General features: G+C 37.8%; 2 protein-coding genes and 3 non-coding genes across 6 annotated transcripts; 3 read left to right on the top strand and 2 right to left on the bottom strand.

Annotated features, from left to right (window-relative positions):
• Positions 1-4413: 4413 nt before the first annotated feature.
• On the top strand, positions 4414-76469 carry LOC150088953 (glycine receptor subunit alpha-2-like). Of its 2 annotated transcripts, XM_090370965.1 has the most exons (9): positions 4414-4706; positions 66544-66643; positions 67375-67454; positions 67887-67954; positions 68121-68347; positions 68447-68529; positions 71796-71930; positions 73691-74073; positions 76027-76469. In XM_090370965.1, the coding sequence occupies exons 2-9, from the start codon at positions 66573-66575 to the stop codon at positions 76192-76194; spliced, it is 1215 nt and encodes a 404-aa protein (XP_090227091.1). In that variant the 5' UTR covers positions 4414-4706; positions 66544-66572; the 3' UTR covers positions 76195-76469. The 2 variants fall into 2 exon arrangements, with proteins under 2 accessions (XP_090227091.1, XP_090227092.1); XM_090370966.1 differs by lacking the exons at positions 4414-4706; positions 66544-66643 and adding an exon at positions 61900-61922 and having other exon boundaries at positions 67384-67454.
• Positions 76470-82005: 5536 nt separating this feature from the next.
• Positions 82006-82077, bottom strand: TRNAA-CGC (transfer RNA alanine (anticodon CGC)). The gene has a single exon. It is a non-coding gene; the product is annotated as a tRNA-Ala (tRNA).
• Positions 82078-86605: 4528 nt separating this feature from the next.
• On the top strand, positions 86606-87784 carry LOC150088955 (beta-1,3-galactosyltransferase 5-like). The gene has a single exon (XM_090370368.1). It carries the CDS (start codon positions 86606-86608, stop codon positions 87782-87784), a length of 1179 nt encoding a protein of 392 aa, XP_090226494.1.
• A 53582-nt stretch (positions 87785-141366) lies between these two features.
• TRNAA-CGC (transfer RNA alanine (anticodon CGC)) lies at positions 141367-141438 on the top strand. Its single transcript has one exon. It is a non-coding gene; the product is annotated as a tRNA-Ala (tRNA).
• A 406-nt stretch (positions 141439-141844) lies between these two features.
• TRNAA-UGC (transfer RNA alanine (anticodon UGC)) lies at positions 141845-141916 on the bottom strand. The gene has a single exon. It is a non-coding gene; the product is annotated as a tRNA-Ala (tRNA).
• Positions 141917-144179: the final 2263 nt, after the last annotated feature.

The following is a 144179-nucleotide window of genomic DNA, read 5'->3' on the forward strand; positions in this document are numbered from 1 at the left end:
TGTGAAGAAATACAGAACTACTGTAAATGCCAGAAAAGTGTTCTGTGTTGAATACGTAGTTTTGCGTTGGGTTCTGTTGGGTGTCCTGGCATTTGGCCGCAGGGCCCCTGATGGAACCCCACGTTGCCCGCACACACCGCTAGGAGGTAGCCAGGCTGCCCATTATTCTCTGGCTAGTCTCTGCAGGGTCGCCTAAGCTTCCTGACAGAGACCAATGTAAAAAAAAAAAAAAAAAGTTAGAGCAGGTGGGCTTTAGAGTCAAGAAAGGGGGGACAGGTAGAAATATGGGGGATGAAGAAGGCATCCTCCAGGTACAATGGAATACATCCATCAGGCGAAAGTAAGGGACAAAAGTTGCCGTGCAAGAGAGCACAAGCGTGATCGCCATTTGGCAAAATCTTCTTGCTCTTCTCATTCAGGTCCGGTCGTGATGTCAATTTCAGTGGTGATGTCATCCAGTGATCTGTGTCTAAATCAGTAGGAATATAGATAGGAATGTAGCTGTGGTTGTCCTATACTGGATCTTCTTAGATTTGGTGGTGGTGGTGTAGTCTCATTTGCTGGTAGGTCTCTGCATCGATTCCCAAAATATAGGTGGTTGGCTTCTCTTGGTTTTGACGATGATCGGAATATTGACTATATCCATGGTAGGGTCTTCCGCCGTGCGAATAAATCTTGTGCGTAGCGCGTAAAGGCGACATAATCTTCTTCTCTTTCGAGGATGTCCTGTTCTTGGTTTTTAGGAAGATAATGTATCCTAGTCAGGAGGAGGCATCTCAAATCTTCATATATTTCGCACTCGTACATCAGGTGGTCCCAACTTTCGAGGGAACCACAGAGGCATTGTGGATTTTCAGTGATCCCGAGTGCAGTGAGCTTTCCTCTGATAGATCCATGGCCAGTTAACAAAAAAGTGACGTATAGGCCAGGGGAGAACCATGTGGGAGATTTTGGGTATACTGTTGCTATTGTAGGAATGAATTTTCTGGTGACTTCTCCTTTTGTAGACTGTGTCCACCTAGACTGCCAGACCTGCTGCAAGTATGCAGTGAGGCGCTTCTTCTCGGCCTTGATGTTATTTGAGGGGTCGGTGGTAAAATCCAGACAGGAGATGGCTTTACCTTTGGAAAGCATATAAAGCAAACCACATTTGATGATTTCTAGATCTAGAGGTAGCACGCCGGCCAACACTTGTAAGGCATGTGTGCTGACTGTGCAGCAGGCCCGGGTGATGGTGAGCAGGATGACACGCTGAATCGAGTCAAGCTTCCTCTTGTTAACTGCTGTGGTGGCCTTTGGAAACCAGATACCAGATGCATAAGTGATTATGGGGGTGAACATAGCCTTATAGAAGAGGGTGAGCACGCGTCGCTTCAATCCCCAGTCCCGACGTGCGATTCTTGCCACTAGCGCAGTATATTTTCGAATCTTGGTATGTAGATATTTCAGGTGTGGTGTGAAAGATAGGTTCCTATCCAAGATCACTCCAAGGTATCTCATCTCAGTTGTTAACCGGATAGTTCTCCCTTGGATTTTGATTTGCGGTGGCCTCGCTATGTTCAGAGAGCCTTTAAGCAGGATGGAGTTTGTCTTTACTGGTGAGATTTCCAGGTGGTTGTGCCAAGCCCAGTCCTGTAAAGTTCCGAGTGCTCTATTTGCTGCGGCTTCCAGTTAGGATCTAGTATCAGCGGCAAGGGTAAGGACTAAATCGTCCGCATATGCTTGAGATTGTACATTCTGTAGGTCTATGTTCAGGAACTCATCTGACTGCACAATTACTCCCAGGTCTTTTTAATTTTCTACCACCTTAAGTGTAGTACCACACAGTTGGTACGTTTCTCTGGGGTTACTTCTACCCGCAGTACTTTGCATTTGTCAAGGTTAAACTTCAGTTGCCACTTCTTAGCCCATCTGCCCAAATTATCTAGATCCTGTTGCAGTAGCACACTGCCATTACTGTCATTAACAACCCTGCCAACCTTTGTATCATCTGCAAACTTCGACACTAAGCCTGATATACCTTCATCAATATCATTGATAAATATACAAAACAACAGTGGACTCAACAGCGAACCCCGTGCGACACCACTAATAACATTAGTCCACGAAGAGCAGCACCCATTGACTACCAACCTCTGTCTTCTCCCACTTAACCATCCTTTTATCAGTTGTAGCAACTTACTCTTAATAGCATTCTGCTCCAATTTGTACACTAGTCTTCCATGCGCAACAGTGTCAAAAGTCTTCCTGAAATCCAAATATATGATATCAAAATTATTTTTGCATCCAGTTCCTTTGTAACCACATCATAATATCCTATCAAATTTGTCAGACAAGACTTTCCCTTAACAAACCCATGCTGTGTCTGAATTATTGCTACAGTCTTGTCTAGATGATCCTGCAATGCATCTTTAAACAGTGACTCCATTATTTTACCCTGAACAGAAGTTAAACTAACTGGTCTGTAATTACTCGTGTCACCCTTCGATCCCCCTTTGTGAATTGGGGATACATTTGCACATCTCCAGTCCGTGGGAAACTCCCCTGAGTACAAGGATGCTCTCATAATTATGGCTAAGGGTTTGTTTAGTTGCTTTGCCGCCTCCTTTAATATAACTGAATAGATCCTATCCACCGCAGGTGCTTTTCTTATGTTTAACTTCAACAATTTCTCCTTCACTTTGCTCTCAGTTATTACAAAATCATTAAGTACCCTGCCACAATTTGATAACCTTCTGCCATTTTCAAACCTTAATAATTCCTCCTGTGTGAATGTAGATGCAAAATACTCATTCAGTTTGTTTTCTATCTGAGCAGGATCATCAACAGTCGAACCATCGATGTCAAGTGGACCAATCAGATTCATCCCTTTCTTTTTAGAGTTTATATAACTAAAGAAATCCTTGCTGTTTTTCTTAGCATCTTTTGCCAAAGATTTCTCGTAATCTGCCTTCTCCTGCCTAACCTCCTTTGTGACCTGATTACAGACTAGCTTATATCTGCCATAGGCTTCTGAGTCGCTTGATAAGTTATATGCATCCCATGCATTTTTCTTCTCTGTTACGAGTCTCATTAGTTCATTTGATAATCATTTAGGCCGTTTGTTATCTTTGATTGGGGTTGAATTCTTTATCTCGATGTCGAGCAATTAGACCTCACGTCCGTGAGGGGCGCCTCATTATTAATTTTTTGTTTATGACTTTTATTTTAAATTTTCAAATTTGTTTGGTTTTGCAGACTGTTAAACACCTTGCATTTTATAACATTTATATGTGTTGAAATGGCATTGAAGGCTTTCTCGCTCTCCATCGACATTCCAGTCATTTACCCTTTTCTACACTGTGGCAGCAATATGGAAGGATCATTTTCGGTTTCAGCAATTCAATGCACTATCCTGTATTGCGCAACTTGTGGTGACTTCGTACGAAGACATGGGCTCTTGTAAAAGCTTCATTCGCTTGCGAGAGCCTTGATTTTAACTCCATCGAATACTTTGACTGCTGGATAGGCCTGGGCACTTTATAAGAACCATGGAGGTGTGGGCCATATGGAGCGATAGATGGAAAAAAATGTGTAGGCACATGACCTTGACCCAATCGGAAATGGTGAAATGGATAGTATATTACAGACTTCCAAAGAAGTGTGGTTGAAGTGCATTTAGCAAGTGCAGAGAGAATGGCCACACTTGTCAAATGTTCAAACACTAGTATCAATCGAGTCATACACTCCAGTGAGTTCCAATTTATATGCAACTTCTTTTCAACTTCTTGTTGACTCCATGTTGTGTACGTTTGCTTACAATTTCGATTTTGTTTTTGTTGTTTAACGAATATTAAACAATATATTTTCTTATTTCAAAGGAATTTCTTATATCAATGTAAGATGTTATCTAAATTTCGACGGTGGAAATATTTAGTGAGGAATGTTTACAAGTGAGTGCTGACAAGAGGAAGATGCATAGGAGGGGCTGAGTTTGGGCGATAAGCTCTCACAATTTTTGTTTCCTTCAGAATCAGATTTATGTGTACGCCCTTGGTAATGAAGCATCTGTTCTTGTAATGATGACCGGGGGCGTGTGCAGAGAGAAAAGTAGGAGGATTAAGAGGATAAATTGCCTTTCACTAATTTTTTAAAAAAATATATTTTTTTATAATTTTCTCTTCTTGTTTTTGTTGGACTCTTCTGCGCTCCGAATATTTTAACAACGACCATCATTTTTTTCTAGATTTGCATTTCCCGAAATTAGCGTTCGGTGTATGTCCAGCAGACGAACTTTAAACGCTATCTTTGACCGTGTTTCCAATACACAGCAAGGAGAAGAAATTTGCTTCACTAACAGCGCCCTCTACAGCAAACTCGTTATAAAATGAAGAGAAACGCAATTTTCCCAGGTATCGGGCTAGCGTTGGACGATGTGTGTCGTGTGCAAAACTCTGACTATGTGCACGTGGAGAAGAGGAAATAAAGAAGCAACTAGTGCTGTCTGAAAGAAGGTTTGAATTTTTTGAAGATAAATATTTATCGCTCTTTCATCCCATCTCGAAATGGCTGATTAAAGAGAGCTGGACAGTCTGGTTTTTGATGGAAGAAAGAATGTTATTTCGAAGGTAGCCTGATACAAGTATGGTAATGGCTCATCGGTGATAGAGTTACAAAATAAAGTGGTTTTTCTTTTTAAGTTTGAAGAAAATTTGTGGCCTAGAAAGGTAGGTAGATAACTTTTATTTTTATCAGCTTAAAGCGCCCACATTAATCTAGTTAGTGCCCCAGTTTATTCGAAAATGATACTCAGTTTCCCATCTGGAGTAATTTGATAGTTATTACGTTCCTGCATTTTAATTGTGTATAATATTACTTTATCTGATGCATTTTATTTGAAGTCAGTTATTTAAAAGTAATATTCCTTGATAGAATAATACATTAATATTTAATGGAGGTATTTTCCCACTTCATTATACGAAATAAAATTTTTTCTGGAAGGTCGAATACTTGATAAAAAATAAAAGGAAAGAATCACATAATAAACGTTTTTTAATTATTAAATAAAATAATATTTAATAAAAACCAAAGCAACTTAATAATAAACTTTAATAGTGAACTTACCATTCATTAATATGCATGACCATTAATATTTAATTATTATTTAAATTTAATCATTTAATTTTTTTAGAAGTCCTTCATTTTAAGCATTAATAAATAACGATTAGATTTCTTTATATTTTAATCCATATTAATCAATTTATACATTTATTAATTTGATAATTTATCTAAAACTTTTTTCTTGAATTCAATCTCCCAAATACGAATATAATGTCAAACGACATAGTTGGATATTGGTTGTCAGGACCACCATCGCACATGCGCAGTAGCCTTAAAAGGTGATAAGTCGTTATAATCGTGATATAATATTTTAAAGCCAATTCAGTATTAAAATATGTTGTTATTTAATTAAATTCTTTCCCTATTTCTTCCTTCTTTTCCCCCTAAGCTATAAAACATTATTATCGATATAATAATATATATAATACTAAGTGTTTATTAAACTTAGACAATGGTGATTTTGATTGAGTAATTAGGCCTGGCAGTGAAATAATATAAAATTCACCAAAAAATATTTACCTTTTGAAGTGGAAATAAATATGTGCAGTTTATGGTAATATATTTATCTGTCTTGGTAAAATTAAGCCTTTTGACTACATTATCTAAAACTACTTATTTTATTGATTTATGTGTAAGCTTTATTTTCATTTAATAAGATGCTGAATTTAGATGAATGCGTTAGCACAGTTAAGTGGATTATTCCATTAGATAGTTATTTAATCACTTACTTACTTTTTCCATTAAAAATGGACATTCTTTTCAAAAAAACAGGGAAATTACCTCTCAAGTAGAGTGATAATTGCATTTATATATATTAATATGCGGCGTCATATCATTGACGACTCCATTTCAAGCTGGCTTTAATGGACTGCCAACAATTTCTCCATAAATTTATGACTTCCACCATCTTGTTTTTTTCTCTTGTTTTTCAATATAAATGTGTAAAGTCTTGTAAACGTCCATGAGTTAGAATACTTTAATTTTTAGATTACTTTCACCAAAAAAATATATATTAAATGTCATTTATTAGGAAAAAAATACTAAAAACGACTTTTGTGATAAATATGCGTAGAGGGTTTTAATTTCAATTTTTGGGAGTTGAGATATTGTCGATCTGTGGAGAGCTCAATGAAAAAAATCATCCTAATTACGTGCATGATTTGGTTTTTATGTACCTACTTAGATAATGTGTTTTTATATTAACAAATTTTTGGTAATTCTACAACTAGAGCATTTTGTTTTAAAATAGAGATACACGTGTAGAAAATGTGATAGTTCGATCACGTGACCTTGATTATTTTGAAAGTAGCTTACGTAGTGGGAGAAAGGTTGCCGACCCCTGTTTAAAATATTGTGGTGCATAATACAAGTATTAAATTCTTTAGTTACTCATACACATTCTAAAAAAACAAAAAACATATCACACCATAATATCACATTCCTCACTTTCAAAATGGAATGAATTTTTTCCCCCTCTACCATTCAGTGACTTGAATTAATTACAACAAAACTGGGAGCCCAAATATTAACATTAGCATTGTGGTGCAAGGAAGCAAGCTTATATAGCATCAGCCAAAAAAAAAAAAAAAAAATTCCATTTCACCAACGCCCTAAAAGTTTGTACAGTTCTTCCTTAAATTTATTTAAGCTATCAACTTCCACAACGATAGATGGAAGTTTGCTCCAGCAATCAACCAACCGCTGGCTAAAGGCAAATTTCCACACATCTGTTCTATAACTTTCTTTCCTCAATTTGAATTTATGACCCATCAGATTCGTAATCTGAGCAAGAGGAAGAATTCTATTAGCACTGAGCCTGCTCAACCCATTCAATGCCTTATACACCTCAAGAGGTGCCTAGTCTCTAGACGCTGCAATTTGCAGAATTTAAACCTTTCTTGGTAAGAACACCCCTTCGTTCCCCTCACCCTGCCATGCCATGCCCTGCCATGCAATATGCCATGCCTAGCCCAGCACAGTTAGTAGAATCAGGTGGAAAAGACCCGTATTCGAGTCCCGTCGATGATTGAAGGAATTTTTATGGCTCTTTTTCACAACGTGGGTGAGTTAGTCGTGCTCAGACGAGCATGGTTTTTTCTCCCGGAAACTCGTGTTTTTCGTTCAGAAAAACAGAAAATGAGAATAGAACACTCGCAATTTACAGACACGCAGCAACATGGCCTTAGTCGCTGATGCTCCTAAAACCCTACTGCTACGTAATGAAATGCTACTTTACTTATTTAATTTTAATAGTAAATATATAAATAATGAATTAGCACTATTACTTTATTCTTTCAATCACAGATCTGTTAAATATGTGTTGTATTTCCATTTTAATTAAAATCCAAAAGGAAATAAAGTACATTACAAAAATGGAAAGATTCAATTAATTAAAAAAAAATGCTTACGGATGGTATTTATGTACTTATAATAACAAGGCCCACTGCAGATGGCACCGTATTATGAGGAAACAGACCGCGTTCGAATTTTGTCTTGATAGGAGGAATTTTTATAAGTTTTATTTTCCATTTACCTGGATTTTTCACCCAGATAAATGAAAAAACCAAGGACGCACGAAATTTATATTGACATGACGTATAACACCTTATGGTCTTAGATGCCTTGGTGCAAAATCAAAAATAATGACGTTGCTATCTAGTAACAGAGTAAATGTCGATTATTAATGACGGGTAAATGGATATTTATATTTAATTTCGGCGAATAAGTGATTTATTAAAGGGTTAAGGAACAGTCTCTTATCAAAAATGGCCATATTGCCAAAATTAATTGGATACTCGCTTGTTTCAAAGAACCTTTTATTGAAACAATATTTAATAACGTGTCTGGCCACAATTGGTAGCCCTCAGCCAGCAGATCACTATCGTCTCCACACCTGGTTAGAAAAGACCCGAGTTCGAATCCCATCAATGACGCTAGGAATTTTTTATGGATCTTTTTTCACAACTTGGCTGAGTTAGTCGGTCTCAGGCGCGGGTACCATGTTTTTTTCTTTTTCTCCCGGAAACTGTCTTTTCGTCCAGCAGCAGCAAATCGACCAAATAACACGCGCAATTCGCAGACATACAGCGCAATATGGGCTAAGTTCCCGATACGCCTGAAACAGTACAACAACCAACCAGCGACGAGGAATTTTTATGAAATATTTTATGTTACTTCGCGACATAATAATGAGATGAGATAATTTTATTATGCAATTTCTAGTGTCCAATTTTCTGTAGCCTGCATAGATAGTTATCACACGTTTCTTCAGAAACACTTTTAAGTTGAAAAATTGATTTTGTACCGGAGCGAAAGGTGTAAGTGTTTATTCTTTGGTTCAAAAATACACATTTGTATTTTACCCTTCACGACAGTAAATATCAGGGGATTGACATAATAAAATATAAAAGAACAGCTAAAATATGCAATGAAAAGATTTGCATTATGTTTTCGTCAAGCGTCCTGGCAGTTGTAGTCCAAATTGTTCAGTTTTAACAACAGAACCCGTAAAAGACTATATGAGGTGTACATTTGAAAACATACGCACAACGCTTTTGAGTACACACAATTGTTCACATAAACGCACACAAGTTCTAGGCAACAATAGCTTGGGTGAACCACATCGTGTTTTGTTTCGTATAGTTCGCATCCTCTATAAGCCTTTCAAGGTCATTTCCAATATGTGATAAGCTCTGAATTGACTCCAACGCCCTAGTTGGTGTAAACCTATTGGCCATCCTCAGTCTGTTGGTTTTCATCCTTAGGAATTTTGTGCTTCTTAAGGCAGATGGCGGGATGTGCCACTCACATTACTGCCAGAAACATGGTGATGATATCACTCCAGTCATCATCTTTATTATCGTTATAAATCGATTCCAGGCAATGATGTCTGGCATACTCTGTAGTTTAAGCTTTTCTGCAAGCTTTGTGGACCTTAACTGAGGAGAGAGATGGTGTTTATTGTTTGCCCACTTCCGAAGCCAGAATTCATTGGAATATATTCTCCTAAAGTGGGTAGGAGTGGTTGACGCCCACAGTTCAGCGCCATACGAAATGGCTGAATACGTTCTGGTTCTTACATATATTGCGGTTGTTGTAGTTTGTTTCATGTGCAAGAGGTGCTGTTTGGTTGTCCAGCGTAAGTGGTTTATTCTGTTTAAAAGCATCTCAATATGCGATGTGAATGGAAGTTTAGTGTGAAATGTTATTCCCAGATATTTTATGAGTTTTGATAATTAGTACAAGTATGTTATTTACTTTTGTTTGCATATGCGTAAGTGATCTTTTCAGAGAGTACACCATCATTACAGTCTTCTGCGGATTTAGGGGAAAGCCAGATCTATCTAAGTACATGATAACTCCAGAAGTTTCTGATTTATCTGGTCATACAGTGCACTATTGGTCATAGGTGGTTGGATGGTCGTTAGAATCTTAATAACATCATCCTTACCCTTGCAGACGGTAAAGAGGAGCTCAGATAAGACGCCACCTTTTGTAACTTCTGCATGAAATTCACAAGGTGGCCATGGTAGGTAGCACAGTTGGTAGAATCACCGTCCTCCCCACACTGGGTGTAAAAGACCTGTGTTCGAGTCATGTCGATGACGTGAGGAATTTTTATGGGCTTTTTTCACAACGTGGCTGTGTTAGTAAGTCTCAGGCAAGGGTAGCATGGAAAAACCCGAAAACTTGGGTTTTTCAACCAGCAAAACAAAAAATAGACCACAGAACACGCAATTTACAGACAATATACACGGATAAATATGGCCTTAGTCGCTGATGCTCCTAAAATCCTAATAATAAAAACAACAACATCCACAAGGGGTTCCACTCCTGCGTGCTCAGAGTCCACGATCAATTCACCACTAGTCCAAAGCTAGGCGTTTTGATGCTTCGCATTTAGTGCTAAAAATAGTGTTCAAAAGTGGGGCGCTAAGTTAAATCCAATGCCAGAAGGCTCCTTGATGTATTAGCGACTTTGTTTTATAACCAAAGTTCATATTTTAAAAGTTAAATGGTGAATAATGAAATGTGAGTTTTATTTCTTAATTTTTTTAAAGACTACGATTTATTAAAAGATTTTTTTCGTTTCTTTTTGTCTAGAGGGCGCTCGATATTTATAATAAGAATGCGAAAAAATGTTTATATTTCTTACGTTGCTAATAGTGTTAATTTTGTGCTTTCATGGAGTGGAAATTAAGTTTGTTTAATATGAAAAATACAAACATTTATTGTAGCAAACAAAAACATATTTTATAACAAAAATGTAGCTGTTAATGAATTTTGTTGAAAAGTCTTGTAAATCTTGTTTATTGGAGAATGAATAAGATAAACATTTCTCATCTTAGAAAACAGCGATTTTGTGTAATAATCTGCTCAGGCCTACTGTATTTTAATTAAATCTATTGCGAGAGCAAGGTATGTTGACCAATGTACCATTATTTAAATTTGAGTAATTTTATCTTTCAAAAATATTTACCCGCTTCTTGATTTTTTTTTATGATTTATAAAGAGTTACTTTTATTAAATTTAATCACGAATAATGAAATGCATGATCACATTTCTAATTCTAATACTGTATTTATTAAATATAAAGTTTTTTGAACACCATTTTTTTATTTTTTAAGGTGGCATCTATTAACTAATTGTAAGTTTACATAACTTGAGGTGTTGAACAAATATAAAGTAATTTAAATGTATCATAACTAATACGGTTATTTTTATTTATTATTATTTTTTGATTAGTAGTTTGAGACCTATCAAAAACGAAGATTAAAGCTGTATGGGTACAAAAAGTTTTTTGAGGTCAGTTTTGGAAGTGAAAATAGATTTTTTTGTAAGAACAAAGTTTATACACTGCTCGACAAAATTAACAGAACACGTAAAAAACTTGATGTAGTTCGTGCAGCTTGCGATGAAGCTGGACAAAATTTGGTGTGGTGGCGTACCATAGAATAAAGATGAAATGAGGAGACAGCGAGAAACTTCGGACAGGTATAAGGGACATTTATAGGGATTTTATAAAAATTACCAAAAAGGTCACATTAGAGAAGTCTTTACGTCTTTACAAGATGCTCGAAAATGTGGTGATATGACATCAGCACGGCGTATGATCTTCTCCAACGGCTAAACAGGCCTAACACCGGTGAACCACGCTCGATATAAGGGTGTCTATAAGACTCTGTGGTAACAAATCCCATTCTTCTACCAGCGCAGACCTTAGCTCATCAAATGATCGAGAAGTTGGCTATCAGTATGCATTGCGATGCCAAAGGGGGTCCCACACATGTTCGATGGGATTCAAGTGTGCTCATTGTGCTAGCCATGTGTCGTTGGATATCTTCTGTTTCAAGATATTTCTCCACCACTTGAGCGCTATGTGCAGTGGCATTGTCGTGCATGAAAAGAAAATCTGGGCGAGAGTAGGCACCTCGCAGGTGCCTACTCTCCAGACACTGTAATTTGCAAAACCTAAGCTTTTCTTCGTAAGAGCAACCCTTTGTTCCATTCACTAATCTTGTTGCCTTTCTCTGTACTCGTCTCAACAGCACTACATCCTTCTTAAAATGAGGCCTCCAAACTTGTATACAGTACTCAAGGTGTGGCCTGACCATTGCCTTATACAAGGGGGGGATGAAGTGGGATGCGACCGTTGATCAGTATTTTTCCGCCCCACACGAGAACACCGCCTTCACCGTAACTGCCCGTTTCTCTGATGTTGGATGGTACCGCATTTCTCGTCTCCACATGAAATAACGTTTAGAAGCTGTTTGAAGACTAAAATGGAAAGCATCAGATAACAGAATTGTACCCCACTTGTCAAGGCTCCAACTCACATGCTCATGGCAATTGTTTCGACGAGCTCTGCTTTGATTTGGAGTTAATGGGATTCAAATTATTATATTAAGGTCACCCATAATTTCTTACATAAACCTGTATTTTCTGTCTGTAAATTGTATGTGTTCTCTGGTCGATTTCTCTGTTTTGCTGAACCAAAAAAACCCAGTTTCTGGGAGGGACCTTGCTATCTACGCCCGAGACCGGCTAACTCAGAAACAGAGTGAAAAAAGGTCATTAAATTTCCTCATGTCATCGACGGGATTCGAACACGGGCATTTTTCACCGATATGCGGAGGACAGTGATGGTACCACTGTGCTACTCGTGCAGGCGGTTAGAGTGCAGTTAGAGTCCTTGCGTAGAGTGCACTTGAATTTAGCCTTCTTAACACAGTCCGGTTGGAAATATTTTCATCTGTGCCCACAGCAAATCTCAAGAGGCAGATAATGATAGGATATCGTTGGGTTCTGTCTGGCTGTTAGAGCCAGGTAGCTGTCTCTTCTGATTGACGTATCCCTCGGACTACCTTGGCCAGCTCTTTTTGTAATGGTTCCAGAAACTACTTCCATAGTGCCGAACAACATTATGTGACATATTAAGCCATCGTGCCTCCTCTGCCCGCAACTGTCCGGCTAGAAGTCGTCCAACGGCCTGACATCTCAAAGAATCATCTAAACGACGATGACTTACTATCCTGTGTATTGGAGATGTGGCTATCCCACTGAGCAAGCCATAAAAACGGGAATTAAGTGATGTGGTCGCAACCCTTGTTTTTATATGCATGTATAATTTGCATAATGTTCTGCTCTGTGAAGTGGTCGATCGTATCGATTTTCAGAGTTGTTGGAGCACATTAAGCAGGAGTCACAATTGAGAAATCAAAGGAAATCTCTGCTGTGTCGAAAGCAACTCTCAAAAGTATATAATGAATAGAAACGTAAAGGAGAATGCAACTCTAAATGGAAAAAATGCGACAGAAAGTCAGTACTCCAAGACCACAGACATTTTATGCGAATTATGCGTCAGAAGAGAAAGTCTGAATGACTAAGAAATTCAGTTTAGGCAAAGAAAGACTCATTTCCAATCGAACTCTGTGGCGGGACTTGAAGAATCTGGGATTTGGGTATCGTGTCCCTGTATCAAAGCCATTTGTTTCTCTAAAACATCGAAAGATTTGACTGGTATGGTGCCTACCGCTACTGCCAAGACTGGACTGCGAACAGTGGATAAAGATCATCTGACGGATCTCGATTTGCACTTTTTTTGCACCATTGGTAGGGTAAGAGTGTGGCGTGAATCTCAAGAAGCTGTAGATGCAGCCTGTCTACCCCACAGTAGGCTGGGGGTGGTTTTATGGTATGGGATATGTTCTGTTGGTACGGACCAGATCCACTCATACCGTTAGAAGCTCGTGTTACCTCCATGAATTCTTTCAACATTCTTTCAACACGAAAACACAAGTATCCTAGCCGATTCAGGTCATTTATGATTGGACGACTGGTTTGTAAGCAATTTTATGAATATATACTACTATTTACCACATTTGTACTGGAAATTCTATTGTTTTTTCGATTTAATTTCTATCAACGAACTTCGATACTATCCTTAGATAATTTCATTTTGAAAATAATAAAAATAATTGTAACGATGTGCACTGTTTTTGGAGTAAAATTTCCTAAGTTTGGAAACTTTAATCTTCGGTATCTGTTTCGTAAACTTGAAACGTATTGTCTGTCTTGCAATTATTTTATCATTCGTCTTTGATTCAATTTGCCAATTTCTTGGATAACTTGGTCCTTTGGCCTCAAAAAATCTCGATAAATGGTGTGGGTTAGTAGGACGTGCTTTTAAACAATCACTTTGTTAGGATTTTCGCTTTGAACGCTACTAGAGCAACTTCTTTTAGTAAAATCCAATCTGTAAAAGGAATGAGTACATGACGTTTGCTTTTTTTACCTCTCCTCTGTTTTCCTGCTTTCTTTCACTTATCACCTAAGCTTCCGTAGATCTGAGGGATGTCAGTCTCTCTTTTTCTCTCCTTTCAGTCTCCTCTTGTGTACTGAGAACCAAAATTGCATTTCTTGTGGACATTCGTCTCGAAGGATCTGTGAGAAAGTTCGTGTGGTCTCAGTTAGGAAGAGTTAAATGATTTGATTTATCCTCACACTGTAGTGCACGCTGTTGAAGGGTTATTAAGTTGACGACGTGTTGTGGGAAGTTAACAGAATCTGAGATGCACTAATATGTGTTGGTCTTGTTAAAAGGAGGAAAAGATTGCAACTAACGATAGCTAATGACTTCTTCAAACGTCTTCTTTTATTATTTTTTATTCGTTATCAACTGTTAATTGTCAAGGTCATTTGCTTCATGAGAGGTTCTTAATGTAAAATAGCTGATTCTGCTCTAAATCTAGTGCAGTGGCTAGAGATAACTTGATTTATTTTAAGATTCACCTTCTCCTATTCATATTTTTCATGTCTTGAAAGGTAATTTTTGTGTATTAAGTGTTTCATATGCATGGTTAGAAGAATCGAAGTTTTAGAAGTCTAACTACATATACTATATATGGCCAAAAGTATCCGGATACTCCTAAGATTTGAGAAAAAATACAAGCAGCTACTCGCTCAAGAAGTAAGCAGATCCATGAAAACAGTAGATGGATCGAGGTGTGGCCTAATTCCAACGGGGAATCATTGTAGAACGCTATCATTGCATACAGTGTACGGCGTCGCCCTGCATGAGTGCACTCCATCGTAATTGATCCCTGGAGGGTTCGAAAGTTTGGTTATAGAATGGGGTACTTGTTTTTGGTACCCCATTGGAAAACCACGGTACCTGTTTTTCCAATGTTTGGGGATAGCGGATTCCTGGAGAAAGTTATTTACCAGAGTGAGTTGTCCCAGCTGTCAAGTTTGGCGGAGGTTTTGTCACTGTCAGGAGTTGTTTCTTGTGGTTTAGGCTTGGACCACTCATAGTCGTTCGTAACAGTGAATAGCATGTGGTACATAGACAATTTGCACAGTGGTATCGTCACCGTCCTCCCCAAAACTGGTGGAAAAGGCTCTGGTTCGAATCCCGTCGATGACGCGAGGAACTTTAATGGGTTTTTTCACTTAGTGGCTGAGTTAGTCGGTCTCAGGCGTAGATAGCAAGGTTTTTCCCCCCTAGAAACTGAGGTTTTTTTCGTCCAGAAAAACAGACAAATCGACCAGAGAACACGCGCAATTTACAGACAAAATACATATATGGGTATATGTTATCTATTACGGCTGACCCTAATATAATAATTTGTTACATAGACATCCTAGACAATACCACTCTTTTTACACTGCGGAAGCAAAGTATGGGGAGGGCCTTTTGCTGTTTCAGCATAAAATGCGCCTTGTCTTACTATATTTACTTGGTTTTAAGACATGGGCATACAAAACCTTCATTTTCCTGCCCATAGTGCCGACCTTAACCTCATTGAAGACCTTTGGGACGATCTGGAATCTACGGTTTGCACCACACCGTCTTGACTGCAGTCAGTAAATGAATTATTCGCCATGTTGAAGGAGGAATGGACCAAAATCCCTTCCTCTTATCAAAAATTGGTTCTTTTATTGACTATACCTGTACCCACGACGATACAGGTATAGTCAATAAAAGGAACTTTTAAACATTCCAGTGTTTTGTTACTTTGGGCAATATAGTGTATAGGCTGTCTGACTTGAATATTCGAAATCCCACCCATGTGGGTTTCGAATATTTAATTGTACTGAAGCCATAGCAAAGTATAGTCAAGTACTTCAACTCGACGTCGAGATAACATTGAAAAACATTAAAATATAGATTTTTGAAAATCATAAAAATAAATAATTTAATTATTTCTTTTTATGATTTTCACATAACGCGTGAAGTTGTCATAGGTAGGAAGAAGTTCACTTTAATTTCCTCATATAATTATTTTTTTAAAAACAAATTTGAAAATTTCATGTTAATTATTAATAAAAAATTAAATTTACTTCCTTATTTATATAGTTATTAATATAGTTAATATTAATTATTAACCTTTTTATTTTCTATCGGTATTGCATAATATTATTGTACTTGTATTCTTGTGCGATTGTAATATATAATTAAGTAAATTATTACTGTAATTTCTCTAATATTTTTTTGCAGTTTTATTCTGATTCGAAGAGATGAAATAATAAATATTTATAGCACAGATGAAATGGAACATGAAATAAAATTTGGTTCATTTATTGATGGATTTATTTATTCTGTTATATTTGTACATCGATAATGAGGCCCTCTGACGGATGGTGCTCTTTTAGAACTTTTATTAGCTCATCGAAATTATTGCTGAAAAAAAAACATCCAAGGTGAAAATACGCTGGTGTGCAAAATTAAGGACCGGTCAGGTTTTCACCTGTAGCTTCTCATAGGAGTGGCCTGGAAATGGGAAAAGCATACCAAAGGAACCTCGTGAGGTACAGAAATGATGAAGGAAACAGCAACGGAAACAAAACGGTACAGAGGGACTTTATTCAAAAATGGCAACATAGCACTGGCTGCTATGATACAGATGCATCACTGCTAAATATGGAACAAAGGGAAGTGGTGGTCCTCAGTAGGAGATATGGCCATACCTAATGTCGATGCAGGCTTTGCACCGTCTGTCCATACTTAGAACAATGTTGTTGATAAGTTTTTGCTGTAACATCGTCCATTCCTCTGTCAGCGCCATCTTCAGCTGGTGAACATTTTCTGGTGGGTGTGGACGTGCCGCTATGCGTCTGCCCAAGCGTCCCATATGTGTTCGATGAGATTTAGATCGTTGAACAGGCAGGCCAATCCATATGAACAATGTCCTCACTTTCCAAAAGCATATCAACAGCTGCAGTGCGATGGGGTGTGGCGTTATCATCCATAAACACGAAATCGAGGCCAATGGCACCTAGGAACAGACGCACATGGGGAAGGATTACCTCAGTACACTAGCGTGCACCGGTTACAGTACCGCCTTCCAGTATCTGGAGTTGTGTACATCCATCCAAGATAACGCCTCCCCAGACGAGAACAGCTCGACCGCCATATCGATCCCTTTCAGTGATGTTTGCGGCGTGATAAAAACTGCAGCCCTTATCAACCCACTGCAGGATGGAAGCCTCCTCAACAACTCATGCTGAAGGAAATGGACCATAATCTGCCACGCTGGTCCAGTGCGTGTTGGCAGATCGACCGTATTTAGCAGTCAGGGGCTTGAACTCCGATCTACTCAAAGAGCGTGTGCTACTGCACTCCCGCTATGACCACTCGGCTACGGAGGCTGGTTCGTGTGTCAACCTCTCGCCAGATTAGCTGACGTCCAGAATCGCTGCTGAGACTGAATCTACCCTCATCAGTAAAGCGTACCTTACCCCATTGCGCTGCTGTCCAGTCCTTGTGTTCGATGCACCGCTGCAAACGGTGTCTCCAATGGGCAAGTGTTAAAGGGACACAACGTACTGGCCATCGGGCAAACAGTCCACCTTTGTGTAGTCGCCTGGCCACAGTAAACCGCGATATCCTGCGTCCTGTTCTCCTGTGCAGCTGGTCTGCAATGGATCCCGCTGTCTGGTGTCGGTCCCTCTTGGCCTGTAGGAGTATATAGCGGTCATCATTGAGCGTTGATTTTCGTGGACGACCACCACTGGTCCTTCGAACAGCTGTACCTGTCGTTCTGAAATCCGACAACACACGTGAGACGATGCTATGGGCGATACCGAACTCTGCAGCCACACTCCTCGCACTTCGACCTTCCTCGAGCTTTCCAATTATTCGACCCCGGGTAAAGTCATCCAGATGTTATCTACTGGCCATTTCGTTGTCTGTGCACTGTATGAAACCAATCGAACGTCTGTATCAATCGCGCTCACCGTTGGGTAATTTGCACATAACTGCTGCTTTTATCTGTTTATGTGAGCTTTCTCATCACGATTCAAATTTTTGCATGTGCACCAGCTTTCTACTGAACGGCCATAGTTATGCAAATTGCCACAAGCTGTTTCGTTTGATTTTGTGGTTGTACTTTTAGAAATAGTGTTGGCCCTTTGCATACCAGTGTAATTCAGTGATTACTGAGTATATATATAGAGGATGTGCCCTGGTAGACTGAGACTAACCCTCGTGGTCAGTAAAGTTTAAATAATCACCGTCTTCCTCTCACCAGGTAGAAAAGGCCTGAGTTGGAATGACACGAGGAATTTTTATGGGTCTTTTTCACAACGTGGCTGATTTGGTCGGTCTCAGGCGACCATAGAATGGTTTTCCCTCCCGAAAACTCGAGTGTTCCGTCAATTCGAACAGAGAACACAAGCAAATTACAGACATATTATATACGGCTGAATATAACCTAAGTTGCTGATGCGTCTAAAACCCTGCTACTACTACAAGATATACACGAAATCATGATGAGACCTATTGTTGAGCCAGTTCTGCATTACGTCTGTAACCATAGATTCCATGATCTTATCTAGACAGCTGTCATACTCACTATTTTCTTCATCTAATTAATTTGGTAGAGCAGTCTCTTGCTAATAGTACAATTGTTATAATCACCGTTATTTCACACTGGGTCTAAAGTGGTCTGAGTTCGAATCCCCTCAATGAAATGATGAGAGAAACTTTTATAGGCTGTTTCGTAACGTGAATGATTTAGTCGGTCTCAGGCGATGGTTCCTTTCTGTTTTTCATCCAGAAAACCGACCACAAAATACACGCAGTTAAAGATAAAATATATACTGGCGCCTCATAACCTTAGTTGTTATGGCACTTAACACACACCTCATCCGGTAAAGCGCAAAGCCAAAGAGATCCAGCAATTGTCAATTTGTGCTGAAGCATTTTGCTTTTGACTGGGAAGTCAACGGATCATGTTGCGTTACTCAAGTGGACCTTATACCTTATCAATAGTTATTTTGGTGAGCAGTGAACGAAATTAACGTTCCATGAGGGCATAAAAATTGAAATAAACTTTTATTGCAAACAGAATTTAAAAAAATATATTTCAAAAACCCTTCTACACTATAAGGAAACCATTATTCTCTATGCTGCTTAGTGTATTAGCATCAAAACCACCATCATCGATATATGAGCAATTTTCAATTCATTAAATGCATGTATTGTCCACAATTCCAAGAATTGTACCCATTCTCAGAACTGTTTCACGAATCATATATATAATTGATGCAATCGTTGTCATGGTTACCTTAGAGTGGATGGTGTATTGCAGTTCAACCGTAAAATGGAACATAGTGCATTCTCATCATACAATATTTTCCAACTATCGTCGTAAATGGAAAGCACAAATAAACGTGTATTAACTTAAATTTTCTTTTGGATTAAACTAAAATTTTTCATAGAAAAGAACAAAAACAATATTATTGAATATTGAACATCCAACTTCTTATGATAGCACCATTTTTGTTTGATTATGTTGGATCCGATTTATTTATCTGAAATCATTTTTGAGAAAGAGAGACGAAAAGAAGTTTGTCTTGGGAAATAAGTGGCTTTGTATTGATCTGGAAAACATTTCTTGGAAATAAAAATGACTTCCAGTATTGAGATTATCATTCCAAGTTACGAAAGAGAAACTCGTTCATGCATAACATTACATCATATTTAGATAAAAATAAGTATAAAATAGTCTTATTTGAACAGCCAGTTAGTATATTCATACCTTCCTCTACCCTTTACTAAACTGGCTTTTTTCACTTGAAGTTTTATTCAAGTAAAAATAAAATCCACGATTTTAGCCGAATGTAAAGAAAAATAAAAGAGGAAATAACGCATATTGCGTAGAAAAACCTTCACTTAAAGAAGTCATTAACAAGGGGGGAAAAAAGCAAGCCGTGCAGCCATTTGCAATAATTGAATCTTCTCTGTAATTTTTCCATTACTATATATATATCAAAGTATGGAGAAGCTTCATTGGTTATGTCTCGAAGTAGGCCGAGTAGTTTTGGTGTGTTAGCTACTAGAGAGTTAATAGACTTACTCTTCAGATATGAGTTTCAGATACAATATTCTAGGGACCTATAAATTCAGTTAACATAATAAGAGACAATTTCAGCTGGTAATGGATATTAGGGAACATTTGGCGTATATCCAAATGTTGCACTAGATTATGTCTTCCACCAAGGATTTTACATGCATTCTTAACCCAGCCAAGAGCTTTGGCTTTAATTGTACTCACTGATGTTCTTTATTTGGAGATTATCCTCCATATTATTCAAATCATAAGCCTAATAAACTGATCTAGCGATTAATGTTAGAAAAGCCAGATTAATGTAATTAAAGCCAGCCTACATTCAGCGTAGGATTTTTACCAATTACTCCAACTTTTTTCACTTTTTATAGCAGCCTTCCAGGACTGTATCAAAGGCTTTATTAAAATCTAGATATTTTCTAGACCTGACCTCGTGTAGTTAGTACAGTTCATACGATCGATACGTGATAAGGTCCTGGATTTGATTCGTGTCTGGAGACGAGGAAATCTGGCGAAAGATTTCTGTCTCTAAAATCCTTGAAGAAAGACTGGATGAGATTGGAATCCTGCGAACTTTTCAGCTACACATATGCTAATGAATCTTCTTCAAGAGGAGCGTTTCCATTTACAATGGGTTTTCTCAGCCTACAAGTTATTTTTTAGTAGAAACTTTATGATGGACGAGATTGATAAAATCAGGGGTCTTATCAAGGACTAAGGTATCCAAATGAATGCTGGAGCCTTTTCTGCTGAAATTGATTGCAGGACGAAACAGCAGAATCAGAAGGGGACACTGGTTCGACAAGAAGCTACTCGTATGCTAGTGATATCATAATTTAAGGAAACATAGGAACTATTGTTGTATATATATATAGGTACTAATGATTAGGTAAATCCGAGGCTTCAGTTAGATGTTACAAGGTGATGTTGAGGAAATGCTACGAGTTAGAACTTAATTTAAGAGTGTCTCACATTAAGTCAGGTGTGTATCAAGCACGAAAGCAACTACTGTGTTTGTAATTGTAGGTGTTCCATCGGTTTGGCTGTTTGTTGGGCGAGAATTGATTTTTTGGGAGAAAAATCAATCAATGCAATCCCCTTGTCCGAAGCCGACTAACTGAACCATATTGTTAAAGAAAGCCCATAAAAGTTCCGCATATCACTGAGATTCGAACTTAGCCTTTCACACACAGTGTGAAAAAAATGTCATATTAGGGTTATTCGAGAACGAATATTTTTTTCCAGCAAAACTCAATTCTGCTAAAAATATATAATGTACAATTATTTATTAAAATTTGTGGATAAAGTACGCTAAACAGCTTTTGGAGATAAAACACCAGAAATAGATGAAGATGGTGAACTTTAAAATTTTATTCCGATCGAAAACCATTCATTTCATGTCCTTCAAAGTGTTACAAGCATAATGACAAAAGATATATGTTTTATAAGTTTATGGCGCCGAGATGGTTTATGGAGAAGTTATCATATCCATATTTAATCCAAACGCTGAGTCTGTAATAAAGTTACGCAGGGCGCGAGACATGCTAGATTTCAATAATTTATATTTTTATTCCTTGCTACCATTCTGTGCAAAAGAGCAGAGAATCCATTGATTATATCATCAGTAAAATGAAACGAATCTACCATATGACTTATTTAATACCCTTGGTAACAGTATCAATGATCCTCGAATTGGTTGCTGCTAGCACTTATAAATATTGTGCATCTACATTCGCACGTGAAGAAGGTAGTCGAGCCAATGCTATTTGGGAGTTGAATGACTGTATGATAACTGAAAAGGCACTAAAAGCAGAGTTACTACAATTAAAAGTGAACGAGGAACCAGAACTTATGGAATCTATAAGCAAGAACTTTTTTTCCCCTTTGTCTTCTTAAATTATTAGTGAATGCTTACGTAAGATTTACACTATATTTTTAGAAATAAACTGCTTTAAAAAAATAATAAAATCTATGTTGTTTGCTATAGCATGCATAACAATCTGCATGAAATCCTTGGTGTGAGATGCTAGATGAATTGCCAATCAGTCATTCTCACTTCTGGGAGGACACGTTTCATCAAGCGTCACTTAAGAAGAAGTGTTCTTTCAGTCATCCTCACTTCTGGGAGGACACATTTCATCGAGCGTCAGTTAAGAAGATGTGTCAGTTCTTCCCCTTCTTTCTTTGATTGACTTGACATAGTTAATCTTGACTACAGTATTTGTTTCAGCACTGATTTTTTTTTTTTTTAATCCTTTAATCCTCTACAGGCTTATGGATTTAAAGGGTCTAACTAGAGAGGTACAATTTGAAGATCACAAAACATATTAAAACACAAATAGCTTCCTATGTATAATTCTGTATAAGCAACCCCGATTTTTTTTTAAAATTAATGATTTAAGGACATAAGCATATCATATAATATTACTTTTATATTCAGTAAGGGCCTAATAGAGGCAGAAGAGTTTAGAACTACGTCAATTTAAGAATGAGAAAATAACGGAATTCTATATCATCCCAGTCAGTCGGGGTGCCTTTTACTTAAAACAGGCCACTCAGTTACAGTGGCTCTAAAGTTCCTATGAAAAGGTTATTAGAATGGAACTACTTACTCCAATGGCAGAAAGTGGAGATCGGTATTGGTAGTGATATTCGAGAAGTTTAGTCTCTTTGTACAATGAAGGGTTTCTTACAACTGGAATTCGGAATCGTATGCTATCATCAACAAAACTTTGGATACGATTTCCAGTCAGTGGTAAAAGATCATTAATATACACGAGTTAAAGAACTGAACTTTGAGAACAACAGCTTTAGTGGAGAAACTAGAAGACCAAGATCAATCTGCTATCACCCGTAATGAGCGGTGAGAGAGAAAAATGGATACCCAGTTGCCAAAATCAGTTCCCAATAAGATGGAAACTTGTTTAGAATACTTTTGTGGCAAACATGATCAAAAGTCTTGGAAATATCAAGAGAAACTGAGTTTCACAGAACTTTTCCAAAGAATTTGTCTAAAGATGAGTAACACATACTATTACTAGTATCACTGGTGGAGCGACTGCGGCAAAATCCATATTGGAGCTCATTGATCAGATGGAAGGAAGGAAATTATTTTTAATCGATTAAAAATAAATTAATCGATGGCCAATTGAGGAAGGGTATACTCAAAGAAGGGATCAGAGGGATTAGTCGTCACTACTTTTCTGAAATAATTAATTTTTGTGGTAGTGACGTGGAAAAGTTTGGTAGCTTGATTGTTAATATTGATATATTCCTATTTTCCGTATAATTAATCAGTGTATATCTGTTCTGATTTTCAGTTCCCCCCCCCCATCAGTCAGACTTTGTTATATGCTTTTTGAAAACGAGTATCGAACAATCGAATTATTACATATCTCAAATCTCTTAAAAAATAGAAATTTCATCTTTTTAAATATATAAAACAAAGCCTTCTTATCGCTTTTGGTGATATTCCATTTATTTTCAGTTTTAATTAAGATAATGTTTTCATAAGTGCACGGTATATTTCTGAAGTATACTTTACAAATTGTTTCTGGCAAATAATATATTATAATTAAATTTTGTCCATTCAGAAACATAACGGCAGTAGCTACACTGCCAATTAATAACTGGCAGCCAAGAAGACTGCAGGGAATAATTATTTTAAATAGCCTCTTTTATTTTGCATTCTTCGTAATTTATGAAATTGATACAGTTTAGTGAATACAGAATTCAAAAGAAACTCGGAGTATCCAAAAATTGTTTGTATCTTTGGTAAAAATAAGAAAGAAAGAGTACTTTCCTTTCATTTTCCAAAAAAAGGAGACTAAGAAACGCATTTCGATTACTTCAAGATTTTCAGCTCAAAAGTAATAAGCATTTATATCTTATCGTGGGTTATAACTTAAATATTTATAATCCAGACGTTTTCTTATTAAATATGAATTCTGAATTGGCAATTTAATAATAAAGTTGAAACTTTTGTTTATTATTTGCGGTTGCTGATGGTTGAACAACTTCAATATTTTAGCCAGGAATTTTTCAGTATTTTATTCATGAATAATAAACAATCTAAAAGTTTCCTTTCCTCCTCTTTTTACTCACCAGGTGTCACTTGTTAATATACTTATTTAGAGTAGCCGATGGTCGTTTGCTCATCTTTTCAAATTCTGGTTTATTTCTTGCTGTTTTGCTTTTAACACTAGATGTCGCTTTCACCATCCTAAACGAAAATTTTTATTTAATAGAAAAGCATGAAAATTGTGAAATATGTCTCTTTAATATTTTATACACGAATGTCTGCTTTTCCATTTTCAACTAACACATATGAATGGATAAAAGGGAAAGACATTTCTTTCTCCTTTTTATTTTTGTTAGTTTTTAAAATGTTTCGAAATGTGTTAGTGCAAAAGAACATGGCATTCTAACGATGAGATGGATTTTGTAGTTCACTTGGCAATGAGTGGATCTTTCTTTTACTTTAAATATGAGAAAGGTAACTCAAATACTTAACAGGATAAGAAAGCTGGAGGAAGTGGAACTAAAACAGGCTATTAAAAGAACTTCCTGAATATAGAAAAGAAAATGAAACGTTATTTTAAATTTAAATGTGATAGAATCTACTAGAATATGAATGAGAGAATACTGCACAATATATATATATATATATATATATTTTTTTTTTTTTTTTTGACTACCATCAAATGTATACAAAGCAAGGTTACAAATAATCCTACGAAGTAATAAGAATTTTATGTAATTTTTCTTTGTTTTTAAGCCGATTTTATAGTTATCAACAGATCAGTTTATTATTTAACTTGTTCTATTGCTTTTATGTTATATTTCCTTTTAGGGATTGTTCTAGGACAGGGGTGGCGAACCTATGGCATGCGTGCCCGAAGGGGTATGTTTACAAATTTTTTGGGCATGCGGAAATCAGAGCGTCCCAAAGAAAATTTCAAACCTCGAACAACATCACTCCAGGAATCCATCTTGAGTCGTGACTAGGCTTACAATACCGGGATCCCGAATACTGGGATACCGGTAATTTTTTCTGGTATTCAAATTCCGGTATTGATACAAAAATACCGGTTTTTCGGTACTAATTTAAATAAAAAAAAGTTTATAATCTAATCACAAAGGTTATAAAATCACCTTTATGTGATTATGACGTCCTTATCTCTACTAGCAAATGTTCGATAAATCATCGATAGGACACCATGCAACATTGCAACCTGTCCACAATTCTCGGACAACTTGATGTCTGACCGTATCGTAACTCCCAAATCCCGTTCCTCCACTACTGACTTTAGTTCAATCCCACCAAGGGTATAAGTTATTTTGAGGTTGCTGTTCCCCAGGTGTAAGACCTCGCATTTTGCTGAATTAAAGCATATAGTTGCCACTTCTCTGACCATCCCGGAAGTCTATCCAGGTCACTCTGAAGAAGCGCTGCTTGGCGGCAATCATTAACTACTCTACTGACCTTTACATCATCTGCAAGTTTAGACATCACACCCTATATCCCTTCATAGATGTCATTTAAGATAATCAAAAACAACTTTATTGGTGCAATTGTTAGGGTGTCCCGTGTTGAATGGGGGCTCTCCAGAAAAACTTTAAGGATCTATTACAATGCAGTTTTCCTCCCTCTGATCAAGTATGCTGCCGGTGCATGGTTTCACAGGGCATGGCTCAAACACTTCTAAACAAAACTCGCCTCATTGCAGAGTACCATCTTGCGGTGTTTAGTTAAGGCATGCAGGACAGTCTCGACGCAAGCTCTGCAAGTACTAGCCGGAACATTACCTTTAGACTTGCAAGTTACTTATGGAGGATTTCTATACAAACTGAAAAACCAGATTGAGACCGAATTTCTTAGAATAACCATCAACCTTCAAGATGATACTAAAAGAGAAAGAAGGAGACTGTGGAACGAGTTTGTTAACATCTGGCAGTCTCGATGGGATACAGCTCCCGTTGGTGCAACAACGAGAAAATTTATACCACAAGTTTCATTTCTCCTTGATAAACGTGTTCGATTGTGGTTCTGAATGGACATATTCACGACCTACCTGTTGACAGGACATGGATCTATGAACCAGAGTCTTTTTAGGTTCAATTTAACACAAACAGACTTCGTGTGGATCACCAGAGAGTTGGGATCACGTCTTGTTTCATTGCTCCCTGTATGACGATCTCAGACATCCTCTTCAAGCACTTACTAATTTTTAACCAGGACAGGAGTCTTCTCTGCTTCAAAGCTCGGAGTCATATCAGATTCTTCAGGCTTTCGCTCAAGGCATATTTCTTCGAAGGCGTTCAGTGTCGACAGATCTCAACGAATGCAGCACAATGGTCCTGCTGATGCATAGCTAGTTAGATCTCCTTTAATAATATATAAACTCAAATCCTCAAGAAGCGAAAATTTTCCTCGGCCTGGAGAAGAAATTGTGCTTTCTTTCTCGTTTTTTTTTTTTTTTTTTAGTAGCATCACTACCTTCTTTCATTTTACTTATTTTTATTTATTTATTATTATTATTATTATTTTATTTATACATATTTTATTTTCTTCTGCTTCATTTTTGTTCATTTCGGTTCCATATCCAGCACCATGGGTGATGTTTTTTCTTTTTTTTTTCCCTCTGGAATGGGCCCCCAGAGGATCGTAGCCTGCCTTGTGGCAACGTCAGATAGGTCAGAGTCTCTCTCTTGAGACATGGACTGGCCCACCTTCCCGTGGTGTGGACGAGTACCCAGAATCATCTGTCCAGGTGACTGATGCTTCTGGGTAGCCAAGCGGCCAGAACAGAACAACAGAACACACAAACCGACGTCACACACACATATCTGGCCCATTTGTAGTGATACTGTTCTTCACAGAGATACGAGGCGGAGTTGAAGAAACGTTCTAGGAGCCGCCCTTTACATATACACATGTCCACAATCAAAGACAACAGTGGTCCCAGTAAAGTAAAGTGTAACGTGTGTTTAGGGTCAAGCGGCACCAGGGGTTTCTCCCATCTCCGCGTAGTTTACATTGTGGGTGAACCAGTTGACTGGAAAAGCCAGAGATTCAAAAGTGTATGGACATTGTATATGTGTGATGCCTTGTACCGTTGTTCATCTGGTCATTTAGCCGCCAGACCCCTACTGAGGCCCGACGTTGTCCCACTTTCGCCCCGTGGAGGCAGACCAGGTACTCACTAGTATATAGTTCACTCTGGCAGGTCCTGCCACCTAATTTCCTGAGATTTCAGTGGCTAGGACCTAAAAAAAAAAAAAAAAAAACACATTTCACACATCCATTCTCTCTAAACGTTTGTCCAGTGAATTTATTTAAGCTATCAACTTCCAAAACGACAGATGGAAGTTTCTTCCAGCAATCAACTACCTGTTGGCTAAAGGAAATTTCCGCACATGTAGTCTATAACTGTCTTTCCTCAATTTGAATTTATGTCACCTCAGGTTCGTAATTTGAGCAAGAGGCAAGAATCCCATCAGAATTGAGCTTGCTGAACCCATTCAAGTCCTTATACACTTCAATCAGATCACCTCGCAGGTGCCTAGTCTCCAGACGCCGCAATTTTCAGAACTTGAGCCTTTCTTCGTAAGCCCACCCTTCTCTGTATTCGCTCAAGCCAGAGCCGTGACGAGGGTGAGACGAACGAGGCTCTTGCCTTAGCTTAAAAGCTGAAAGGGGCGACAAAAGAATGATTAAATAATTGCCAACGTTGGCATCATTAACAGTAGGGTGCAATTTTTCATTCTTGCCTCAGGTACCAAAATGGCTCTGCACGGCGCTGGTTCAAGCAACTCTACATCCTTCCTAATATGAAACCTCCAGACCTGTACGCAGCACTCAAGGCGTGGCCTGACCATTGCCTTATACAAAGGGATAATCACTTCCTTTTTCCTACTAGCAAAATTCCTGTATATCATTGACAATATCCTATGACCTGCTCTGGCAGCCTGTCTGCACTGGTCAGAAAATTTCTATCTGACTGCACAATTACTCTCAGGTCTTTTTCATTTTCTACCACCCTAAGTGTAGTACCACACAGTCGGTAACTTGGTACTTTTATCTGGGTTTACTTCTACCCATATGCAGTGCTTTGCATTTGTCAATGTTAAACTTCAGTTGCCACTTCTCGGCCTATCTGCCCATATTTTCTAGATCCTGTTGCAGTAGCGCACTGCCATTACTGTCATTAACAACCCTGCCAATCTTTGTATCATCTGCAAACTTCAACATCAAGCCTGATATACCTTCATCAGTATCATTGATAAATATACAAAACAACACTGGGCCCAACGCCGAACCCTGGGGGACTTCTCTAATAACATTATACCACGAAGAGCAGCGTCCATTGATTACTACTCTCTATCTTCTCCCACTCAACCATCCTTTTATCTATTGTAGCAACTTACCCTTAATACCATACTGCTCAAGTTTGTGCAGTAGTTTTACATGCGCAACAGTGTCAAAAGCTTTCCTGAAATCTAAGTATATGATATCGAAATTATTTTTTGCATCCAGTTTCATTGTAACCACATCATAATATCCAATCAAATTTGTCAGATAAGACTTTCCCTTAAGAAACCCATGCTGTGTCTGAATTATTACTGCAGTCTTGTTTAGATGATCCTGCAATGCTTCTTTAACCAGTGACTGCATTATTTTCCATGGAACAGAAGTCAAACTGACAGGTCTGTAACTACTCGTGTCACGCTTTGATCCCCCTTTGTGAATTGGGGATACATTTATGGTTATTTCTCCTGAGTTCAAGGATGCTCTCATAATTATGGCTAAGGGTTTGCTTACTTCCTTTGCCGCCCCCTTTAATATAACTGAATAGATCCCATCCACCCCAGGTGCCTTTCTTATGTTTAACTTCAACAATTCCTCCTCCACTTTGCACTCAGTTATTACAAAATCATTAAGCACCCTGTTATAGTTTGATAAACTTCTGGCATTTCCCTCCCTTAATAACGCCTCATGTGTGAATGTGCATGGGAAGTAGACATTTAGCAGAAAACAGTTCTTAATGAGGATTTGAAAGGGAAAATTTAAGTTTGGTGTTGAGCTCTGCGAATATTTGCAGAATAGGGTCTGAGAAAGTACCTTTGAAAAGTGGTAACTTAGATCGTCTACTAATACTTGATGAGCTTGGCTAGGTAAGGTTAGCTATTAGATTTCGCCATCTACTTCGAAATGTATAATTGCGAGGGAAAACGTTCTGAGCAAACATTTAGCGGAAGGGTAAACAATCGAACAAGGAACGCGAAGCACTACAAACAACATGTGATCTCATCACTAAGAGCCATTAAAACGTTCCATTGCAGTTCTTGGTTAACAGTTGAATTAATCTTCGTTACAAATGGCAGAAACTCGTCTAGATTTCTGGATACTTTTAGCTATTCAGGAAGGAAATTCTGTACGTGACACGTACAGTAATTCCTCGTTTAACTCAGTTTCATCCAAGCGGTTTTCATGACATGTTAAATTTTATTTAACATTTCATTTAATTTCTGTAGGATACTTTCTTATTAAAACTTTCATTTTTAAAAAAATTAAAACTGCTTTTATCTGAATTTATCATTTTAAATTAATATTGAAGTTTCTTATAGAATGTAATATGAACAAGAATTTGTTTTGTAAACAATTCTTTACTATCTATAGTTGAGGGTAGTTGAACAACTGCAGCATTCGACAAGAAATTTTTGAATATTCCATTCATGATTAATAAAAATTTCTTTACTTGCATTTTACCCACTAGATGTCACTTGCTCTTATAGCTCAATAGTCGTCTGCTCATACCCTCTTATTAATTAAAGAAAGTTTTATATTTTACCACTAGATGCCGCTTTTGCGATACATTAATTTTTTTCCTGCGAAATATCAAACGTCATGGTCCCTCCTGTAGTATAATTAAAATTTTAAATTTATGTTATATTGTTTAAAATTTTTATTTTAAATATCCTGATGGACGAATGGGCAAATCTGGAGCTGTGGTTTCAATACACCTGTTGAATCCATGCCACAATGTATACGGACTATAATTTGGGCAAAAAGTTATTAATTAAATAAAAGTTTTAATTTTTTGGACAGTGTGTGTAGTTTGTTGTAGTTATTTTTTATTATATTTTTTAATCAGTAAATATGATTTAACTCAATTTAACAACAATTGACACAAGGAAAAAGTCACATTTTTTTGTATTAGCAAGTGCAATAACCGATTTTAGTTAAAAAAAGGTGTATAATGTATTTGCATTTATTTAAATACAAAATGAAGAAATGTAAAGTATATTATAGATTAAATATTGATTTTAAGAATGCAAATGTATTTTATAGAAATTAAGAACAAAGTTATAAACCAAAGTTACAAACTTTAACTTTTTGTTTATTTAATAATAGTAAATAAACCATTTCTGAGCATGCTCGTCTCTCTAGCGAACTGCATGATGGGAGGGTCTTTACGTAGTTGTACTTTGATCATCGTCTTGTCTCTGGAAGAAATTTAATAGATGAATAAATAATTATTATTATTCGCATTTACATTTATTTAAATAATTAACTATTTACAATAATTAATAATAATTACTTATAAATATTAATAATTATTATTTATAAAAATTAAGAAAATAAAAATATATTTCAGATTAATTATTGATTTTAAGAACACAAATATATTTCTTGGAAATTACGAACAAAATTACAAACTATTTGTTAATTTTTTGCTTCTTTAATAATAGTAATAAACCGTTTGTGCGCATGTTCCCCTCTCTCGCGAACTGCATGATGGGAGGATTTTTACGTAATTGTACTTTGATCATTAATCTTGTCTCTGGAAGAAGTTTAATAGATAAATAAATAAGTATAATTATTCGCCTTTATATTTATTATTTACATTTATATTTATTATTTGCATTTATTATTTACATTTATATTTATTATTTGCATTTGCATTTATTATTTACAATTATATTTATTATTTGCATTTTCATTTATTATTTATATTTATTATTTGCATTTATTATTTACATCAATTAATAATAATTAATTATAAAAATTGATTAATAATTAATTTAAAATAAAAATATATATCAGATTAATTATTGATTTTAAGAACACAAATATATTTTATAGAAATTACGAAAACAAAGTTACAAACCATTTGTTAACTCTTTGCTTCTTTAATACTAAAAGAACCATTACTGCGCATGTGCGCCTCTGCACGATGGGAGTGTTTCTACGCAATTGTACTTTGATGATTAATGGAAGAAATTAAATAGATAAATAAATAATTATAATTATTTGCTTTCATATTTAAGTAATTACTTAAATGAGTAGTCTTAAAAATGATAATTTAGTTTCACATTTCTATTGAGAGAATAGGAATTTTTTTTTTTAATTTAATAAATCATCGCATAAAGAAAATGGTGGTCAATAACACATTTCGCTTTTGCATAGTCATTTTTAAGATGGAATCATAAAAAAAAATCACTGCGTCCGCTCTATGGCGTTATTCATGATTATTTAAATAAAACAGGGAAGATTTAATCGACTCGATATATTCTATTTACAGTCCATTGTTTCTTTTAGCTGTTTTTTGAGAAAAATGCCTGATCACCATTCTTAATGCTGTTCATGCTTAGTTGGTTAGGAAAAACGCTCGTCTAGGACACAACTCCGGGTACAAGAAAAAAGAAAGAAAAAGAAAAAAAAAATCTGGAAAAGCGCCAGATGAGGTTAGGAGCGAAGATGAGATTGTAGTGACAGGAGGGATTTCTGCTGATGGGGAATGGATACGAGTCGCGGGTGTTTGTTAAAGTTATGGAGATCTTGTAAGAGTATCACTGAGGACAGGACATGTCAGGTAATTTTGATTTCAGTGTATCTGTGGAATATTCTCGAAATAGTGTGAATGTATAAAAATATAAATACATTGGTGGCAGCAGATACAGATAGAGAGAGCGGTGAAATAGAGAGACGGAGAGAGGGAAAAAGTATGATAGAGAGATAGAGGGGAAAAGGATGTCAGAGAGACAGAGGGAGAGGGTAAAAGGATGATAGAGAGACAAAACGAAAAGGTGAAAGAAGCGGCCCGTTACCAGAAACGTAAGAAATAACTTATAGTGGCTTTCTGTTATTATGTAATAATAATATTATTATTATTATTTAATATTAATCGGGAAAGACTCCGATAAAAAGTTTTTTTACAAAAAACTGCATATGGAGAGAAAGAGACAGAAATGAAAGAGAAAGAGTGAAATATAGGGAAGAGAGAGAGAGAGAGAGAGAGAGAGAGGAAAAAAGGAAGGAAAGAAAGAGACATCAAGAGAGACAGAAAAGTGAAAGATAACGACAAAAAGAAAGAAATAAAGAAGGAAAGAGACATCAAAAGAAAGAAAAGTGAAAGATAGTGAGGGAGAAATAGAAAGAAAGAAATAGAAAGGAAGAAACGAAATTGGGAGAGAGAGAGGGGGGGACAAACGTGAAAGAATGGTGACATCAAGAGAGACAGGATAGCCAAAGAAAGAAAGAGACATCAAAAGAAAGAAAAGTGAAAGATAGCGAGGGGGAAAATAGATAGAAAGAAATATATAGAGAAGGTGAAAAGATAGCGATAGAAAGAACGGAAGAAATAGTGAGAGAGAGAGAGAGACAAAGAAAGAAAAATAAAAAAGGGAAAAGAAAAAGAAAGTTAAATATAGTAAAGGAAAAAGAGAAAGAAAGAAATAGAAAGCGGGAAAGCAAGAAGCAGATACATAGAGAAAAAGGAAAGGAGAAACACACCGATAGAGGGGGGGGGGACTAAGGTGAAAGAAGGGTGACATCAAAAGAAAGAAAAGTGAAAGATAGCGAGGGGGAAAATAGATAGAAAGAAATATATAGAGAAGGCGAAAAGATAGCGATAGAAAGAACGGAAGAAATAGTGAGAGAGAGAGAGAGAGACAAAGAAAGAAAAATGAAAAAGGGAAAAGAAAAATAAAGTTAAATATAGTGAAGGCAAAACAGAAAGAAAGAAATAGAAAGCGAGAAAGCAAGAAGCAGAGACATAGAGAAAAAGGAAAGGAGAAACACACCGATAGAGGGGGGGGACTAAGGTGAAAGAAGGGTGACATCAAGACAGACAGAAAAGCCAAAGAAAGAAAGAGACATCAAAAGAAAGAAAAGTGAAAGATAGCGAAGGGAAAAATAGATAGAAAGAAATAGAGACAGGTGAAAGATAGCGATAGAAAGAACGAAAGAAATTTGGGGGAGAGGGAGGGAGAGAGAGAGAGAGAGAGAGAGAGAGAGAGAGAGAGAGAGAGAGAGAGAGAGAGAGGTGGACAAAGGTAAAAGAAGGGTGAAATATAGGGATAGGGAGAGAAAGAAAGAAAGAACGAAAGAGACATCGAGAGAGAAAAAAGAAGGGAGGAGACTTTAAGAGAGCTAGAAAGGTGAAAGGGAGCGATAGAGAGAAAGAAGGAATGAAAGAAAACTTTGGAGAAAGAGAGAGAGAGAGAGAGAGAGAGAGAGAGAGAGAGAGAGAGAGTAAGAAAGAAATAAAGAATAAGGGAGAAAGAAAGAGAAAGTGAAATACTGAAATATAGCTAGAAGAAAAATAGAAAGAAAGAAACAGAGAGGGGAAAGAGAAGGTAAAAGATATCTATAGGGAGAGGAAGAAACACAGAAAAAATGGGAGGGGGGTAAGAGTTCACTCTCTGACCCCCCATTTTTTCTGTGTTTCTTCCTCTCTCTATAGCTATCTTAAGATAAAATAAAGAGAAAGAGACAAAGAAAAATGAAGTGAAAAATACTCAGGGAAAAATAGAAAGCAAGAAATAAGAGACAAAGAGAAGGTTAAAGGTAGCGACAGAGGGAAAGGAAAAATAAAGAAATTGTGAGAAACAGAGGGAGAAGGTAAAAGATAGCGATAGAGGGAAAGAAAAAAAGAACAAAATTGTGAGAGAGAGAGAGAGAGAGAGAGAGAGAGAGAGAGAGAGAGAGAGAGAGAGAGAGAGTGAAAGAGAAAGGAAGAGAAATAATAACGTATACGAGAGAAAGAAAAAGATAGTGAGGAAAAAACAAATGAGGAAAGGTAAAAGTTAGCTATAGAGAGAAATTAGGAGAAAGAGGGAGAGTGTGACAAAGAAAGAAAGAAAGATAGGTAAAGAAAAGTGTGAAGGTATTCACAATATGAGATGTATTTAAAACGATGCCAATTTTACCTACTTACGGGTTTGCTACGTATGCAAATGATGCAATTGCACTAACCCATACATCAGAAAGAAAGATAATAAAATGAGAGAGAGAGAGAGAGGGAGAAGGAAAGTGAAAATAATGAGGAAAATAAAGATTAGAAAAGCAAAGAGAAAGGATAGACAGACAAAACAGGAAAACTCTTAATAAAGGATAACAGTTTAAAGTTGATAAAGGGACCCATCGCTCCGAAAGCTTCTTTGTGTATATTTTGTTTTTCACTCTTTTAGTATTTATCCATTTTCTCTCTCTCTCTCTATGTTTTAGCTTTATAAAGTGTCCATTGTATTGTCCTTTATTTAACTTTTCACTCTATTTTAATAAAGTTTTATTTCCTACGTTTCGTGGGTATTTACAAGATTTCTTTCAGTACGAGACAACAGATGAAATGCTAACCACAATAGGGAAATCCAGTCTTTCACTCTGTCACTCCCCGTCTTTCAGATAACCCGATGAAAGTAGAATTTTTACTTTCTATCCATTTTCTCCAGCTTCTTGGGGAAATCCTATCGCACACGCACGTTGTCTTAATCGGGGGTGCAAACTCCCCAGATTACAAACGTCAATAAATCTCTTAGCCAGGACAGTTGGGCACCACAGAGGGCCCCGGATAAAGTGAAGAAGGGACATTAAGCGAGACCAATTTCGATGCTTTTCAAATCTCCAGAGTAAGCGGGACAATTTCGTTATACACACACACGCGCACGGACATGCGCATTGCGAGTAATCTGCTCAACAGAACAGTTAAAGCATTTCGATCAACAGAAACCTTTAAAGAAGACTGTTGGATGTTAACCCAGTGTCTTTTCCAAAATTTAAATATTTTATAATAAATAAATATTAAATATTTCAATTTTTAATGAAATTTATTAAAAAGGCCATAAAAATTCCTCACGTCAGCGACATGACTCGAACTCAAGTCTTTTCCACAACGTGTGAGGAGGACGGCAATCGTACCAATTGTGCTACCCACGAGGGCGTGCCATTGGAACTGGGTAACACAGTTGGTAGGATCGCCTTCTTCCCCACACAGAGTGGGAAAGACCAGAGTTCAAATCCCGTCGATAACGGCAGGAATTCTTATGGCTCTTTTTCACAACGTGGTTGAGTTAGTCGGTCTCAGGCGAGCCTAGCATGGTTTTATCTCCTGGAAACTCGGGTTTTTCGTCCAGAAAAATTTACAGACAGTATACACGGAGAATATAGCCTTAGTTGCTAATCCTCCTAAAACCCAACAACAACAACATCCACTGGTTAACCCACGGTTTGATACCACATCCAGATATTTGAATTGTCTTAACAAAGCAAGCAGGGTCCAGCACTTCGTGAGTTTCTCGCAACACTCTCTGCCTACCATCAATGAAAACAGTATCGTGATTCGTGTGACCACATGACTTTCTTCCATTGTTCCACTGTCCAATCACAACGTTCTTGGTACCACTGGAAGCGGATTATTCTGTTTTTTCTCAAGTGGCTTCCGAATAGGTAGGCAACTGCCAATACCCAATTCTTCAGTTCCTTGAGCACGGTACTCATTGAAATAGGGCAGTTGAGCACCCTGGATGTCCTGCACAGTCCTCCTTAGAGTACCATGCCTTGGCTCTTGTTTTTCTGCCACATTTACCTCTTTGAGATGTGGAAGAACCGCTTGTTTTCCAGTCAGTAAAAACCCTTTGAGATGAATGCTTTTGAGATATGTGACGTCATCACCTGCGTCACACTTTCCTTTGAATCAATTGGCATTTATTCTCTCTGCGACTGTCTTAATAAGAAAGTTCTTATTTTTTTTACCACTCACTGTATGTTCAGGTTTTATAATACATTTTTAGTGTGCCGAGAGGCCAATTGCTTGATGGAAAAATAATAATTTAAAAAAAAAAAAACATGGCGCTTAATGGTACGAAAAGAAATCATCTCGAAACTTGGAAAATCAAATGGAAGCTACAAACAGCTGAAACCACTCTCGAGATGAATGATTGGTGTTTCCTAAAGTACCTTCTTCAAGAAAATATGTTCCCACGTAAAAGGAGAAAGAAAGAAAGAAAGAAAGAAAGAAAGATCTTTAGAAACAACATTGGGCGTAAGTAATTGTAGCATGTTTTAGTTTTACTAGCAAATGGATAGTTGGTGTATTTTTAGTCCAAGCAAAAATCGATGCTCATTAACCACAAGAAGAAACGGAACTTCTTGAGTCTAACATAGCTTTCAACACTGCTCTCTCTCTCTCTGATAAAATGATTAATTGAAGATGTTATAGGCAGCACTATCTAGCGCAGTTTTTGCGAAACTCTCTATTGGAACTTTGTTTTGAAACTTTCGGTTTTAAGGTCTCGTAGTTGGGCAAGATTAATCCAAGAAAATCCGTTGAAGGAACCAACATAAAAGTAACTAACTGCACTTCTAGGAGATCTTTGGTTCTTTGGAGATGAATACTGGGGTTTATTGGAAACTAAGGTCGTAATGACTATTTTCGAAAAATTCATATTTTAAATGTTATATTTTTGTTTGAACTAATGTAAGTTGTTGTTGTAAGATGGTTTTAGGAGCATCAGCGACTAAGGCCATATTGCTCCGTGTATACTGTCTGTAAATTGCGTGTGTTTCTGTTTGCTGAACGAAAAACCCGAGTTTCCGGAAGGAAAAACCATGCTACCCTCGTCTGAGAACGACTAACTCAGCCACGTTGTGAAACAAGCCCATTAAAATTCCTCAAGTCATCGACGCGACTCGAACTCAGGTCTTTTCCACCAGGTGTGGGGAGGACGGCGATTATACCAACTGTGCTACCCACGAGGGCCATGACGCGTAAGATTCGATCTGCCAGTTTTAATTGGGACATTGCTTGATGTTACATTGTTGGCTGTCGGTTCATACAGTTGTGGACAGCCTACACCATCCAAAGTTGACCATCATCGATGTTATCAGAAAAGGAAAAATGAACTTCACTATGGCAAGTTCACCTGACCACACTGACAGTACTGTTTGAGAAGGGTTTTTGGATGTGAATGTACAAAGATTGAAATGGCAGATGAAGAGTGCCGATCAGAACCAAGTAGAACACCTACGGGATGAACTGGGACATAGTATGAGGACTAGACCAATATGTACACATCGGTTGCTCAATTGGTCACTCAATTGGAGGAACGAAGCAAGAAAAGGAGAGACTAACCACAGCAGGGTGTACACTGAGTTGACAGATATCAGTTGACACAAGGGCAGTCATGCGGCGAGGCATTGAGTCCACTAATTCATAAAAGCGTCCACGGGTATTTCCATCCATGTTTGCTGCACCGCTGTCCATAATTCCGTTGTATTGCTGGGTGGACGACCGAAAGCGCGAACAGACTTTTCCGCAGTATCCCAAAGATACTACACAGGGTTGATGTTCGGTGAACGGGGATACCATTCCACCGTGGTAAAATCTGCAGAATGCTCTTCGAACCATGTTTTAGTCCCCATGGCTCGAGAGATGCATTGTCTTGCTGGAAGAGTCCATTGCCCAGTGGGTGCACGATGACCATGAAGGGATGTAGATGGTCTGCAAGGATGGACACGAAACGATCTGAACCTGGACCGTTCAGAGATACAAGAGGCTCCAACGTGTGCCAACTGAACACGCTCCAAATCATTACCGACCTCCACCTGCCTGAACAGTTCCTTGTTGACACGACAGGTGCATAGCTTTGTGCCGTTTCCTCCAGATGTGCACCCTCCCGTCCATTTGAAATAACTGGAAATGGGACTCATCGGACCAGGACACCTCTTTCTAATCATGCAAGGTCCAGGGCCGATGTTCTTTCTCCCGGTTGAGGCGTAAAGTCCTGTGTCGTGGTGTTAGTAAGGGACTCTGGTGGGTCTGCGGATCCCATAACCTATTTCGGCTAATGATCGCCTGATGGTGTTGGTGAAGACGTTTCTGGCACTTCCCTCTTTGAAGTCGGAGGTGGTTTGTGCCACTGTTGCTCTCCAGTTGGCTGAAACAATGCGAGACGGATGTCGACGGCCACGTTCATCCACCACCTTTCTCCGCCCACAGCACTATCCACGATGAAATGTTATTCCGGAAATGGCGTATTCCCAATACACTCTTGATACTGTCGAACGGGATAGTGCAATTTCTGTACCACATCTGCGATAAAGGACCCATGCATCGGGTACCCACTATCATCCCTCTTTCAAAGTCGGTTAATTCTCCACGTTTATCCAATTACCGCCCACATGAATGTAATGTACTTACATATCTACCAAGTGATGGGTTTGTCCACTAGCTAGAGGGGTGACAGCGTCGCGTTGCCCAGGAACTCATGAATTCTGTCCTTTCAGTGTATACCTACCGGTGCTTAAAAATTTAACGCTATTGAACAAACTCTTTCGTATTGAATCAAGTTGAGGCAGATTTTTGCATTTCCAAAATTTGTGTACCTTAATTAAAATTGTCCGCTTCGGCTACGAATAAAAAACTTTCCATCATCTTCCCCAAATGGGCAATTATCTGGGATTACTCTCTTATTAAGTCTGGAAATATTCGCACGAGACCTTGGCCATTTAAAAAGAGCAAATGATGCGAGGGTAATAGGATCTTTGAAGTGTAGTAGTTGCACATGTGGATATGTACAGAAATTTCTTGGGATTTTGAGTTTCCTCAGTGGAATTAAGAAACTTTTTAAAGCTTAGAATTTTGCTAATGTTTTCCTCGGTTTTGATATTTTTTCCTCTTCACAATCTTTGGCTTGAATTGGCATGTTTTAAGAAGACCGCTACTATCACTTCTAGAAACTTTGAGAAAGCGATTCTTTCGCTAAATTACATCTAATTAGCAACTTGTCGTAATTAATCGGTTAGCGTTTCTTTTCTTTATCTTTAGATGATGAACAGGAAGATATACCGGTCCAACGTAAAAGTCCCATATCAGTTCCTTAGAATATTTATCATTTTTGTATTTTTAAATTCCATTAATAAGTGAGTTATTCCAATAACAAAAAGCAAGGTTTAAAATTAAATTAATGTTGTTGTTGTTTTTATAGGGTTTTAGAAGCATCAGTAACTATGGCCATATTTTTCTGCGTGTATTGTTTGTAAATTGCTCCTAAGATCGATTTTCTATTTACTGAACAGTTTCCGAGAATAAAAACCAACGCCTGAGACCGAGTAACTCGGCCACGTTGTGAAAAATCCCATAAAAAATTCCTCACATCATCGACAACATTCGAACTCGGGTTTTATTCCACCCGGTGTGGGAGGATGGTGATTCTACCAACTGTGTTGCCCGTTGCCCACGAGGGCTAGAGCATAATTACAAAATTTTTTTTTTGCAATTATTTAAAATGCAAGACTAGTAATTCCTGTTGTCTTGCTTCTTATATTGGATTGATGCTTTTTGTAGTGGGGCTTTAGGAGCATCATCGACTAAGACCATATTTCTCCGAGTATTATCTGTAAGTTGCGTGTGTTGTGTGATCGATTTTTGGTTTGCTATAACCAAAAACCCTAGTTTCTGTAAGGAAAAACCATAGTTTCCGGGAGGAAAACCATGCTGATTTCGCCTGAGATCGACTAACTAAGCCACGTTGTAAAAAAGGCCCATAAAAATTCCTCACATCATTGAGGGGATTCGAACCCAGGTCTTTTCCACCCGGTCTGAGGAGGACGGCGGTCCTACCAACTGTGCAACCGACGAGGGCGTGTTTATAGGGATCTTAGTGTTGTTTTCTAAAAGAATTCAATGTTATATGCGTGAAAATTTGGGGAATGTTAGTCTTCTACACTGCCCTACCATTAATATCCAGACATCTTTTCGTCGATATTTGGCCACGTGCAACCCATGCACCACGTGGGACAAAACTACAAATAGACTACCCTACCATTAATATTCGGACACCCCTCAATGGATGGGGAAACAGGTCCTATGCATGCAAAACGTCACAGAACCTGCTATAAATATACACACTGGGCTTCGAACAAACAACTGCAAAACCTTCAGCAGAATTACCTCAACAGTTCAACAGAATTGATCACTTCAACAAATGCTAGACGCCGATTAACATGGTGTAAGGAGCGCGCGAATCTTGGACTGTAGATAGTTGTAAAACAGTCCTATGGACAGACGAGTCGAGGTTCGCACCCTACCAGTCTGATGGCCGTTCCTGGATGTAGGGAATTCCTTGGAGACAGTTCCTTCCTGATTGTATCTTCACAACATTGAAGTTTGGTGAAGGTAGTGTCATGGTATGGGGTTCCTTTCATGGTTTGGCTTGGGCCTATTAGTGGTTATCGACAAAACCATGAATGCTGTGCAATACCAGGACAGCCTGGACAATTATGTACTTTCCACATTATGGCAATACTTCGGGGAAGGTCCTATATCAGCAAGGCAACGCGCCACGCCATACTGCTTGGGTCGTAACAGAGTGGTTTGAGGACATGGATATGGAAAAGTTGGATTGGCCAGCCCAGAGTGGTGCTCTGAATCCTATCGAGCATCTTTGGGATGTATTGGATCATCGGGTACGTGCACATCAAGATCGCCCAAAGAACAATGCTGAACTGGTGGCTGCGTTAATGGCCGAGTGGAGGAACATATCACCTGACATTTAAAATAGCTGGTTGAGTATGCCGCGAAGATTGAAGGCTGTCATAAAAGCGAAAGGTTTCAGCACAAAATATTAAAAAACACAATAAAAGCTCTTTTTTTTTGCAGGTGTCCGGATATTAATGGTAGGGCAGTGTATAGTCATAGGCATTCGAGGTCACAGTAGTACGTTTGTAAATTCAAGATGAACTGGGGATGTTTTTTAATGGGTTGTCCTCGGGCCATTGGTTGTTTTGAACAAAACCATGAATGCTGAGGTCTGTTTTGACTGTTTTGACGTCGTAGACATTATGCCAGCATGTCGGGGAAGACCTATAACTGTATCAATATATATACGAGGTTTGATCATTTAATTCGCTGTCTGGTAGAAGATCGAATCGGGGAAGATTCCCTTGCACTGAAGAGGCGCTAATGTCTTTCTAATCCATAAAGTGGTGTTAAAGACTATAGGCCAGCGAGTTTGATTTCTATGGTAGGATAGATCATTGAGTCTGTTATTAAGGATGCGATTCAGGACCATTTCGACAAGAATGGTACCCGGAAATAGATTTCGGAATGGGTTTGCTGACTGTTATGGTTGAAGTCAAACATTTGGATACAAGAAACAGTTTTAACATTATACGAGGTGGTGATCATTTAGTTCGCGAACTGGTGCAAGATTTTATCTTAATTGTCATCATTTGAATGTTCTATGGATTTCTCCTTCTCGAAATACTCTCCCTTGAACTTGTAACAGATCGGGGCTTCAGGGTTACCATTGAATCACATTACCACCACATCATTCGATTTTATCATCCTTACTCTCTGATTACACATACAAAATGTCGGAAGGCTTAAGATTTTCCACCTTTGGTACTAAATAAACTATTTATAATTTTAAAACAAACGTGTGGTCAAGTGTCTACCTTCTTTAATTTTGAATTGATCAACCCTCCAATAAACCAATAAAATTCATTTTATGCACTCTGTTTTATATTAGAGGTTGGATTTTCTTATTCTGAAAATCCTTGGTATTTGGCGATTGACTCAGATGGATTGATGTTACCGCAGGAGCTATAAGAATAGAAAGACTGTAACACAGTCTTCTAAGAGATTTAAAATTGGCTTTTCCATGTGTCTTCCAGCTGCTGAAAGAAAAAGGAGGGTTTCATGGTCTGTTTTTTATGATAAAAATACTTTCTCGTAACTTTAAAAAGTCCAACTTCAATGTTTGGTATACCTCCGAGTGCGAAATGATTTCCTTTTTTCGTTTATATTGGTTTTTCGATTATGGGCCATTGTGCACCTGCGCCAAGCAGACAGGTGTTGGTATATGATGGAAGAAAGAGGTTGAAGCCAATTTTATTTTACTTCGGTGCTTTATTATTCTTAATTAATATTTTTTCCTGGTTATTGCAAAATAGCTGGGTGAAAATGTAAATAAAAACTTATTAACGACACCAATATTTTTTTACACGCAGTATATATATTGAAACAGTTATGTGGGGTAAGTATTCTAATTCTGAATGTCTCTCGTTTGGAAATGGTATCGATTATTTAAGGCGCAGTTCATGTTTTGTAACAGCTTTGCAGACCAAAATTCCTGTGCCTTGAGGCTGTTTTTTTTCGCGTTCTTTAGTATTACAAAAACCAACTTGGTAAGGCTTGAAGAGAGATTTTAATATTTATGCCAGGGGTAGACGCTCTCCTGTGCTTGGGAAACTGGTGAATAAAATTTTAATTAAATGAATTCATTCGTAGAAAGAAATAGTTTTGGAGAGAGAGAGAGAGAGAGAGAGAGAGCATGTGTACACTAATGTATGTAAAAGATGTCCCTTCAGGGGGTGTGGTTTAGTAAACGTATTTACATAATTGTATTCACCCTCGTGGGTAGCACAGTTGGTACGATCATTGTCCTCCCTCACATCGGGTGGAAAAGGCGTGAGTTCCGTCGCTATGAAGAATTTTTATGGGCCTTTTTCATGACTTGTCTGAGTTAGTCGGTCTCATGCGAAGGTAGCATGGTTTTTTCTCCTGGAAACTCGGGTTTTTCATTCAATAAAATCGACCTCAGAACACACGCATTTATAGACAACATAGCCTTACTCGCTGATGCTCCTAAAACAACAAAAACCGTCCCCACTGGGTGGCTAATTTATCAGGTATACCTGCCTAATAAAAACTGTATTTTTAGGGTCCCGAATACTAGCTTTTGTGCGCATGTGTATAATGTCCGTAAATTCGTGTGTTCTTTGGCCGATTTGTTTGTTCTGCTGGATGAAAAACTGAGTTTTCGGGATCACAAACCTTGGCTCGACTATCTAAGCCACGGAGTGAAACAATCCCATAAAAGTTCCTCGCTTCATTGATGAAATTCGAACCTGGGCCACCTTTAACCAGAATAACTGCTTACACCCAGCGTGGCATCGACTCCACGAGACTGCAAGTGTCCTCAGGTATCCTGGACTACCTGGACAGAAGGACGTCCTGGAGTTTGCCAATGGAACTAGGTACTGGCATGGACTAGCCAATGTTGCTTTCTACCACATCCCATAAATGTTTGATGGGATTGAGGAGCTAGGGGAGCACACGAAATGCCTGGAGATGATCCACGAACCATACCAGTGCCATCTGGATGGTGTGCTCAGAAACGTTCTCCTCTGTGCGCCCTAATTGTAGTCTGCCGTTAATTGAGGGATCGCGAGACGCCTGTTGTGCCGGACCTGCGAACTGCTGTTCATTTCGGCTGTCAGCCAGTGGTGCTGTCCCTCTTCGGCCTCAAATCATTCGAACTCTGTCCGGTCCTTTCCTCTCCCCATTGCACAGGCTTCGTTCTGATCATGTGACAGTCACTACCCTTTGATGTCACCTTATATGCTACGCCGGTTGGTGATGTGATATTACTCCTAGGTGCTGTGGAATGCGTCCACTCGTCAGGGATAGTCATAATATTTTGGACCATGAGTATACATACGAGACAAACGAAGAAAATACATCGGTAAATGTGGCAGTTGAGAAATATTTAGAAGAGCACAGCGTATCGGAAATACGATACCCTGACACCCTAACTGCAGGAAGAATGGCTACCATCAGATATCGAAGGAGAGACCAAAATTGCTTTAAGTCTTCGTTTCCTTGTTCAAGCATCAGTCATGTTATGTCTCTTGAAGGCCCTCCACGATTTCCCCACGGAGTTTCTACTAATGGATTCCTTGCTGCTAATCAATACCAAGACAGATGGTCTGCGAAAGTTTTATTATCATCTTGTAAAAGGAGTTCTCGATTTACAGCAACCGTGCTCCTTTGCTGCTCTGAAGGAGACAGTCGTCTAATGATGCTACATTTTGATAAACTTAGGAAGATTTATTGTGGTAAAACACAGGGATGGAAACACTGATTCCTGTGTGGAAGTCCGGTGTCACTTGGCCTGCGGACAGTTATCATTCGTTCTTAGAACGAATATCAATCGTTAAAAATATATTTTTTAAATTATAAGCTGATAAAATAAGAAAGAGAGAAGAGCTAAGAGTTGGTGATGAATCCTAACTGGAAAATTGCATAAGAAAGATGGAATACACTATTGAGCAGCGTGTGTTTTGTGTGAAAAGATTTTATAAAGCTGTCAGGGTCGTTACAGGCAACCTGAGGATTCTGGTTCGAGAAAAGATCCAGAAAGATCAACAATGTCAAGGTTAGAAAAGAAGTTGAATCAATGTCCTGGATAATATGAGATTGGATAGTCTTGGACATCCAGTCCCAGATCTGTATCCCTCCGAACGATAATGCCTACAAGAATAAATCGCATACCTTTCAAGGATTAAATGGCGAAATCATACTTGCTGCGCAATGTTTCTTCAGAAGCCATCTTGGAAGAAACACTGGCTGCATTTATGGTAAACTTCTATGGATGTTTGCAGATTATATTGGATGCTGTTGGATTTTATATTGATTGTTTTGATTACTAATAAACTTCCGTGTCTTAAGTTTGATGACACTCGCCAATGCCTGTGCAGTACTTCAAATCTGTTGCATGTCTTCTTGATGATTTATAAATATTAAATCAATACAACCCATGGAATTAGCTCCTGCCTAAAAGTTTGGAATCACGTTTCATTTTGTCAAAGTTTTTATTAAATTAGGGTCAACTCTTTTAAGAAATTTCTACTAAAATATTCCAGAAAGGTGTAGAAGACTCCTAAATGTGGTAGAACCTTGAAGATTCTTGAACATTATATATGATTCTAGAATATTTTAGAAAGTGGGAATATTTTTGCAATAATGTAGAAGATTGTAGATGATTATAGTGCCCTGCAATAATAGAAATTGAGGAGTAAGAGCACCTCAAAGTGGACCTCAAATCCGAGCTGAGTTCACTAGGAACAGGAGGAATTCCTGTGTCTGCATCCACTGTAAAACTTCATCTTAAACCAGCTGGATTTCAAGGTCGTGTAGTGGTCCGAAAACCCTTATTAACCCCGAAAATCGAAGGAAATTATTGGCTTGGGCCATCAACGTTTTACAATTGAAGAGCCGAAAAACGTACTGAGACGGATGAACCCAAATTTGAAGTTTTTGGATCCAAGCCTAGAGTTTGTGTGAGACGATCAACTAAAGAAAACATGGTGCAATTAAGCATGGTGGTGGTTCCATTCTGTTTTTCTGGGGTGGATAACATTATCGGAATTGAAGGAACTTTAAGAAAAGAAGGCTATAAAACATTCTTGAATATAATGCAATATCCTCTGGACTTCGACTTTGTGAAGAAATTTTATATTACAACAAGATGTAAGCTGCGCAGACTTTCTTGCAACTAAACAACAGGAGCGATGGAGGTATTGAAAATTGGTGTCACCACCCCAATCGCCTGAACCAAAATCCTCCTGGTGGAGGATATTTTGATGAGATTTTATCTACTAAGGCCATATTGCTGCGTATGTTCTGATGACGATTTTCTATTAGCTGAACGAGAAACCCAAGTTTCCAAGAGAAAAAAAACTATGCCACACTCGCCTGAGACCGACTAACTCGGCCAAGTCGGGAAAAAGGCCCATACAAATTCCTCCCATCATCGATGGGATCCGAACTCGGGTCTTTTTCCGTCTGGTGTGAAGAAGAAGGATCGTACCAACTGTTCTATCCACGAAGGCTGATGTCATGCGCTATGATTCCAAACGTTTAGCTGGGAGTGTATGAAAATAATTCAACCTCGAGTGTTTCCAATTTCTTTAGAGACCAATAGAATCATGATTGCTTTTACCTTATAAAACTCACTGGGCTACTTAGTACCACAGTTCCTCTGGCGTGCTATTTCAATTTAATTCATCGGAAGCATTGAAATAACTCTTTGACGTTTTTCTGGAGTAGGAGAAACTAATTAAGGAGCAAACATCGATGGAAATTACGTTCCGGATTCTCAAGGGGAGATATATTTCTGAACACCTTCTTATGTTTTTTTTTCTGCTTCAATTCCCTACTTGCCACAAAATTAATGGACAGATGCCTTTCTTTAAAAAAAAGCAATTCGAGAAAGATCAAAAGAAAACGTAATCCTTCGATGCAGTTTTCGTAAATGTGATTTGCAATGTGATCTCGACGAGTTGATTGATTTCTTTGACTTTATACGCAACACCAAAACACCTCAAAGACATCTCTTCCTTTTCTGCGCTTCGAGAAAAAGTATGTTGTTGATGAGATCTTTTCTCGGTTTCAATTTCTTATCAATTCGTTGAATTCTATGGTTTGCACCGGAGGGTAGGCTAGTTTAGGGAAAATGAAAGACAAGAAAACTTTTGGCGCTTCAACTTCAATTCGGAATGTACTGAACATTTGGTATGGTGAACACCCGGAAGGGATTTATGGGATTTGCCGCATACAGACATTAAATTACCATGTAGAAAACGAATAGCATCAATCTATTTATGTTGGAATTTATGAGGATAGAATTGAATTTCTGTTACACTGAATTGCCTTATGGATACTCACTGGTTTATTCTATTTATTGGATTCTTCCTTTCATCTATTTAGTTCTTTTTTTTAATACAGGAGGAGTTTTTACAATGTTTAATAAGAAAAGTCGGAAATAATGAATTACGTTGAGTACAGTGAAGTTTTTTGTGGTAATGTCTTAACAGTTGGATGAAAAACCAGAGTTCCGGGAGAAAAGACCACCTTAGCCTGAGACCGACTAAGTTTGCCACGTTGTGAAAAAGGCCCATAAAAGGAGGACGATCCTACCAACTGTGCTACCCACGAATTCGTTATAAACTGAGTCCTATCAATTTTAGGGCCCTCTGAAGCATTCTCCAACTGCCACTTTAATCCAGAGCTGTTCTTTCATGCCACTTAATATAGCGTTTATAAATATCTCTTAATGATTGATATTCTCATTGATTTTATCCAAAGTTTGTAATCCTTTCACGCTACTGAAGTTCCTTCTTTTTTCTGAGATCAGTGAGGTATGAAGTTAAGCTCTGTTGAAAATCTAAGTTACTCTTTGATGTAATTTCAAAGAAAAAAAAACAATCAATAAGCTGCCATCAGACATTCGAAGAGACTCTGTGGTACTGCATGCACAGGTTTCATTTACTTATAAACCAATTAACATACGAGGTGTGGTAATAAAGTTCCCCGGACTGCGAAAAAAAAGAACACAAAGGGAAGGAGCTCAGAAATTGTTTTATTTTTATTCAAAGTAATCACAACTTGATTGAATTCACTTATTAGACCGTTCTAAAAGTTTCTGAAAAGAGTCAGTGAAGGCGTCCAAAGAGATGATGTTCAGTTCGGTGGTTACGTTTTTCTTTATGCCATCAACATCCTTTGAGGAAAGTTTTCAACTTGAGAAAGAAGGAGAAATCCGCTGGTGCTAGATCAGAAGAATAGGGTGGATGGTTGATCTGTACAATGTCGTATTTCGTCAGAAATGGCTTCACAACAAGTTTAGAATGGACGAAGGCAAGGTCGTGTAACAAGAAACAGCTGCCTTTGTGGTCTCATCCGAGAAATGCGCTTCAATAGTCTTTGAAGCACTTGCATGTAGAACGCAGCATTGACTCTCTCTCTCTCTCTCTCTCTCTCTCTCTCTCTCTCTCTCTCTCTCTCTCTCTCTCTCTCTCTCTCTCTCTCTCTCTCTTTCCACTCCAGGTACAAATTCCTAATGAATCACGCCTTGTTTGTCGATAAACATGATGCAGCATCGTCTTAATCATGGACTTCTGTAAACGAAGCTTTATGGGTCTTGGTGATGATTTTGAAATCCACTACATGTTCTGATTCTTCATCTATGAGTCTCACTGAAACACCCAACACTCATCTCAATTCAATACTGTCGAAAAATTGGGATTGTCTTGACAAGTCTGGTGAAGCCTTCGCATGATGACATTCTTCTTTGCTTCTGCTCACCCATGAGGAAGAGCAGAAGCAATGAAAATGTTCCTTTCCCCAAATCTTCTTGCAGACTTTGATGAATTGTCTCTTTATTCCTTTTTAGAACTCTTTTTCTCTTTTAATTCTTCCAAAAGTCTAAAGAGCTACAGAGGGTCGTTGCTTATGCCATCTAAATTAATGGAATGCATAAAATAGTATTTTATGTTTGGTTTAATGCTAAAGAGATTCAAGAAGAATGTATCCATCCGCAGTTGTTAACTACCTTCTGCAATTATGTTAATTAAACTTAGAAGATTAATTCATTAAGGTAGTTATAGTTTAAATTTTATTATTTTGCCAAAATATTATTAAAAGAGAGAGAAAGTGCGTAACCCATGAGGAATTCTTTAACAAAAAGGCATTCCTCATCTCTATCTTGTGGCGGATGGAGAAGGGACGAGAATTTTAATTAACGTTTGCTTTCTGGTAAACAAAAATTCCTGGCTTTATTTATTTGTTAGAAAACTGGACACTTTAGGGCCCAAATACGAGGGCTCTTATTTGCAGGTGTTTATTTTATACACTCCTTGATTTAATGTGTTTATGCATTCTCCTAAAGATGTCTTTTGAAAAAGCGTTTGTTAAGTCTTGATCACTTGAAAATTTTGCGTCCTAAAAGTGCTCCTTCAGTTTAGGGAACATATAGAAGTCACCATGAAATAAGGATGCCCACCAGCTTGATTCGTTACTAATTTTCATTGAAATTTGCTCCTACAAAGACGTTCGAGTTCATTTGGCACTCCTTGCTCATCTGACTTCAATTCAATTTCTCATTATGGGTTTCTTTGATCAATAAGACATGTAGCTGTGATTTGAATAAACTTGTTTTTAAAAATGACAGCGCCATTTGTTTCACTTGAACTCATTTTTACTGCCTTTATTTTCCATATTCTTGGATATTTTTACTCCCAATTTCAACCCTGGTTTCTTCAGCCCTGAGGAACTTTAAGATGAAGCCTGTAATGTCCATCAATAGAAATTTGAACTGATGGTCGTTTTCCGAGATTTAATTTCTTCTCTGTGGTTAGAACTAACAAAACAGGCAATGTCTTCAATAAAAACCAATGTCACCTTAGAGGACCTTGCGGATATTGAAATTTTGCACATCCTCCATCGATTAAGCCTTGCCTTATCATTTACAGAACGACTAATTTAAGACAGCTCAAGTAATTGTCAATAATGTCTGCTTCAAGTGTTCCACTTAAATCTCTCCTACTTTAACATCACCTCGGATTCATTGATTTTTTCAGAGCAGCTACAAGGATACTTGTAAAGAAAATGCAATATTGATGGACACTCCTTTTGGAAATAAGTGGTCTTTATCTGTCACTCGAGGCTTGAACACACTCTTGGGTTTTCTCTTAGCAACCCATTATGCATGCTCCAAGTGATCTTAACACAATCAGTCCATGTCGCCAATCCTAGGTGAAATATTGGGCTAGTTCCAAAACTGCACACCAGGTGAAACGAACAGAAGAACATGTTTGGAGATGATTCACTACTCTACAAACTGTCTGCTAGGTGGCGTTGCAAAAGAATAATGTTTGTAGGAGGTGGCACCCTGTTTGGAACAAAAAATTAGTTTTTAAATTAGCCACCAAGTGACTTTATGCCACAAGTTATAACTGATGAATGGCATTGCCTTGGTCTCAAAAATTTCAGCAATGTCTCATTGGTCTTTGTGGTTGAAGATTAAGCTGATTTAGAAATTTCACTTGTTGTCTGAATCCCTCCATCCAACTTGAAAATCCTTTTGTATCTCTACGTCCATCTGTTAAATCCTTGCATGGTCTTTTAATGCTGAAGGAAATGTATACTCTTTTAAGGTGTTGTGTAGATGTAATATCCATGCAAGTTCTTATGAGTCTCTCTTAGAGTTTTAATCTTCCAGAAGCCAACAAAAGGTGTTTCTTCGATTTTTAACAAGACTGCTTGTTGACTACAAAACGCTCTTCAGGAAACTTTTCAATAGACCACAGGTTGTCTAATTAAAACGATTTAATCTAGGTTCCTTTGAGTGAAGGCTGGCAATGCCTCCTTTGGAATTCAAATAGTTTTATAATTTATGCGATTGAGTTCATTTTTATTATGTGATAGAAGTACATAGCTGTAAATGTATTCTGTAATTACACACACTGGCCAAAAAAATACGAACCTTTATTCAGAATCGAATCGCGCCACCTTTGTTTCAATAACAGCAATTGTGCTGCGCAGCATGGATTCTTTAAGGTTTTTTAGTGCATTTTGGTCTAATTGTACCCATTCTTCCAGCAAAATATTGCATAGCTGCAACAAAGTTGAAGGAAGTGGACTTCGTTGCAGGATAGCTCTCTCCAGCATATCCCACACGTTCTCAATGGGATTGAGATCAGATGAATGTGTGGGCCAGGGAAGATGCTGGAAATCCGTGTCATGTTCTCGGAACCATACTTGCACGATGTGTTGTTGCATTGTCATCCACAAAGTGGCCTTCACATTCGTGATAAAAGCTTAACATTGCAGGGTGCAGTAAATGTGATACAAAATTCAGGTGCTTCCTGGATGGCATTCGACTTTCCACCCGATATTAACGGATCGAGTCCGTGCCAACATATTCCCCATACCAGAATACCACCTCTAGATGCTTGGGTTTTCTTAACAAGGCAAGCAGAATCCATTGCATCGTGAGGTTCTCGTCACACTCTCTGCTTGCCATCAGTGCAAAACAAAGTGAATCGTGATTCGTCTGACCACATGACTTTTCTCCATTGTTCCACTATCCAATCTCGAAGTTCTCGGCACCACTGCAAGTAGATTTTTCTGTTTTTCTCAAACGAGTGGCTTCCCAATGGACAAGCGTCTGGCAATACCCAATTTCTTCAATTCCCTGCTCATGGTACGGGTTTAAATAGAACAGTTCTGGGCTTGGTTGAACTCAGATATTTTGCTGCACACTAGATGTACCTTTTTCCCTTACAGTCCTCCTTAGAGTCCGATGACTTCACCCTTGAAGTATTGTTTTTCTGTCACATTTACGCCTTTGAGATGTGGAAGAACCACTTGCTTTCCAGCCATTAAAAACCTTTGAGATGGATGCTGAGCGTGCACCTACGATAAGACCCTTTTCAAAGTCTAGTAGATGACTCATTTTTCCCATTCTGCCTTCAGATTACTGAAGTCATTACGCAGATCGTGGAATTGTTTCCAAGAAGCCAAAACTGGTTGTCTAGGAACCGATCTCGAACTGGATTTAAACATCAAAAAATGCTCCTTTCTCCTAAGTTTGTGTTTATTAAAAGATTATTCAACATCAGAGTAGAGAACAGCTGATTTTGTTTTGGGAAATTCTCTTTTGTGGACTCTTTTATAAAATAATGGACATCGAGATGAAAAAGGAGATTTGGTAAATGGAAGAAGAAGCATTTTCAGTGTTTAATGAATGTGTGAAGGAGAAGGAGTTGTTGAAACAGCGGGGTAGCTGAGATCGGTAAACAGAAGCCGGTTTGTATTGGAGTTGTGTTAGAGAGCGGTGGAAGAAAGAAAGAAAGAAAAATGCACGCAGCAAAGAGGAGAGTGTAAGGAAAGAGCGCGTGAGATGATCCGTGTAGACAGAGCATTTCACTTTATCAGGAAGCTTTTCAGCTGAGCATTCAGTTGAAGTTGTTTAGCAATTTAGCCACGTTTGGCAACGAGTTTTGCATTTTTTTCTGGCAACGTTCCAGGAGTCGTTCCCAGCATGCCTTGCAGCAATCTCTGCATCTCCACGTGAGAATAGCGTTTGGAGAATTTTTGTTTTCATTGAAAGAAAAGAAACATTCGCAAACATTCATCGTAGACTAACCCATTAAGGGGAGTATTTTATTCGTTCTCTCTGACTTGCTCACTCTCGATATCTCTCTCTCTCTCTCTCTCTCACTCATTCTGCTTCTTTCTGTATCTCACTTTTCTTCCCTTTTCTGTTTTTCCTCTATATATGCATTTCACTCTCTCTTTCTTTCTCTTTCGATCTCTGTCTTTATCTCTATGTCTGCACTTCATCTCTCTCTCTCGCTCTCTCTTTCTTTTCTTTCTCTCTTTTCTTTTTTTCGCTTTATCCTTCTCTGTGTCGCTGCCCTTTTCTTTCTGTCTCTTACTTCCTCCCCTTTTCTCTCTTTGTTTGTCTGCCTCACTCTCTCTTTCTTTCTCTCTGTCTCTTTCTTCTTTCTCTCCTTTTCCTTCTCTTCTTCGTTTCTTCTCTCTTCATTTTCTTTCTCTTTCTCACTTGTTCTCTTTTAATTATTCTTTCTTTCTCTAAGTTATTCATTCTCTTCTTTTTCTCCCTTCCTCTTCCCTTTCGTATCTTTCTCCATTATTCTTTATTTCTTTCCCTTTTCTGTCGCTTTTTCTTTCTGTTGTCCCATATTTTTTCTATTTTCCTTTTCTATTTTTCTTCCTCTCCTCTCCCCCTTTTCTCTCTCTCTCTTTCGCTCCCTTTTCTTTCCCTCTTTTCTCTCATTTTCATTCTATCTCTCCTCTCCCATTTCTCGCTCTCTCTCTCTCTTCTCATTTTTTCTTTCTCTTTCTATCTTTATTTCTTGCTCTTCCCCCCATTTCTCCCTCTCTCTCTCTCTCTCTTCTGTCATTTTCTGATTTTTCTATCTAGGTATCCAGATCTTTTTCTTTCTTTCCTCTTCAATTTCTCTCTCGCTCTCTTTCTATCTCTTCTCTCATTTGCTGTTTATCTTTATTTTTATTTATTTTTCTCTCTTTTCGCTCTCCTTCTATCCCTGTTTTCTCTTTTTTCTATCTCTCCTCTTCCATTCTCTCTCTCATTTTTCCTCATTCTGTCTTTCTGTTTCTAGTTCTTTTTATTTTTCTTTCTGTCCTCTTCCATATTTTCTCTTTCTATGTCTGATTTTTCTATCTATGTACCCAGATCTTTTTCTTTCTTTCCTCTTCAATTTCTCTCTCTCTCTTTCTATCTCTTCTCTCATTTGCTGTTTATCTTTATTTTTATTTATTTTTCTCTCTTTTCGCTCTCCTTCTATTCCTGTTTTCTCTTCTTTTTATCTCTCCTCTTCCATTCTCTCTCTCTCTCTCTCTCCCTCTCAATTTTTCCCCATTCTGTCTTTCTGCTTCTAGTTCTTTTTTACTTTTCTTTCTGTCCTCTTCCATTTTTTCTCTTTCTATGTCTCTCTCTAATCGATTCGATTGTTCAATTTTTAAACGCAGAAGTCATTTATCTGTGCTTTTTTTCGGCCCCTATATTAGTACCCCCCTCCCCTAATCTCTATCAAAGATTACATTGAGATAATCCTGATATATGTGATTTATTATTAGATTTGTCTCTTCTCTTCCTGCCAATTACCGGACTTTCTTTTTTACTTTGGGAACTAATGCCCTTAACCCCAATAATCGACAATGACGTCATCCGGTTGCTAACGTAATCTATAGCCATGGTTACGCGCCCTTTCCTCCACAAGTGTAAAAATTCTTTGCGCTACCTGATATATAGAGATCAATAGATCTTCTCCTCCTCCTGAGAGACAAACTTCCCATCAAAGGTAAAGTGACAAAGCGCTGTTTAATTGCAACCAGACTGCAGCTGGAACGATCAGAACAAGTTGACCTTTATAGGCATTAAGACTTTCTTTTAGTCCCGAATGTTGCCCTCCCCCATTAAAGGTACAATCACCAGAAAGTTCATAAACAAAAAGAAAAAAAAAAGGTTTTATATTGCAGAAGAGAAATGGCAGTTGCAATCCTCCCTGGTTATGATTTAATGCATGTTTGCTGAAATTAAGCTGCCTGATGAGTTGGGTCACTGCTGAACTCAATATTTCTAAAGAAAGAAATATTTGTCCACCCAGCGGTTCCTTGAAATTGTGGAATTGATTGTAATATGAAGGACTCGTCAGATCTACACTCCAGCCTAAAAGTTTGGAACCATGTTTAATATTTCTCAATTTTCAAAGTTTTTATTACAAATTTTTCTATTAAGTATAAAAATCAAAAAACCAAAATAGTATTTAAGGAATTTCTAGAATATTCGACAATATTCTCGAAAGATGTAAAAGATGAGCGTGGTAGAACATTATCTAAAATTCTTGATTGTGGGAGGACGTTGTAGTTGATTCTAGAATATTCTAGAATCATCTACAACGTCCTACCACAAACAATGACCACCATTGGACAACCGAAGAGTGGAAAAACGTACTGTGGACAGATGAATCCAAATTTGAAATCTTTGGAGTCAGGTGTAGAGTTCATATGAGATGATCAACTGAAGAAAAAATGGTATCACATTGTGGTGGTTCCATCATGAGATGCGGTTGCTACTGTTTTTTGGAGTTGATGACGTCATCAGAACTCTGGACTTCAACTTTGTGGAAGATTTATATTACAACAAGACAAATACCCGAATCACAAGTCTAAGCTGTTAAAGGACTTTATCAACTAAACAATAGGATGGAGGTACTGCAGATTATGGTGTAGCTACCCTAATCCCCTGACTTAAACCCAATAAAACTTTATGGGATCATCTAGACCGTCAAGTCTGTGAAGTGTGCCAATCTTCACAAAATTTGGAGTGTTTTTTTTATATTAACCTTACATTGCCATATCTAATTTCAAAAACTTTTAAGGCAGGAGTGTATATATGCCCGTTTTTCTGTTGGGACACATGGGGTGGCCAGCTTTCTTTTTTGGAAAACGTCATTGATGAGTAGATGAATTCGATATTCCAGATTCGTTGGCTATTTTTGCACAGTTCGCACGTCATCTTCCTCCAAAATGTTGGTAATCCTGACTGCCAATGTGTTGTCCATAAATATGCTCGGTCTATTTGAGCGTTGCTTATCTTCAACACTGGTCTGACCCTGAAGAAACCTTTGAGACCAACTTAAAATCGTGCAGTGATTTCAATTTTTATAGGTCTTTGATCTAAAAGTGTAATCCGACTCAAAGCAATACCACCGTCCAATTTTAAAAGCTTCTACACAAACGTTCAATGCAGGAACTCTTTTCCATCAACTGGTCCCTACCTGAACTGAGAATTTGGTCGAATCACAACTGGTGGACTGGACATCATTACGTGTCTTATTTCTCCTGAAAGTTCGACGAATATTGGCATTAACGGTCTTCAAGCATGTGTTCATAATCTGAGTGTATTTATGTTTGCAGAAATATGTTCAACGGGATGATTTTCATGGTATGTGGGATGAAAAACCGAGAATAAGTCACGGGGAAAAACATACATCCTCTTCCTGAGATTATCTAACTACAGCTTCTCTTGAAGAGGCCTTTAGAAATTCCTACAGTTGTCAACAGGAACAGACTCCAGACCTTCCTCCATCCAGTAACTGAACAGGCCACTGAGTTATTTGAATAAATCAATGATTTGTTCAAAGTACAATTGTGTCATTTGTAAAAAGATAATGTTTAGTAGGGCTCAGTAGCCGAGTGGTCAGGAGCAGGAATGCAGTACCACACACTCTTTGAGTAGGCCGGGGTTCAAGCTCCTGACTGCTATATACGGTCGATCTGCAACCCAGCGTGGCAGATTATGGTCCATTTCCCTCAAAGTTGAAGAGGTTTCCATCCTCCAGTGGATTGATCTGCTTCTGTTGAATTCAATTACAAGAAGTTTATAAATTTTTGGCTAGTGAGTGTAGATAATGCTTGGGTACATAAAGTGTAGTCTCTACTATATTTGTAGAGGGTTCTTCTATGTCCTTTAATATCCTCTTTTTGTTGAATGGAAAGGTCACTTTACAATGCGATGTAGTACAGCTCCACTTTATGCGCGAATGCCATGCAGTGAAGATTTATCTACAGGGGCGACCGTTTTCAATTCCATCGACAAGACCTTTTGAAAACAGAAAATAATCGTTGTTTACGAAGAGATATACGCCAAGCAAATCCACTAATTTCGCGCACACCACTCTTGTAATCATTCAACTTGTTTGAATTAACCAGATAAAGGGCACCTTATTATACATAATACGTGACGTTATCTTGTTTAATTCGTGTAATGCAACGCTAAATAAACTGCGTTCATGGGGGTCACTTATCATAACAACGAAGTTCGTTTGGTAGGTTTAAATCTGTACCATCGGCAGACGACCATGCATTTGACGGGATAAATGAAGAGAATTAATGATTTTTGCTGTCGCCATTCTAAAATTAGCACCATTTACACAAACTCCAATAGCTTCGTCCCCATTCTTCTACAAGAGCAGAAATCAGTAGAAATTACCTCAGAAATCCACGTGTGGATAGTGGATTTGTTCCTAATACGTGGATTGAAGTATTAGGATTCCGGTTCTAATACGTGGATTAAATTATTAGGATTCTGCTTCTAATACGTAGATGAAGTATTAGGATGCTTCTAATACGTGGATTCAAGTGCTTCTATTACGTGGATTGAAGTATTAAGGTGCTTATAATATGTGGATTGAAGTAATAGCAGTCGTTTCCATTCGTCTACAAGAGCAGAAACTGTAGAAATCAGAGCAGAAATCCATGTGTGGATAGCAGATTTGTTCCTAATACATGGAGTGAAGTATTAAGATTTCGTTACGTGGATTAAAGTATTAGGATTTTGTTTCTAATGCGAGGATTAAAGAATTAGGCGTTCGCTTCTAATACGTGGATTGAAGTGTTAGGAGTCGCCCCATTCGTCGTCTTCAAGAGCAGAAATCCATATGTGTGGATAGCAGATTTGTTCCTAATATATGGAGTGAAGTATTAGGATTCTGCAATGGGGATTAAAGTATTAGGAATTCGCTTCTAATACGTGGATTGAAGTATTAGGATTCGCTCCATTCGACTACAAGAGCAGAACCCAGTAGAAACTAGAGTAGAAGTCCATATGTGTGGACAGCAGGTTTGTTTCTAATATATGGATTAAAGTATTAGGATTCCTCTACGTGGATTAAAGTATTAGGATTCCTCTACGTGGATTAAAGTATTAGGATTTCATTTCTAAATGTGGATTGAAGTATTAGGATGCTTCTAATACGTGGATTGAAGTATTAAGATGCTTATAATATGTGGATTGAAATAATAGCAGTCGTTCCCATTCGTCTACAAGAGCCGATAACTGTAGAAATCAGAGCAGAAATCCATGTGTGGACAGCAGATTTGTTCATAATACATGGAGTGAAGTATTAAGATACCGTTACGTGGATTAAAGTATTAGGATTTTGCTTCTAATGCGAGGATTGAAGTGTTAGGATTCGCTCCATTCGTCTACAAGAGCAGAAATTCATGTGTGGATAGCAGATTTGTTTCTAATATATGGAGTGAAGTGTTAGGATCCCGCTACGTGGATTAAAGTATTAGGATTTCGCTTCTAATAAGTGAATTGAAGTATTAGGATTGGCCCCATTCGACTACAAGAGCAGAAACCAATAGAAACTAGAGCAGAAAATCCATATGTGTGGATAGCAGATTTGTTTCTAATATATGGAGTGAAGTATTAGGATTCCTCTACGTGGATTAAAGTATTAATATTTCGCTTCTAATAAGTGGATTAAAGTATTAGGATTCCGCTACATGGATTAAAGTATTAGGACTCTGTTATATGGATTAAAGTATTAGGATTTCGCTTCTAATACGTGGATTGAAGTATTAGGATTCCGCTACGAGAATTAAAGTATTAGGACTCCATTACTTGGATTAAAGTATTAAGATTCTGCTTCTAATACGTGGATTGAAGTATTAGGATCTTGCCTCTAATACATGGATTTGGATTTTGCTTCTAATACGTGGATTGTAGTATTAGTATTCCACTTGTAATAAGTGGATTGAGTTATTAGGACCCGCTTCCTTTCGTCTACAAGAGCAGAAACCAGTAGAAATTAGAGCAGAAATCTGTGTGGATAGCAGATTTGTTCCTAATACATGGATTGATGTATTAGGATCCTGCTTCTAATACGAGGATTGAGGTATTAGGACTCGCTCGCTTTCGTCTACGAGAGCAGAAACCAATAGAAATTGAAAAAAAAATTAGAGCAGAAATTCACAGATTTGTTCCTATTACATCGATTGAAGCATCAGGATTCCTCTTCTAATACGTAGATTGAGGTGTTAGGATTCCACTCTAATACGTGGATTGCAGTACAGCATCTCATAAATTCGCACCTTAGGGACATAAGAGTATTCCTGATTTTTGAAAATTAATGATTTTTGCAAACCAAACAGACGTTAGGAGACATCTTGTCCTCAGGTTGATTTTCTAAAATCACCAATTAAAGAAATCTCAACTTTTTACTCTCAGCGAATATTAATTAAGATTTATAGCTTTGGTAGTTAATCATTCTCTACTGTCTTTAGAAATCATCTCTCTCCACCTATTAATCTTTCAAGTTTATACTTCTTTTCGTGCATAAACACACACTATAAAATTAATTAGAATAAACCAAGATGTCCTTTTTTTTGATCAACTGTTATAGTCTAGTAAAACTCGCTATCACTATAAATCCCCCCCTCTAATGACACTGCAATAAACCCAAACTCTTCGGGCTTCAATTTCTTGCCAAATCCCACCCTGCCACTCACAGTGATGGAATGAGTAGTCATCAAGACATGTAATACCACTAGAATAAACTGATGGTACAGGAGATGGAGATGCATGCTGGCATATCACGTAATAGGGCAACCTCGCCCTGCGCCCGTGCCACGTGAAGAATATTGAATAACCAGAAAACTGCTGTTCCGAATGACAAAATACAGCCTTACCAAGGACATCTGGGAGGAAATAGATCCACAGCTGGAGCACTTTAGCCATCTTAGAGAATACTTTAAGTTGCTTTGTTAAGACATTTGGATGGCGTGTGTCACTGTAAGCTGCTCGAAGTCTCCTCGGGAGAGTTAGATTATTTATTCTCTTCGTAAAATATTGGTCTTCTCTTCCAGGTGATTTCGGGTCTCATGAAAATTTATTTTATTGCTTGTGGTTCATTTTGTTTCAACAGTCCAGTGTGATAAATGATTTGTTTATCCTACTGACCCGTTTTCAAACCACCCAGATATTCTTCTTCTATTGTTTTCATTTATTCATAAATTTTAATTACAAAGATTTTTCATCCAGGTAGTTTGTTTCCAGGACTGTTTAACATCTCAATACTTTTGTAACATTCACACACTGGTCGAAAAATGCGAACGTTTGTATTAAGACAAACAGACTTGTTGCCTCGTTGAGTATAAAGACTCAACAAGTCATTCGTCTCAATTCGCCTGCAGTAATTTGAAGTTAGAAAGGGAAAAATGAGTGATCTATCAGACTTTGAAAAAGGTCTTATTGTGGGTATACGTTTAATAGGAGTCAGGATTCAAGAAACGAAAGACATAATTGATTACTCAAAAGCATCCATCTCAAACGTTTTTAATGACTGGAAAGCAAGTGGTTCTTTCACATCTCAAAGGCGTAAGTGTGGCAAAAAAACAGCATTTCAAGAGCTAAGCCGTCCTGCTCTAAGGAGGACTGTAAGGCAAATAAGGACAACCAGTGTGCAGCAAATAACATCTCAATTCAACCAACTCCCAAATTGATCTATTGCAGGAAATAGAAGAAATTGGGTATTGGCAGGAAACTGCCAATACCCAAAGTCATCTAATGAGACGAATTACGACATACTGATTTGCACTGATGGTAGGCAGAGAGTGTGGCTAGAACCTCATGAAACGATGGATTCTGCTTGCCTTTTTATAGCAATCCAACCGTCTGGAGGTGGTATCATGCTATGGGGAATGCTTATTGGTGCGGACTGGGTCGTTGATACTGGTGGAAGGTCGAATGTCATTCAGAGAGTACCTGACCTGAATTTTCTATCAGAGCTAGTGCACCTCGCAGTGTTACACTTTTATCCCAAAGATGATGGCCGCTTTATGGATGACAATGCAACAGCGCATTGTGTCACAATGGTGCAAGAATGGTTCGGAGAACTTGATACGAATTTCCACCTTCTTCCTTGTCTTCCACATATATGTGATGTCCATCTTATTGAGAATGTGTGGAGCGTGCTTGGAGAGAGCTATTCGACAATGAAGTCTTCTTCCTTTAATTTTGTTGAAACTGCGAGATATTTTACTGGAAGAAGGGTTATAGTTAGACCAAAACGTGTAAATATTGCGTGTGCCCTTTGGTCGATTCGATGTTTACTGGACGAAAAACCCGAGTTTCCGGAGAAAGAAATCGTGCTACGTTCGACTGAGACCGACTAACTCAGCCACGCTGTGAAAAAGACCCATAAAAATTCTTCCCGTCATTGGGATTCAATACGTGGTCTTTTCTACTCAGTGTGGGAGGAGGATGATGATTATAACAACTGTGCTAACCAATTGTATTAAAAGAAAAAAGAAATCAAATCCTTATCAAATAATCTTTGAAAACGAAGCGAAGCATCATCCAATTTTCTTTAATTAATAATCTGTTGGAAAGAGAACAATTTTTAAAAAGTTTTTCGAATTTTTCCGAAAATACAGAAGAGTCTGAGTTAAAACTCCAACCACCTCCGGGAGAGTAACCTTCTAATCAAAAGCAAGAAGATATCGACTTCAATAAGAGTAATCAATATTTGAACTATGGGATTTAAAAGAAAATTCTGTCTTTAGTTCTCTTGGGATCGAATTTAGATGCGTTGCCATGGCGATTTATTTGCTTAGTCAGTTATTAGTGACATCAACCGAGAAAGCACCATAATAATTGTCCATCTGGGAAATAATTTCGCTGTCCTACAATCTAAATAACGTAGAGAAACTCTCTATTGGAGATTACTGACTGCTTGATGGATCAGAGATGGATTCTAGTCCAAATACTAGCTGATATATCCCTGGGTGCAGATATTTCTCATTATCCAAAAAATATCAAAATAAAATCATTCCATAGATGACGTCACACATCACGTGAATCTCATATGATTGGCAGTCATAGAATGGCTGTTGCTTTCCAGTCTTGGAAATACAGCAAGGTGCTAAATTTAACGCTGGAAATGTCACGTGTTTAAGACTCCACCTTAGAAACTTGATGTATTCAACTGGGGATTCTTTGCAAACATCTGACGTCTTCCCTAGAGATGTCTGCATGTATAATTCCTCCAAATATCTTGGAGGCTTGTATCGCTTTACCAATGGAAAACAAACTCATTGATGGATTAAAATTTAATTCATTTGAAAGGTAATAAATCTAGGACTCATTGGTATAAACATGTCATTTCTAACCACATCGGTGGTAAATTTTAAGAGAATTTAAAAATTGTCGAATATTAATAATTACTTTGGTATTTAAATAAATTGTTGGAAGGAGTTCGCCTTGAGAAGTTTATCTTAAATCTATCTTATCTAAAAATTACTTTAAAATGGTGTATTGTCTCCTTTAAGAAAAACAATTAGAATTTCTAAGAATGGGAAGACAAAGACAATGGAAAAACTCACCCGAGAGCATCGCTTTGACAGAAGTTTAATTAACCTTAATGAAAGTTGGATTCTCTTTCTTTGTGGACCATGGAAGTCGACAGAAGTTGCTTATTTATATTAGGAATAATTTTTATAGAATGGCCTTTCGCATTCGTATGTCCTTTGTGGATGGAGAAAGATAATTTTCTAAGTAATTATTTTCATGTCATCTATCAACTGCCCCAAATTAGTCTTCTGGAATGATTTCAATTTTTCAAACTTTTAGTTTTTTATTTTATAATGGTATCTTTAATTTAACTTGCTGGAAACACCAAGTGAAAGTATTGTCTCTTGAAATGTGGCGCAAAGAATTGTCACACGCGCGTTTTACGTAGGATTTAACAGCTCACTGGATCCGTTGTACAAAAGATAGGATTGCAAGGTATACCAGTTGGAAAACTTGACGAGAAATTGAGTTTATGGTATTAATCAGAATTAGACCATGCTACCTTGGCTAGAGACCGACTAACTCAGACACTCTATGAAAAGAGGCCCATAAATATTCCTCACGTCATCGACGGGACTCAAACTCAGGTCTTTTCCACCAGGTGTGGGGTGGACGGTGATTCTACCAACTGCGCTACCCACGAGGGCAATATGTGTGGTATTGCCTGTCACTAGGACTATGATTTTAAGTTATTGGCAAAAATTGAGCTGGTCTGCACTATTTAGAAAACCTCACATCAGATTGTGTAGTTACTCCTAAGCCATCTTTATCTACAATCTTGAGTTCAACGGTACCCAAGTGGTACTTTTCACTAGGATTATTGCTGCTCCAAGACCTTGCCATTTCCAGTATTAAACCTCAGCCGTTATTTCCCAGGCTATTTATCTGTCTTGTTGAAGAAGCATACCATTATTATGGTCATTAACCACACTGTCCACCTTTGCATCATCCACAAACATGGTTATTAAGCTTGAACCGACATCAATATCATTAATGAATATCGGAGATAGAAGACCAATACCCTAATCCTGTGAAGCACCATTCATAACAGTAATCCATGAAAATAGTCGCCATTTCTCGCGTACTGGCCATATTTGGCCAAGAATTAGTGATCAAAAGCATATCACAAATATGGCTCCACCTACATCTACAAAACAGGGTTTTCTCTTTAGCTCTCGGTGAGACATTTCTTCTAAACAGCTATTGGCTATACAAATCACAAATACGCCCTACCATGAAGTATTCTTCTCAGATCTGAGGTGGTTTTTTCCCCAAACATTTCTTAAACTCCCAAAATATCCAAAAGAGTGTAGCCAGGTTAATTAATGATTCTTTACTTACAAACGCATTCCACTTCCAATGACACAGACATTCGCTTTTCTTCTTTATGCCTTTTCTGCATATAAATCCATTGACAGTGTTCTGTATTTCCACTGCTTTCTTCCAAACCAGTCCAGAAACATTTCTCAACTGATCAACATCCAAATACAAATCCCAAACTCACTGAACAAACTTATCCTCTTCATCATTTATTCCTTTTAGCTGTCTTCTGACTGCCCACATAATAACGTGTTGGGCAGCCGTTTTCCATGGTAACCGCTTGCACCCGACCTGTTATCCACTCGACGAGACCGCGAAAAGTGTCTGCGATCCTGAACCAGTTGAACAGAAGAACACCCTGGAATTCGGCTAGGCGCTGTCGTGGACTGGCGAATGCTGCGTTCCATCGCATCCCACAAACGTTCAAAGGGATTGATATTAGGGAAATTTGGCGGCCAGAGAAGTATAAGAAATGCCTGGACATGATTCTCGAACTATTCCTGCACAATGCGGGCCTTGTGACACGGAACGTTGTCTTCTTAAAAAAGTCCAGTGCCATCTGGATACATGGGCACCATGTAGGGCAAAACTAGGTCCGTAACAATGCCAGTGCAGGATCTGGCGGTGAGGATGTGTTCAGTGGGGATAAGGAGGACCCAGTGATGACCATGAAAACATCCCCCAAATGGTGACGGTGGAAACGTTTTTGTGTCCATCCTTTCTGTCTCGCCGTCGAATACGCGCCCTTCCATCGGCATGATGGAGCTGGAACCTTGATTCATCAGACCAGAGGACTCTTTTCCAGTCGCCCAATGTCCAGTAACGGTGCTCCTGTGCCCCCACTGCACACGGGCGTGCAGATGACGGGCAGTCAACATGGGCACACAAACAGGTCTTTCTATTAGAGGATGGTGTGCTCGGAAACGTTTCTCTGTACATCCTCGTTGTAGTTTGCAGTTAATTGAGGGATTGTGAGTCGTCTGTTGTTCTGGACAGAACACGCTAACTGCAGTTCAACTCGATTGTCAACTTCTGCTGTCCTCCCAGTGCCGACACGTTGGTTATATGTCTGTCTTCCGACCATTCCCACTACACCTTCACTACGGTGGCCCTCGAGCAGCCAGCAATGGCTACGGTTGCTGAGATGCTGTCTCCTTCCTTTCTAGGGCCACAAGTCATTCCCTGTTAAAATTCCGTCAGGTCTTTTCCTTCCCCATTGTTTCATACTGACGAACTGACTGTCACTATAGGCGCCATCACTATATATGCAGCACTGGTCGATGATGTTACTCCTAGGTATTGTTGGATGTGTCCACTCGTGCAGACAGCGATGGTCATAATGTTTTTGGTGTATATCCTGAAAATTGGTAATTGTATTTCCTGAAAATTCCTGATAAAGGTCCATAAGTTCATCGTCAACAAGTATCTTCTGTCTGTTCAATCTTCAGCCGACAGAAGATACTAGAGCATTTATAGTTCGAATGTCTGTCGTGTTTGGCGAAAAAATGCTAAGATTGCTGATCTTGCTTCATGTCTAAGAATGCTGATCTTGCTTCATGTCTAAGAATGCTAATGTTGCTTCATAAATATAGCCAAGAAGAAAAGCGCACCTGCAGCACGCACTTATACTCCTCTGTCCAGGAAAAAAAACCCCTTCCCGATTCCAAGATGCTGTTGTTCTTGTAGGATTTTAGGAGCATCAGCGACTAAGGCCATATTGCTCCATGTATATTTTTCCGGGAGAAAAAATCATGCCACCCTCGCCTGAGACCCACTAACTCTGCCACAATGTGTAAAAGGCCCATAAAAATTCCTCACGTCATCAACGGGACTCGAACTCAAGTCTTTTCCACCCAGTGGTGGGAGGACAGCGATTCTACCAATTGTGCTACCCACGAGGGCTAAATAAATATGAAGAATAAAAATAAATAAAATAATTATAACACTGAAGAAGGAAAACAGAACAAAAACTAAAATTTCACAACGTATTAATCAGCGTACGCATCTGTTAGAAATTTCCCACTTCTTTAGAATGGATAATTCAGTTTAGGGTGTTCTAACTGCTGAAATTTTCTGAAAATTTCCCTTAATTCTGATAAGTGCTTCTTCTAGAAGACTGGTCATATGATTTGGGCAAATATTTAAAAAATAAATAATAATAACTAGTTTAATGTCTTCCTCTAAGGGCTAACCTCTTTTCTTGAGTGCCAAATAATCGTTTTTCGTAATAATGACTTTGTGTATTATGGAAGAGCCATAAAAGGTGATTTATTGAACCATTTATCCTGTTTTTAATAGCAAACTAAAGATGGAAAAATGCCACGGAACTTGAAGAGTGTTCATCTAATGATATCTTGAGTGCTTATCCAATCTGTAATAGCTGTTTATGATATATATATCAGATCAGAAAGTTATTAATAGCAGCTTATCACAACGATGCTTTCAGAACCTTTTCACGTTTTCAAAAGCTAAGAAAAGAATTACTAATGACGTTGAGAAATATGCTCAAGTTCTAATTTCCAATAACAAAAAACTCGTTAAAATTTAGAGCTATTTAGAAATAATTTATACAATTAAGATGACAAATGAAATAATTAGAATTTTCTTTAAATTCTGGTAACATTTTGATTTTGAAATAATATTTTTTACGCCTCATTCTTAAAAATAAGTAGCACATTTTAAGAGGACTTCTCAAGCCAATCCTAATTTCCTGGACTGTATTGTCGATGGACATGAGTTTTGGGTGTTTCAGACGTAGAGAGAAAGCGTCAGAATGTGCAGTGGACTTCAAAATCATCAACAAGGCCCGAAATGTTTCGTTTACAGAAGTCTCGGGTTAAACGATGCTGATCATGTTCAACAAACAGGGTATGACTCATATGGAATTTGTAGCTAAAGTGAAGAGACTCAATACTGCTTTCTACGTACAGGGGCTTCAAAGACTATTGAAGAAATTTTCTGGGTCCGGCCAGGTGCATGAAAATGCCTCGCCCAATTCGAACTTGTGAGGACATTTCTGACCAAAAATGGCATTGTACAGACCAACCATGAACCCCATTCTTCCAATAGCACCAATGGACTTCTTCCTCGTTCCCAAGGCTGTCCTCAAGGGGAAGAGATTTCAGGATGTTGACATAAAGAAAAACGTAACCACCGACATCATCTCTTTGGACGCCTTTGCTGACTCTTTGAAAAATCTTTTAGAACTGTTCAATAAGTGCATTCGTTCGGGTGGTGATTACTTTGATTTTTGATCTCCTTCGCTTTCTATTCTTTTTTTTGCACCAGTTCCGGAACTTTATTGTTACACCTCGTATATGATGGTTTTAAACCATCTCTATTATACTGTTTATCTTATATAATAGCGAGAACTGTGTGCTTGGTTTGCCTAATACGTTTTTCTGCCTTACATGATGGTGGAATCTGTTTACAAGAGTTACAATTTTTCTGCATTTCAGAGCTTTTGAGGTATTTATGAAGTGATTTTTGTAATAAGTAAAACAAAATATTGTAATATGTTGCAGAAGTAGATAATTGGAACATAATTTAATTTTAAATAAATTAATTATACCCCAACATTGTCCAACATACTTGCTAGGTTTTTAATAAGGATGTTTGACTTCGGCGTATAATCGACCAAAAATAATAAAATTTTCTTTCTTTTCAGGTCAGTCAATGTACAGATGAAACCGAATCATGGTTCCAATAAATGTGCCCTTAAGAGTGTGGTCCATGTGTCTTTTTTTGACATGCGTTCAGTTTTCGAGGTGAATATACGTTTTTTTTGAATATTTACTCTAATTACAAACTTCCAATTAGAAAAGAAGACAAATAATTATTCTTGATTGATTTCTCTTCCAACATCTCTCGTCAGGTGGCGTGACTGATTTAATTTATACTTCTTTGATTACTTTTCATTGTTACATCGTAGAACCAAGAATTAGACCACCGAGTTGCCATGGCAACTCATACGTTGAGTGTCCCTTGCTAAAGATTCTTTGTTTTCCTAGCTGTATCAACCCATTTGTTTTTGCCTGTTTTTCTTTTCTTTTGACACGAATAGCAATGAGAAGTCAAGTTGAATAATAGAAAAACTAATTAGTTTTCAAGTTAAAAGAAGATTTTTGCGTCGCTTGATGGGCAAATATTGGAATTCTTTTTCTGCTTCCAAAGTGCTAACTTGCAACAGCATAACTAGAAATCTTTTAGGATCGAACTTGCGTTAAAAGCTGTGTGGTAGGACCCTTCATCTTGAGTAGAAAAATGCCTTTAACAGATTTTCCATAGACTCAGTATGGCCACTTTTCCGGCCCTAAGTATCCATTTTGTTTTTACATGCTTTTAACATTTTATCTTTCATAAGTGGAAACAGAATACACATAATTTTATTACACTTTTTAAAAATGAATTTTTTTTCCTAAAGTATGTTTGATCCAACTGGATTATAAAAAAAAAATAAACATTTAAAATCAAATAAAATAATTTTTATTTATTTTAGTCAGGACAGCCTGGATTTCGATACCATCCTCCCTGATAACCCATCAGAATACGATAATTTGCATCCTCCTAAAGAAGATGGTAAGTTCACATCTTTAATTTCATTATAATAATAAAATTCGCCTTTAGATTTGGCAGATTGCCAATAAAAATTGAGCAGACGTTTTCTGTTCTGTCCCACTGAAAAATACAAATGTTGAAGGGATTTCAGAGTTGGCAAGATGCCAATAAAATTGAGCAAAAGTTTTATTCAGTTCTGTCCCACTGAAAAATACAAATATCGAATGACTTTAGATTTGGCAAGGTGCCAATGAAATTGAGCAAAAGTTTTATCCATCATGTCCCAGTGGTTGCTATGACAACCACAAAATCAATGTAACTACAAAACCAGCTCGTTTTTCCCATCTATTCAGAATAATCAAATATATTTTTAAAATTATTTTTTGAGCTTTTTTTTAGTAATAATGAATGCGCTTTGTCAGTTTTGATAATTTAGAATTTTTATTTCTACAGGGAATCCGACTATTGTGAGGTTCCACGTGACTGTTTTAAGCATCGATTCAATTGACGAAGGATCCATGGTAAGTTCTTTTTTCGTCGTTCAAATTTAACTTGATTGATATTAATAGTTTTTTTTAATATAGAACATTTTTTATTCTAAATGCTTGCATAAATTAATTATGGAGTATGTTTAAACACAGAAATTAGATATTAAGTTTTATTTCTATATCTTGGTTTCTTTGATAGACATATGTAGCAGACATCTTTATGTCTCAGAGTTGGAAAGACCATAGACTGCGACTTCCGGAAAATATGACCTCAAAATACCGTCTACTTCCAATAAATTGGTTGAAGAGAATGTGGAGACCTGATTCTTTTTTTAAAAATGCAAAGAGAGTGACATTTCAAGAGATGACCATCCCCAATCACTATATTTGGCTGTATAGTGATAAAACAATTCTTTATATGGTCAAGTAAGTGTTGAGATTCCCTACGTTTTGTATTTTTTTTGGATTGTTTTCAGGAAAAAAATATATAAAAATAAAACTGTAAATTTAATTATTTTATGACAGATTAACATTGCTGCTGTCTTGTGCTATGAAGTTTGAATCATACCCTCATGACACCCAGACTTGCTCCTTCAAAATAGAGAGTTGTAAGTTCTGTATTTTTTAAATTAAAATTTAATTTAAAATTTTTAAAAAAATAAAATAAAACAATTTTGAAATATCATTTTACATAAAATTTCTTCATAATATTTTTACATAAAATATACATTAATTTTTTCATAAAATATTTTGTCTTTTTTACCTATAAATGCCTTGTTTGAATGGTGAATTTTATTTTATTCCTTATACCATGGTATGAAATTTTAGGCGTCATACAAATATAGATATATGTGGCATATCCCATATTTTTTATATATCCCATAATTTCAATCCCGGTAAAAATTAAATAGAAATATTTTTTCCATTAATTTCCCATTAAAATTAAGTTCACAAACTTAATTTTATGTAATTTAATGTTTCTGTAGGATGTGATTAAGAGGAATTCCTCAAGAAGTTAAGGAGCTCTAGCTCTTTAACTCTTTAATATTTACTCCAACGATTTTTTAAAAAAAAATGAATTGATAATGATTTATTGATTGAAGCATTAATTTATTATATGCTCAAAATTGCTTTCCAAATATTTATTTTTGCGAAAAATATACATTGCAATTAGTTCTTAATCTGTAAAGTATTTATTGATAGGGACAAAAAAAGAGCCATCATATTAGGGCCACCCGAGAATTACCTCATATAAATGTATGGATTATGTTTATAAATTGAGTGTGTTCTGTAGTCGAATTTTCTGTTTCTGGACGATAAACTTGAGTATCGAGGAGGGGGTGGAATCCTTGCATCAGACTGACTAACTCAGCCACAGAGAGAAAAAAGCCCGGGTTCGAATCGCGTCGTTGACGAGATTCGCCCGGCTCTATCCCACCTGGTGTGTGAAATTCGTGGTTATAAGCACTTTGCTATACGTATGGACCATTGCTAAGGATAGAATGAAAGACAGTAAATTCTCTTGCTATGTTTTTCATATCTGGAGCCACTTATTGAAATATCGAACTCAAAAATAACAGCCAAACTACTCATAATTGTTTTAAACTTCATTTACAATCTTTAAATCATAAAAATGAATAAATATATCGTCCATTTCTCAAAATAAAAGAAATCATCATTAATATTAATTACTAGTACTACATATATTTTGATTTATCTCTCGTTGGAGGAATACAATGGACGGTTTATGAAAAGAAATTCGATTAATGAAGAAAATAATATTCAGTGGTGATTGATTTTATGATCTGAGGAGTATAATGGCAAAAAATTCCAACAAAACGTTTAATGGAATTAAAATTAACCAGTTCTTTCCAACACAAAGTAAAAAAAAAAAAAAAATCTAACAGCCCCAGTAATTTCCCGCCTTGCTAAAATATTATTCACTTGGGTGTCAAATTCATTCCGGATATTCAACAACAGGAACTGAGTTTAGAAACGCTTACTATATCTTTCGCATTTCAAAGCACATTAATTAACTTAATGCATTACAATAACGTTATAATTAAATTCACCAAAGATATTAAAACAAGACGAATAGCGCAATTGCAAGAAAAATTCGCAGAGCTACCATTAAAATTATTGATTTCCTAACAACCTTTGGCTTCCCATCCTAATCAAGCCATTACTCGACTGGAGCATATTTAACCAACATAGATTTCTCTTCATAAAGTTATTTCCCATTAATTGTTTCGATCAATTATGATTCTGGAAGTCAAAACTACCCTCATTAAGGTTATTAGGATGGATCAAAATTATTGGAATTTGAAAGTTGTAATAATTAATTTTGTATGAATCGGTAATGACAAAAGGTGCTTTGGTAATTCGAATAGTTATAAACAATGATAAAGGTTGCTATGCAACCTGATATCTACAAACGGTTACAGACGTTTTTATGGTAATCTGAAATCTGCAAAAAAAAAAAAAAAAAAGAAAAAAAAAGAAAATGACAAAAGTTGTTATGGTAACGTTAAAGCTGCGAACAATATGAGTTGTTATGGTGACACAAATTTCCAACAATGGCAAGAGTTGCTATGGTTATGCAAGTTGGCAACAATGACAAGCATTGTTATGGTAATTTGAAAGTTGCTAACAATGAACAATGATAAAGGTTACTATGGTAACGTGAAATCTACAAACGATTACAGATGTTGCTATGGTAATCTGAAATCTACAAAAAAAAAAAAAAAACGAAAATGCCAAAGTTGTTATGGTAATGTGAAAGCTGGGAACAATATAAGAGTTAATATAATGACTCAAATTTACAACAATGTAAGTGTTGCTATGGTAATTTGAGAGTTTCCAACAATGAAAAATCATAAAGGTTACTATGGCAACCTGAAATTTACAAAAGATTACAGACGTTGCTATGATAATCTGAAATCTGCAAAAAAAAAAAAAGGAGAAAAGTTATGGTAACGTGAAACCTACGAAAAATATGAGTTTGCTGTGGTGACATAAATTTCCACAATGGCAAGAGTTGCTATGGTTATACAAGTTGGCAACAATGGCAAGCGTTATGTTAATTTAAAAATTGGCAACAATGAACGCGGTTGCTAGGGTGACCTGGAGACTAAATATTTAAGTAGACTTGTTTTCTGACGTTTGGAACGATGTTAAAGTCGTCGTTGGTATTTTGCTTCAGAAGCGGGAAGGGTGTCGAAGGTGATAAATATTCATGCGCGCGCTAAAGTGGCTACAAGTTTCCACATTGTACTCTCCTAACGCTGACTATGAATTATGATAGTGATAATTAATGCCGAAAGTGCCAAGTTCGGAAGCGGTTGTAGCACGCGTTTTCCCTTCAAGAACCTTCGCGCCAATAACGTCAAGCAGCCGAGATGAAGCTAGGGGTCATTTCCGTAAAACGGTGATTAATTTGTGATTACAGGTGGACGTTATTTCCTGCTGTTCAGATTATAGGATAACACCTTGGATCATTTCACCCAGGCATTAAAGTTGGATGTGTTCTGATAGAGAGGTGGGGAATTGAGGGGGGGGGGACAGTATTCTCTCGAAACAGTATTAGTCAGGGTTCGTTCTAAAATTCGGGGGACTCAGGTGCAAGAATTAATGATGGGAAAAAAGACACCAAGGAAAAGAGACCCTCGATGCGGGTAAGAATCGAAGGCTCTTAGTTGGGATTTGGAGTCCTTTTTAATCCTTGACCTGGTTGCAGTGCACCTACTGCAGCTTCTACCCTAGGACGGGCCCTGGTATGGTATTAGTCACAAAGTTCGTTTCTATATTTCTTAATAAGTAATCACAGCCATATTCTTCGGAGTCTTATTGCAATGATTTTTTTTTTTTTTTGCAGTGTCCTACACCACTGACGATCTTATCTTCGACTGGGAAGAAGAAGTTCCTCTTGTGGTAGATGACTTCATCGAACTGCCTCAACACAATCTGATATCCACCAAGCTAGGAGACTGTACTCAAGTTTATTCTACAGGTGACTTCCCAACCTTTCGTTACGTGTTTGTTGAGCTTTAAGAATTTTAATTTCATAAAAGATCTTAAATATGTAATATCATATGGTTTTAAATGTCTTTCATTCTGCTCCCTCTCTAAAGGGAGCAGAATGAAAGAAAAATAACATGGGGAGAAAGAGAAAGGGAGTATGAGAGAGAGAGAGAGAGACACTGGGAAAAAAGAAAGAGAGTATGAGAGAGTGGGAACACGAAGAAAAAAAGAAAGAGAGAAGACAGGTAAAGAGAGAGGGAGAGAAAGAAACTCAGATAGAAAATTAAAAATAGAATGAACGAAATAGAAAAAGAACACAGTGAAGAAATAAAGAAAGAGTAGAGAGACAGAAGGAAGACAAAGAGAGTAAAAAGAGAGAAAGAAAGATAGAAAAAGTAAAAATAGAAATAACGAAATATAAATAAAGAGTGAAGAGACAGGTAGACAGAGAAAGGAGGAAGTGCAAAAGAAATAAAAAAGAGAGGAACAAAAGAGAAGAAAGAAAGAGTGAAGAGATAGATACAGATAGTGAAAGAAAGAGAGGAACAAGAGAGAGAAGAAAGAGCGAAGAGATAGGAGAAGAAAGAAAAGGTGGAAGAGCGAGAAAGGAAGAAAAAAAAGTAAGAATGGAATTGAGAGAGAAAGAGAATAAAGAAAGAGCTAGGAGATATATAGGGAAAGAAATATAGGTGGATAGGGAAAGAAATAAAGAGAGAAAAAAACTAAAAAGAAATAAAGAAAGATTGCTAGAGAGAGAGAGAAAGAGAGTGAAAGAAACAAAGAATGAGGAAGAAGAGAGAGAAAGAAAGAGAGGAGAAGATAAAGAAAGAAAGAAAAAGAAATATGGAGAGAAAGAGAGAGAAAGTGAGATGCTTACGAAACACATTATAGTATGATTATTTTTCTCTATTTTCCTATGTGCTTTTTTTAGTTCATCTTTGCCACGCTATCTCTCTCTCTCTGTGTGTTTCTGTTTGTCTATTCTGTATTTCTCTTTCTCTCTATGCATTTATCTCTGATTTCTTTTATTATTATTATTATTAAATAATTAATAATTAATTAAATTAATAATAATTAATTAATTAATAAATAAGTAATATATAACGTGTAATGCATGCACTGCCCCACCAATCAAAAACGAATTCGACAATTCGATATCCTATCGCCTTCCATCGTACACATGAGAAAACAAACCTGAAAGAAGAGCTATAGTTTAAGCAGAACCATATCAACGAGAGGAATGATCATAGGTGCCCCTGAAGCAGAAATATCATTACAGGAACTAAGGGAGTTTAGACGTGTATCGACGCAGCCAGTGTTTAAGGTTTCATTCAGGTGAATAAAATATATACGCTTAGCTTTATTTAGTACTGCAACTTTTTACATTTTTTTTTGCAAAAATTTTCATAAACAAACGAATTTGACGGCTCTTAAAGTTATTTTCGAACTGGAATGGAATATTATCAATCGGATTCTCTCTCACATACCTATTCCAATTCATATCCACTCAATTTCCACTAAAGATTGCCCTACGTGTTTTTAGGTACATTCTTGATATTTTGGTTGGGCAGTGTATACATTACATAAAATTCTGCCTTTTTGACAATGCAACCATCCGGCACGTTGTAAACAGACAAATGAGAAATTAATATAATAGTTTCCAAAATAATAAACGTGCAATCAGATGAGAAATTAATAAAGAGTATCTTTTTGGTTAAATTCTGATGTAATGATTTTACCTTTTTCCAGGTAACTTCACCTGCATCCAAGTGCTCTTCACCTTGAAGCGTCGCCTTGGCTACTACATGTTTCATACATACATTCCCACCTGCCTCATTGTGATCATGTCCTGGATTTCATTCTGGATTAAGCCAGAAGCTGTGCCGGCAAGGGTAACGCTTTGTGTCACCAGCCTGTTGACCTTGTCTACACAGCACGCCCAATCTCAGAAGTCCTTGCCTCCAGTGTCCTACATCAAAGCCATCGACATTTTCATGTCTTCTTGTACAGTGTTCGTGTTCGCATCACTCATGGAGTACGCTCTGGTCAACATCCTCATGGGGGAATCTGAAGGGGAAGGTGAAACTATTCGGAGAGGAATCAGGAGCATCTTGCTTTCCATGAAACTCGTTGTAAGTGAATTTTTTATTTCAGGCCAATGGATGTTTAATAAAAAAAAACATATTTCTTTAGAAATTAATAAAGTTCAATACTAAATTGAATAAATAATAAAATAAATAGATTATATAAAATTTAAAATTAAATTAAATTAATTTAATTTAATTTTTAAAATTTAATTTAATTTAATTAATTTAATAAATTTAGTTAAATTACAATATTTTAATTAATGTATAATATCAATTAATGTATTATTAAAGAAATAATAAACTGAATTACATAAATATATTAAATCGTAATATATAATCAGTTATATTCAATAAATTAATAATCTAATAAATGGTAATAAGTAATAAGTACTAAATTAATTTAGTACTTATTTAAAAATTAAATTAAAATTTACTAAATTACTAAAATTAAATAATCAGTTAAATTCAATAAATTAATAATCTAATAAATGACAAGAAGTAAATAAGTACTAAATTAATTTACTTCAATAATTATTATATAAAATGGAGTTTAATAACATGCATTTATATACTTTATATAAACTAAAGAAATTTATATACTTTAAATACTAAATTAAAATGAAATAGATATTTATTTAATTAATTGAATTTACATTAGATATTTAAATAACACGGTGTTTAATAACTTAAATATTTTTTTATAAAATGGTTATGCATTTTCAGTGGTACCATACATTTTTTAAGTTGGTTTAATCTTTAATAAATAATAATGTTTTAATATTATTAATTTTTTGATATTTAAAGTTTAATAAATATGCACATGAATATGTAAATTTATAAAATTTATATATTTTTATATTATATTCTTTATTAAGCAGTATAATTTAATATAAATACATAAAGTCTAATAAATATAAATATATATTAACAAATGAATATAATAAATATTTTTATGTAAATATATAAAAAGAGATACATATATATTTCCTAAAAACAAATAACTTTGTTTAATAAATATATTTGTTTTTATTATCATAAATTTAATTACATAAAAATTAAATTGAACATTAGTAAAATTATAAATAAATATGGATTATAAAATAGAAGTAAACCATTAAACTAACATTAAATAATAATAAATGAAAATTATAAAAAAAATTAATTAAAAATAAAAAGTAATATTTAACAAAATAGGTCAATCTCTTTAAATTAGAAAAATTAAAATTTAATCAAATGTATTTATTTAATTAATTAAAATTAAATTAGCTATTTTAGTAATATAATGTTTAATCACTGAATCATATTTAAAAAATAAGTATAATGCAGTTTAATAAAATAATTATCTATTGTTACGTAAAATTAATTCTAATAGTACCTAATGAATAATAAACTAATAACGAATTATATAAAATACAAATAAAGAATTAAATAACTAGCATAAAAATATATTAAAAATTATATCAAAGTTTAAATAAAAATATTTCAATAGCTTTAAAATAAGAAAATTAAAATTGCATATTTTTAATTAATAAACTTAAATTAGTATTTGAAAAACATGGTAATAACGACAGAAATATATTTTTATTTATTTTGATAAATTATAAATAAATTAATTAATTAAAGTGTTTAATTATTTAAATATTTTATTAATTATTAAAAATTATTAAGTAATGGTAAATTAAGAAGAATAAATATTCAACGAAGTATATAAAATAGAAACAAATAATTAAATTTATAATATAAAATAAAATAAAAATTTATGTAGAAGTTTAAATTATATATTTAAAATAAATATATATTTATATAATAAATTAAAAATTAATTAAATATAACATGGTAATTAATAAGTTAAATAATTTATAAAATAAGAGAGAATTAAAATATTTTTTCATACTAGGTACATGTTTGCATTTTCTTATTAATTTTTTTTATAAGAAACATTAAAAACAGGCCAAAATCAAGCAGATGTTCATATAATAATTCTCATTTTATTTTTAGGAACCAGGCAGTGTGCCAAACGGAACCAAAGTGAAAACAGCGCCACCTCCAGCCATCCGACGGAAAGACAGGGCGATCATGGTTGACAAATTCTCACGTGTGTTTTTTCCACTTTCGTTCGTTATATTGAATGGGGTGTACTGGTCGGTATATTTGGATCTGTCTTAGTTAGTTGAGATTTCCAGAGTCCCTTTTCTCTCTCTTAATATGATTGAACATTCGCGATGGACCAGTACTTAAAGACCCAAGTTGGAGGCCATCAGTCATGGAGTGATGTTTAGTTAATTATTCAAAATCGGACGTGTGCGCGAGTCAGTTGTACGTTCCGATCAGATAAAGGAATTGCTCCAGACAAGACTTTAAAGTCATCAGTGTACAGATGCTGGTTGGACTTCGTTAAAGATGCAACTGTGCCAAACATGGAGAAACTGCTTGTTACCACTTAAATCTTTGTCCTTTACATTTCTTCCTGAAAATAACCACATTGGACGAGGATTCAATCAAGTCTAAGGTCAACAAGAGTCAACGTTTAACGTCCAACAAGAATTCAAATGATTTAAATTCCATTCTTCCAGTCTCAACTATGAAAGAAATATTCGAATTATCGATAGTTACATTCACTACCAGTAGAGTGCATGATTTCCAAGACTTATCAACGAGCTCATTCCACAGGGTACCATTTCTTGAAGTTTATTTATTAATTACCTGAAGTTTACCAAATATTACTCGTTAAATACTGATGGAAATGTGGTCGAAGTTCAAGATAGCATTTCTCTGTATTATATAATGAACACTTTGCTCTATTCTATTACTTCGAACATCGATTAAGAAAAAAAAAAAAAGAACTCTTGTTTTTAAGAAAGCTATGCTAGAGTTAGTTTAAAAATCATATCTCTGCGAAATCTTCTCAATATATTTTACAGCAATAAAGGATATTTATTCTCATGTCTTATTTATTTGAACTTTTCAATTACAACATTTGTTTCCCATCCACAGACCCCAACGCAATAGCAGCACTTAACCTAAAGATATTCAATAAAGCTACAAAGGTCCGATCCTTTGATATGATTGGTTGGCAACATTGAATACTTTCCAACATTGTCCTGGAGTTCCTGGATGAAATTTCTGACAAACAGGTTAGTTTCTACCCACAACCCTGAGATGTAGGCAAAGAACTAGAACGTAAGAACTGTTTGGCTGTCGCCATTAAACTTGTTTTTGATCGCAATCATCCAGATATGACGTTCCACTATCTCTAAACCAAATGTGCACCATAATCTCTAATTGCCTTCAGAAATCACCAGAAAGACCACCTTATATCATTGATCCTGACCTGTAAACGATCTAAAAAATGGCAATATGGATGTGGAAAAAGCCTCACTATAGACTGGTTGGGATGGTTGCTATTTCTAAAAAAAGAAACTATTTCCAAACAGTCCTGATTCCGAATAACAGATGCAGCCCTTGAAAGTTAGAAACATCCATCGTAGAATAGGCTGTAAGAGTTCTCCAGATATATAGGGAACAAACTCAGTGCGAGCCATGAAGAGTTTCGCACCATTCTGCTTGGGTGGGGGGATCGCATGGTTTCCCATCGAGCGATAGGCACACCAACTTTATAATACCATTCAATGGAAGATTTCCCAAGGCTCCACTTAATTTTAAAAGAGACATAATTTAATAAAAGTATAAAGATTTTTGTCTGATCTTCTGCATGAAAAACAGAGTTTTCTGAATAAAACTCAATAGCAACTGCTATTTCATCCTTTGGGAGATGGGTATTACACGCTGTGAAATCAGATTCAGCCTAGAAATTTTCCTTCAAAATGGGTCTTATTTGCCTTATCCTGATCTGATGTTTCTGTTCCAAAATTCCGATATTTCATTCGAATTTCATTGTGGAGTTTTGACCTTGAGATGTGTATATTTTGTAGCGGTTTTTTGCTCCATAAGACTCCTTTCCTATCCAAAGTCCACGAACGATGGAAGCACAATCACTGCCACTGCCACTGAAAACGGCAATCCTACTGAGATTTTTACATATGACTTTGTCTCAGGTATATTGAGAATGGTCAAATAAACAGATAACATCCGGCCAATGGCAAACCTGTGATCGGAAACAGGTCGTTGATGAGAGGCCAAGGTAGGTTGAAAAAACTTGTGCGGATAACGGAAAGGGTTAATGAAGCAACAATCCAAAAGAACAGTGGCAACCAAAAGGTATATGAAACGCACAACTCGTACCTTGTCACGAGTAGAGTGTTGAAACCGAACCCGGTTCCAGTCCTGTCGGCAAAAAACAAGAAGGTAGGGCTCAGGAACACGAACACTGAACAGCGGAGAAGTGGAAAACGTTGCCTGGTCTGACAAATCCCAGTTTCTGCAGTTTCACGCTGATAGGACCAAAATAAGGCGAAAGCAGTATAAGATCATGGACTCATCTTGTGTACACTATAGGCCATTGATGGCAGCGAAATGGCGTTTGAAATGTTTTTGAAGTGTGCCCATCTGCGAATGGGTTCCTCCAATGGGATAATGCATCACAACATCAGAACTGTATAGATCTAGTTTCAAGAACATGAGAGTGAATTAAGCTTGTAGCCTCTCCAGTCTCCACACCTCAATCCAGTTAAGCGCCAGAACATGAGAGTGAATTAAGCTTGTAGCCTCTCCAGTCTCCACACCTCAATCCAGTTAAGCGTCTGTGGGATGAGGTAGAAGGAGGAATTCGCAATTATCCAATTTGCAACATCGGCGAAAAGAAATTGAGTGAACATGGATCTGCATCGTTGTGGCTGGCTTTCAAAACCTCAGTAGGTCTATACCAAGACCAATACAGTAAGTTCTGAAGGCTAAAGGGATCAAGCCTACTTGTTATTAGTTACTTGTACAGGAAAACCAATGACATCAAAAAAATTTGTTGTATTAGCTTATTTTGAAAAAAAAAAAGTCGATACGAGTTTTGCTCAAAAGGGAATTCGCAGATTCTTTAAGGTAATTTTTAAAAGCTATTATATGGTTAACGAACTCAAAGATTATTTAGAAATCTTTTCGTTCCCATTTATCGGGATTTTTTTATTTTTATTTTGTTGTTTTAGAAATTGCAGGCACTCTCAATCTGTAAACCATTGTCTATTGAAAGGGAGAACGTCATAGATTTTTTTTATTTTCTTAGCGATATCAGGTTAAACTGCCTGTCCCTTTGTTCTCCAGTGTAAAATTACTGACCAACCTTGACGCCTTTATCAGCAGAATGACATGCTGACGGCCTTTGGGTCTTTTTTAGGGTTCTTTCCTGATCCAACTGAAAAATCTCCAATACACTTCTAGAATAAAACAAGATGAATTACCTCCATTATTCTGGTAATAGTTTTTTTTTCGCATTTATAGATTAAATTTTTTTTTTCAGAAGGATTTTTCTATTTTCCACCTAAAGAGGGCATAAACCGGAAGTCCTTTGACATTGTGCTGCCATCTTGTGACAACAATGCTAACAAGTTGACATTTAAAATTTTTTTCAAATGAAAGCTAGACTGCTTTAGTTAAATAAATAAATTTCTTTACATAATAAAATTAATTTTAATAAAAAAAATTCTCATTCATGTTTGAAACACTGTGCCCATCATTTTTTTGAAAAAAAATGTTTGCTGCTCACTAGAGGTCGCCACATCAAGATAACGCCTGTATTTTAGCCATTATTGTCAATATGGATAGTGGCGCCATCTACCGATAAAATCAGTAAATAGATGTTCAAATGTTATTTTTGGATTAACCGTCCAGCTATAGCTAAACATCAATCAATATTTAATTAGTGTACTGAGATCGTAATTAATTATTTTCTTTTAACTTTAATTTTAAATTTTAAAGCCGATTGGACTTTGCTATGAGTGATTTAAGAGTGAAATATAAAAAGTTACGTATATGTACACAAGATGGCAGCACTTTAATAATGATAAAGTGCCATCTATTGGGTAATTTATTTTTAGATAAATTACCCTATATTTACCAAATGTGATACAGTTGAACAGAAAATACATAAAATAGAAAGAATGAAATAAATTTAGATGTATAGTTACAAATTCATATTCCTCTAAGATCAGAATTTATTGAGAGGTTGAGGAATTAAATCAAACAAATTTAAAAAAATATTTCCTTAAATCCATTGATATTTTTAAATACATTTTCAATAACTTGTTTACTTTTCTTTGTAATCGCAACAACTGAGCCTTCACAAACAAGTAAGATTTCTGCGCATAAATTCGTTTAAAAAGAAGCTTTTCAATTATTCATCGAAGCAGTAAATTTTCCTTTCAAGGACACATCTGAGAATTGCGTCAAATGAAGAAACAGATTAAGAGGAGTTTCTTTTTTTTGCACACCATCAATGAAAGGTAAATATAAATTAGCTCAGAGCAGCAAAGTTGGGTAAACAAGCTGAAGTTAAAAATTAAATTTACAAACAGTATTAAAACATAAAAAGAATAATCTATACATGAAGGAAATTCATTGATGGAACTGGATCACCTCCTGGATTACATGCAGTTATACTTCAAGAATGGAAAATACACTGATGCGCAAAAATGTTAGGGCATAGCGGATAAGCATCTGTGCCCATGCGCACATTGTACAAATATGGAAACGTTTTGAATTCATTTATGTGTCCCGTTAAGAGGAGACACGAACTCGAATGGCCCTAGCTGGTATCTCGTCTAGATGGGACACGAACTTGGCCCATCATCCTTCCACCCACAACGGTGGGTAGAAGAATTAGTAGAATTTAAAGGAAGATACGTTAAATTTTGAATTTAAAAGATCATCTAGATATTTCGTTCTATATGTTGCCAAATAACTGGAAGGCTAAGAAATCTTTCACCACCAGTCTTGTTTATTTTTGTTAACTTGTAAATCTTCATATCTTGGACCATGAAAGATTTTACTCTGCAGAGGATGAGTTGAGGGGGGAGGGGAACGTGTGCGAATGTGTGTGTGAAGACAGTGTGCAAAACTTAAGGACCAACACTATTTTTAAAGGTTACAACCACAATATCTTTACTTAAAACACTCTTTACTGATGAGAGTAGATTCAGCCTCAGCAGCGATTCTGGACGTCAGCTAATCTAGCCAGAGGTTGGCACACGGTATCACTCATCAAACACTGAAAGGGATCGATATGGCGGTCGAGGTATTCTCGAGGCAATCTTGGATGGACGTACACGATTCCAGATACTGGAAGGCGGTACTGTAACTGGTGCAAGCTACTGTATTCAGGTAATCCTTCCCCATGTGCGTCTGTTCCGAGGTGCCATTGGCCTCGAGTTAATGCGAGGAAGTTTTATAGATCTTTTTCTCAATGTGGCCAGGTTAATGGGTCTCAGGCGATGGTAGCATTGTTTTTTTTCCTGAAAACTCGGGTTTTTCGTCTAGCAAACAGCAAATGGACCACAGAGTTTACACAACTTACAGTAATATTACATATGGCAAAATATGGCCTAAATTGCTGATGTGGTTGCTTTTCTGGACGAAATACTCGAGTTTCCGGGAGCAAAAACCTGCTGCCCCCGTCTGAGAAGAACTCATTCAGCTACGTTATGAAAAAGACCCACAAAATTTCCCTCCCCTGAGTTCGAGTCCCAGCCGATAGGACTCGAACTGAGGTCTTTTCTACGCGGTGTGGGGAGGACGACGATTCTACCAACTGTTCTACCCTCGAGGGCTCCATAAATGGTCTTCACATTCAACGCTCAACATAAAAATCAACCAAGTCATTTGTCCGTGTTTCAAACATTATTTACGCAAATTCGTCTGCTTATTTCCGTGTACTGGATAATACGTGCACACGGTAGCGCCATCTATGGTGCTTTTCTTCTATCGAGCTGCGATAAAAATAAAATCGGTGGTAAATTCGTTCACAAAGTTTTTTGCGGTGAGGCTATTAATTCATCGATTTAAAATATGGTTGTAAAGTAAATTTAAAAGAACTGGAGGAGTCGAGGATCGAACTCGAGACCTTTCACATGCGAAGCGAACGCTCTACCACTGAGCTACACCCCCAATTACAACGACAACAGAATCTTTACAGGTACTTGCTTCAAAATGTACAGGTTTAGTACAAAAATAAATACGGTTGCCTTGACAACAGACTTGTATTCGTAGCATTTAAACCAACTGGTGGATGCAACAGGATTTAAAGAATAATTCTGTTGATTTTCGAAAGATTTTCTGTTGATTTTGTACATTATCAATAAGAGTTGACACAATGACTCTCTGACATGTATTGATGATTCTTTTTTAATTCTCACAGTGCAATACCAGGAGCATAAAATAGATTAACAATTTCTCTACCTCCACCACATTGAACCAGTCTATCACACGAAATATTAAAGCTATCATTCGTCTTTGTGGGTTGGCACAGGTGGTATAATCACCATCCTCCCAAAACCGGGTGGAAAAGACCCAAGTTCGAATCCCATCAATGATGCGAAGAATTTATACGGATCTGCTTTCACAACGTGGGTGTCAGTGGGTTTCAGGAGAAGGGAACATGGTTTTTCCTTCCAGAAAATCTAGTTTTCCGTCCAGAAACAACACATCGACCACAGAACTTGTAGAACTAATTTGTAAAAATGGAGTCTTTTGTTCCAAGGGTCTTTTTACCCCCTTTCAGTTCTTGACTAATCTAGTTGTACTTCCCGGCACCAGTTCCAAGAGATCGACATCCTTTCTAACTCGAGCCTCCACATTTCTATTATGCAGTACTCGAGATGTGGCTTAACCATTTGCCTCATACAATAGGATAATCACCTCCTAATCCCTGCTGGCAAAATTCCCGTATATCATTGACAGAACCTCATGAGCTGTCCTAGCTGCCTGTCTGCACTGCTCAGAAACCTTCGTGCTGTGAAGTAATTTTCCTTAGTGATTTTATTGTTCACAGCTCCATCTGGTTTCCATTTTCTAATCACACAGACCCAGCTAGCCGAGATGCTGAGTCGTTTGCAATTACTAATCACCTCGAACAGATTGTTCTTTTACCTACAAGATTATGAGACAGTCCTAACCAGAAAGCCAACAAGCTTGATCTTTTTCACATAAACAGCCCTTCTAAGTACACGGTCGAAGTGAGAGGTCCTTTAGGCACTTCAGATCACAACATGGTGATTGTCTCTTTTCCAATTGAGCCTTTCTCTCGTGGAGATTCTCAACCTGATGTTGTTTGGCATTACAAGAATGCAAAATTGGATGATTTGGGAGATTTCTTTCTTCTTTTCCTTAATCGGATTACTGTTTCAAATCTCTATATCTCAACGTTTTCTCAGATTGTGTTAGTGAAATTATCCTTGTAGGTCTCTTGCCAAAGCTGTTGGTCGCAACTTTTGCCCATCTGTGTTCCCACCTATGTCAGAACCAAATGGTTCTACTGTCACTTCAACCAAAGATAAAGCTGACCTTCAAGCATCCTATTTTCTTCCAACACATGTATTAATGATCTTGATAAAGTCCTTGGTTAGCTATTAGTAGCAGATGAAATAATTTTTGCCTTTACTAGACATCGTTCATCCGATAACTTGTCATAGACTTGCAGCTCGAAGTCTGTCGTGATTTTAGGATGATTTGGACTCACACCATTCCTTAAGAAACATTTTTTCTGCCTCCCTCCCTTCTTTCGTGCTGGAATTCCTTTCTTCTTCAGTCACGGCTGGTATACTTGCAAATAGAGAAATCAGGTTAACCTTGTATTCTAATTTCAGTGCAGATGGCAACCACAAATAGAAGATACGTGTGTTTAATCTCTTATATGCCCTAAATACCACAAGGGACTATTTTGTTGGGTCCGTTGTCGATATATTAATATTCACTGTCCAACTTCTATCGAAGCATGAAGCACAGCCTTGTTCATAGCTATTAATATCCAAGGTATTTTATCCCTGATTGTGTTGTCCTAAAAAGTACCAATAAACAATCTCGCACTAGCTTGCTTTATGATGACAAAATTATCTGAAAACATGAATTGAATATTAAATTGCTCATTAATCCTCTTCAACGCATCTGAAATTAGGACATCTGATGACCTATATACACTGACTTACTATTAATATCCAAGCACTTGCCTTTAGACAAAAAAAAAAGAGCTTTTATTGTGTCATTTAATATTTTGTGCTGAAACCTTTTGCTTCAATCCTCATGGCATACTCTCAACCAGCTTTTTATAAATGTCACGTGATACGTTCCTCCACTCGGCCTTCCACTCGTGATACGTTTGGCCTTCTTCTTTGGGCGATCTCGATGTGCACGTACCCGACGATCCAACACATCCCAAAGATGCTTGATAGGGTTCAGAGCACCACTCTGGGCTGGCCAGTCCAACTTTTCCACACCCATGTCCTCAAACCACTCTGTTACTAAACGACCAGTTGGCGTGGCGCGTTGTCTTGCTGATATAGGACCTTCTCCGAAGTATTGCCATAATGTTGGAAGTGCATAATTGTCCAGGCTGTCCTGGCATTGCACAGTATTTATGGTTTTGTCGGGGCTCCTTTTAAACCATGAAAGGAGTCCTATACCATGACACTGCCCTCACCAAACTTTTGTTGGGAGGATACAATGAGGAAGGAACTGTTTCCTGGCATTCGCCACACCCAGGAACGGCCATCAGACTGGTAGAGTGCGAACCTCGACTCGTCTGTCCATAGGACTGTTTTCCACTGCTCTACAGTCCAGGATTTGCGCCCCTCACCATTTTAATCGGCGTCTAGCATTTGTTGAGGTGATCAATTCTGTTGAACCGTTGAGGTAATTCTGTTGAAGGTATCAATCTTGCATGCCCACTTTTGCAATTATCTGTTCGAAGTCCAGTGTGCATATTTATAGCAGGTTCTGTGACGTGTTGCATGCACAGGATCTGTTTTGCCATCCATGTCCGGATATTAATTGATAGGGTAGTATACATTTCAAACCATCCAATGTCATGAATACTGGCCCTTCCGTTGGATCAACGAGAAATGTTAGCTAATGAGGTGTTCTTGCTGCTGAGTATTTTTAGGCGCATCGGCAATTTAGTCCATGCTCCTTATCTCTGTAAATTAAATGTGTTCTATGGTGGATGGCCTTGTTTTCTGGATGAAAAACCGGTTTCCAGTAGAAAAAACCATGCAACCCTCGCCTGAGATCTGCAAACTCAGAGCCAAGGAGCGAACAGAGCTCATAAACATTCCTGACATTATTGAAGGGATTCGATGCTGTATTACCGGTGAGAACTTGCTAATGTGGACTTATTACTTTGATACAATGAACCCTAACTAATATCACACTGAAAATATTAATATACTGACGTCCTCAGAGCCTTAATTGCCACGAAACCGATAAATCAATTCACACTACTAAGGTAACAACACCTTTCAAAACCAAAGTCAACAAATCCAAGTTTAGTAGCAGACCCAACAGGTGAAGATACTTGACGTCCAATACCGGTCTTCAAGTGGTAACTTGGTAACCAAATCGATATCATAACCTGGCACACGCCTTCGATACTCTCTCGGCCAACACAGATGGTCACCTAAACCAGCTTACTGCTATCCAATTAGTAGAGATCAGTACTACAGAGGAAATGATTGGTAATTCATGTCACGTTTAAAACAGTGTAAGGGATTATATTGGAAACCATAGATACGCGTACAGAGGATGTGAATTCTCATTTCATCAGTTATTGTGATAACTCTTAGGTGTGGATTGTTGGTTCTCGGTAGTTACAACCCCAGAGTTTGATGAATATTCCATCGTCTAGGTAATTATTCCTTGATCAATAAGTAATGCATTCTGTCATTAGTAGTCAAGTTCTACAACTCGTGTGATTTATTGACATTCACGAAAATTAATATGAATTCTGGCTATATCTTTTAAAAGTTTAAAAATGATAAATCTATTTGCTGTTTACTAGACAAAAATTCCTAGTTTTGGGGAGAAAAACCATCTACTCTCGCCTGAGACCGACTAACTCGGCCATCTTGTGAAAGAGATCCATAAAAATTCCTCATTGGTGGAATTTTTATGGATTTTATGGAACGTGGAATATTGGGAAGAACACCCAATATTCTACGTTCGTTTTTTACGTTCAACCTCTTCCTGTATATTTGAAAATGATTTGAAATTTGTGTTGATTTGATGTGAAATTTGAACAAATTGATGTGAAAGTTTCAATTGAATTTGAATCGATGTTGAATTATCATTGAAATTTCAACTGAATCATGTGAAATTTGAATTGAAATTCTTAAAATGATGGAAATGTGTATTAAAATTAATGTGAAATTTTGATTGAAATTTGAATTTGAAAAAATGAGAAATTGATTTGGAATTAATGAGAAATTTTGATTGAAATTTCAAATGAAGTTAAATTGCAAATTTTATTGAAATTTTAATTGAACTTGATATATTTTGAGTGAAACTTTATTTCAAATTTAACATTTATCAAAAATTAATCAAAGATTTATCAAAAATGAATGGTTCCACGTCATTAATGGAACCATTGATTTTTGAACATCATTGGTGTTCTCCTTTTTGCTTTCTTTCCAGATAATTTCTAATGATGACTCGAAAGGCATGGAACACAACACCTTATATTCCACTGCTGTTCCTCTTTATCTTCAGTGTTGGCTCTATGGTACTATACATGAATTATTCTGCACTCTTTCATCGAATGTGGAAAGTGTCTGGCCGTGCTCTAATTTGGACAGCCGAACTTAAAGATCAAACTCCACCAGACTCAAAACGAGAAGATAAACAGTCATTGAATATAAGTCAAGATACGTTTGCTGAACACTTCATAAGCTTGAAGAAAAATATCAGCTCCAATGTATCGATACAATACAAATCAAACACTAATGAGCAAAAGATCAAACACTACTCTGTGAATATAAGCAAAGACAATGAGCCACAAACAGCTACAGGAAAAATCAATGACCATCCTTACAACTTTACCCTTAATCCCTCCAATCTATGTCCCAATCAAGGGAATGGTCTTTTGCTGATCATCTTTATTTTCAGTGCAACTGCAAACTTTGAAGCCCGAAAAGCGATTCGTGAGACTTGGGGTGGCTATCTCAGGACCAAAGGAATTAAAATGGCATTTTTACTTGGAGCAACTTCAGACAGGTCATTACAAAAGAAGATCGTTGAAGAAGACGACCATTACCAGGATATTATTCAATCCACTTTCTTGGACACTTACAAAAATTTGTCACTGAAAGCAGTGTCCATGATGAAGTGGGCGAACACTTTTTGTTCGGAGGTGAAGTTCATAGCAAAGACAGACGATGACGGATTACTTAACATTAACAAGATAATAGAAACCTGTCAGAAAGCAAACATTACCAGGACTATCTTGGGTAACAAAAGAACAAGTGATCAACCCGTACGAAATCGAGGTTCAAAATGGTTCGTTTCTTATGGGCAATACAATAAAACTAGATATCCGGATCATGTGAAAGGAATGCTGTACATTATCACGGGTGATTCCATTTTGTCCCTGTTCGAAGCCAGTTTCGACACTCCTTTTAATCCTAACGAGGATGTTTTCTTGACAGGTCTTGTTGCTGAGAAGGCAAAGATTAATGTAGTTCCCCTCTCAGGGACTGTATACCGAAGTCATTTTCAACCGTGCAAGTTTAATGAGGTGTACGGTATCACTGCATGCAATCCATCAACAATAAGAAAGAACTGGAAGTTACTGCAAAACAGCGTTTGCAATGGAACTCAATCACATTAAAGTAGCTTATACCCGAAATTTGCTTTAATTTATTTGAATACACAAACAGAACAGACCAATATGTTTGGATTTATATGATAAATGAGTGGGTCCTTTTGCTGAACAACAGAAAATAAACCACCATAAATATCCGCGCTTTATCTGCTTTTAAAAAATACATCATGGAAGACTATTGATGTCTAGGGTAATTCAAGATTTCCCAGAACTCTTACCCTGCCAAATTTCCCAGAAATTTAGTGAATTGAATTTTCCAAGTGATGTAATTTTTTGTGCACCATTGTAAATTAGAATCATCAAATTGGCAATTACCAATCATTTATTGTCCACGTCTCATCGAAGAGTACGAAATAAAAAGCCCTCCAACCATCCCCAACAACCTCCATTCTAAAAAGCCCGCCAACCAACCCCTCACAGCCTCCATTTTGGGTCCAACCGCAGGAACTTTCGTCTTCCTCTATCTTCTGCGAGGGCTACACTGGACAATAAAAAATGTTAACTCAATCAGCCTATTTAAAAGACAGTTAACATTTTTTTCTGCAGCTTTGAATCAACAAAGCCTACAGATGAAAAACCCACCGTAACCGCCCCTGACTACCACCTCAAGCCCCAACCGCAGGATTCGAACTAGCTCTTATCTTCTGCGAGGGTATCTCAATTTGCCATCTGCAAGCAGTGTTTTTATAGAAGGCAACAACAATACAAGCAAAACAATTTAGCATTTCATAACACTGCCGGCCCTCATTTTGTCAAACGGTACCATTTTAACAATGTTATAATTGTTTATAAATCAAAGTATTTCTTTTCCAATGAAGCATTCTGACGTCACAAATATACAAATTATGACCCATCTTTGGAACATGGAGAGATTCCTTTGGAATCTCTCCTTATTCCAAATCCAGCGACCCCAAAATCATATCTACCTTTGATTGGGTTGAATTAAAAACAGTAGAAGAAGAAAGGCATCTGGGAGTAATACATGCACATTTGAAATTTTCTCAACATTGGAAACAGGCAGACTGGAAAGGGAAGAATACTATCCAGACTGTATGGTGTCCACAGTGAAATTCCCTACCAGCCAAACGATATGGGGGTGCATTTCGTATCACCTGCAGTTTATAAAAAGTTCCGTAAATGCCAATGGATACCTGGCTATATTGGAAGGCAAATTGCCCAACCATTAAAGACCATTTCAACCTACCAAGTAACTGCATCTTTCAGGACGACTCTGCTCCTTGTCATCGGACGAAAAGTGTAAGTAGGCACTTCTGTAGTTACTTTAGCTTCATTTCTGCATTCGTAGTTCCACAGAAATGTGTTTACATTTGTTAAAGGTGAAAAAATAGTTGGCAGAACGGTCCATTAGAACTCTTAGCTGGCCAGGAAACAGCCTGGACCTGAATCCTATAAAGAACCGTTGCCATCGTGTGGAATCCGCAGTTGCCAGAAAGAAATCAAAGACCCTTCGTGGAAGCCATAATTGGTGTTTGGAACCACGAACTATCAGTTTATTATCTTCAAAAATTGATCGTGTCAATGCCTCGACGGTGTGCTGCTGTCCTCATGGCCAGAAGTGGTTCAACTGAATATTAATTTGCACCTAGTGAACTTTTCATTTTGTTTCCAATTAAAACGATAAACTGAAGCAAATTGTGATAACATACCATCGCGAAAAACGGTTAGAACTTTGAATACCAGTATATATGAAGCTATTTTTAGCAAGGCAATGTATAGCGTTCAGGGGATCATTAAAAGATTTATATCAAGATGACAATGGTAACTCTTTAAAACTTTCTGAAACAGTTGCTAAATTTGATTCAGTTAGGGCGGAACATATTCGTGGCAAAAGGGCACATCGGATCGTCAGATTGGCAAAAGGGCAACCGTAATAGTAAAGATTCCGTTTATGTTCCCTAAAGAGCTTGGCAACCAGGAATCTTCGATAGGAACTGATCGAAGATCGATTCTGAGAGGAGTTAGAAAGAATCCAGATGCAGAGGTCATAAGTTGAAATTCCACGGAAAGAGATTTACATTTTTGGTGCGCAAGTTATTGATTACTGGAATGGGTTGCCTCAGCGGATAATCGAAAAGCCCGTTTCAAGAAATTCAACATCAGATGGATAGTTACCTACGTGACAAAGGAACTGCATAATTTTCACTTTCTTATCTATGTTTTTTCTTTCTTTTTGGGTGAATTCAATCTCTCTCTCTCTCTCTCATAATTAATAATTATTTAATAGTATATAGTAGTCTTTGCAGTTAAAACTGCTCCAGAAACCTTTGACTCGCTGTACATTTTGTACTCCATTTCTTTACTGAATTTTAAGGAGTTATTTTTCTGGTAGATGGGTTGTAGTGAAATTTAAACACATGCAGATCCTTGGGGAATTTCTAGAGGATGTCCTTGGTTGTGGACCTCATATATGGAATATGGTACTGCAGAATTGAATCTCTTTTGTATTTACTAAAATAATTGCTCAAACGGATGATCTTTCTTTGTTGGGAAGTGGAAATTCTCGACTCTCATTAGAAAAAAGTGCTAATTCAGTTCTTCTTGTGCTGTCATGGGCTGAGGCAAATAAGTTGAAGATTAGTTCCCATAAGACAAAGATGATGATGTTCGGCTTTGAGCTGGACATTAGGCGGCCATCCCAAATTAAAATAATCAACAAACAGCTTCCAATGGTTACAGAAATAAAATATTTAGGAGTGATGATTGATGATAAGTTAAATTTCCAATTACATGTACAGCATACAGCTGCTAAATTTAAGAAGTTCACTTGTGCATTGGGTCTAATATCACGGACTGATTAGGGGTTATCCTGGAAACCATGATGTTATACTTTAAGGCGGTTTTCCTCCGAATGGTGACATATGTTTCTGGAGCAATGGATTCGTAGAGTGGATAACGCCAGGTTCAAAACTAAACTAATCACTATTCAGTGGACTATGGTTTTGATTATTTTGCGAATTTGTAGAAAAGTATCATCAGCATTATATGTTCTTGCCGGAACCAATTCATGGTTCATGGTGAAACCATTTCATGATTTCATGGTGATTTTTAGCGGGTTACGTTATTGAATTCTTGACATTTTTGGAATTATCATTAATATTGATGCTAATATTAAAATATAAAAATGAATTGATACATGTTTGGCAAACGAGAAGGGATACAATCACTTTAGTTACTAAAGTATTTATCCCTACAGTGATGTTTCTAACGGATAAAACAACCAGAAATAGTTTTCTATTGGGTTATACACCATTAATACTCAGATACCTGCTTTTAGACAAAAAAAAAAAGAGCTTTTATTGTGTCGTTTAATATTTTTTGCTGAAACCCTTTGCTTTATGACAGTCTTCAATCTTAGCAGCATACTCCAAACCAGCTATTTATAAATGTCAAGTGATATGTTGTTCAACTCTGCCTTTAACGCAGCCACCAGTTCAGCCTTGTTCTTTGGGCGATCTCGACGTGCACGTACCCGACGATCCAATACACCCCAAAGATGCTCGTTAGGAATCAGATCAGCACTCTGGGCTGGCCAACCCACCTTTTTCCACACCCACGTCCTCAAACCACTCTGTTACGACCCGAGCAGTATGGCATGGCGCGTTGTCTTGCTAATACAGGTATGGGCTTTTCCCGAAGTATTGCCATAACGTTGGAAGTGCATAATTATCCAGGCTGTCCTGTACTGCGCAGCATTCATGATTTTGTGGACAACGAGTAATTGGCCAAAGCTAAACCATGAAAAGCAGCCCCCATACTATGACACTGCTTCCACCATAAATAAGGGGCTGTCTTTCATATCCGTAAGTGGCCACTTGTGTTGTTGCAATTTCAGAAGTGTGAACTGGGGCATTGTCTTCGAAGCATTCTCACACCTTCGGACAGCATGCCACGTCTACATATTTTGATTTTCTCCCGTAATTTTGTGAGTAAGTTGGCATAATAGGCACCTGTAATTGTTCTACCTTTCGGCTGGTAATCAGTCATTATTACGCCTTTCTCATCCCAAAACACTGTCAGCAAGACCTTTCCTGCTGTCGCTTGAACCATTGCTTTCTTGTGGGGGTGGGGAACCATGATGTCGCCATTCCAGGGATTGCTTTTTATTTCCAAGGTCGAAATTGTGTATCCAACTTTCATCTTGAGTGGATTAGACGAGAAAAAAATTCTTCCTCATTTTTTTGGAACATTACTAACTGCTCTAGTGATTTCTGTTGTGGATCAGCCTTCTGGAAACCAGTCGTGGAATCCAACTTACACTCATTTTCCGTAAATGGAGTTGGTCAAGAAGGACTGTTTCAACAGAGCCCACACTAATCGTCACCTCTTGGGACAATATTATGCACAGATGTTCAGTGATCTTCCCTGATTAACGACTACACTTTTCTGATCGTGTTGTCATCAATGGCTGAATGGGGACGACCTGGTAAGGACTCAGATTCTAACGATGTCCGACCAAAATTAATTTATCTATGCCATTAGTTCACAATGCCATAGGATGGGGATACATCCTGATATACAGCACTCATATTATCGTGGATTTCCTTGGGAGATTTCACCTTTAAAGACAGATATCGGATTACAGCTCTGGCTTCAACTTTGTCCATGATGCTACTTCGTCACGCATTCAACTAAAAAAAAAATAAAGAAACAGGGCTGAAATTTTAAATATTTAGTACAGAGATATGTATGATGCTACGTACAAAATATCATGACTCTACGATATGTGGAAGTAAAGTGAGAGCGATTCTTTATTAAACGACCTTCGTAGGTACATTGTATCTCTGCATTCAAGAAGATGGTAATCCATGTCGGTAGGGGTAAACCTCGTCTCTTAACCGGCTTTGAAAGGAGGATGATAGTGGGATCCCGACGAATGGGTCACTCTATCATGGAGGTGGTACAGAAATTGCACTGTCCCCGTTAGATACTATCAAGAGTGCATGGGAATACATCATTTTGGGCATAACATGTCATGGTGGACAGCGCGGTGGGCGGAGAAAGGTGATGGATGAACGTGGCCGTCGATGTTTTTCTCGCATTGTTTCAGCCAACCAGAGAGTGACAATGGCACAAATCACGATCGACTTCAAAGAGAGTGGTGCCAGAAACGTCTGCAACAAGACCATTAGCCGCAATAAGTTATGGGAGTCGCCGACCCACAAGAGTCCAATTGGTCCCACCACATTCGAGGATTCTACACACCAACTGGGCGAAAGAACATCGGCACTGGACCTTGGGTGATTGGAGACGGTTCTCTTGGTTCGATGAGTCCCGTTTCTAGTTATTTGGATGGGTGCTATGCACCCGTCATGTTAACAAAGAACTTTTCAAGCAGGTGGACAGTCGGTAGTGGTCTAGGGCGTGTTCAACTGGCACACGTTGGGTCCTCTGGTACGTCTAGACGCATCTCTGAACTGCCCAGGTTACGTGTCCATCCTTGCAGACCATCTGCATCCCTTCATGATCATTGTGCATCCACGGGCAATGAACTCTTCCAGGAGGAAAATTCGCCTCCCTTAGAGCTGTGGTGACTAGAACATGATTTGAAGATTATTCTGCAGAGGACCGACTTAACTCATTTATAGTATATCTCATTCCTCGATATACTATAAATAAGTCAGTTGGGATCGTACCTCCAAGAATCTGAAGGGCATTGTTAGATACTGTTCTGGAGACCTTAAGAATTTCCATAATATGTTTCATTGTATTATTGTCAGTTTTGTCCGAAATTAGATTTTGCACGCATTTTATTTGTTCAGTACTTCTCTCGGGTTTTCGTGCAATGGTGCGGCAAAGGTCTCGTTATCATTCTTTAGAGTAATCACAACATTAGCAGAAGAGGCTTGGCTAACGTCAACAGAGTCCTTTCAGCAGCGTCCACTCGTGTAAAAAACACCTGTATGGAAACCAGGTTTTATGCCTTCTTGAGAAAAAGCTTGTTCCACCTGAATAAGTGTGTCGCTTGATTTGCTGTGAAGAGCTAACTAACTGTCCTCTAGGCTAGTCAGCCTACAGAACAGACTATTAGACTAACTTGTTTTATATCCAACTGAAGATAACCCGATTCAATATTAAGTTTTTCTGAAGAATGTTGAGTTTGTCTAATATTTTGTTTGGTACTTAGCAACTTTAGATTACATATTTTAGTGTTTGTGCGGGTGTAATTATAAGAAGAAGACTCATTGAGAACAAAATATTCAATACAGACCACTTGCCATGAAAGAAAATACATCTTTATTTTTTAGAGCGTGGTCATAATTAGTTGTGGATCATTTAGGATACTAACGATTCACGGCTCTTTTTAGACATCTGTGCGGCATCAATTGCATGCAACAAAGGTCATCTCTGCTAACTATAACGTTTTTCTCATTGAAATCGCTTCTACAAAGGCACCACAATTCGGTAATTCTGTCTTTCAGCGAATCTTTCCCACCAAAGTGAGTAAAATTCATCATTGAATTCAATGAATAAAGCCAGGATATATTTAGACGATTACACAAATTCAGCCACGCTTTTTTGGAGGATCTTCAGGAGAGCAATCCCGATTGCCTGTCCGATTTTCTGCGAGCACAATATACAAGTCTTCTGAGAGGAATAAAATTTTGGGATTACCATGGTATGTTGTAATTCTTTTTTGATGCCTTATACGAAGTCTTTATTAAAGGCTTTTGAACTAGAGTAGAGTAACTGTCAAGCACACTCGTATAATCTGCAAATATAGACTTAGGAATGGATGCAGAATCTTATAAGTTGAGCATACAAAATTGTTTCTCGGTCCAGTGTTTCACTAGACCAAGAAACAAGGAGAAGGAGAAAGTTATATAACTCTGTGATCATTTGATGTCCAGTTTTAAATTCGTTCCAGTCCTTACTGAAAATGCATGGTTAGATACAGTAATATCGATATTCGTATCTCCAAATACTAACTAAGTACATGGAGTCTCTTTATTACTATTAAGTTGTGACTAATTATAAGATCATCTAATAACTGAGCTCGTGCTTCTGAGGGTCTATTGAACAATAAATTAGACTTTGCCTTAACATCAGATGTTATAACCACATTCTTAGAACCCAGTATATTAAGCACGTGTTCTAAATAGCAAGATGCATGTAGGTATGGTATTACAGAATTTCAAAAAGACTTGATTGTGTTGGTGTGTTTCTAAAGAATGGTTTCGAATTTGTCAAATCACCTCCTCCAGACAGATCTGTAGACTATTGGGCAAGGTGGATTTCGTGGAGAGCGAAGGATGTATGAGCTCAACGTCTGGTTACTGTGTGATAGTCGACACCACAATACAATTTGTAAATGGAAGATCCACAGAAGGCTACCCAAAGTATATCATCTCCTCACCTTAGATCATCGTCAACGGCGTTCGGAAATCTCTAGAATATTCCTTGGGTAGGTCGAAACTGGTGTGTCGAAACCATCCATCGCAATCCAGATAAAAATGAAGCATTTCAAGACGAAGATGGTCCATTATGGAAGGAGGATATTCGTTGGAGGTTGCACGACCATCTTTCGGTATGAATGGACTCGACTGGAAATTATCTTCAGTCTTTTGCTGAGCATTGGACCTCTACTTTCACGTACAATTCATTTTCAATTGCATTATAAGGCTCTGTGAGGAGTGAGTAAAATGAATGAAGGCGGAATTTGCACTGCCATATGAATTCCACAATTCCGGGCCATTAATTCAAATTACAGAGAAATTGGTTTACACTAAACTGAAGGAAGTTTTCTTTTAGCTAGCGAATCGTTGATTACTAGCAGCTGTAATGATCTTTGTGATGATTATTAGGAGTGAAAAATGATGCAAGAAAGCTTATAAAGGATCAGTCGAAAACAAAAAAAAAGAAACTCCCTCGTCACCTAGCAGTAACCTCCAATAATTTGACTTTTTTTTTAATTTATTCAAACTACCCACTTCAACAATAAGAACAGAAGGAAGTTCGTCAAAAAAATCAGCCACTCTCTGGAAGAAAAAAAATTGTACAACTGTACTGCAATCATCCTTATGTCCCTTCATTGTGTACTGTCAGCAAGAGGAAGAACGCCATCGTTTAATTTCCTCAATCTATTCAAGGCCTTTCGTTTCTTCACCAATCTCGTTGCCCTTCTCTGCTTCCAATCCACCAGTTCTACATCCTTCCTAAAATGAGGCTTCCAGTCAGGTCGCAGTGCTCAAGATTTCACCAGACTTTCAGATTTGAATTGTATGCAGTACTGAATACGCGGCTTAGTCCTGTACATTGGAGTAATCACTTCCTTATATCTGCCAGCATAATTGATACATATGATTGATAAAACCCCATGAACTCTCTAGCAAGCTGTCTGCACTGCTCAGGGAACTTCAACCAACTGCACAATTACCCCCTGGTCTTTATCGTTTTAAATACGCTCAGTGTAGTGTCACAGATGGGTTAGTTAATCTGGAATTACTGATACCCATATGCAGTATCCTGGATTTGTCAAAGTTGAACTTCAACTACCCTTTCTGATCCCATTAACCCAATTTTCTTTTAAATCTCGTGGCACTAACTCACCTTGATTACTGTTGTTAACCACACTGACAAACTTTGTGTACACACTTCAGTGGGCCCAGTACGGAACTCTGTGTGGCTCCATTAATTACGAACAGCAGTGTGCACTGTTAACTACACCTTTTCTCCCTTTCAATCATCCCTTCATTCAGATCAGTAAATTGTCCTTAAGGCCACACTTCTCCAACTGGTACAGCAGTATTCAACACCCTCAGACGCAACAGTAATCCTCTAAAGACAAATAACAGAATCGGATGTAGCCGAGTGGTAGAGCATTCGCTTCGCTTGTGAAAGACCACGGGATCAAACCCGGTACCTCCATTTTTTTTCAAACTTTCAACTAATTTATAAATGCAAAGAAATCTTTGATGTCCAAGAAGTGGTTTATTTATTTATTTATCGATTTGCTATTTGCTGCGAGGTACCTAAGGGCCCAAGTCACCCGTATAGTAATCCTTCAAGTTTCGTGCAGCGTCAAGGTGGGTAAAAATGTTATTTTAAACAATTTGGAACTTGAACATTTTAGAAAATCAAAATTGAAATTAGCCATCTTTAACCGGACAAAAAATAAAGCTCTTGGTGAGTTAAAAACAAAATTTGTGTTAAACAGTGGGAAATTAAAATACCTACAGTTTTTTAACTTTTATCTGCAAATGGTATATTACAATACGAAGGGTCTTCCAATTAAATCTGAAGAGAGAGATATTTTATGAGGTCACCAAACCACAGATTGGTCATTTGATTTTACCCAATTACCTCTCTCTATCATTAATCCTCTGATGTTGGTAATGGTTCGGCTTGTTTCACGTGATTTAGATTTGGGGTATAACAGGGTCAAAAGAAGAGTGGATTCGGAAACAAGAAATACTGTTTTCTCTTGGTCTAAGATTTCGGTTTGAGTTTAACTGAAAAAATATTCGAATTACATCCATGTGTTCAGATAATAGAAGGGTACCGGTACACGTTTTCTGTCAACTTAAAGGTTGAGGGTTTATTGAATGTAATAAACCTATAACTTCTAGATGTTCATCACAGAAACTATAACTCTCCAAATCAGGCTGGAGCCTCTTGGTCCTATTTAATTTTGGTGCTTATTCTAAATAATAGACTCTTTGTCACGATTGTAAGCACCATTATCCATCAACTGACCACAAATCACTTTGGCCTAACGATCAATTTTTTTGAATCTGAGAATGCAGAATTGATGCATAAAATGTATTCAATACGTATTTGTAAATATCAATGTGCATAATAACCATGGATTTCTTGAAAATCAGCAGCCATGATTAAGATTAATTTCACATTTATTCAATACAGTGTAAATAAGGAAATCGATTTCTGAACCGAATGTTTTTTATAAACATTGATCTCACCAAAATTGATGGTGACCCGCCAACCATCCCCTCACGTATCCTCCATTTTGGGCCCAACCGCAGGAACTTTCGTCTTTCTCTCTCTTCTGCGAGGGCATCACTTGACTCAAAATGTTAACTGAATGAACCTAATCAAAACGCAGTTAACGTACATCTGTAGCTTCTAGCTTTGAAGCTTCAAAGACTACAGAAGAAAAGAACCCACCGTAACCGTCCCCAATCTACCATCCGGGAGTGCCAGCCGCAGGAATAAAATCTGTCTTCTGCGAGGATAGCTCAACCTACAGGCTACCTGAAGCGTCTTTTATACATGACAACAATGCACACAAAACAATGGTACCTCCTCTTTATCAATGCAACCATTGAAAAAGAGGAGGCACCATTGTCGGTACCTCCTCAGGACACGTAACCTGCGTAGTTCAGGGATGCTTCTAGACGTACCAGAAGTCCTAACGTGTACCAATTAAACACGCCCTAGACCATTACCGACCGTCCACCTCTTTGAAAAGTTCTTTGTTAACATGACGGGTGCAGAGCACCCATCGAACGACCTATAAACGGGACTCATCGAACCAAGAGAACCGTCTCCAATCATCCAAGGTCCAGTGCCGATATTCTTTCGCCCAGTTGAGGCATAGAGTCCTCTAATGTGGTGTGAGCAATTGGACTCTTGTGAGTCGGTGGCTCCGATAACTTATTGCGGTTAATGGTCACGGATGGTCTTGTTGCAGACGTTTCTGGCATCATCCGCTTTGAAGGCGGTCGTGATTTGTGCCATTGTCGCTCTCTGGTTGGCTGAAACAATGCGAGAAAAACGTCGACGGCCATGTTCATCCATCACCTTTCTCCGCTCACAGCGCTGTCCTCGATGAGATGTTAAGCCCGAAATGACGAATTCCCAATGCACTCTTGATAATGCTAAAGGAGAAAGTGCAATTTCTGTACAACCTCCACGATAGAGTGACCCATGAGTCGGGAACCCACTATCAACATTCTTTCAAAGTCGGTTAGGTGACGAGATTTATCCCTACCGACATCGATTACCATCTACGTGAATGCAGAGATGCAATGTACATACGAGGGGGGTTTAATGAAGAATCGCTCTCACCTACTTCCACATATCGCCGAGTCATGATACTGTATTTTGTACGTAGCATCATACATATCTCTGTACTAAAGATTTAAAATTTCAGCCCTGTTTCTTTATTTTTTTAGTTGAATTCGTGACGAAGTAGCATCATGGACAAAGTTGAAGCCAGAGCTGTAATCCGGTATCCGTCCTTGAAGGGGAAATCTCCCAAAGAAATCCACGATAATATTACTGCTGCATATCAGGATGAAGCCCCATCCTATGCCATTGTGAACTACTGTGATAGATAAATTAGGTTTGGTCGGCCATCGTTAGGATCTGATTCCGTTCCAGGTTGCCCCATTTAGCTATTGATGACAGCACGATCAGAAAAGTGGAGTCGTTAATCAGGGAAGATCACTGAATATCTGTGAGTAATATTGTCCCAGGAGGTGGCGATTAGTGCGGGCTCTGTTGAAACAGTCCTTCTTGACCAACTCCATTTACGGAAATTGAGTGCAAGTTGGATTCCACGACTGCTTTCCAGAAGGCTGATCCACAACAGAAATCACAAGAGCAGTTAGTCCTCTGCCAACAAAATGAGGAAGAATTTTGCTTTCGTCTAATCACTCAGGATGAAAGTTGGATATACCATTTCGACCTTGAAAATAAAAAGCAATCCATGGAATAGCGACATCATTGTTCCCTACCCCCCAAGAAAGCAATGGTAAAAACTTCAGCAGGAGAGGTCTTGCAGACAGTGTTTTTGGATGAGAAAGGCGTATAACGACTGATCATCTGCCAAAAGGTAGAACAATTACAGGTGCGTATTATGCCAACATAATACGCACCTGTAATTCTTTATGTGTACAATCCAAACAATCACATGTTTGGATTGTACACATAAAGAATTTCAAACTAATGAATGTTGAATTTATGCGGAACAAGTGACGCGGGTGTATTCCCGTTCTGAACTTAGACTACAACAGTGTACAAACTTAACTAAAACCTGCAAGACTTTTATTTTGGTTTTTAGGAATTGTAAAACTGGACTGAGAATCTTATAATTTTGAACTTTGTTAAGAAACTCAGCAAGAAACGTCTTATCAAGAATGCTTGATTAGAAAGGAAATACTTTGAAATATAAATATAACATTGTTAAAATGGTGGCCAGCGAGGAAATTACTAGGTACAATGGAAAACAATGGTAAACAAGAAGGAACAGTGGTTCTTCATCATTGTTATCTTGTATAAAAGAAGCCTTTTGCTGATCTCAGGTTGAGAAACACTTGCAGAAGCCAGAGAGCTTTTGTAATATTCATGCGGTTGGTAGCCAGGGGACGGTTGTGGTGGGTTGTTTCTCGGTAGTCTTTGATGGAGGAGTATTCTATTGTAATATTCCTGCGGTTGGTAGTCAGGGGACGGTTGTGGTGGGTTTTCTTTTGGTAGTCTTTGATGGTTTAAACCTAGAAGCTACAGTTGCAACGTTAACTGATTTGAACAGGTGAATTCAGTTAAGTTTTTTCCTTAAAGCCCTCGCAGAAGGAAGAGCAAGATGAAAGTCGCATTGGTTTCGCCCAAAATGGAGGCCCAGACGGTATGTTACTAGAGTTTTATTTTATTTCAGTCAATTTGTACATTAATCTTTGCGAGATCAGTGTTTACCATATACCTAAGAAACATCTATAGGGAAGACTATGTTCCTTAAGCGCATTCTTAAATGCTTAATCTTATTCTTATTGTTAAGTTCAATTTGTCTACACGAAAGCAATGTTTATTATGAACAGTGAAATTTGCGAAATTGGGGTTTTTTATGTAGTTGAGCTCTACGATTTCGTTGTTTATCGTTCAGAGGAATCTTTGTGAAATCGTTGCACTGCGTATGGTCAGAATTGGCCAGCGGTGGCTACAAATCTCTTCCCAGTTAGAATGGTGCAAGCCTCACCACAAGAAGTTAAAAGCGATTAATGGGGGGAACTCTTCGTTCCGCAACAACTGAACTTAAATACTTTCCAGTTAGAATGTGTACCGAATCAAATAGGACCATGACCGTTAGTCGTGTTTTGATCAGTGTGTGATTTGTAGAATGAAAACCTTGAGTTTATGGTGTTATCGTATTTAATAAAATGAATTTATTGGAAAAATGTTTGTCATTATTCATTCCACTGCTTGACACTTACCATAGGCCTGTAAATTGCGGGTGTATTCAGATCTATTTTCTGTTTTCCAAACTGATAAACCACAGTTTACGGGAGAAAATCGTGCTGCCCTTGTCTAAGACTAATAACTCCTCCACTCTGTGAAAAAGGCCCCTCAATATTACGTTATCGACGAGACTAGAACTGATGTCTTTTACATCCATTGATTTATTCAACTGTGGGACTCACGCGCCTGTAGAATAATGTGGGTACGAAGAACTAAATATCGTCCAGCTCTTCTTAATCTTACTACTGTCCAATAGTATCTTCAGACGAGATTTATCTATGATTAAACGACGCACGACTATCAACAAATCCCATCAATAAAAGGGAATTATTCTGCAATGATATTGGAAGTATTTCTCACTCGATCAAGTGGGCATAAAAGAACGCAACAGGAACTAATCAATTAATATAAGCTAGAAACTTTTCATCTAAAACAATAGTTATCATGTGCAAAACTAAAATAGAATGCAAAATATAACAAAAACTCCATCCGTATATTATATTGAAATAACAAAGAAATTCAAAACAAGGCCTTTTGAACAGGTTGTTTCGTACAGGAGATTCTGGAAACAAGATGAACTGAGTCATTAGTTTCACTTGACAGTTAAATCTTTTCAAGGAGAACCGGTTATATCTGGGATTCATGTCTCATAAGTACTGCGATTTCAAAAGCGACGGTACTGAGGAAAAAACATTACATCACCAATGTTTTCGCTGGTTAGCGTTCGGGCATGTAGATCAAAACTATTCACAAATCTTGTATGCAAACTTGGTCTGCATACAAGAACTGTTCTATTGCTCTCAAGTTGGAGCTAAGGCTCTGATTCTTTTTAAGCTTTCTTGCATCATTTTTCACTCCGAATACTACATCACATAGTTAACTATAGCTTCCAGTAATCAACGATTCGCTGGCTAAAAGAAAACTTCCTTCAGTTTGGTGTAAAACAATTTGTAATCTGTAAGTTGTATTGCCATAAGAATTCTGGAATTCTTATGGCAATGCAAAGTTCGCCTTCATTCATTTTACTCACCCCTCACAGAGCCTTAGAAAGGAATTTAAAATGAATTGTACGTGAAAATAGGAGGCCAAATGCGCAGCAAACGACTGAAGATAATTTACAGTCGAGTCCACTCATACCGAAAGATGATCGTGCAACCTCCAGCGAATATCCTCCTTCCATAATGGACCAACGTCGTCTTGAAATGCTTCATTTTTATCTGCATTGCGATGGATGTTTTCGACACACCAGTTTCGACCTACCCAAGGAACATTCTCGAGATTTCCGAACACCGTTGACGATGACCTGCGGTGAGGAGATGATGTACTTTGGGTAGCCTTCTGTGGAACTCATACGTCTATCTGCTGGGCATCGTCATTTGGGATATTGATCTTCCATTGACAAATTGTATTGTTGTGTCGACTATCACACAACAACCAGCTCTGTGAGTTCATACATCCTTCGCTCTCCATGACATCCCCCTTGGGCATTAGTCTACAGATCTGTCGGGCGAAGGTGATTTGATAACTTCGAAACCATCATTTAAATACACACCAGACACAATCATGCCTTTTTGAAATTCTGTAATCTTGCTGTCAAGAACACGTGCTTAATATATTGGGTTATAAGAATGTGGTTATAACATCTGATGTTAAGGCAATACCTAATTTATGGTTCAATAGACCATCAGAAGCACGAGCTCAATTAGACGATCTTATAATTAGTCACAACTTAATAGTAATAAACAGACCATGTACTTAATTAGTATTTGCTGATACAAATATCGATATTACTGTATGTAACCATGCATTTTCAATAAGGACTGGAACGTAATTTAAAACGGGACATCAAATGGTCACAGAGTTATATAACTTTCTCCTTCTCCTTGTTTTTTGGTCTACTGAAACACTGGACCGACAAACAATTTTGTATGTTCAACTTATAAGATTCTGCATCCATTTCCACGTCTATATTTGCAGATTACACGAGTGTGCTTTTGGAATCCTTGACGGTTACTCTACCACTCAAACTTGCTCGGGCAGCTCAAAAGCCTTTAATAAAGACTTTGAATAAGGCATCAAAAGAATCATAACATGCCATGGTAATTCTAAAATTTTAATCCTCTCAGAAGACTTGTATATTGTGCTCGCAGAAAATCGTACAGCCAATCGCAACTAGCCTCCTGAAGATCCTGCAAAAATGCGTGGCTCAGTTTGTGTAATCACCTTGAATTCATTGAATTCAAGGATGAGTTTTACTCACTTTGGTGGGAAAGTTTCCAATAGAGAGACATGCCGAATTGTGGTGCCTTCGAAGAAAGCTGTTTCGATGAGAAAAACGTTATAGTAAAATCAAAACCCAAGGAGGCAAGCATCTAGATAGAATCATCGAGATTGCCCCCAGGGATCCTCCACCTGTGCCTCCATATTTCGAATTTGTTGTTTCAGGAGTGGCTATCAATACCTTTCAATGCATCTATGGCCATAGTGAGCCAAGATAGTGGGAAACGTTCTTTCAGCCAAGCGAGATGTAGATTAGTGGAACAGGCTTCCATTCAGGGAGTCGCAACTGACAGTTTGAACTCCATTGACGATGACACAGTAGGTGTCATATTGTATAAAAATAAAACGGGGTTTATTTTTATACAATTTGAAAACAATATGGCTCGCCAATTGTGGAGGGGGGGAGATTTATTTAACTATTTTTTTATACAAATGGCAATAACAAACTGGCCCATTAATTTGTTGGAATGGCAGTTTTGTTTCGAGCTCTAGGATTTATCAACTTTACAAATCTCTATCCCTCCTTGGAACCCTCATTAGGCCGATGCTTAAGAAATTTATTTTTCTAACTTTTCTTGAAGCAAAGGGGAGTTTCCTCTCCTCCCTTCCAATACCCACAAGCTATCCGCTGCGCAGTTAATCGGCGCCCCTTCTTACTCACTCCTTTTTCATCAAGGTTTTGTATCAGAAGATCCAAGTTGGAGGAAATGCTGATTTTCTCTTACTGTTATTATCTCTGAATAGTTCCCGTTTCCATTTCTTTCCACGTCGTCCCGACCCGTGTCTGGTAGATCGAGCTCCCTTTTTTATGTCCAGAACATCCGGGCGCTAAGCAATCTCAAGAACTATCCTTGGAATGACCATTTCTAATTACCTCTTCAGTCACGTTTCCTTACGAGATGCCGCCTGTGAAATTATTGAGTGCTTCCCGTGTCAACCTGTTTGTACTTTGTTTACTTTGTACTTTGTCTTCCCTTTGGATGGAGTCCGAAACCGTCTAGGGTGTGGGCGTTCTTTTGGCCCCTGTTACCATCAGTTGGCCACTGCCCTTTTTTCTGTACACACGAACTGCGTCAAACTGGCCAACCCATTGTATTACAGTCCGGTTAGCGCCCCTCCTGCTGTTCGCTAATCTCTCACTGTTGAAGAGTACACAGCCCACGCAAATCTGCTGAGTGCTCGTCTGTTATTAACTTAGATATTTATCAAAATTTGGTAAATTATAAATTCCTAAAATATATGTAAGAATAGTTCTTACAAGGGTTTTAGGGGCATCAGGGACTAAGGCCATATTCCTCCGTGTATACTGTCTGTAAATTGCCTATGTCCTGTGGTCGATTTTCTGTTTGCTGTATGAGAAACCTAATTTTATCGAAGGGGAAACCAACCATGCTACCTGAGACCCTCACCTGAGACCGACTATCACAGCCACCTTATGATATAGGTCTGTAACAATTCCTCTTGTCCGAATTATTAACTTATAATCATATAAGAATCCTTTGAATTATAGTCCTATTGAAATGTACTGCTTGTTTGATGTTTGCGGGCCAATCAGGAACGGGACATGATAATGTGATGGAGCATGTGATCGTGTGTTCTCGAAGTAAAGTTGTTAAGATATTAGGGGCAAACTCAGAATTTTTGAAAATATAAAATTGGAAAACAAAGAAAAAACCCTTCCCGTGTCGACATCCGATAACTCCAAATGGACTAAATGGGAACTTTTTTTTCCGCTGGTGCTGTATAAACTTGCTTTCTTGCATCATATTCCTCAACTAATGCTAATCCTAATTAATAATTGCCACACAGTGCAAGGAAGCCGCAGACATTTTTCATGCATGAAAAAATAAGCAATTATGAACCTTCCACCCCTGATTTAAATTATCCAATTTACCTTTGAATTTCTTCACACTGTCAGCTTGAAATGGAAACTTAATTTAGGTAATTTTAGCAGCCCCATCAGTTTACTGGGAGATTCAGATATTCTTTATTTGAAATTTAAAAATTGCCATCGTGTTTTTCATCCATTTGGGAATTTCCTGGATGATACAGTTTCTCAGTGTTTTGTGATCATATTGATGGATGTGGTAATCATAAAAGTAAATAAGGTATTAACTCATTCCCTTTTGAGCAATGTCGACGTTTTTATGTACAGAACCATCCAAAAGTTATGGATAACTGAAGGAACTGTTAGATAAGAAGAATCTCTGGAAGTTTGTATGTTATTTGTTTTTGAGGTAACTTATCATATTTTGGTAACTTTAAATTGCATGACCCGAAGTAGATTGCCATAGTTCTAACGTACGAAGCTCATCGGCATTTTATTGCGATATACGTGGCATCACCCATTAAAAAAGGGGTGGTCACAATTCAGTGATCACTGAATGTAGGTATTTAATAACAATTGTAATTACCACTAATGTATCAGTATCACCCGGACTGATGTTGTCACTGCGAGTATGCCCAACTTTAGCTCCCATAAAGAAGATAAAATTCTCGCAGAAGGTGAAACAGTAACGGTCATTATGCTAACACCATTCTTATTGCTGACAGCGCTGACATGGCAAGAGGTATAAGGAGAAAGACATAACGAAACCACTAACTGCCTTCTGCCTCATGTATTTACATGCACTGAAAATGAAATCGGTTGAATAAAATCATTGACCACGACGTTTGTCTCTCAGAGGTAGTTTTTCTCCCGTACTTTGTGTACTTGTGACGTCAGAATTCTTTATTATAAAGGAACCAATTTGATGAACTCAATGGTTGCATTGATAAACAGGAGGTACCATTGTTCTGTGTGCATTGTTATCTTGCATAAAAGGCGCTTCAGGCAGCCTGTAGGTTGAGCTATCCTCGCAGAAGACAGATTTTATTCCTGCGGCTGGCACTCCTGGATGGTAGATTGGGGACGGTTACGGTGGGTTCTTTTCTTCTGTAGTCTTTGAAGCTTTAAAGCTAGAAGCTACAGATGTACGTTAACTGCGTTTTGATTAGGTTCATTCAGTTAACATTTTGAGTCAAGTGATGCCCTCGCAGAAGAGAGAGAAAGACGAAAGTTCCTGCGGTTGGGCCCAAAATGGAGGACACGTGAGGGGATGGTTGGCGGGTCACCATAGTTTTGGTGAGATCAATGTTTATAAGAAATATTCGGTTCAGAAATCGATTTCCTTATTTACACTGTATTAAATCAATGTGAAATTAATGTTTATCATGGCTGTTGATTTTCGAGAAATCCATGGTTATTATGCACATTCATATTTGCAAATACGTATTAAACACATTTAATGCATTAATTCTGCATTCGCAGAAGGAAAAAAATTGATGGTTAGGCCAAAGTGATTGGTGGTCAGTTGATGGATGATGGTGCTTCCAATCGTGACAATGAGTCTAATATTTAGAATAAGCACCAAAGTTAAATAGCACCATAAGGGACCAGCATGATTTGGTGAGATATAGTTTCTGGAATGAAAAACCAGTTTCCAGTTTCGACCTACCCAAGGAACATTCGCGAGATTTCCGAACACCATTGACGATGATCTGCGGTGAGGAGATGATGTACTTTGGGGAGTCTTCTGTGGAACTCATACGTCTCTGCTGCGCATGGTCATTTGGGATATTGATCTTCCATTCACAAATTGTATTGTTGTGTCGATTATCACACAGTAACCAGCTGTTGATTTCTTACATCCTTCGCTCTCCATGACATCCCCCTTGGGCATTAGTCTACAGATCTGTCGGGCGAAGGTGATTTGACAACTTTGAAACCATTTTTTAAAAACACACAGGACACAATCATGCCTTCTTGAAATTCTGTAATCTTGCTATTTAGAACACGTGCTTAATATGTTGGGTTCTAAGAATGTGGTTATAACATCTGATGGGAATTAGACCATCAGAAACACGAGCTCAATTATTAGACGATATTATAATTAATATTTGGAGATACGAATATCGACATTATTGTATCTAACCATGCATTTTGAGTAAGTACTGGAACGTAATTTAAAACTTGACATCAAATAATCACAGAGTTATATAACTTTCTCCTTCTCCTTGTTTCTTGGTGTAGTGAAACACTGGACCGACAAACAACTTTGTATGCTCAACTACAAGATTCTGCATCCATTCCAACGTCTATATCTTCAGATTATATGAGCGTGCTTTTGGAATGCTTGACGGTTACTCTACCACTCAACTTGTTCGGGCAGTTCAAAAGCCTTTAATAAAGACTTCGTATAAGGCATCAAAAAACAATCAAAACATGCTATGGTAATTCCAAAATTTTAATCCTCTCAGAAGGCTTGTATTTTGTGCTCTCAGAAAATCGCACAGGCAATCGCAACTGGCCTCTTGAAGATCCTGCAAAAATGCGTGGCTGAATTTGTGTAATCATCTAAATATGAATTCAATTGAATTCAAGGATGCGTTTTACTCACTTTGGTGGGAAAGCTTCCGAAGGACAGACATGCCGAATTGTGGCGCCTTTGTAGAAAGTTCTTTTGATGAGAAAAACGTTATAGTAAAATCAAAACCCAAGCAAACAAGCATCTAGACAGATTCATTGAGAATGTATTCATCGAGCCTCCACATTTCGAATTTGGTGTTTCAGGAGTGGCTATCAATACTTTTGGAAGCATGTGTGTCCATAGTGCGCCAAGATAGTGGGAAACTTTCTTTCAGCCAGGCGAGATGTTGATTAGTGGAACAGGTGTCCATTTAAGGAGTTGCAACTGACAGTTTGAACGACGTTGACGATGATCTGTGAATTGGACAGTTACATACATGAGAAGTTCATAATTTCAAAATTGTTTTTTCCCTTTTTTCGTTTTTATTTATTTATTTTTTGATCTATTTGATCATGGCATTTGAAAATCCACATAACTGCAGGCTGAAGTCTATAATGGAGGAAAAAACATCTCTGTGCCTACAACAAGTTGTTCAATGCTCTCAGTGCATACATTATAAATATACATTAATATCAAAAGTATTAACACTAAGGAAGAATGTATAATTTCGCTTCATTGTTCTTTGGTCAATGGTACCGAGTTCGGTATCTAATGTTCGTATCCTAAGCATGGACATGAATATTGAAAAAAAATATAATTTTAAAAGTGAATAATTCAAAATTATTTTCTAATCAATTTTATTAAAAATTTAATTCTCTAAACAACTTCAGTTTCCGGGTTTTTATCCTGGAACCAACGTTAACCGAGCAAAACGATAGAGAGCCTCATGGTCCTTACCACTTCCGAGCAATTTCTAACTGACTATACTCTATCGTCAGGATTGGTAGTTCTAGAAGTTATCCATTGTCCACCGACCACCTTCGAGTAATCAAAAAAACTCTGCATGCGGCAAACATCTATTTCGTACATCTCAACGTTCATAATGAACACCAAATTTGCACAGATCAATGTACACGATAAAAACCAATTTTGCAACGGCTTATAAGTTAGAGGAATATAAACAATAAAATGTTTATAAGCCTCTAACTTATCATTTATGGCTGTTGCTGCAGTAGGGTTTTAGGGGCATCAGGAACCAAGGCCATATTACTCCGTATACTGTCTGTAAATTGCCTGTGTCCTGTGGTCGATTTTCTGTTTGCTGGATGAAAAACCTAATTTTATCGAAGAGGAAACCAACCATGCTACTCTCACCTGAGACCGACTATCTCAGCCACCTGTTGATACAGGTTTGTAACGATTCCTCTTGTTGGAATTATTAACTTATAATCATAGTCCTTTGAATTATAGCGTATTGAAATGTACTGCTTGTTTGATGTTTGCGGGTCAATCAGGAACGGTACATGGTAATGTGACTTAGAATGTCATCGTGTGTTCTCGAAGTAAAGTTTGTTAAGATATTAGGTGCCAACTCATAGAGAATTTTTGAAAACACCAATATTAGTATTAACAAAAAAAAAAAAAAACCCTTCCCATTTCGACCATCCGATAACTCAAAATGGGCTCAATGGGATTTTTTTTTTCGCTGGTGCTGTATTATTTTGCTTTCTTGCATCATATGCCTCAACTAATGCTAATCCTAATTACTAATTGCCACACAGTACAAGGAAGCCGCAGACATTTCTCTTGCATGAAAAAATAGAAAAATAAGCAATTATGAACCTTCCACCCCCTGATTTAAATTATCCAATTTACCTTTGAATTTCTTCACACTGTCAGCCTGAAATGGAAACTTAATTTAGGGAATTTTCGCGGCGCCATCTGGTTACTGGGAGATTCAGATATTCTTTATTTGAAATTTAAAAATTGCCATCGTGTTTTTCATCCAGTTGGAAATTTCCTGGTTGATACAGTTTCTCAGTGTTTTGTGATCAGTAGATGGATGTGGTAATCATAAAAGTAAATAAGATATTAACTCATTCCCCTCTGAGCAATGTCGACGTTTTTATGTACAGAACCATCCAAAAGTTAAGGATAGGTAAAGGAGCTGTTAGAAGAATCTCTGGAAGTTTGTATGTTATTTGTTTTTGAGATAACTCATCATATTTTGGTCAGTTTAAATTGAATGACCCGAAGTAGATTGCCACTAGTATATCAGTGTCAACCGGACTGAAGTTGTCACTGTGAGTTTGCCCAACTTTAGCCCTCATACAGAAGACAAACTTCTCACAGAAGGTAGAGTGTAGAGTGTAGAGTGTGTTTAGTGTCAAACGGCACCAAGGGTTTCCGCCATCTCCACGTGCTATACATTGTGGGTGAGAAACAGAACACTGTCAATGCCAGAGGTTTAAAAGTGTATGGATTATGCATATGTGTAGTGTCGTGTGCCTTTGTTCCTCTGGTCATTTAGCCGCTGGGCCCCTAATGGGACCCAACGATGTCCACACTCTGCCTCGTAAAGCATCTCTTTGACTATTGGTCAAACAGATGCTTAAGATATACACTATAGAGAGATCGGTTGATTTGGAAGGTAATCACTCTGTGGTCAGACGTGGTCCAGGAGTCTTGGACTGTCCAGCCAGTGATGTGTCCTGCAAGGTTTCCGGTGGCAAGGGTGACGTCAATTTTTGCCTCCCACAGAGTGTTACAAAACGTAGGTAGGTGGTGAGGCCTGTTTAGGACTGTCAAGGGAGATTTCGCCAGGAACTCCTCGAGACGCTGCCCATTTCCGGTGCCCCTTCTGTCCGGTGTTTTGCAGTGACAAGCCGGGGACCGGCAGTTTACATCCGCCCCTACCAAATCCGTTGGTCTGGGAGAGTGTCCAACACAACCTGGAGGTATCTCGTGGCAAATTTTATTTCATCCCCCGGCCTACAATACAAGGCAATCGCGTAGAAGAATCCCAGGGATGATATTATATGGGCACAAGCAGCCCAGCCTGTGCAGAGTTGTGTGATACGGGTGGCAGTAATGGCTGGATTGCGGATCACTATGGCCGCTTTTGGGGTCTCATTCTCAGCCTGCATGATTTTATATGCTATTGGATAGCCCCTTACTTTTTTTGGAGTGGGTGTAGGCTTCCTGCAACAAGAGGATGTCCGCATTTTACTCGTCCGCTATTTTTCTGAGTTGTTCAGGCACTGCTCTGGCGTGGTGTGAGTTTTGTTGTAATAACAGCTTGGTTGTATTGAACTTTTTAAATTGTACTGCCATAATCAGTCCTCATTTTGTATAAACTCTTTATCTTCTTTTACGTCGGACATTTTGGGTCCCTGATGGAATGTGTGTGTTCGAGCGGTCATTATGCTGACACCATTTTTATCGTTGACAACGCTGACATGGTGGCACACTAGAGCGCCAGCAGCTAATGCGCCAATATACAACGATACCACCACACACGCTGACATGGCAAGAGGTATAAGGAGAAAGACATAACGAAACCACTAACTGCCTTCTGTCACTCATATATTTATATGCCCTGAAAATGAAATCGGTTGAGTAAAATCATTGACCACGACGTTCGTCTCTCAGAGGTAGTTTTTCTCCCGTACTTGGTGTATTTGTGACGTCAGAATACTTTATTATAAAGGAACCAATTTGATGAACTCAATAGTTGCATTGATAAAGAGGAGGTACCATTGTTTTGTGTGCATTGTTATCTTTTATAAAAGACGCTTCAGGCAGTCTGTAGGTTGAGCTATCCTCGCAGAAGACAGAGTTTATTCCTGCGGCTGGCACTCCCGGATGGTAGATTGGGGACGGTTACGGTGGGTTCTTTTCTTCTGTAGTCTTTGATGCTTTAGAGCTAGAAGCTACAGATGTACGTTAACTGTGTTTTGAAGAGATTCATTCAGTTAACATTTTGAGTCAAGTGATGCCCTCGCAGAAGAGAGAGAAAGACGAAAGTTCCTGCGGTTGGTCCCAAAATGGAGGACACGTGAGGGGATGGTTGGAGGGTCACCATCGTTTTGGTGAGATCAATGTTTATAAGAAATATTCGGTTCAGAAATCGATTTCCTTATTTACACTCAATGTGAAATCAATGTTTATCATGGCTGTTGATTTTCGAGATATTTATTTATTTATTTATTTTCTATAATATTTATAAGAATCCACCTTTCGCACAATAAATTTTGTTTTTAACTCACCAACAGCTTTATATTTTTTGTCCGGTTTGTCCGGCAGAGAAGGGCAACGAGATTGGTGAAGAAACGAAAGGCCTTGAATAGATTGAGTAAATTAAACGAGGGCGTTCTTCCTCTTGCTGACAGTACACAATGATGGGGCATGAGGATGGTTGCAGCATAGTTGAACAATTGTTTTTCTTTCAGAAAGTGGCTGATCGTTTGGACGAACTTCCTTCTGTTGTTGTTGTTGAAGTGGGTAGTTTAAATAAATAAATAAAGAAAGAACTAGAGAAATTATTGGACGTTACTGCTAGGTGACGTGGGAGTTTCTTTTATTTTCGGCTGATCGTTTGTAAGTCTTCTTGCATCATTTTTCAATCGTAATACTACATCACATAATTCATTATAGCTGCCAATCAACGATTCGCTGGCTAAAAGAAAACTTCCTTCTGTTTAGTCTAAACCAATTTCTCTGTAATTTGAATTAATGGCCCGAAATAGAGCCTTATATGAATTGTACGTGAAAATAGAGGTCCAATGCGCAGCAAACGATTGAAGATAATTTCCAGTGGGGTCCACTCATACCGACAGAAGGTCGTGCAACCTCCAACGAATATCTTTCTTCCATAATGGACCAACTTCGCCTTGAAATGCTTCATTTTTATATGGATTTCGATGGATTCTTTCGACACACCAGTGTAGACATACTCAAGGAACATTCTCGGGACATATGAGTTCCACAGAAGGCTACCCAAAAATGTAGCCTTCTGTGGAACTCATAGGTCTGTCTGCTGCGTATCGTCATTTGGGATATTGATCTACCATTCACAAATTGTATTGTGGTGTCGACTATCACACAGTAACTTGAGCTCATGCATCCTTCGCTCTCCACGACATCCACCTTGCGCATTAGTCTACAGATCTGTCGGGCGAAGTTGATTTGACAAATTCGAAACCATTCTTTAAAAACACACCGGACACAATCATGCCTTTTTGAAATTCTGTAATGTTGCTTTTTAGAACACGTGCTTAATATATTGGGTTCTAAGAATGTGGTCAATGCCTAATTTATGGTTCAGTAGACCCTCAGAAGCACGAGCTCAATTATAAGATATAATTAGTCACAACTTAATAGTAATAAACAGAATGCATGTACTTAATTAGTATTTGGAGATACGAATATCGATATTACTGTATCTAACCATGTATTTTCAATAAGGACTGGAACGTAATCACAAAATGATCACAGAATTATATAACTTTCTCCTTCTCCTTGTTTCTTGGTCTGGTCTAGAGAATCACTGGACCGAGTAACAATTTTATATGCTCAACTTATAAGATTCTGCATCCATTCCCACGTCTATATTTGCAGATTATACGAGTGTGCCTTACAGTTATTCAACCACTCAACTTGCTCGGGTAATTCAAAAGCCTATAATAAAGTCTTCGTGCATGGCATCAAAAAAGAATCACAACATACCATGGTAATCCCAAAATTTTAATCCTCTCAGAAGATTTGTATATTTTGCTCGCAGAAAATCGCACAAGCAATCGCAACTCGTCTCCTGAAGATCCTGAAAAAATGCGTGGCTGAATTTGTGTTATCATCTAAATATGTCTTGGCTTTATTCATTGAAATCAAGGATGCGTTTAACCCAAGCAAGCATCTAGATAGATTCATCGAGATAGCCCCCAGGATCTACCTATTTCGAATTTATGTTTCAGGATCGATGCATCTATGGCCATAGTGCCCCAAGATAGTAGGAAACTTTCTTTCAGCCAAAAGAAATGTTGATTAGTGGAACAGGTTTCCATTCAAGGAGTCGCAACTGACAGTTTGAATGCCGTTGACTTTGATCAACTGGACAGTTACATACATGAGAAGTTCATAATTTCAATATTGTTTTTTCTACTTTTTTCCGTTTTTTTTCTTTTCGCCAATCATCAAGGACATGAGGCTTCCTTGCGTTGTTATTATTACTAATTCATCGTCCACTAAAACGGATGTGGTTTTGCTTCCACAATAGATGCATTGAATCTTTATCATTATGAATGGTTATTTATTAGCGTACAAGTGTCTCTGCACAGATTAACACAGATTAACTCTTAACACAGATTAAGAAATAATTTCATTCAATGCAGTCCCGTATAGTTAAGTTCTTCAAGTCCGCCCCTTTCGCAGAAATCAATATGTAATCGTTTTTGATGCTGTTTGGATGTACAAAATATAATCATCATCTGGCTCAAAACAGTCTATTTGATCATGGCATTTATAAATCCACATAAGAGCAGGCTGAAGTCCATAATGGAGCAATCACACATCTCTGGCAAGATGGTTTTACTTCTTGATAAAACCATCCTTTCGTTCCTTCACCAATCTTGTTGCCCTTCTCTACGCCCATTCAAGCAGTTCTACATCCTAAAATTAGGCCTTCAGCGAGGTATGAATTACTCAAGATTCCTACAGACTTGCAGATTTAAATTGTATGCAGTTCTCAAGACGCGGCTAGATTCACTCTTTGGAACCTGTCTGCACTGCTCAGGGAACTTCATATCAACACCAGGGATCTTGATTATTACACTCTGGCTGCTAACAGAATAGACGGTGTAGCAATCTCTCAAAGGAGCACACTCCCTCTAATTAAGGCACTTGCTCAGGGGAAGACGTTGAAGCAGTTCTTGGAATTTACAGAGTGTGTGGAATTTCGATCTTGGTGTGTGCCGTTTATTCTTTACCGGTTTCTGAGGATTGTCCTCAACCAGACGACATGGCTGTCATCCGTAATCTATCATCGTCAAAAGCTCTTCGTTCTCGGAGACTTTAACCTACCACTGCCAGTCTCAAAGAACCTCCTTGATTCACTGTCATTGAGCACGTCGGAAATTGGCATTGGTCTTATTGATATTCCTACCGCACATGGCGGTGCAACCCATCAGCTCATCTTCTCAAACTGTTCCATAAAAGAAACCCTGATTATAACCGATAACTTCCTCCCATCTGATCCAATCGCTACCAGAATAACACTGCAGGCACTTAAGGAAGAATGCTCGCCACTACAAGCTACGAATATTGTCAGGAGAGTGTGCAATCCTAAATACATCAACATTGAAAAAGTTACCACTCTTTTTCAACTTTACCCATGGAACATACTGGCAAAGCTTATCATCAATGAGGCTGCCTGCTGGCTTTCCAGATGGATGGAATTCATTTCAAGGTCTGCAATATAACCATCAAATTTTTTGCTTCTGTGATGGCAGAATTGATGCATCATATGTAGATGTAAATTTCAATGTGCATAATAAACATGGATTTCTCGAAAATCAATGGTCATTATAAACATTGATTTCACTGAGTGCAAATAAGGAATATCGATTTCTGAACGAATGTTTCTTATAAACATTGATTTCACCAAAATCAATGGTGACCCGCCAACCATCCCCTCACATGTCCTCCATTTTGGGCCCAACCGCAGGAACTTTCTTCTTTCTCTCTCTTCTGCGAGGGCATCACTTGACTCCAAATGTTAACTGACCAAACCTCTTTAAAACGCAGTTAACGTACATCTGTAGCTTCTAGCTTTAAAGCATCAAAGACTACAGAAGAAAACAACCCACCGTAACCGTCCCCAAAGCCACCACCGGGAGTCCCATCCGCAGGAATAAACTCTGTCTTCTGCGAGGATAGCTCAACTTACAGGCTGCAAGAAGCGTCTTTTATACAAGATAACAATGCACACAAAACAATGGTACTTCCGCTTTATCAATGCTTCTACTGAGCTCATCAGATTGGTTCTTTTATAACAAAGCATATTGACGTCACAAATACACAAAATTCAGGAGAAAAAGTCTCTCTCAGAGTCAAACGTCGTGGTCATTCATTTTATTATCCCCTCTCAGAGCCTTATAAATCTCCATAAAGCCACCTCTACAGTCACGCTCTACTATGAATTTGAAGTGATGGTCAAGAAATCAAAGGCGGATATTCTTGGGACATCAGAGACGTGGTGTCACACAGATATTATGAATGCAGAATAGGAGTTTGGGGAGTACAAATAGTACAGAAAGGATAGACAGGATAGGAAGGAGGGGGGTCATAAAGAAACACATAAAATCAAAATAAATGCATCCAGTTGATATAGATGAACAGTGCACTGTTGAGTCAGTTGGTGTGACAAAAGCATTAGGAGATCAAAATTGAGAGTAGGAGTGTGTTATAGGCCTAATAATTCGAATGAGTACAATGAACAATTGTATAGAGAAATAGAGTGGGCTAGTAAATCGGAATGTCTTATAATGGGGGATTTCAACTTCCCAGATATTGACTGGAACTTGTGGGTTGGGCACTCACACACTAGTCAGACTTTTGTGGATTTATTGGATGATTGTTTTCTGCAGCAGCATGTTCGAGCGGCAACTAGAGAGAGAATACTCTTGATCTGGTTATCAGCAGTGATCATTCCTGTATTAAGAATTTGCAGATAAAGGAACCACTAGGTGGCAGTGATCACAGTGTACTGATGTGGGATTTACTTAAAGATTTAATTACCATCAGGGGTAAAGGGAAGGGTTATTGTTTTAGTAAAGGTGAGTACAGTGGTCTCCGCAGTTTTTAAATTCTGTGCAGTGGGATCAACTGACGATGTAACGAACAGCAAATTCTAAGTGGGAAGCATTCAAGGAATTAATCGTGGATGCCACTAAAAGTTTCATACCTATTAAGAAATATTGTTCAAGGTTTAGGCCTAAATGGTTGTCAAATGAACTAATGAGACTCGTAACGGAAGTAAAATGCAAGGAATGCATATAAATTATCAAGCGACTCAGAAGCCTATGGCAGATGTAAGTTAATCTGTAATCAGGTCACAAAAGAGGTTAGGCAGGCAAAGGCAGATTACGAGAAATCCTTGGCAAAAGATGCTAAGAAAAACAGCAAGGATTTCTTTACTTATATAAACTCTAAAAGGAAAGGAATGAATCTGATTGGTCCACTTGACATCGATGGTTCGACTGTTGATGATCCTGCTCAGATAGCAAACAAACTGATTGAGTATTTTGCATCTACATTCACACGTGAGGAGCTATTAAGGTTTGAAAATGCCACAAGGTTATCAAGTTGTAGCAGTGTGCTTAATGATTTTGTAATAACTGAGAGCAAAATGGGGGAGAAATTGTTGAAGTTAAACATAAGAAAGGCACCTGGTGTGGATGGGGGTGTATCCAGTTATATTAAAGGAGGCGGCAAACCAACTAAGCAAACCCTTAGCCATAATTATGAGAGCTTCCTTGGACTCAGGGGAGGTTCTCACAGACTGGAGATGTGCAAATGAATCCCCAATTCACAAAGGGGGATCGAAGGGTTACACGAGTAATTACAGACCAGTTAGTTTAACTTCTGTTCCGGGTAAAATAATGGAGTCGCTGGTTAAAGATGCATTGCAGGATCATCTAGACAAGACTGCAGCAATAATTCAGACACAGCATGGGTTTGTTAAGGGAAAGTCTTGTCTGACAAATTTGATTGATTATTATGATGTGGTTACAGAGGAACTGGATGCAAAAAATAATTTTGATATCATATATTTGGATTTCAGGAAAGCTTTTGACACTGTTGCGCATGGAAAGACTATTGTGCAAATTGGTGCAGAATGGTATTAAGGGTAAATTGTTACAATGGATAAAAGGATGGTTGAGTGGGAGAAGACAGAAGGTGGTTATCAATGGATGCTGCTCTTCTTGGACTAATGTTATTAGTGGAGTCCCACAGGGTTCGGTGTTGGGTCCTCTGTTGTTTTGTATATTTATCAATGATATTGATGAAGATATATCAGGCTTAATGTCGAAGTTTGCAGATGATACAAAGGTTGGCAGGGTTGTTAATGACATTAATGGCAGTGTGCTACTGCAACAGGATCTAGATAATTTGGGCAGATGGGCTAAGAAGTAGCAACTGAAGTTTAACCTTGACAAATGCAAAGTACTGCATATGGGTAGAAGTAACCCCAGAGAAACGTACCAACTGTGTGGTACTACGCTTAAGGTGGTAGAAATTGAAAAAGACCTGGGAGTAATTGTGCAGTCAGATATGAAGTTTTCTGAGCAATGCAGACAGGCTGCCAGGGCAGCTCATGGGGTTTTGTTAATGATATATAGGAATTTTGCTAGCAGGGAGAAGGAGGTGATATCCCTCTGTATAAAGCAATGGTCAGACCATGCCTTTGAGTACTGCGGACAGGTCTGGAGGCCTCATTTTAGAAAGGATGTAGATTTGCTTGAGCGTGTACAGAGAAGGGCAACAAGATTGGTGAGGGGAATGAAGGGATTCACTTACCAAGAGAGGCTTAAGTTCTGCCAATTGCAGCTTATGGAGACTAGGCACCTGTGCGGTTATCTGATTGAGGTGTATAAGGCCTTGAATGGGTTCAGCACGCTGAATTCTGATGGGATCCTTCCACTTGTTCAGGTTACGAACCTAAGGGGGCATAAATTCAAATTAAGAAAATACAAATGTAGAATAGATGTGCGGAAATTTTGCCTTTAGCCAGCGGGTGGTTAATTGCTGGAACAAACTTCCATCTGTCATTGTGGAAGTTGATAGGTTGAATAAATTTAAGGAGGAACTGGACAGGCATTTGGAGGGAATGGTGTGTTTTTTTATTTTATTTATTTATTTTTTAAATTTATTTATTTTTTTTTTGGCTGATGCTGCATAAGCTGATACACTTGCTTTCTTGCATCACATGCCACTACTACTACGAAAGAGTATAATCAGTTAGAAATTACACCAAAATGAATAGGACTATTAGGCTCCATAGCGGTTTGCTTGGGTAGCGTTGGTTCCAGGATGAAAACCTGGAGTTCTCAGGATTGACTTGTAAAAAAATTGATAAGAAAATAATTTTCAATTTTTGTCTTTTAAAAACGTTTCACAATGCTGTATTCATGCCCATGCTTAGGACACGAACACTGGATATCGAACTTGTTACCATTCACCAACGAAGGATGAAGTGACAATATACGTTCCTTTGTGTTAATAATTTTGATATTCATTATATGTATGATATCTGCACTTAGAGCTTTGGACAACTTGTTGTATGGCCAGTCAAATGTATTTACGCGATGTTGGACTTCAGCTTGTTCTTATAGATTGGAAATGGTGGAATGCTAAAAGTCATGATGGTGATGGTGGTAACAGCCTGTTTTGAGCCAAATGATGGATATTTTTGTACATCCAAACTGAACAAAAACGAATATTTATTTATTTCTGTGTGATATCTGATATGATTTCTGCGAAAGGGGCGGGCTTCAGCTTAAATATACGGCTCTGCATGGACCTTAACATATGGATCTTAACGAGATGCTTGTACATATAAGATTATGATATCCATGTACATTTAAGCCATCCGCACCCGTTTTCTGCTCAATTTGAATTTATTCCGCTCCCCTTGTAGTACTGCGAAAGTGGAAGAATCGCATCGTCGATGAGTTTCCTCAATCCACTCAAATATCGCAAACAGTTCAACTTTCTTCACAGTTTCCTAGTCTCCAGACGATGAAATTTGCCGAACCAAACCAAAATTGGAGTGCTCTTACCAAGTAAGAAGAATGGACTGCTGTTACCAAGTAAGAGCACTCCATTGTTCCCCTCTCCCAATCTCTTTAACCTTATCTGAACTTGTTCCAGCAGCTTTACGTCCTACATAAAATGAAGCTTCCATGAAACTTATATAAAGTACTGAAGATGTGAACAGACCATTCACTTACGCAAAGGAATAATCACCTCCTTATCCCTGGTAGAAAAATTTCTGTATTCCTTTGGCTTGTCGTATTATGGTCTGAGATAGAAATGCGCCTTAATAAAACCCAACGAATTACCGTATTTAACAATGTGAAAAACCCATGAGTTTTCCTTGCAGCCTGCCAAGTGGCTGGAGACACAACAACAGAACAGAACACCATTGACGCAACCCAGACTTACACAATTCGTTCACACTTCCACGGGTCTCAAATTTATACAGAAGTCTTCTATACATCTGAGTTTCTGTGTGTTTCTTCAGAAAGCAGTATGGCGCAGATGTGGGAAATCACCGGCACCGTCACAAAACTCAATGCCACTATGTCCTGGCAGCCTGTCTGCACTGCTTAGAGCACTTCATATTTGACTGCACATTACCCCCAGGTCTTTTTCACTTTCCGCTTTCCTGAGTGTAGTATCACACAGTTGTTACGTTGCTGTGGGATTACAGTACTTTGCATTTGACAATGTTAAACTGTCGTTGCCATTTCTGAGCCCATCTTCCTAAACATTCAAGGTCCTGTTGCATTAAAATACCACCACTTCTTTAATTAATCACCCAACTACTTTTGTATCTTGCGACTTAGCAAGCTGTTCAACCTGCAACTGGTCACTAATAGCAGTGTCACACTAGAGTCAGAGGGAATCCCCGTATTTGCGTGCAGCAAAGAGTTCCCAGTGATCTCATCAAGTGGACACATACCGCAAGCTGAAGAATGCTTGGTCATCTCAAACAGAAAAAATTCGCTAAGCATCCGCATAACAGTACAACCCTTTCTTCTCAGAGCTGCATCGCAACGCATAATAACCCCTCATCTGAAACTCATACAGTAAGAAAGATAACAGAGAATACATTGAAAAAGGATACTCAGGAGATAAAGGGTGTAACACTTGCTGGTACTGATTCAGTGGATACAATCAATGAGGTCGTCGGCTGCAGCCTAAACTCGCCAAACAAAAATAATCGTTTTGGTGGTCTTATGTGGACGTTACCGCTATCAGTCCAATCAACGTCCGACCCAAGGGTAGAGCAAACAAGAACGACACCCATGGAAAAAACCAACCTCTTAAATCCGACCCCGTGTCTTATTTCCCTCCATCTCTAACAAACATCAATGAAAAGGGTATCATAAGACATCATCCGAAATCCAATCAACGAACGATTTTCGCAGAATATAACTACAATATAACGGCTGTACTGACTCGAGACACATCTTTGTGTCAAGATTAAATCCAAAAACCAGTATACAGGCTATCAGAGAAATGTATTGGAAGGAAACCTCCATCAAAGTAGAGGTTAGACAACTACGTATGAGGCATGTATCTTATGCTTCTTTCATTGTCTCAAAGCCAGCCGATCCATGCCAATCGCTAATCAGATTGGACCCATGGCCAAGAAATACCCAATTCAAACATTTGAAGACAGAAAAGCTCGTGTGCTCCAGAGAGGACATAATACTCAAGCATAGCAACTAAAGAGTGTCCCATACACATCCGCAACTGCAGCTATCGAATGCTGCATTCGCAACATAAGAGGAATAAGTCGCAAACTCCATACACTTCAGTCTATTCTCCTTACTGCAGAGTACGATATTATTCGTTGAATGGAGACTGAACCACAGATTTAATGACACCCTTTGCCTCCCTTTGAACTATGTTTCTCAAGCTAACTGACAGGCCATTCGCCGTGGTGGTGGAGTGCCAATCATGTATAAAAATTACTTTTCTCAATATAGGACCAATTCAAGTCGCTCTGAAAACTTGGAAGCCATCTCTGTAAACCTTGATCTCGATGAAATTAGAATACAGGTCTGCACTGCCTTCCTTCCTCCAGAACACCCCCTAGAGGTTAAAACGGAAATAGGAGCCTGGATTACTACCAACCTCCAACTCAACATCCGTACTATTCTCGTAGGGGACTTCAACATGCCCCTGCCAAGGTACTCAATGGCCAGGTCTTCTCTGGGAAACGTTACATATGCTCCACCTTCATCCTCTTCAAATTCCCCCAACTCGAGAAAATCAGCAGCTCGACCTCCTTTTTCACAACATCCCTCATGCAGAACTTATCACACCAATCTTCTTCAAATCAGAGCATCAACCTTTGGATTGCGAACTTTATGTCCACTCCAACCTCTCTTGTACCTCTGTTGAAGGATGTGGCCCGCTGCATACGAGAAGAGTCTTTTCAAACAAAGTTTATAAATAATTCTCCATCGCCTCACTACGTATAAATGGAACGCCCTCCTAGAAAAGTCAGGGCCCGAAGCCGACTCCATCTTGGCTGAAGAATTATTTCAAATATCTTGTGCTGGTGCGTATAAGGATATTCGGTTCTGACATCGGTCAAATTGATGGTTTAATAACAATATCAAGGTAGTTTTTGTAAGAAAACAAAAGGCTTCCAGAAAATGGCAGAAAACCAGAACCGCTGAGGACTACATCGCTTACAAAAAAGAACGGGCCTGTTTTTTAAAGCACAAACGCCAAGAGTACAACTTTGCTATTTAAAAAAAAAAGCTTAAAGAGTCTAAAAGAATCAATAACAACAAGAATACCAACTTCACCATGGACGAAACATTATTTAGGGAATGGACGAAGAGTACCTTCGGAATCTCTCCAGATCCTAATTTAAAGTACAACTCTCTCGCACCAGACAATTCCAGTTGGGTGGAATATTTAGAGAAATCCTAAACACTGGAATTATCCATGAAATATGGAAACATTATATTGTAAAACCCGTGCCTAAAGTCAAACATCCGAAAGACAAGAAGGATTTCAGTTCCATCTGTATAAGCTGCAATTTATTAAAATATTTCGAGAAGACTCTGATGCCAATTCTCGTCATGCATTTTTTCCAGAAAATACCTCCACATTTACACACTGTGATTCCAAAAGATCGACTGTGACGAATTTAATGGATACCGTATTTAGGATCCAAACGACTCTGAACGCCAAAGAACAGATTCATGTAATATTATTAGATATTAAAGCTACTCTCGATAAAGTCTCAAGCAATGCCTTGATGACAATACTGGAAAGGCATTTCGGAATACAGGGAGGCTTATTAAAATTCATCGCTTCCATTCTCAAAAGGCATTTGAGATTTCAACATAGAACTTTCCAGTCGAACCACGTCATCTACAGAGGAATCCCACAAGGTGGCATCCTTTCTGCATAATTTTTGCTGCTGCTTTGGACCACTTCCTCTCTACGCATTCTGACTGCAGCTCTTATGCGGATGATATAAAACTCTTCATCTCGTGGAAACATGGTGAAAAGTCTGACCGATCAACGCCCATGCCACTGCGCTAATAGAAGAATTGGACCATTACTTGAGAATATTGGCCTATCCATAAACCCAACCGTTGGTTCTGGTCATTTTGTCACCAGGAAGGCGATCACCTGAAAATCCTGCCCAGTGTCCATCTACACCACGCCCTGCTCTACATCCCTACAAGTAGGCACATTGAGCAGAGCGACGTTCTATTATCTAGTGCATTTCTGTATTGAGAAACATGTCCATTGGAGAAGGTGCAATGCCGTTGGGCGAAGCTGTCCCCTGGCTAACCAACTTAAGGGAAAAAATTGTGTTATATCAAAATTGGTCCAGAGCTTATTTCTTAATCATAGATATACCTATTAAAAGCCTTTTCTCCATCCCAGGAGAAAACCTAAGGTAAATTAGCCAATCTCGAAATTTTATCAAACTCTGCCAATGCTCCGATATTAGGGATAACCATGTAGTCAAATAAATTAACTAAATGGCCCAAAAAAGTTAATATTATATACATTTCGAATCAGTACTGCAACTTAAATACAACATTTGAATTCTTTGAAGTTCTTCTCCCAGAGCATCAAAATTATAAAATCTATATTTTAATAAATACGGCCAAAAAATGCCCAATTAATGATTTTAGCCCAATTAATCTATTAATGATTTTGATTGAACTGATTGAAAAGCACCTCATCATTTACTCCTCGTATCATTGAAGAGTATGAAATAAAAACTCCACCATTACTATTTCCTAACGGCCTCCATTTTGGGCCCACCTGGAGGACTTTCGAATTTCCTCACAGAACGCAAACACTTACAAATTTATCTCAAATTCGCTACATTTCTAAACATTGTCCTGTACTTGTTAAAAACGTCCACGGATCTCCTAATATCATTACTGGCAACATGCACACCAATATTAACTTTTGTGCCCTTATCAGATGTTATCTTGTTAACGACGACAACTCTTTTATCTTGTTCTATTCCACCTATTCTTTTTGCTCAATACATTTCCGTTTCCCTGTCCATAGCCTCGCCAACAGCTAACTCCGGTGGGGCCACCGTATTCTGCTTGAGGGTTACTTTGGATTATCTGATAATCAAATGCAAGCCTTGCTGTTAATGTGGACACCTGGAAGATTGAGCAACTTTCAAATTTAAATTCTTCATGCACATCCATCCGCTCCTTCATGCGATCGTAGAGGCCCATGACAACTCTGAGTTGGCGCCTAATATCCGCTTTACAATGAAAAGACACAATAACATCTTCCGTGGCATTATCATGTCCCGTTCCTGATGACCCCACAAACTTCAAACTAGCAGTACATTACAAACAAATACTACAATAATAATTTGAAATCAAAACTTTACAAAAGCAATTATTTTAAACAAATCAATAAAGTTCCACCTGCAGCTTAAGAAATATCTGCTCGTCCAGAAGCCTGGTCAGCGGAGAGGTTTTTTTCCTAGCTTTAGATGAAGATAAGATGCTTTGAAGCTATAAACTACGATGATCTTTTCAAGTGCATTTGTTTAAATGGTACAGATTGACCAAATTAGTGGTTACAATGATAAATCCTTCTAAACAGGAAGTATCATTGATTCCTCCACATTGTTTACTTGTATAAAAGGCCCTTCTTGCAGACTGTAGTTTAAGATTCGAACTTTCTCTCTTTATTCTCCTCGCAGAAGAAAGAGAGTTAGTTTGTTTTCTTCGACTGGCATTCCAGATCTTTTCCTCTGTAGTCTTTCGGTTTTAAAGCTTGAAGCTACAGTTGCACTGTTAACTGCATCACGAACACCTTGATTCAGTTAACAGATTTATGGTGTCGAGTGTAGCCCTCGCAGAAGATCGCGAATTACGAAAGTTCCTGCGGTTGGGCCCAAAATGGAGGCAGTGAGGGGTTGGTAATGGCGGGGGATTCATTTCTTATTCTTGGATGCCACTTGGCCAAGGATGGCTTAAGGTATAGTTATCACTGCACAATAAAGTTAATAATGTTTGAAATTCACGATTGATTTTCAGTCAATGTTTACATGTACATGGATCTTAACGTGATCAATCATGGATAAATACAATTATTTGAGAATGATTTTAAGAATCTCTCATTGCTAAAGAACGTGTTAAATTCAAAAATTCATCGCTTATAAATTAATAGCGTGTTAAAATTGTATTTGTAGTATTATTAATGGTATTTTTAGTCGCAAAGTTTGTAAGTTTACAATTTTTTGTTGGTCCGCATCCATAGCCGTCCTGGGCCGCGGGTTGGATAAGCCTGCTGTGCGGGAACGCTGACAGAGGAATGGACGATGTTCTCGCAAGGACTTCTTGACAGCATTGTTCTAAGTATTAACGGGCGGTGCAAAGCTTGCATCGACATTAGGGGTGGCCACAACTCCTACTGAGGACCACCGCTTCCGTCTGTTCCATCTTTGGCAGTGATCCATCTCTATCATGGCAGCCAGTGCTATGTTGCCATTTTTGAACAAAGGCCCTCTGTAACGTTTTATTTCCGTTGTTGTGTCGGTGTTGTTTCCTTCATCATTTCCGTACCTCGCGAGGCTCCTTTGGTATGCTTTTCCCATATCCAGATCATTCCTATGAGAAGCTACAGGTGAAAACGTGACTGGTCCTAATATTTTGCACACCAGTGTACTATTCTACTTGCTACATAATTTTATTTATTTTATTTTCATCGTTTTATTTTTTAATCTAAATTAATTTTCGATTTTGTTATTCTTAGATATTCAGTATGTACCAAAAAAAAAAATAATAAAAAACATTTTTTTTTGTCTTTTCACTTTTGGGAGACCTCCTTACTACAAACCTCGTTATTACAAAACGCGAAAATTTAGCTCCCTTGAACTTTGTATTAACGACATTCGACTGTGTAACGGAAATGGGATTGTACTACTATCGTGCTGAGAAATCCAGCACTCCATTCAAGAATCGCGACGGCTGCTAGCAAACGTGCACAGCACAGATGTTTCGAAGAACCGCTTATTCGCAAGTACACATTCAAATACATCGTCGCCCTACACAAATATCCTGCAGGTAAAAGACTGACAAAGAAAGAGTTGTGAAATTTGAAATGTACGCAACTTAACAGCCCACCACATCCTCGCCACTAATTACCACATGCAGAAACCCTCGCCTCTCCACCTACTCCAATAAACCTCTCCGCAACCACGGACGACAAAATTGAACAGCTGAAGCCCAACTGCAGAGTTTCGTCGGCCAATTCCTCAACGGAGTTCTGCTCCACCCTCCCACATGATATTGTTATAATAAATTACCTGAAACGTACTAAGATTAGAAGGTGATTCCACTCATAAAACTTCTAATTTTGAATGTACGCCTACAAATACAGCGATATACAAATCTTAAGGACCGATCAGATTACCGTGGCAACTCGGAACAGACGCACGTCGGGGAAGGCTTACCTCAGTACAATAGCGTGTACCGGTTACAGTACCGCCTTCCAGTATCTGCTGGTGTCTACGTCCATCCAAGATAACTCCTCCCCAGACAAGAACCGCCATATCGATCCCTTTCAGTGATGTTTGCGGGATGATACCGTGTGCCAACCTCTCTCCAGATTAGCTGACGTCCAGAATCGCTGCTGAGACTGAATCCACCCTCATCAGCAAAGAGTATTTCAAGTAAAGATTTTGTGGTTGTAACCTTTAGAAATAGTGTTGGTCCTTAAGTTTTGTACACCGATGTAGTATGAAAAACTAGCAGATTTACATTATTCGACCAAATTCCATCACCTGTTTAACTCCAAAAAAAAAAAAAAAAAAACTTATTTTTGGGCTAACCGAAATAATTAAATTTGTCCGCCGTGCTCTGTGTCTTATGTCTGTGAAATGAGTGTGTTCTATGGTCGATTTCTCTGTTTTGCTGGACGAAAAACTCCAGTTTCTGTGGGGGAGGTAAAACGTTGCTATCTATCCCCGAGACCGACTAACTCATCCACGGTACGAAAAAAGCCCATTAAAGTTTCTCGCGTCACCTCTTTCACTCCACTGGATATCACTTGCAGCCTCGATATTCTAATCAGAATATCGGATAGCAAGGCAAGGTACACCCTACACCCACAGTATATATACATTAGAGCAGTGACGTACGTATTATGTCAAATATACACCCCATTGTTAACTGAACAATTCAACCAAATCACTTATTATTGTTCAAAGGCAACAGTTTCTCATTGTAAGTCACATCTACTGTTTACTTTTTCTCCAAAATTTGATCATAAGTTAAAATACTGTGCCTAACAGAACACGAACAACCCTTGGCACTGGCCACATCGCATTCGTGGACATAAAACATTGGATCTTTAATAGATTGAAGAGCGTTGCACAAAAGCCTTTCCCCATGTGAATTGTCATATTGCGAGTCAATATAATCTTTCCCTCTGGAACAGCGAATGTTAAATTTGAAAACTCATATAAATACCTGCGTGTTCTCTTGGATGAAAAACTAAATTTCATTCAACACGCCAGATACGTCCGAGACAAGATTAGAGTGCTAACAGGTAAACTCCAAAGAGTTGTAAGGAAAAATTGGAGTATTAAATCTTCTACTCTATTAATTTATTATAAATGCCTTTTTCTCCCCACAGTATGTTACGCTGCTGGGGCTTCGGCTCCTTGCATTCGTCATTGCGTTGTTAGCAGACTTTTTCAACAGGCGCAAAGAATCTATTTACTTGCTTCGTCCAGGGCCTGCCGGACGATTTCTACTGCAGCCCTCTTTACTATCTGTGGCAAGTTGCCCATTAAATATGAAATGGTGCATTCTTTCCTGAGACATCGCAGACGTCCTTGGAATACCTGCTGACTTTGACCAGTTTAGTATTGATTATAATATTACTGATAAAGAGGATTACAAGCGCCTCAGCACTTTATATTAGCATTAATAGAGGCATATGATGCAAGAAAGCAAGCTTATGGAGCATCAGCAAAAAAAAAAAAAAAAAAACACTTCATCCCTGTGTTCTTTCAAAATACCTGTCTAGCTGAGCCTTAAAATTTATTTAGGCTCTCAACTTCCACGACAAGGGATGGAAGTCTGTTCCACCAACCAACCACCCGCTGGCTAAAGGTAGATTTCCGTACGTCTATCCTACATCCGTCTTTCCTCAGTTTGAATTTATGCCCTCTCAGGTGATTATTCTGAGCAAGAGGAAGAATCCCATCAGCATTGAGCATGCTCAAACCATTCAAGGATTTATACACCTCTATCAGATCACCTCGCCGGTGCCTAGTCTCCAGACACTGTAATTTGCAAAACTTAAGCCTTTCTTCGGAAGAGCACCCCTTTGTTCCATTCACTAATCTTGTTGCCCTTCTCTGTACTCGTTCCAGCAGCTCTACATCCTTCTTGAAATGAGGCATCCAGACTTGTATACAGTACTCTAGGTGTGGCCTGACCATTGCCTTATACAAGGGAATAACCACCTTCTTATCCCTGCTAGAATATTACTGTATATCATTGACAAGACACCATGACCTACATTTTAGCCCGTCTACACTGCTCAGAGAACTTCATATCTGCCTGCACAATTACCCCCGGGTCCTTTCCATTCTCTACCACTATCAGTGTAGTACCTCAGAGTTCATACGTTGCTCTGGGGTTGCTGTTTCCCATACCTAGTACTTTACATTTGTCAATGTTAAACTTCATTTGCCACCTCTTAGCCCATCTGCTCAACCTTTCCAGATCCTGTTGCAGCAGAATAGTGTCAGCAGTGTCCTTGAGAACCCAACCAACCTTTGTATCGTCTGGAAACTTGGATATCAATATCATTTATAAGTACAGAAAACAATAATGGACCCAACACTGAACCCTGAGGGACTCCACTCATAATATTAGTCCACGATGAGCAGTGTCCATTGATTACCACTCTCTGCCTTCTGCCGCTCAACCAACCGTTTATCCATAGCAGCAATTTGCCTCCAAAGCTACACTGCTCCAATTTGTGCAGCAGTGTTCCATGTGAAACAGTATCAAAAGCCTTTCTAAGATCCAAGTATATAATATCAAAGTTATTCCTTGCATCAATTTCTTTTGTGACTGCATCATAGTATCCAATCATATTGGTCAGGCAAGACTTCGCCTTAATAAAACCATGCTGTGTCCGAGCTATAACTGAAGTTTTGTCTAGATGATCCTGCAGTGCTTCTTTAACCAGTGCCTCCATTAATTTTCCTGGAACAGAAGTTAAACTCACAGGTCTATAATTACTTGTGTCAGCCTTTGATCCTCTTTTGTAAATTGGAGTCACATTTGCACATCTCCAGTCTGTGGGTACCTCCCCTGAGTCCAAGGAAGCTCTCATAGTTATGGCTAAGGGTTTCCTTACTTCCTTTTCTGCCTCCTTTTATTTAACTGTATAGATCCCATTCACCCCAGGTGCCGTTCTTCTGCTTAACTTCAACAATTTCTCCTCCATTTTACTCTCAGTTATTACAAGATTCTCTAGCTTACTGCCAGAGTTGAACACACCTCTGGCATTCCCCTCGCTGATAACAACTCATGTGTGAATGTCGATGCAAAATATTCATTTAGTTTGTTAGCTACCTGCGCAGGATCATCAACAGTTGACCCATCGATATCAAGTGGACCAATCTGATTCCTTCTAGAGTTTTTTTTTTTTTTTTTTAATGTAAACCCCAAACACGACAGGTACTAGAACCTATAGTACTTAGTACCGTGCTTGGGTTGGAGGTTGAGAAGACGAAAGAAGTTATTTGTTGACATTGGACTTGAACTTCAGTTGACTGTAATTTTCAGGAAATACGTATGAAGGAAGGTTGTTCCAGAAAACGGCAGTTGAATGAATAAACGAGGAAGATGAAAAGTTGGTTCTGTGAGTTTGGAGTTGGACGGTAAATTGATGTTGGCTGGTGGCGGCCCGTGTTCGGACTGTTTTCAAAGAGAGGGCTGGAATTATAGAAGCCAATTCAGAAGAACATTCCCCATGGAAGTATCTGTAGAAGAGACATGCAGCAGAAACAGTACGTCTATGAGACAGCGAGTGGAGGGATTTTGTTAAAGATGAATCATTAATTAACCTAACTTCCTTCTTCTGAATGGAATCAAGAAGCCTGAGAGAGGTTTTGGAGGCACCACTCTAGATGTGGGAACATCTAGGGTGGGCGGATTTGCGATTTATACAGAGTGAGCAGCTGTTGGGAAGAAAAGTAACACCAAGAGCGAAAGAGAAAACCAAGTTTTTTAGATGCAGAGGAAGCAATGTTTGTAATGTGCTTGTGCCAAGAGTGATTAGAAGTCAGGGTAATTCCCAAAAGAGATGTATCATTTTTATCTAGAAATCTGAGTGTCACTAATGATAAGCATAGGAGCACAAGGATTCTTTTTGAGAGATATAAGACAAGACTGAGTTTTAGAAGGTTTGAAATCAACTAAGTTGTCTTTGCCCCTTTATCTGAAGATCGGCATTTAAGGAATTGGTAGCAAATTTTCTAGAAGTTAAAGCTGATTGAGCAGGGCAAGGTTTTTCAAAATGGAAAGTGGAATGCAATGTGCTATCATCGGCAAAACTATGGATAGGATTTCCAGTCAATGGGAGAAGGTCATTAATATACAAGAGATAAAGAGTGGGGAAAAGAACTGAACATTGTGGGGGCGGACCAGCATTAGTGGAGAAGTTAGAAGACAGAGAGCCATCAACCACCACCCTCAGTGAGCGATCAGAGAGAAAACTGGATAACCAATTACTAAAAACAGTTGACAATCCATAAGATGGAAGCTTGTTTAGAAGAAATTTATGCCAAACACGATGGAAAGGCTTTGAGATGTCAAGAGCAACTACTTGTGTTTCACAGAACCTTTCCATTGAATTAGTCCATAAATGGGTAACATAAGCCAGAATATCACCAGTGGATCGACACTGACGGAATCCATACCGGCGATCGTTGATCAGACGGAAGGTTTCTAGGTAGTTTAAGAGTTGGCGGTTAATTGATTTCTCCATTACTTTAGAAAGAGTAGAAGTAATTGCAATGGGACGATAATTGGATGGGAGGGGTTTGTCACCCTCCCTTTTTAGGAACTGGCTGGATATGAGCAAATTTCCAAGCAGAAGGAAAATCACCTTTGGAATAAGAAAGAGAAAAAAGGCGGCAAAGAATAGGAGTAAGTTCAGGAGCACAGGTTTTGAGAACTATTGGAGAAATCCCATCGGGACCTGGAGCTTTCTTAACATCAAGATTCGTAAAAGTCCTTCTGACATCCTTTTGACGGAAGACCACAGGGGGCATTGAATGGAGCGTTTTGGGAATGGTGGGAGGTGTTTTACCAAGATCATTAATACATGAGTTGGAAGAAAAATAGGATGCAAGCAGGTCAGCTTTATCCTTGGCTGAAGTGACAACAGAACCATCTGGTTTGGACAGAGGTGGGAGCAGAGATGGGCAAAAGTTGCAGCCAATAGCTTTGGCAAGAGACCAGAATGCTCGGCTACCATTAGGGCAAGAAGCAAAGTTTCTACTCTTAGCCTGTTCAAACTCTGGTTTGGATTGATTAATAACTGCTTTACAATTGTTGCTAGCTTTGGTGTACGCAGAAAATGAAAGTGGAGAATTAGAAACAAGCCAATTACGATATGCAATATTCTTCTCTTGAACAGCCTTAGCACATTTATTGGAAAACCAAGGTTTAGATAAAGAACGAGATTTTAAAGTGGAATGTGGGATAAAGGATTCCATTCCTGCAAGAATAATTTCACTGACACGATCTGAGCAAACGTTGACATCAGAAGTTTTGAAATAATAATCCAACCAAGGAAAAGAAGAAAAGAAGTCTCGCAGGTTATCCCATTTTGCATTTTTGTAAGGCCAAACAACACGACGTTGTGAAATGCCATGAGATAAAGGTTCCATTGGAGAAGAGACAATCACCAAGTTATGATCTGAGGAGCCTAAAGGACCTCTCACTTCGACCGTGTACTTAGAAGGGTTGTTTGTGAGAAAAATATCAAGCTTATTGGCTGTATGATTAGGATTCTCCGTTATTCTTGTAGGTAAATGAAAAACCTGTGCAACGTCGTTAGTAATTGCAAAAGCCTCAGCATCTCGACCAGCTGGGTCGATGTGACTAGAAAACGGAAGCCAGCTGAAGTTGTGAACATTAAAATCACCAAGGAAAATTACCTCACTGTTAGGAAAGTTGGACTGGAGAAAGTCAAGTTGCAAAGAGAGGAAATCAAAGAGCTCCAAGTGATTAGCGGATTTGGGAGAACGGTAGAGTCAACAGATGAATTTGACACAATGAGGTAGAGAGATTTTAAGCCAGAGAAGATGAAAGAGAGGAGATTCCAAATTGCCAAGTCTCTGACAGAGAATATCAGAATGGACATATGCACAAGTAACACCTTTGAGGCGAAAGATGGATCAGCTACTATTAGAGCTAGAAATTTCAGGTAGAGCGTTGAAAATAAGAACAAAACATCCCACGTATTCATCATTTAGAATTGAGCTAAAGGATTGTGACCTACAACAATATCTAAATCCTGATATCTGGCCAAATGGTCTACTCGTCATGCCATTTTATGGAGCTATTGGAAGATCGGTCAACAACTCTAGTGAAAAGTTACCAACTAATTCTCGATCTTCTGAATTCTCTGCATAGCTAGAGAATAATATTCCTAATTCTCATCCTAATCCATCATTTAACTTGCCATCTAATACATCTGTTTGCAAACATCCTTCTAACACAAATGTCCATCTCAGCATTTTTCTTCAAAATGTAAGAAGCATAAAAAATAAACTATCTACGCTTATTTCATTGATTTGTTGAAGAATCGCATAACATCATATGTTTAGTTGAAACGTGGATGCAGGAATCTTTACAAGATGTTTTCCTACTGCCGAAGAATCTCAGCTACACGCCATTGATGACATCAAGAATTAATCGTAGAGGTGTTGGGACAGCAATAATTTTAAAATCCAATTTTAAAGTTCTGAACACGTACAACTCCAATACTTTCAACTCTGAAGGAATTTCCCTACTAATCCAAGTTAAGGATTCTCTGCTTCAAATTTATAATATTTATATTCCGCCTGGACCTACTGATGACATCATTAATGAAGTAATAACCTGGATCACCACTGTTCTTAAGCCTCACGCTAATCATTATAATGGGCGACTTTAACCTTCCCCTGCCCAAATATAATCTACAAATGAAGCTGCTGTCCGACTCATTTTTAGTTCTAGGAGCAAAGAAATTCAACGTCCCTGTTACAAGAGATAATCAAGTGCTTGATCTTGTGTACTCTAACTTTCTACAAAAACAACAGCTACCTTACAGCATGATCTATTTTTTGAATGGATAAGATGCAATATGGAAACAAGCAGATCTGACATTTTCACTGAAGCTATACAAAACAGATTTGTAGCATTTAATTCCTATGAACAAGCAGACAAAGTGCAACATGATGTGTCTCCGAATCAAGCCCTGCTAATTAACCAACTTGTGAACAAAAATACAGTTCAGCGTGCAGTTAAACCAAATGCGCCCTGATAGTAGTGAAGGTCCTGACGGCATCCCTGGTTTTATTATTAGATTGTCCTGCGTATACATCATTGATTCGTTAGTGCATATCATTTCCAGGTGCATCTGCCAGCCATTCCTTCCAAGACAGTGGAAAACTTTCAGGATTACGCTGATTCCTAAAAAAGCTTGCAGAAATAACCATCCCGGCCATCGACCAATTGCTGTTTCACTAAACTCAATAATCAATAATGTTTCAATAATCACTAAAATTATTGAAAAAATCGCTCCCATATCTTCAACATGCAATCTTCGCCAATGCACCTGTCAATATGCATTTTGGTCCCAGAGGGCGGTCCACAGCAACAAACCTAGCTGACACCATTGTACGCATCCAAACTGCGTTTCAAGATAAGGCACAATGCGATGTATTTTATTTTGACATCAGAGGTGCTTTCGACAACATAGATCTCAAAAAAGCTTTTCAAATACTAAAAAATCACTTTCTCGTTGACACAATGATTATTTCCTATCTTCAATACAGCCTAAATTGCAGACTTCTCCTCTTCCCCACTAGTACTGACGATATTCTCGTCACAACCTCAATAGGCATTCCCCAAGGAGCCGTTCTCTCCACTACTATATTTTCAGCATCTCTTCACACATTTCTACAAGAAAATCCAAATCTACTGGCATATGCTGATGATTTAAAGTTATTTGTAACGTCCAAAGCCAGTGATGGTACTCACAAAGTTATCAATGATGCGAATTCACAGATTTGTGAAATCAATCATCAAGTACCTGAAAGATCTCAATCTGAATATAAATGCAAGCAAATCTGCTCAAATTACTTATTCCCTTCAGAAACAACCCAACCACATAGAAATAAAAATTGCAGATGTCCCAATCCCAAATGTTTACGCTCACAAAGGCCTTGGAGCTGTTTTTGATAAAAATCTCTCCTTTAATGCCCACTATTTATATGTTGCTCAAAAAATTCAAAAAGCAAAATGGTTAATCAAACAAGAAACAGCAGCGATTCAAGACAGAAAAACAGTCATTAAGCATGTTCAAAGATGCATCTTTCCCATTCTGCCCTATGCTTCCGAAATCTGGTCTGGTGCTCCTCAAGTAACCGTCAAGAAATTCCTTGCCCTAGAATATTGGGTTCTTAGATGGCTCAATAGTAAGCTTCGTTTTCCCCATACAATATCCAGGCAAAAGCTTTATAAAAACCTAAAAATAAAGCCTCTGCAACAGATGATCAACGAGTCTGGAGTCATGCTTCTTGCAAGGTTAATCACCTCTGCATGCGATTCACCAAACTTAGCCAATATAATAGCTGCCCCCAATAGGGAAAATGCAAGAAACCAGCGATTCAAATCCAATCTCTCCAGGCTCAAACAAATGGACAGAATGTTCCCCAATGCATCTCTTCATCTCATAAATCATCACAACATTGATTGCAACAGGTTAATCAACTCTGAAGCCTACAGGAGTCAGATCCCCGATGAAATGAAGAAAAATAATCCAACCCAGTAATTGCAACTGAAAGCTAAATGCCCTGTTCTGCAATTTTTTAAATTCATAACTAAAATTCCTAGCCATTGTTAATATCTATATAAAATTTGCTATGTACATATACTTTATATCATTTCCTTTGTATTCTTATCTGCCCCTAGCCATGTGCTGTGATGGGCTTGCTGTATTTGCAATAAATGAATATTTATTTATTTATTTATTAAATCTCTACGCTAGGGGTATCCATCCAACCTTTTAGCTTCCCTGGGCCACATTGGAAGACGACGAGTTGTTTTGGGAATATATAGTTAACATCTAACTTCATTAATTCGTGAACTTTCTATTATAAAAGTAAAAGACAGGACAGCAACATGAAATTAGTGAGATGTTTGACATTGTTTTCGAGACACTAATGATTCGACATAAGGAGTTGCAATTCTCAGTGAGTTCTCAAAGTGCTCATCAGATATTTTGGATCTAGTTTGATTCTTCGTGCGCTTCATCCATGAAAATAGCTGCTCGCAAATGTAGGTGCTTCCAAATAGCGATGGCATGATTGTAAAGCGAGGGATATTTTTCTCTGGGAAGATATATTTTATACAAGTCCAGTGAAGAGTCATGATCAAAATTTTCTCTAGGTTGAATGTCAGATTGTAGAGCTCTGCATTCTATTTAAAAATTGGCAGGTAATATGTTTAGGGGGTCGCAAACATAATAAAAGATTGATGATTTTTCTGGAAATCTTGAAACCTGTTCGCAAATTCCTGTATAAAATCGAAAAGCAAGGCTGCATATATTTTGTTGTTCACAGGACCGTGTTTAGCCAACGTGTCGAAATACATAATATTGTTTGCCTTAATTGAGATTGCCATAGGTTCACAGTTTCATTTCGAACGCTGTTATAGTTTGAAACATTCTATTGATTAGTTGGTTTCTACCTTGAACACGAATGTTTAACTCGTTTAAGTGGGCGGTCAAGTCTACTAAAAATGCCAAATCTGTGAGCCAATTTTCACGTCAAGTTCTGGCACAAATTTTGTTTTTGATTCTATAAACGACCTGATTTCATTTCGTAAATCATAAAATCTTTCCATCATCGACTTAACCCAACTTACCCCACCGACCCAGCTGGTCGAGATGCTGAGGCTTTTGCAATTAATAATGACCTTGCACAGATTGTTCATTTACCTACAAGAATACCGGACAATTCTAATCATACAGCCAATATGCTTGATCTTTTTCTCACAAATAACCCTTCTAAGTACATGGTTGAAGTGAGAGGTCCTTTAGGCACTTCAGATCACAACTTGGTGATTGTCTCTTCTCCAATGGAACCTTTATCTCATGGCTATTCCGAACCTCGTGTTGTTTGGCATTACAAGAATGCAAAATGGGATGACCTGCGAGACTTCTTTTCTTCTTTTCCTTGGTCGGATTACTGTTTCAAAACTTCTGATGTCAACCTTTGCTCAGATCGTGTCAGTGAAATTATTCTTGCAGGAATGGAATCCTTTATCCCACATTCCACTTTAAAATCTCGTCCTTTATCTGAACCTTGGTTTTCCAATAAATGTGCTAAGGCTGTTCACAAGAGAAGAATGTTGCATATCGTAATTGGCTTGTTTCCAATTCTTCAGTTTAATTTTCTGCCTACACCAAAGCTCGCAACAATTGTAAAGCAGTTATTAATCAGTCCAAACTGGAGTATGAACAGGCAAAGAGTAGAAACCTTGCTTCTTGCCCTAATGGTAGCCGAGCATTTTGGTCCTTTGCCAAAGCTATTGGCCGCAACTTTTGCCTATCTCTGCTCCCACCTCTGTCCAAACCAGATGGTTCTGTTGTCACTTCAGCCAAGGATAAAGCTGACCTGCTAGCATCCCATTTTTCTTCCAGCTCATGTATTAATGATCTTGGGAAAACACCTCCCACCATTCCCAACACGCTCCATTCAATGTCTCCTGTGTGTCTTCCGTGAAAAGGATGCCAAAAGGATTTTGTCGAATCTTGATGCTTCGAAAGCTCCAGGTCCCGATGGTATTTCTCCACTTGTTCTCAAAACCTGTGCTCCGGAACTTACGCCTATTCTTTGCTGCCTTTTTTCACTTTCTTTTTCCAAAGGTGTTTTTCCTTTTGCTTGGAAATTTGCTCATATCCAGCCAGTTCCTTAAAAGGGTGAAAAATCCCTCCCATCCAATTATCGTCCCCTTGCAATTACTTCTACTCTTTCTAAAGTAATGGAGAAATCAATTAACCGCCAACTCCTAAACTACCTAGAAACCTTCCTTCTGACCAACGATCGCCAGTATAGATTCCGACAGTGTCGATCCACTGGTGATATCCTGGCTTATGTTACCCATTTGTGGACTAAGGGAAAGGTTCGGTGAAACACAAGTAGTTGCTCTTGACATCTCAAAGGCTTTCGATCGTGTTTGGCATAAAGGTCTTCTAAACAAGTTTCCATCTTATGGTTTGTCTACTGTTTTTAGTAATTGGCTATCCAGTTTTCTCTCTGATCAGTTCTGGCACAAATTTTGTTTTTGATTCCATAAACGACCTGATTTCATTTCGCAAATCGAAAAATCTTTCCATCATCGACTTAACCAACTTACCTCGACTTAACCATCTTACTTCTGAAAAGTAAATGATGTCCCCATGGTCAGCATTCATAAATTTAAGGAATTCCTGGAATTGGCGATGATTCAATCCCTTGGCCATTATAAAATTTACAGTCTTGATGATGACAATCTGCACGAGACGTTATCCATCTTTAAAGCTTTTGCGCATAAATTTTCTTGGTGTACAATGCAGTGATATGTCATCATACGTAAATTTTGGGAGGCAATTGCATCGTCTTCTATTAATTTTACAAGTCCATCTCTTTTACCTATCATCGCTCGCCGGGGCACCGTCAGTAACTATACGAGATAAGAAAATCGCTTTAAGGTATTCGTATTTAGTTGTGTCTTTTAATGGCACGAAAGAAGCCGTTTCTTCAGTGATGTTATATTCGTCATGAATACCTCTAATAAAAATTTCCAATTGAGCTGTATTAGTACCATCAATACTTTCGTCTATCGCCAAAGCATCCAGAATATTATTTAAATAAAATTTTTATAAATAGATAAAATTTTGAATAAATACAATTATTTGAGAATGATTATATGAATCTCTAATTGCTAAAGAACGTGTTAAATTCAAAAATTCATCGCTCATAAATTAATAGCGTGTTAAAATTGTATTTGTAGTATTATTAATGGTAAAATTACCATTAATAATACTACAAAGTTTATTATTAATTGGAGGGTTTATTGAATGTGATAAACGTATAACTTCTAGCGTTTCATCCCAGAAAAAATAACTGTCCAAATCATGCTGGAGTCTGATGGTCCCATTTAATTTCGATGCTTATTTTAACTATTGGACTCTTTGTCACGATTGGAAGGACCATCATCCATCAACTGACCACCAAACACTTTAGCCTAACCATAATTTTTTTTTTGCTTCTGTGAATGCAGAATTGATGCATCAAATGTCAATGTGCCCAATAAACATGGATTTCACTAAAATCAATGGCCATGATAAACATTGATTTCAGATTGATTTCTGTGAGTGCAAATAAGGAAATCGATTTCTGAACCGAATGCTTCTTATAAACATTGATTTCACCAAAATCGATGGTAACCCGCCAACCATCCCCTCACGTGTCCTCCATTTTGGGCCCAACTTTCGTCTTTCTCTCTCTTCTGCGAGGGCATCACTTGACTCAAAATGTTAACTGAATGAACCTAATCAAAACGCAGTTAACGTACATCTGTAGCATCTAGCTTTAAAGCGTCAAAGACTACAGAAGAAAAGAACCCACCGTAACCGTCCCCAAAGCAACCACCGGGAGTCCCATCCGCATCAAGTCCTAAAACTATTTATCCCAAACGTTACCTTAAAACCAACTAAAGCTACTAGAAAGTGGTTGACCAGAGACAAACGTCGTTGTCAATGATTTTACTGAATCGATTTCATTTTCAGGTTGTGTAAATATATGACTGAGAGAAGGCAGTTGGTGGTTTCGTTGGTGGTGTCACTGCGAGTTGTCACATGCAGCTCGCAGTGACAGCATGGTAATTCCATTTCTCATAAAATATCTACACTCAGTGATCACTGAATTGTGACCACCCCATCCTTAATGGGTCATGCCATGTAGCTTGCAATAAAGAGCCGAACTGCTTCGTGCGCTAGAACTATGGCAATCTACTTTGGGCCATGCAATTCAAAGTGAGACAGTAACAGATATGGGACGTAGTTAAGATATCACAGTTTCAAAAGGGCATGATTCTGTCGGGTGTTTCCAAAGAATGGTTTCGAATTTGTCAAATCACATTCACCCTACAGAACTGTAGAATATTGCGCATTGTGGATGTTCGTAGTGAGCGAAGGGTGTATGAGCTGAACAGCTGGTTACTGTGTGACAGTGGACACCACAATACAATATTATGAAAGTAAGAGCAATGTCCCAAAGGACGATGCGCAGCACACTGCGTCGTATGGGTCCCACTGCAGACTACCAAAGAGACACCAACTCCTTCCTGCTGATCATCGTCGACGGTGGTTGGAAATCTTCAGAATTGTCCATATTTTGCACGTTGGAGAGTTGCCTTTTCATTCTGAAAAAATCCATCGCAATCCAGATGAAGATGGAACACTGAAGATGGAATTGGTCCGTTATGATTTCAAAAGGTTTACAATTATTTTTGTGAGCGAGTTTAGTAGAGCGTGAATGTAGAGTTGGCTTTATTGAGATTTATAAGCAACCGAGAGGGGTTAATAAAATGAATGAATGCGGAATTTTCAATGCTATAAGAATTCCGGACCTTTGGGGACCGAAGTTCAAATTACAGAGGAAGAGGTTTAGATTAGATTGTAGGAGTTTTCTTCTACCCAGTGAGTCGTTGATTACTGGCAGCTATACTGTACTATGTATACTTATCTAAACGATGACTTGTCATCCTGGGTACTGGAGATGTGGCTATCCCACTGGGTAAGCCAAAAAACAGGAATGAAGTCATGTGGTCGCAACCCGTTTTACTATAGTCATGAATAATTTGCATAATGTGCGTCTTTGTAAGGTGGTAGATCGATTTCTATTGGATACTCGGAATTTACATGCCAGGATGACTATTATGTCAAATATTCTCCATCGGTAACACTGTTCACAATAAAAGCTTGTCAATATCCTCCAATGATTTGTCTGGTTCTTCCTTAAATTTATTCTAACCATTTTAACAACAACAACAGATGAACGTTCGTCCAAACAAAGAGTCACTCTCTGAATGAAAGCAAAATTTTGCACAACTGTCTGCAACCATCCTTATGTCCCTTCATGTGTGTACTGTCAACAAGGTGCTGCAGGTTCCAAGTCTCCAGACGCTGCAATTTGCAGAACTGAAGCCTTTCTCGGTAAGACCACACTTTCGTTCCTTCACCAATCACGTTGTCCTTTACTGAACCCATTCCAGAAGATTTACATCCTTTCTAAAACGAGATCTCCAGTGGACGATTTCTCCAGACTTGCTCGATTCCTACTCGATGAATCGAGCAGCAATCCAGGAATGGAGCAGTGCTCGATTCCTCCAGATTTAAATTCTGTATGGAGTACTCAAGATGTAAGTTGCGTGCAGCGTCAAGGTAGGTTAAAATAATAGTTTAAATTATTTGGAACTTTAATAATTTTCTTATAAATCAAAATTATAAATTTCGCAATTTTGTTGAAAATAGCCATCTTGAACTGGACAAAAAATAAAGTTACTGGTGGGTTAAAAACAAAAATTGCATACTATTGCTGAATCTCTTCTCCTTGCTGCTATAAAAACGATTTCAATTATGAATGGAGAAAAGAACAGCAACGATTTAAATACCATTCCTCTGTCCAGAGCCACCACAGTCTCGCAGCGTATTCCAGTTATGGAGACAACATAAAATTCAGTTTATTAAATCGATTGAGAGAAAGTCCCTAAACGACAGTCCCACTGGAACTTCCTAATAAACAATGTTCACTATTATCCCCCACATTGGGCACCCATGACTCAAATCCTCCTTAACACCCCAGGCCACTACCCATTCCTCTTCCAGCCTCCTTACCACACTTTTCGCCTAGTGGACTCTGCCATCCTATATACTTTAAGCTGATCTTATCACTCACCCCTCCTGTGGTTTCCTCTGCAGGTTCCCTCTGTCTGCCATCCTTTAAATTCCTGCTGGAAGACTTTGTCATCCAAGAACCCTCGCGCTCCTCTGTAATGAAAACTTCATCTTTTTGGGTCTCCCTGGTGAGCTCAGTTTAAGAGTTTATTTGCAAACTTTTTATGGATTTTTCAAGCAGGTTGTGAAGTTATTAAATATTTTTTTAATTACAAACAAATAAAAAACTGCTTTATAAGGAAAATAAAACGTGTTGGGGATGTAGCTCAGTGGTAGAGCGCTCGCTTCGCATGTGAGAAGTCCCGGGTTCAAACCCCGGCATCTCCAGGAAGTTTTTTTTAAATCAGAATATATTGGTATACTGTTAAATGAAGCTTGATTTTTGCTAGAACACTGATTTTTGCAGATAATATGGGTTCGACTTCGTTCGAATTTTTTTAGTATTTTTTTTAATGACTAATTATTTTTTAACAACGTAAATTTAAGATTCTAAAGTACTTAGAAATGTGGTAAAAACAAATTAAAAATAGTGACGTTAAGAATTAGAAAAAAAATTAAAGGGATATAAAATAACTTTATTTAATAAAATAATAAATCACATAAAACATTTAATAACTTTATGATTATGCATAACCAATGTAATAAATTTTTTTATATAATTTAATAATTTTATTTAATAAAATAATAAAGTTCAAAATAATTATTTTTTGTAGCTTGAGTACAAAAAATGAAGTGGAGGTGCCGGGGATCGAACCCGGGGCCTTTCACATGCAAAGCGAACGCTCTACCACTGAGCTACACCCCCCAGTGGGTACTATTGACTTTTAAATTTCTTATTAATGAATATTAAAATACTTTTTATCATTTAAATAATGTTAATGTTTTTGGGATATAAATAAAATTTATATGTTTTTAAACTTTTGTATCTTATTATAAGATTTTTCAAACCCTAAAAACAGACTTCTCTATAATTGCATCCATTTTCTTATTGCAAAGAATTTTTATGCAAATTAGAACAGATAATCTGCAATTACCTGATCATCTGTCATTGATCTTGACACTTTCCAGTGGAGCCACCAAAATTGTTTTATCTTGTACATCTGCTGCCATCTGACGGTCGAATATTCCTTTTTTTTTTAAATCGGTGTACTATTTATTATAACTACGACACCATTAGTTAAATCTAAGTTAATATGATAAATATATTTAGGAATAACCATATGATAAATAACGTAAAATAATATAATTGTACTATATATAAATGGAATAAATAGACGTTAATATTAAATTTCTAAAATTAGTTCATTAGGTATACCTACTGCCATCTCGTGAATAAAGTGTCATAATCCCTGGACAGAAAAAAAAGATAAAAAAACATTTTGATATTTTTTTTGGGGGGGGGGGAATAATTTAAATTTTGTCTATAAGTGGACACTTGTATCATTTAATATTATTTATTCTTGTTTTTATTTATTTTTTATATTTGTTTATATTAATTTATAATTTTAATTATTTAATTTAATTTAATTTTTATTTATTTTAAATTATATTTACAAACATGCTTACCAACTAAATAGTTTTTTTAATAAAATAGTTGCGCTTTTTTCAAGTAAACAGAAGTTTACAAACGAGAAGTATTTGTTAAAGTAATTTAAAATACGTGGCTATTCCAACAGCAGTTTATTTTAAAAAGTCTACAAAAACTTGTAAATCATAAAAAATATAAGACAGAAGTGCTTCTTCCTTCCTACATGCTATATATTTAAATATTTCATGGATAAAATTACAGTTAATTAAAAATATAAGCAAAAACCTCAAATCAAAAAGAACTATTTCCTAATTCCAATGCTTTTAAAAGCTGCTAAAGAAACGTAATATAATAAATGCAAATATAATCGATAGATGGCGCCACTAGACGAGTTACTGCTTCATGTTAATAAATTACTTGAAACTGAACAGTTACAATGGTTCAGTCCACTTCAATATAGGGGCCAATTGAAGTAAATTCAAAATACACTGCACTGTCAAAAGTATAGGTACACCAAGACAATGCAGACATTCGTATAAATTACTAATAATATACATTTTTTCATAATGAATAAGTCCATATTTGTAAAGTCCTCCTCCACGGTCGATTTTTCACGCGCTTCTCCAATTCATCCCACGGGTTTCGATTCGGGTTAAGCTAACAGCATGCTGTTCTCTTAAAATCAGATAAACTACAGATAATCTCTAAGGAACAGATTCATATATTTGAGATAAAAAAAAAAAAAGTTTCAGACAATGTGGTGCTTCTAACCTTGAAACTGCGTTCATGACCACTTTGACAGAGGTTTCTAATGTTTTGGTCAGTACGTGCACGTAAATAATGTCAACTATTGGTGCTTAAAGAGAGCATATAAATATATGTATATACTTAATTTGAACCAACAGTTCCAAATACAAATGGTTCTATACACAACAGTAGTGAGTGCTGAAATAGGATTAAAATTACCGTATTTTTCAAACTATGGGAAGCATCAGTATTTCAAAAAGAAAGAAATCAGGTAAACATGTGGTAATTCCATTATGCAATAATTAATTTCTCGTCTGCTGTGATACAAATGTAAATGGAGCTGAACTGATCGCCGCTTTGAAGGCCAAATGGCGGAAAATATCGGAGGTCATTTACAAAGAAATGGTTGAGAGTATTCCAAGGAGGGCAGAGGATGTCATGAAGGCTAAAAGTTTCAGAACACTTTGTTACTTTCTCTGTAAATATAGGTTAATTTTTGATATGCAGGTGTCCATATATTAATGGCAGGGCAGTGTATATAAATAAATAACGGTACCTGGTGGAATTTATGCACAACATTGTAATTAGGAAAATAGCAAATACCTAATCTCAAAGGATCACCTAAACTTAACAAGACAACCGCAGAGAGATTCCTTTGGGACTGTAGAAGAGCCTTGTATTATATGCAAATGAATATAACAGGAGGAGAATATATTTAGCAATTAATAAACTTTTACCGGTGAAGGAGTATTGGTTCAGTTTTTGTGGCACTATTATGAAATCCCCTTTGTAA

The sequence above is a fragment of the Mastigoproctus giganteus genome, chromosome 3 (genome assembly GCF_048544385.1).
Source record: "Mastigoproctus giganteus isolate SK-2022 chromosome 3, ASM4854438v1, whole genome shotgun sequence".
NCBI classification, from domain to species: domain Eukaryota; kingdom Metazoa; phylum Arthropoda; class Arachnida; order Uropygi; family Thelyphonidae; genus Mastigoproctus; species Mastigoproctus giganteus.

Coding starts and splice junctions, on each gene's coding strand:
- LOC150088953 (XM_090370965.1), top strand. CDS start 66,573: ATGGTTCCAATAAATGTGCCCTTAAGAGTGTGGTCCATGTGTCTTTTT. Junction 67,455..67,886: donor GCATCCTCCTAAAGAAGATG/GTAAGTTCACAT, acceptor TTATTTCTACAG/GGAATCCGACTATTGTGAGG. Junction 68,348..68,446: donor ACAATTCTTTATATGGTCAA/GTAAGTGTTGAG, acceptor ATTTTATGACAG/ATTAACATTGCTGCTGTCTT.
- LOC150088955 (XM_090370368.1), top strand. CDS start 86,606: ATGACTCGAAAGGCATGGAACACAACACCTTATATTCCACTGCTGTTC.